The following is a 144,179-nucleotide window of genomic DNA, read 5'->3' as shown; positions in this document are numbered from 1 at the left end:
TCTAATATTTTCTATAAACATGTAAAGGCACGTAAGAAGGAATTCAGAATTCGCATGATATGATTATTACAGGTTCACATGAGACCTCTGTTAACCTAGTTGAGGATTTTATTAGTTTCAATTTTGCAAACCAATTTTATTTTTGTAATTGAAACAGTCTGGTTTAAATGTTTAAATTAATTGTAATTTATTTTATTTTTTTATTCAAAAATGGTCTACATTGAATGTTGAACGATGTTAATGGTCTTATTTTAAAGTGGCTCACCATTGGATCTGCTACTAGCGCTAGGACTGTTGAGCCTGACTAGACGTTGGACTTGAAAGGGTTTATAGAAATTGTATTAATGTGCAAAATATGTTGTTATGATCAATATAGAAATGACAGAAAAATGACCGAAAAATTGGAATTAATATATATGCTCACATATTATTAATAATTTTTGACAAGTTATTTGAATTATTTTGCATCTCTCCCTAACTTAGTAAAATGTTACAAAATATAGGTTACCAAAGAGTCAAAATACCACTGTCATGCTAGTAGGCATCACAAGTGCCTGAAAAGAATCCCAAGAAAAATTAATATTATCTTGATGCTTTGTTAAAAGTATATGCGGTGCCTTTCTATTAGTAATGAAATATAAAAAAATCATACTGACAGGGGTGTAACTAGAACTTTTTGAGGCCCATAGAAAATCTTGAAAGCCCCCCTATTGTCACTACATGCCCCTTAGTGGAACAAGAGAGAGGTAGAGAGTGGTGGGTGTGAATTCATGGAGGAGGGAGAGAGAGAGGGTTTAATTGAAAAAGAGGAAATGAGAGAAAGAGAGAGGAGAGAGCAAAAGAGAGGGTGTCTGGGAGACAGAGAGAGACGGGGTGAGAGGGGGAGAGAGAGAGGGGGCATCTAAGAGATCAGTGTCAGAGAGAAGGAGAGAGGGAGGGATGTGAACAGAAATGAGAGTGTCAGGTGGAACAAGAGAGAATGAGAGAGAGTGTATTAAAGAGAGCATACAGTATTTGTTCGGGTATGGATTAGTGCATTTTAGCCCTGACAAAGCTTCACTGCGAAGCGCACACTGGCTTGCTGTCCATGTGCGGCGCTTCCATCGTGTGTTTTTTTTTTTTTTTTCACACATAAGTGTGATATACCACACTCTGTGCACCTTATCCCTGCCCTTGACGGGGTATAGGGCTTAGGGCACCAGACCCTGAGTGGATTGCATTCATCCACAGGGTCACCTCACTACAATGCTTAGCATTAACAGTGTGTATGAGTCTGTGCCATCTGGGGAGAGCTGTGGGCTGGATGTAATATCAGTCCACCAGCCGTAGCCACCCCACACATGGCTCAATACCTCACATACATTTTAGCCATTCACACTAAGGGCCTTATTCTGCTCGGTGCGGATATTCCCGAATTCTTTCGGATGGCGTTTTTTAGCCGTCTGCGCATGCGTGGAGAACGCTACGCGCATGTGCCACGCATGGTCTCCGTACTTGTTCTCACTAATCCCGTACAGAAATGTGCACCGCAATCACTCGGCCAATATGGGTGTGTTATGGGCGTCATGCGGAATGACACAGGGGCGTAGTTTCAAAGTGGGCTAAACTGGGCGGAAACATGGGCGGACACGGGGGAGTACACATATTTGGGTAGGCGTGCATTCGGACAGCACGCCGAATGCACGCGAACAAAAAGGGTAGAAATGTGCGGTGTCCAAAAGGCTAGTATTGCTTTGCGGACACCACTCGGTCATGTGCTAGGCAATCGGAACGCCTAATCAGGGCGGACGCACCTCAACCAATGTCACCTGAACCCAATACAATCACATACTTTACCCATTACTTGTTAATTACACGCTTCTCACTGCTACAATTGGAAGCATTGCTGCTTAAAGGGAACTTTACATGCTGCCCTTGTCACACACTTTTACACTGCAAATAATGCACACAACTTAATATTAATAAGGAACATCCCTGCAGCTGAGCATTGAATGGGTCGGCAAACTGTATGAAACAGTGTATTGTACCTTTCTAGCCGCTTTCTAGAGTCATGACATCGCAAAAAACTCATTTATAGTATAATCTTTTTAACTAAAGTGTAGACTGTGGATTATATTATTATTAGCACAGACGTCTATAGAACAGTGCTTGGAATGGCTGTTTGGTTCTATCTGAATCACCGTGTCTTTTATACCCCGGCATGGATTGTGCGTAAATACTCCGCATCGGGGCGTACGGACAGCTTTCCGTACGTTCTCACGCGGTAAGACCGTGCTTGTGCGGGAAGACCGTGCAAGAATCTGTACGTTTCCACCGCACACGCACGGTTTGTATGTCGTCCGTACACACGCCCTGTTCTTAAAGAGTGAGTCCGTCCGAATGCGGAGGACACGTGGGCGTTTCTACGGACGATGCCCGCACGCTGCCGCACAGCGATGCGTGCGGCCCGCACCGAAAGAATTCAGGAATATCCGCACCGAGCAGAATAAGGCCCTAAATTATACCAATCTATTATAGATGAATATAATAGCAGGAATTAATATGGTGATCTGTATGTAATGCTATCCATTATAATAAACAAACAGCCTCTGCTCTGACCACATCAGCTACATATTTGGTTACTAATGCAGCACCAATTATAAAGGGCATTTAGGATACTATCTAAATAATATCTGGACCAGGCAGCCTTTTAACCCAGCCACAGTCCTGGTTAACACATTATCAAACTACAGCAAGTAGCATTTAGCAACTTTTGTTGCCAGTAGCAGAGCTTAAGCATTTTACATTTACAATCTATAGGTTGTAATTTGGTGTGTGCAGTTTTAAGGATAGGACGCAGAGTGTTCATACACAATACTTATTATTATATTACAGTATATCTATATATAACACACACTTGGATTCCGCCAAATATTTTTAACCGTTTGAGTGCCAACATATCTGTGAGAGATGTTCAAAATGTCTGCTAAAAATGCCAGCGTCGCTCACATTTGTTACATAAATTCAAACATGAATATTTTGGAAAAAAAGGTTACGGGTGACATTTAATAGGATGAGATATTTATACTTTTGCGATTTTTTTGCAAAAAAAAAAAAGACAGAATTCGCAAATTTTTCCAAAATCATCAATTTAATAAGGTCAGATTTGTGGTGAAAATAAAAAAATTTCAGGCGAAAATTGCACATTTTGACCCATCGATTTCTTCTCACACTTCCTTTATAAAATATACAACTTGCAAATTTAATAAATTGCGATTTGTGGAAAGCGTTACCAAAAATCGCAAAACAAATAGACCAAGAGAGAGAATAAAGCAAGAGATGGTATCCAGGAGAGAGAAAAAGGTATAGAGAGAGGGACAAGAAAGAGAGAGAGAGAGGGGGGGGGGGGGGGACACACAAAAAGGGGTGAGGGAAAGAGAGAGAGGGGGGGGGCGGGGTGGGAGAGAGCAAAGCTACAAGCTGATATATGTAGAAGTAACAGGCCAGAATTTGTATATAGTATGTATCACTATATTTATCACATATTTAATATCTATTAAATAGGAGTAATGTTTTAGTAATGCACACATTCAAGGTGCATTCATATATCAGGAGTAGACTTGTATTTAAATGTTTGAGTTTTTCCTCCTGAAGACAGCTCTCTCCTTCCCCAGCACCATCAGTGACCCTTGCCTAAGCAGAGTTTTAGTGATTGTTACTATTGTCCATGATTGCCGACCATACATGGAGGAGAATCTAACACTCCAAATAATCATAGCGATATTTTGTCCATATGCCCTCCCAGCAAGAAATAGTACATGTAACTCCAAAGGTGTGGCACTCCCATTCATAAATAAACACATACACTGTATACTTATAACATTTCAGTATACTAACACCACCTTAACGTCAAGATGGTGGTAATACACTGAAACATTGATATAAGCTTACAGCGCCTGTGCTTATTTGTGCACGGGAGTGCCGCACTTACATATTTTATTTATATATAAAATCTGCGAACCCCCCTTTGCAAATCCTGTGTTTGCCCCTGCACATCCGTACTTCTGGGTGTCACCTTCAAATTCTCCCTGTCATGCTTTTTCAAAGGTAGTCAAGTATGGGTTTGACACGCATAGTTCCCAGCAGCTCATGATATGTCTTTGATGTCGATAGTGTCAGCGTCATGTTTGTTAATAAACCACTGGGTCACAGTGACATCCATTCATTCCGTTTGACAATATGCATGTGTAATAAAAGCATTGTCTGGAAGATCACCATTTACTTATTCTGGCAGAATAAATGCAACTTCCAGTATTACTTATAAAGGTTGAGTATCCCTTATGCAAATATCCGTTATCTATATTTTCTGAAAACCATAGTCTACAAAATTTCCTTGGTACTTGTTTCCATGGGGTTTATTCTAGTTCATTCTTTCTGACAAAATCCTTCTTAGATGGACAAAACCATGTGCACTGCAGGGGGGCAGATGTAACATGTGCAGAGAGAATTAGATTTGGGTGAGTTATTTTGTTTCTGTGCAGGGAAAATACTGACTGCATGATTTTACACTTCAATATAGATCTCACATTGAAGAAAAACCCCACCCAAATCTAATTCTCTCTGCACAAGTTACATCTGTCCCACCCGCAGTGCACATGGTTTTGTCCATCTAAGAAGGATTTTGTCAGAAAGAATGGACTAGAATAACCCCCCATGTTATCACTTTTGAAGCTTAGTGTATCTGGCCCATAGTATTTCAACTAGTAAGTACTAGCCAAGAATTTGCGCCATGGGGTGCAGTTTCTTTGGTCTCGCAAGCAGGACTGCATCAGACAGGTTAGATTTACTCAGGCTGCCGTCACAGAGGGACTGCGCGATCAATGGTCGCAATGTTCCTCTTGTACTGTGATCGCATTGCAGTTCGATGTGTGATCTCCTAAATGTATCAAAGGGGGACCGCAGCAGGAATCTCCGATCCCTGCTGCGATCCCCCCTGCAGCGCCGCTGGCCGCATCCCCCATAGGTTTCTATGGGGGATGCGAAGCTGCCCGATGTATTAACATCGGGCAGCCCGGCTTTGCATCCCTGGGCTATCGCCATTCTGGGATGGCGATAGCCCATGGCTACGGGATCGCACTGCCGAGCGGGGCAGTGCGGTCAGAGGGGTCGTCGGGGGTCAGCGCATAACCGCGCATGCTCAGACCCCCCGGCTTCCGGGTCAGGGCTTCGCAGGGACAGGCTCCTTACGGAGCCCTGTCCCTGCGCCCTTTTAATCATACATCCAGGTGGTGTACTTCAACACCACAATGCGATGTCCAGCGATGCCACTGCGCCGGCATAGCAATATGTTGATAAATGCGCCCCTTAGGCCCTTACTCTATTATAGTAACACATCAAGCTTCTCAATAGTTTGCAACATTAAGCACATTAATAAATGTTTTACTCTTTATGGCTTCATTTCTTCAAGTATGACACTAGCGCTACATTTATTAAAGAGTGATTTAGAAATGTACTATTTATTTTGCAATTTATAGTCCGTTTTGTAACTGTACAACTTATTAAAGGCCAAACTAATGGAAAATGCCAGAAATACGCTATTATTCCAAATGAAGGTTTACACATGGCTGTCCTGGGGTTTGGTTAATAAAGACTACATATCACCAGATTTATTCATCTGCAGTTTTTTTACAAATGAAAATCCTTCTGTAAAAACTGTCATAAAGATAAAAGAAGAAGAAGAGGTGGTTGTGATAGGTCAGACAGCTCAGACAGCAGGCAGTTTCAGCTGTCTTGTCTCTATGTAGTGTCAGAGGCAGAACTCTTGGAGGCGATGGAGTTACCTGCCGCCAGGCTCCTTCACCCAAGGGGGCACCTCTCCTCCCCCTGGAAGTTTAAATCAGTTATTTAAAAGCCAACAATATTGCTTCTGTGGCTGAGTTCTGATATACCGTATATACGCGAGTATAAGTCGACCCGAATTTAAGCCGAGGCACCTAATTTTACAACAAAAAACTGGGAAAATGTATTGACCCAAGTGGGACCTTTACTCGAGTATAAGCCGAGGGGGGCTTTTTCAGCATAAAAAATGTTCTGAAAAAGTAGGCTTATACTCGAGTATATATGGTATATGTGTTCTCTATCTCTCTATCGATCTATCTATCTATCTAAACAGAAATATATATTTTATATAAGGTTATATAGGGTTGTGTGTGTGTATGTGTGTGTGTGGGGGGCACTAATATATATATATATATCTTGCCTCTGGGCAACTGGAACGAACTTACGCCACTGTGTAGTGTAGATTATAATCAGTTCCCACTTCTGTGACAGGCAGTGATGCTTAACTTCCACCCTGATCCTTCTGGAGGGGGTCTCAAACATACTGATGATATACCGCTCATGATTTGTAGGCTGTTTCATAAGTAGGCAGGTATTCATTTTCCTATGCTGTTGATGGATCCACCATGCTTAGTCAAATGCATCTAGTTAGACTCCTAAAGATAATCGACTGAGACTACATCGACAGTACCAGAAGTTAGATTGGTTGGTGGTCACACAAGGTTATCATTTTTTTTTATGCAGGCCAACTTGGTTCATACTACACTATCCAAGTCAACATAATGGGGCACGGTCCCCATTGCGAGGGGACACTGTGTCGACATAGCCAACAAAAAACTGAGAAAAACTCAAGTTGACCTTGTGACCGTCGACCATACTCCCGTCAATCTAACGCTTGTGTCTAACTTTCGTTACTGTAGATCTAAATGTAATACTACATTCTGGGAAATTTTACAGGCCCAAATTAATTAATAATAGCAATATATGGGCAAAAATAATTACTAACAGCAATAAATAGAAAAATGAATTGTTAATAGCTTTACAAGTGCAATATTCATTAAAAATCGTAATGCAGGGGCAATATAAATGAGTATAAACAATAGCGTGGCTGTGTTGATATTTATTAAACAGAAGCGGGCACTGTTGTTTACTTTGTTCCCCTTTCCAAGAGGTGCAAAGATGAGCCAAATGCATACTTATATTAGGCCAGGCATAATTAGTTGAAGGTTAATATTCTCATGCCACTCCATCTAAAGGGCTGGGACTGACTGAAGTAAGGTTGAAGAATTTTTTAATATTGATAATGGAGGATTTCTTTAGACCAGCAGTTCTCAAACTATAGGTCGTAACCCCAAAGTGGGTCCTGACCATGTCAATATGGGATTGCGCTCCATGATGCTGACCGTTAGGCTAATATGTCCTCTGATCTCTCTGCCAGTGATCCAAGGAGTCTGAAAAATCAGTTTAATTGTATGTTACTTCAGACTCCTTGGATCACAGGCTTGAAGTCATCAGGCAGCACTGCCCCATTCCAGTGATTTACCTCCCCTGTCCTGCCCTGGACTCCTCATCTACATGCAGATATCCACATGGAGCACAAGTCTGGCAGCGAGACAGGCAGACTGCAATGAAACTCAGAGGAGCCATCTCTCAATAACATACCTCCCATACTGTCCCTCTTTCCGTGGGAACGTCCCTTTTTTTCGGGACGTTCCCGCATCCTGCCCAGCGCCGGCATTGTACCGTGGTGGGGGAGAGGGGGGCAGTTGGGAGTCCCGCCTGGCACCTGGTGAATAGACAAGGTACGCATGCACACAGCGTCTATTCCCATAGCAGAGGGGCTGGGGGCTAACCAGCAGCTTACATAGCCACTGGTCAAGCCCCCTCAGTGGCAAAAACATCTACGCTAAGCCCCCTAATTTTGGGTGCACTCCTTCGACACATGCAGGAGTCCCTCTTCGCCTGTCAAAAAAGTTGGGAGGTATGCAATAAGAATCTCCTGTAATCCATGGTCATCCATAGACACCAGGGGGGGAAGCATGAGAGAGAAGGCTCATTGAGAGAGAAGCTTGCAGACTAAAGTGAAGCTTGAATATTTAAGTGACTTGTGAGTTGGAAACAGAAGCAGGTGAGTTATCTTGCATTCTGTCTGTCTTGTATTCTTTATCTGTCTATCTATAAAGAGACTGTAATTTTGAGGGAGAAATCTGAGTGTGATTTTGGTTGTGCCTGTATCTGTATAGTGTATTGTTACTAGGTGTGAACAGATACTAGGAGGAGGAGCTAAATCTAGGTCTGAAGAGAGATTAGGGGGAGGAGCTGAGTGTAAACAGGTGCCTGACATACTATTTAAATAGAGACAAGACTCATTGGAGCTTGATCATTGAGAGAGAAGTGTTAAAGTCGAGTTGCACACACGCCATTTTAGAATAGTATGGCCGCCATTTTGGTTCGCAGAGTTGCGCAAATAAAGTTTCCATACCCGAGTCTGTGTGACAAAGTGGACCAGAAGCGTAGCCATACTATTACACATAAATTCATAAGAACATACTGACACTAAATAAAATATAGTTAAAGGTTTAGAACGCCACACATAGCTTAGTTAGCATTGCATACATCCGTCTGTATCATGTTTAGTACCGTTACGTTCCGTTTCTTATGCGCAGTATTCCGGTCATTGCGAATATTTCGCAAGACATACGGTCCGATAGTTATGGACAAAATCCATATTTCCAAGACAGTTTCTGTTCAAAAGTGTATAACAAAGGAATCTATTAAAACCGGTTCTCACTGCTATTTACAACCCCTGACGACGATACCAACAGAACAAAGGACTCCAAAGTTCACCTTCCCCCTGCACCTTTGCAAACCAGTTGTATTACTTTGCCCCAATCACAGAGGACTTGACATACGAACCCTGACCAATAGGAATGGCCTTTGACCTCCCCCTTCTGACCCTATAAGATAGGTGACCCAGGGCGGCCTCGGTCACTTCGGCACATCTTCCTTTCCCTGACCATTGACCGGACTATGTTCAAACCTGAACATAGTGAGCTCCGACCGGACTGCGCTGCGCTATTTCCCCTGAAGGTAAATATTCGTATTCCCCTTTTATGTAATGTGGCTGATTATGATTGTATCCTGTATCTGTTTTTTCTTCCCCTAGCAGAGCCTGATTATTATACTCATTGTTAGACTATTGTATTACTTGTTATACCTGTATTTTCTATTCCTGTAACCCCCTTTTGTCCATTAGGGACTTAAATACATCCTTTTACGGAGTTTCTTTTCTCCTTACTTCTATACTGTGGTTGTGTCTGTTATTCGCATAGCGATAAGGTATATTACGGACACTGTCCTAAAAGGTATATTTCGCAGATTAGAGTCAGAGTACTGCGAAAGGATCTCTTATTAAGGTATTGGTTCTTTGGTGTACAATATACAATAAAGGTACGCTACGCTGCGCTACGCTGCGCTACGCTTTGTTCGCACGTAGCTAGGTATAAAGGGTACGCTGGTTACGGACAATACGTAACCTGCGCTTTTCACTTATTGTTTCTTTGGTCATATTTAATCGCCATTAACAGAAGCTTGCAGACTAAAGTGAAACTTGTATATTTAAGTGACTTGTGAGTTGGAAACAGAAGCAGGTGAGTTAGAATACAGAAAAAGGTGAGTTTGAACACAAAAGCCAAAACACATATTATTATTGTTATTACCATACATCTGATACAATGTTTGGCCTGGTGCAGTGCAGTGGATGTAATGCATTTGTTTTGAGGGAGACATTCTGGAGACTCGGCTGCTGTCCAATCTGCAAACAATTTTCTTTGCTGCAGGAGGAGATAGCTAAACTACATGCTGAGCTACGTAGGATGTCTGTGTCCTTGCAACCACCACTGCCTCAGAGAGCCCCCAGAAGACATTCTGCCTGGACTGCAGAGACTGACAGAGGGCATCAGACACATTCACCAAGTGGTCACACTGCAAAACTCATATGCTGCTCTTGCAGGGTTGGAATGTATGACCAACGTAGGCAATAAAGAATAGGAAGATATGAGGACTTCTACCTCTACTAACTGTAGGACCAGGAAAATTTCACCTCCAAAAACGACTGCACTTCTTTTGGGAGATTCCATCATTAGAGGAGTTCATCTGGGAAATGCTACTATAGTAGAGAAACAAGTAAGGTGCTTACCTGGAGCCACAGCTCCAAGAGATAAAGAACGCATGCTAAGAATTGTAAAGGCAGCAAGAAAAGATGGGGAGGTGGATGTCATCGTCCACCTAGGCACAAATGACCTGGTTAATGCTGAAGTCATGGCCATAAAAGATGAATTTAGAAAGTTAGGAACTGCTCTAAAACAGGTGGCAACCACTGTAACTTTTTCAGAAGTATTGCCAGTACACCAAGGGGAAGATAGAACTCTGAGAATTAGAAACTTCAATGTTTGGCTAAGGAATTGGTGCAATGAGGAGAGATTTGGATATTTAGGTCAAAGTCAAGCTACCTGGCAAGACAGAGCCTTATATAAAAGTGATGGCCTGCACCCATCTTCAAGGGGAACGAGAATATTAAGTGAGAAGTTTGGAAGCTTCATTAGCAACTTTTTAAACTAGCAGAGGGGGGCAGTGAACCAAATAAGAATGAAGAAATCTGCTCCCCCAACCTAGAGGTATTGTCTCTGCAGGCAAATGGAACAGGAAGCCTATCCACTGCAACAGAAGATAATGCCGATCAAAGCCGAATAGATATAGGCAGAAAGATGAACATAGCTAGCAGCAGGAGAAGCACAAACACAACTTTATGAGCTATGTGTGCAAATATTAGGAGCTTAGGAAATAAAATCCCAGAACTAATTGCAATAATGACAAGGGATGAACTGGATATTGTGGCTATTACAGAGACATGGTGCAATGAAAATCATGACTGGGACATAGCTATACCAGGATATACTTTATTTAGGAAGGACAGAATGGGTAAAATTGGAGGAGGGGTTGCAATATATGTTAAAAAAAATATAAAGACTACCTTAATACAAAGTATTGAAGAAAAAACGGAGGCCCTTTGGGTGACCATAGAAACAGGGGAGAAGGCGATTCTTCGTATAGGGGTGATCTACAGACCACCAGGTCAGGAAGAGGAACTAGACAAGAGCCTATTGCAGGACATCAATAAAATGGCATTAAAAGGAGAGGTGATAATCATGGGAGACTTTAATCTACCTGATGTAAACTGGGAGCTGCCTGTTGCAAGTTCCACCAGAAGTAGGGACATGCTGAATTCCTTGCAAGGAGCATCCCTCCAGCAATTGGTGAGGGAGCCTACTCGTAACTACGCAATATTAGACTTAATACTTACAAATGGTGACAGAATATCTGACATAAATGTGGGTGAAAATCTGGGATCCAGTGACCATCAAGCAGTATGGTTCAAAATAAAGACAGAGACTGACTCATCGCACACAAAAACAAAGGTGTTAGATTTTAGGAAGGCTGATTTTGTAGAGATGGGAAACTCTGTAAGGGATTCTTTGGCAGAGTGGAAGAACTTGGAAGGATTGCAGGATAAGTGGGAAAAATTAAAACGTGCAATTCTAAAAGCAACAGAATTTTGTGTCAAAAGAGTTAGGAAAAACACAAGAAAAAGAAAGCCATTGTGGTTTGCAAAAGAAGTAGCAAGTATTGTGAAAGCAAAAAAGTTGCCCTTTAAGAAATTTAAGCAGATGCAGAAGAATGAGGACAAAGAGGTGTATCTTGTTAGACAGAAGGAGGCTAAGAAGGTAATCAGATGTGCAAAAGCAGAGGCTGAAGAGAAATGGCCCAGTCAGTGGGTAAAGGGGGGGAAACTTTTTATAGGTATATAAGTGAAAGGAGAAAAACAAAAAGTGGAATAATTAGACTGAAGACAGAGAGTGGAAGTTTTCTTGAGGGGGACAATGTAATAGCAGATAATATTAATAATTATTTCTGCTCAGTATTCACTGTTGAAAGAGAGGGGAAGGGGCCACAGTTAAGTTGCAAGTATAGTCAGAAAACTGAGGGAGAGATAAGTACATTTACAGAGGAGAAAGTCCTCACAGAACTCTCAAAACTGAGGGGTTTATTCTAGTTCATTCTTTCTGACAAAATCCTTCTTAGATGGACAAAACCATGTGCACTGCAGGGGGGGCAGATGTAACATGTGCAGATAGAATTAGATTTGGGTGAGTTATTTTGTTTCTGTGCAGGGAAAATACTGACTGCTTTATTTTACACTGCAATATAGATCTCACTTTGAAGAAAAACCCCACCCAAATCTAATTCTCTCTGCACAAGTTACATCTGCCCCACCCGCAGTGCACATGGTTTTGTCCATCTAAGAAGGATTTTGTCAGAAAGAATGAACTAGAATAACCCCCTGAAAGTGGATAAATCAATGGGGCCAGATGGGATACATCCAAGGATACTAAAAGAGCTTAAAGGGGAGCTGGTAAAACCAATAACAGAATTATTCAACCAGTCACTAGCTACTGGAGTAATCCCAGAGGACTGGAAAACAGCGAATGTAGTCCCACTGCACAAAAGTGGAAGCAAGGAAGAGGTAAGCAACTGTCGACCAGTGAGCCTTACATCAGTAGTAGGGAAATTGATGGAAACACTCTTAAAACAAAGAGTTGTAGAATATCTCAAAACCAGCAGATTACAGGATCCAAAACAGCATGGGTTTACTGGGGGAAGATCATGTCAAACAAATCTTATTGACTTTTTTGACTGGGTGACTAAAGTAATAGATCAAGGTGGGGCTGTAGATGTAGCTTATCTAGACTTTAGTAAAGCTTTTGACACTGTCCCACATTGCAGACTGTTAAATAAACTTGAAAGCTTGGGATTGGATTCTAAGATAGTTGAATGGATAAGAGCGTGGTTGCAGGACAGAAAACAGAGAGTTGTAGTAAACGGAGTACAGTCAAAGGAGGGAAAGGTTACAAGTGGAGTACCCCAGGGATCTGTACTTGGACCGGTGCTTTTTAATATCTTTATTGGTGATATTGCAAATGGAATTGAGGGAAAATGTGCCTTTTTGCAGATGACACAAAGGTATGCAACAGGGTAGACACACCAGGAGGGGTAAAACAAATGATTGAGGATCTAGGTAGATTAGAGAAATGGTCAAGAGAATGGCAACTACAGTTTAATGCCAAAAAATGCAAAATCATGCACTTGGGTCTCAGAAATCCAAAGACTCAATATAGTATAAATGGCACTATAATGGAAACTACTGAGGAAGAGAGGGATCTAGGTGTCACTATTTCAGGGCACTTAAAAGCAGGTAGGCAATGTAACAAAGCAATGAAGAAGGCAAGTCAGATGCTTGGTTGCATAGGGAGAGGTATCAGCAGTAGAAAGAAAGAAGTAATAATGCCACTGTATAGGTCATTGGTACGACCTCACCTAGAGTATTGTGTTCAGTTCTGGAGGCCATATCTCCAGAAGGATATAAATACATTAGAGACTGTACAAAGAAGAGCAACTAAAATGGTGCATGGCCTACATCACAAAACGTACCAGGAAAGACTAAAAGATCTTAATATGTATACTTTAGAGCAGAGAAGGGAAAGGGGGGACATGATAGAAACTTTCAAATATATCAATGGTTTTAACAAGGTACAGGTGGGAGACATTCTTCACAAGAAGAGGAGCAACAGAACACGAGGATATGCACTGAAACTAGAGGGAGGAAGATTCAGGGGAAATGTGAGTAAGAATTTTTTCACAGAAAGAGTAGTAGATAAGTGGAATAGCCTACCATCAGAGGTGGTAGACGCAAATACAGTAGTACAATTTAAACATGCTTGGGATAAGCATATTGATATCCTTACAAAAAAATAAGGATCAAATATGGTTTGAGGTAACATGTTTAAAAAAAGGGGCAGACTAGATGGGCCAAGTGGTTCTTATCTGCCGTCAAATTCTATGTTTCTATGTTTCATGAGGGGAGCATTAAGCACCGACTTTATGGTATGTGTCTGAAAACTGGTGGGGGGGAAGGAGACTCATCAAGTAAACAACCACTTCCATACCCCAATTACTCACTGCCTCCCGATCACATTACTAGTAACTACACTTGTTTTGTACCTCTGCAATTCTACTCTGCATTCTGCAAGTGCGATCTGTGTGGCGGCAATTCTGCTGTAGGTTGCTGGGGTCTTGTCATCATTTTTATTGTCTGAAGTGGTTCCAAAGCAAAATAGTTTGAGAACACCTGCTCGAGACTGTGTGCAGTTTGGGCTAAACACGTGCAATATGTTGTTAATGTCCGTTTTTACCCTACAGACTGCTGAACGGTATCATGCGGCTGGGAGGGCAAAATTAGTGGCGCTGTGCAGTGAAGCAGTAAATCAGTAAATCTAGTATGGGTATTTTCATCCAGTCTTTAAGTTATTGTGCACAAAATCTATGAAGTGAATCAATTTTAGCAACATTATGGTATATTTTTTTTATAATAATTTAAGAAAATTAAATTTAACACTCTTTTTCTGCAGTGCTGATGTTTCTAAAATACATCCTGCTGGCTGCTTTAATGTAATACAGACACACACACACACACACACAAACACACACTTTCTCTAATGTCTAGGTTCATACCAACACAAAACCTTGTTTACTATACACTATAGTTACCATTATGGTTACCAAGGATACATCTGTTATAGTCAACGAATGTTTAAGCAAATTAAATATAACTAAAAATAATAATCTACTTCATAAGTAAATGTACAAATAATAAGAGGGACAGAAAGGGGTTATATGGAACAAATGTAGACATCAAAATAATTATTTATGAAGAGCGCCATTACAGTACATGTATAATGTCTCCAAACTGCCCAAAGTTTCCTCTATGGCAGTGTGATGCACGCTGAGGATTTTATTTTTTGCTTTGGAAAATGACCACTACTGACATACAGATAGGGGTCATTTAGTAGATTTGCAGAATGGAATGTGTTTGGTAACTTTGCATTATCTTCTCACATAGGGGGTTATTCTAGTCCATTCTTTCTGACAAAATCCTTCTTAGATGGACAAAACCATGTGCACTGCGGGTGGGGCAGATGTAACTTGTGCAGAGAGAATTAGATTTGGGTGGTTTTTTTCTTCAAAGTGAGATCTATATTGAAGTGTAAAATCATGCAGTCAGTATTTTCCCTGCACAGAAACAAAATAACTCACCCAAATCTAATTCTCTCTGCACATGTTACATCTGCCCCCCTGCAGTGCACATGGTTTTGTCCATCTAAGAAGGATTTTGTCAGAAAGAATGAACTAGAATAAACCCCATAGTAACACAACCCAGTATAGTGTTCTTGTTGCAAACTGCACCATAGGGTTACTTCGTAAGATGTACAGACATACCGTGGAATGTGAAAAGAAAACGCTTTGAATTCCTGTTAAATACATCATTACAAGTGAGTACAAAGATTGCCAACTACACTGTTTGGATTGGATTGTATATAATTAGAGGAAGACACTCTTTGGGACAAAGAAGAACAGTATCAGTTCTTAACATAAATGAAACAGAAAAAAAAGAGAATTGGGTCTGATATAGGGGCTGATTCCTACCCCCCAACACTATTATATAAAATTTGAACCTCATGTCTGCTGAGTGGGCGTGACCACTTGGAATAGAATGTATAGCACAAAGTGCTCGCTACCCCATAGAGATCCGAACAATTTTGTGTGAAGTCGGACTGATTTCAGCCTACGAAGGATGCAACTTCAGGTTCCATTGCCGGCATTGAACCTCAGCAGCAACGGCACACAGAACCCTCGCAACCAATAGGATTGGTCACCTTAAGAACTTTACCCCAGCTTAAGAATTCTGCCCCCCCCCCCCCCACACACACACAGTACTTTGGGACGCATGATAGCTAACAAGCATGGAATAAACTAAGCCTTAATTTTATTCCTTGGCTGTCACCAGCAAGGCGTCCCCCCCCCACCCACCCACCCCAGTCCTGGTGCCCTAGGCTGCAGCCTAATCAGTCTATTGGTCAAACAGGCACTGAGTACACAATGCATACATTAATATTAAAAGGCCATATACTGTACAGGTAATAGTAATGCTAAGTAGACAAGACACAAATATAACTTTTTATAACACTTTAAAAAACTTTTTGCCAGCCTTCCTCTGTCCCATAGTATGTAGCATATTTTTGTATGTGTTCATACAATACTAGTATTCATTGCAGTGTTCTTTGATCTTGAAAACACAGCAGTTTCACTCTATTTGATTTATTGGGCGTGTTTTAGTCACTTTCATCCGATTAGGCGCAGAGAGCACCTGTCATTATTTGTCATTCATTTTATTTTTAAAGGATATATTTATTGGATACAGTAACATAAACACAGATCCACATAATCAAGACATAATTGTGCATCAATTCAATGGCAGCCAGAGGTGCCGATTTATGTTTTTGCTGGTGGGTGCTAAAGCCTGTTGAAAGGCTCAACAAGCAAATACAGTGGTCCGGCATTGGGACTCTGGAGTTACGGGCACGTGGGTGCTTATAAATTCCTGTGGTGCTCGGGCCCTTGAGCACCCACAGAATCGGCACCTATGATGGCAGCATGGAACACTGATCCGAATGTCATTAAGTGCTTAGTTATCCAATTTTAAGTAATTAGTAATACAGTAGGTGAAATTGAAGAAAGAATAATAATAAACAAAAAAGAATAAGAGAAGAAAGAGAAAGATGGAGGGAGAAGGGTATATCCTTGGAAGAAGTTCCCATCCAGAACCATAGCTAGTGTGGATATAAAGTAAAAAGTTTAGATTATGTATAGTGGCTTATGCTGGCCACACATCAGACCAACTTTCCTCCAACATCCAACTAGTTGCTTGGATGGAACAAAAATATGGTACTGTATGGGAGCAAATGTAATATTTACTTCAGAAATTTGCTCCCAAAATCTGGAAAAGGACAAAAACTGTCGCTCAGACACGGTATTGTAGTTGAACCTGTTTGATTTAAACAATGTGACTGAATGTTTTTGTCCATTTTCCTGGGTTTGTGAACACATTTCTGATTGTCCTTTGCTCCCATCCAGTACCATATTTTTATTCCACCCAAGCAACTAGTTGGATGGTTGGAGGAAAGTTGGTCTGATGTGTGCCCGGCCCCAGCATAAGTCCGTTGTATTTACCACTACATATGAAAGGGAGAAGAACATTGCTGGGTGGTCAACCACAGATCCCAGATTTTATGAAAGGATTTGCAGGATTTGGTGATAATGCTAATCATTAATTCTGTACGGTAAACATGCCACATACGGGATTATAGATTGCAGTGATGGTGGGTAATTTTGTTTCCCGTTCACTGCTATTTGGCATGTGGTGGTCGAAATCACATGCCACAGTAGTTTATTTTGATGCCTAGATAATGAAGGTAGGTTTAGAGGGAGGAAAATATATCTGGGGTCATATGAAATAGGAGTATTTAGCAAATTTTATGTAAATGCTATAACCTCTGCAGGACCACCAAATATGAAGGAAAGAGCCTTCTGCACCTGTCATTATTAACAGTTTGCAACTTGCACTCGCTTTCAGTACTTGCAACTCAGCTTCCTCTGGGCAGATCACTGTGGCTGCAATTCACATCAACATGCCCAAACCACACCATTACTGGCCACTCCAGCTTCCAAGATGTACACAGATGCAAGTCGGAATGCATTCACAGCCATGTACAGGGGGGCGTGCGGTCGGTGCAGTGGCATTCATGGGCTCCGAAATCCCGCAGCCCAGCGATCAAGTCTGAATCAGCGCCCATGTCTAACTTTATAGAGCTGTTTTGTGTGAGACTTAATAACTTGGCTCACATTACTTCCTGGCCGACAACAATTATATACAATATACTGTACGTTGCATTCCACTTGGTCTGAATTAATCGGAACGCTTCCTGGTCTAAATACCACAAGTTTCAGATCCCATTTGCAAACCATTACATTGGCCGAGTTCTCAAACCAAGATGGATATTCTAGCAACTTCGAGCTACATTTTCGGTGCCACTAAAACCGTCTCCCTTTGAATATGCTTAGGGGACGACGACACAAAGACATTGTTTAAAAAGCTGTTTTTAACTCTTTCTTTTACTTTTACATACCGAAATACTGCACGGATCTCACTGGTCCCTGCATGCTTCTGCAAACTTGGCTGCCAAAAGGTGGTCTATTTGAAATTTGTATTTTGAGATGAATTATCGGCAAAGTTTGCTGATTACGAATGATAGTAAACTTCCGTGTTGTCCTGGTGCCTAGGTAAAGTCCCAGTTTGGCCGATGGTCTATATATTCGTACACGAGTGTTCTATCATGATTTTCATTTGTATTTGAGCAAACTCTGTCGATTTTTGTGTTTAGTAAATCCTGGAATGGAATTCCCTGCCGAGATTGCCTCATCTGTAGCCATTTGATTTTAATAAATTTTCCCATAAGGAGAAAAGATAGCAGGCAGAGGGTCCTATCAAGTAAACCTAGTGAGCAGAAGTGCATGTAAAGTAAAGCTGGTGGGTAGAAACATGTGAGGTAAAGTTAGTGGACAAAGGGCAGGTGACGGAAAGCTGGTGAGCAGACAGCATGTGAGGCAAAACAGGTCTCAAGTTATATTCTGTATTATGGACATGTCTGCTATTTCTCAACAGTTACTTGTTAACATACAGTAGGGCTGATTTGTACGCAATGCTGGTATTTACACAACTGATTGATTATCATACAACTGCACATGCGTCACAGATGCACTGCGCACACACCAAGTTACTTTAGTTACAATTTATTCCTAGAGTGATTGACAGTCAGAGGTCATTTGGGGAAGGTAACTGGGAGTGGCAGCAAAATTCAGGCATTTCTGCATTAATTTATGATTGCATACGCAGAAAATATTGCACCAGCGTTGCAGCTGTCATGGCCATTCTGCAATACCATAGATTCACAAGTTTGGAAAACTGCAGCTTTTGCATACAAATCGGAAGCAGGACCATAGGGGGTTATTGTGGTTGATTTGCAAGGCTGCGAATTCACAGCCTTGCGAGTCCACTAAACCCCACCTTGCGAATGGCTGCTGGCCGCATTGGGATTCTTCTGGACAAGTGGATGGAATGGATGGGCTCAAGAGAAGTGAGTATGTACAGTATGTATGGTATATGTGTGTAATCAATTTATACATTATTCATGTGTTTGTGTTTTTATTTGAGTATTGGTTCTGTTATGGAACTACAAGTCCCAGCAGGCCGCCCATTAATGCCCTGCATGTTAGGACCTGTGGTTCTCCAAGTCCCTACATGTGGGAGAGGCTTTCTGGGACTTTTCGTTCTACAACAAACCCAATACTTTATTTTAATTTAATATTTTTACACTTTTACTTTCTAACCGGCACCCACTGCCCAGGGGTGTCGAGGATAGCCCCAGGCATCAGCCCTGACTGGGGGGTTGCCTGGAGGGGACACCTTTATTGGGGGGGTAACTACTCCCCCAGGAACCTGGCCAGGGCTGAACAGCCACAGAATATTGATCATGTAAAAACAGTCTCCCCTGGCTGTGGCATAACCCTGATGGATGTTAGAGCCCTGTGCTGGTTCTAAAAATACAGGGGACCCAACTCATTTTGCCCTTCGTATTTTTGTAACCAGGACTGGGCCAAAAGCACAGTGCTATTTTGGGAAATACAGGGGAACCCCTGTACTTCTGGAACCAGCATCAGCTCAAAGAGCCCGGTGTGGTTATACACGTTGGGGGGGGGGGCTGCACGGTTCTGACTGATCCGTGCATGCTTCCACGAAATATGCATGAAAATGTGGTCTATTTTTCATGCGTCTTTTGAGCTGCATTCGCGGACTAATTCAGCCATATGAATAATTGTAAATGAGATGATCTGATAGAACCCTATGGCCATTTGTGGGAGAATACTATCGACGGTCTATTTATTCATACAGCCAAATGTTTGTAAAACCGCCTTGTCCCAGCCGTGATTAAGATCGAATGGACAGGAATGGATCCATGAAGACAAAGTGAAAGCGCATCAGTACTTCCCACTGGAGTTCTGGATCGTCCTGCACTCATTAATGTCAATGTCTAACCTGTGATTTCACAAGACACCTTGGCAAACTAGCGGGGTCAATCCAATTAGGTGTGAGTTGGTTCCTGCGAGCCATTCTCACAGCAAAATCACTCTCCATGGGCCAAATGTAATAGGGTGAGAGTTTCAGAAAGTGAGAGATTTGGGAGAGTTTTCCCCTTTTTTTTAAAGCAGCAATCAATTACTCTGCAAAACCAGGTTGATTTTGCCATGTAATTGATTGCTGCTTTAAAAAACATGGGAAAACTCTCCCAAATCTCCCACTTTCTGAAACTCTCACCCTATTACATTTGGCCCCATATTTCATTTAAGAATCTATTCCAAACATAAATTGCTTTTTCAGTGGTTATTCCAGGTTTTATGTCCACACCCACTCTGAAAAAATGTTGGGACAATTATCGTTCTCTTGGAGGGGTTTAAATAGCATATTTTTGGGCAAAAGGACATATCCAATTTTCAGAGGAATTTCTCCAAAAAGCTCAATAATGAGTTACAGTAAATGATAGGACAGGTACATGGAGGTACTGTGATGATATATATATATATATATATATATATACAGGGCTTAGTGCTCATGCAGAGGTGGGGGAACTCGCTCTGCCGAAGTCCACGTGAGGAAACGTGTTGGGGCGTGGCCTGGCGCTGATCGTTCCTGAGCGAGTGAGTGTAACCTCTCCTACTGTGCCGCCTGAGGCTTATGCGAGATACATCTGCGGTGTGTGATAACCGCCCGCTGTGGTACGTGATCCATTTCTATTGCACGTGAAATTTTATCACATTTTTATCCATTAAAAACAATACTTGCACTATGGAGTGCTCCGCCTTTGTCTTTTTGTAGAAAAAAAATATATAAATTAAAAAAAAAAAAATATATATATATATATATACATTATATACATTTTCTATAAACAACTACAAGAAAGCGCTCCACTTACAGACTATCATTTTACAACCATTAACCATTAACAGTGCCAAAAACATTCAGTTAACACCTCATGTATATAACCTCCAGTACTTATGGTGCATAACAGCTTTCAATTTGCTCCTATGTCAGTTGTTACTTTATTGGGGTCCAGGATTGTTTCCCTACTTTTTAATGCACCACATATTTCTCACAAAATATTGGTTGACTTGTTATTAACCAACTGTATACTTGCAATGTTTCTCTGACCCCTCTATGAGATTTGGAAGGGGGAGATATTCCGGTATCACGGCGAGAATCGTGTCACCTGAATCCTTCCTCCTGCTGAACAGGTATGGTCATTAGGACACCATTCTCCATGGCATCAAAGAGTAGTCAGGCCATTCACTTAAGAGGGGAAAACCGTAAGGATAGGAGGTCTCTACGAGGATGGTCAATTCTCCTGGATCCAAGAAAGATTCTAGAATTCAGAAAGTCTTCTTGAAACTCCAGGAGAGTGGATAAGTATGTGTGTGTAACTTTAGGACTGTGTTAATTGTATTTGATTGCATTGATTATTGCAATAGTCTCCTCATTGGCCTTCCCCAATACAGACTCTCACCACTACAGTCCATCATGAATGCAGCTGCAAGGATAATCTTCCTAGCCAGACATTCATCGTCTGCAAAGCTACTCTGTCAGTCACTTCATTGGTTACCTGTATTCTACCGTATTCAATACAACATTATTTTACTTACACACATAAATCCATAAACCAAACTACACCGACAATAATATATTCTCTTATCTCAAAATATCTTCCAACCCGACCTCTACGCTCCTCACAAGATCTGCGTCTCTCATCCACACTTATTACTCTCTCCCATTCCCGATTGCAAGACTTTCTTCAGGCTGCACCCACTCTGTGGAATGCCCTCCCAAGCACAATAAGACTCTCCCCCAGTCTCCAAACCTATAAACATTCCCTGAAAACTCATCTCTTCAGGCAAGCTTATCAAATTCCAGAACCAGTCACGGAACCTTGCATTCTGGTGGAATCGATGCAATAAAGAATACAGTATCTATCCTAATGTATCAATTCCTATTTCCCTATAGATTGCGAGCAGGGCCCTCCTACCTTTTGACTGTCTGTAAATACCCTGTTTGTTGTATCACTGTCTCCTTTTGTAAAGCGCAACGGAATATGCTGTGCTATACAAGAAACTGTTAATAATAATAGTTATAATAATAATTTGACAATGAAGTATGAAGCTCTTTATTACTTTGCTCAGAGTGCTACTAGAGATGTGCTTCCCTGTCCAATTGCAACTTGGTGACACAAATGTACATACCCCTGTGCTCCCTTTTTGCCACTTTTGCTATGGGAGTCAGGCGTCTGTGTACTTTGAGCGTGACGTCACTAAGCCCCGCCCCATGATGGTAAACAGTTGACTTTGCGTATCTCCGTGGAGGGGGCGGGGCTAAAATGGCGCAATTTTGTAAATTTAGCTCCACCCCCTCCTCTGAGACCCATGGGTTGCGGCATTTAAATGCCTCGATTGGGGGCACCGCGTGGGTCCCCCGTGAATCCGGGAGGGTTGCCCACCCCTTTTCGGGAGACTCCCGGCCATTCCGGGAGGGTAGGAATAGTGATCAATATAAAGGATATCTTAAGCAATATACTACAACAAAACGAGAATATAAGAGCTGGTGTCAGGGCTTTTGTATTCTTTAGGTGTCCTCCACTCTCTCAACCACCCTGCTGGTGCCCCTCCTTCAGTGTGTTATATTGGACCAGTTTCATTTAAAATACTGTATCTTCTCCTTTCAATAGCTTTAAAACAATAGATTATAATAAATATTGGCGTAGCATACTTTCCTACCTGACCTTCTCCTTCAGGGAGAAAATGCTCTGCTCCTGCACTTCCCTGGTAATATAGGATTGCCATCACCTGTGGGGAGCTAGGTAATTGATAAGAAAGGTATTTCACCACAGGTGATGGCAATCCTACATTACCAGGGAAGTCCAGAAATAGCATTTTCTCCCTCATGGAGAGGGTCAAGTAGGCAAGTATGCGTAAGAGATGTCTATAGAAGGTATTATTATATTTAATGACTCAAGCTATATGCTACCACATAGGCCCCCCCAAAAAAACAACAACCCATATTGTGTTTACCATGAAATGGTGCATATTTTTAGCAAGAACTAAACATTTGACTTCCTTATTGGTCTGCAAGTTCAACACCACAGTGCACCCAGCTGGTGCCAGCTGTATTGCAGTTTAGTTAATAGAAGGTGCTTTAGCTCATTTTTTTTTTTCCCTTTGGTGTAAACTAAATTATTGCATTAAAAATGAAAACGGAGCAGATTTTATTTTGATACAAAACTTTAAAAATCATCCTCTAACTAGTAATTGGCTACTTTACACAATATTTTCATCACATTCTCCCAATGCAGAAAATATCAGATTTGTACAATACTGTATGTGGCACTGGAGCAATAAGAAAAATGAGTCGGATTGTTTGTTTCAAACACAGCATATTTCCTGTACTTTCATATTAACACACCATAAAATACTGTAAATTACCACAGATAACACTTTGTCTAAAAATCATTGTTAAACTTGACTGTTTAAAGGAAATGGGAGTTATTTGAAAGTGTCCTCTGTTTCCCGATTATATATATATATATATATATATATATATATATATATATATACTGTGGTAGAATGCCGGCACTCTGATCCTGCGTGTAGTTCAGCGCCCGGTGCCTTCGCCAGCGGGGCTTGCTGGGCAAACTTCCGTGTATACAGTGCGGGGGGGACGCGGCACTCGGGACTTCAATCAAATAACTTTAACGCGTAGCCATAAATATGGTTGACGTTTCAGTCTTTTATTAAGACTTTTTTCAAAACAGCTTACATATACTTATATATATATATAAAGAGCCTGCTCTGTGCTGAGAAATAATATTAAGAGCTTAATATATATTATTGGCAAGTACAATACATGATATTTTTTATTTATTGTTAATCACATATATGACTATGGGATAATATGAGACAGGCATATAGGTAGGAAGGCCCTGCTTGCAAACTTACAATCTATAGAGAAAAGTTATTGGTACACAACTATAGATTTTATCTATTGTATAATGGTCCAACAGATTGCAAAGGTTCTTGTTGGGCTGTATGTAACGGTCGCCAAGCAATGTGTGCCTGGGGCCAGGAGCATAGGCGTGCTCACGGGGGGTGCCAGGGGTGCACAGGCACCTCCTAATGACCGGCACCCCCCCTCACAATTGCACGCAAAATGTATTACGCTTATGTAAATGACCACAGACAGATCTCCAGACAGACACATGCCGGGCGACAGGCTTAAAGTGCGCATAAAGCTTCAGCCTCGGGGGTGTGGCATGGCCGGCAAACTGTGTGAAGCCGCAGTGGAGGAGCTCCCGGGCCCATACCCTTGCCCTGTGGAACTTTACCCTCTCCAGGGGCTACTACTCCCGTCCCGATGCCTCACCCAACTCCCTCCCTCTAAGCAGCCACCTCCGACGCTTGCCACAGAGCCGGGAGACCATTTACCCGGTTGCGGCCTACCTCCTTATAGGAGCCAGGGCCTCGATTTCTCCACCTGGCCGGCCACGGAGCTCCGTGGCGGCTCCCGATGGCGTTTAATCGCCGCATCGCTCACGCAGCCTTGGAGGACCCCACCTGCTGTGCAATCACTTTGGGGAAGCCCGCGTCCACCAGCACCCACTGCCTGCTCCTGCAGAGGTGAGCCCATGCAAAGGCCCCTCTCCTTCCTCCTGACAGATGACCACCACCTTGGTGATCCCTTGCCATCTCTTCCAGTTCCATTCCTACACCTCAGCAGCCATTGGAAGTGCCCTGCTTTAAAGCTCCAGCCTTCAGAGTCCGCACCTGTCACCCACCCACTGGCAGTGCCAGTTAAGAGTGCATAGCAGGCAGCAGTAGTGAACGCAGTGCCGGTGCTGCATTTTCACTGGGCTGGCAGCTGTCATCGCAAACCTGTAATCCTCCATAGCAACAAGCATGAAATCCCCTTGGCAGAGCATGTTATCACCTGCATCAACAAGCATGCAATCCCCTGTGGCAACGAGCATGAAACCCCCTCGGCATCAACATACAGCCCCTGGCATTGAGAAAGAATCTCCTAGCAATGAGCATGTGGGTAAGTGGCACTTACAGTAGGAGCAAGTTTCATCTTTGCTCCTTTGGGCAGTGCTAGCCATGGCTAACCATGGCTAATCTATTGTTCTCAACTGCAATACAATACGTACGTATTGCAGCTGAGAACAATAGATTAGCCATGGCTAGCCATGGCTAGCAATGGCCAAAGGAGCAAAGATGAAACTTGCTCCTACTGTATATGGCATAATATGTATTGGGCATCACCGGAGTGTGGCGTCATGTGTAATTGGCATTACGGGGTGTGGCGATATATGTAATGGGCATTATGGTGTGTGGCGTTATGTGTAATGGGCATTAGTGTGTGGTGTCATGTGTAATGGGCATTATGGTGTGTGGCGTCATGTGTAATGGGCATTATGGTGTGTGGCGTCATGTGTAATAGGCATTATGGTGTATGGCGTCATGTGTAATGGGCATTATGCTGTGTGGCATCATGTGTAATGGGCATTATGGTGTGTGGCGTCATGTGTAATGGGCATTATGGTGTGTGGCGTCATGTGTAATGGGCATTATGGTGTGTGGCGTCATGTGTAATGGGCATTATGGTGTGTGGCGTAATGGGAAATACAGTGTACATTTTTGCAGCAGGCACTGTCCCTATTTCTGGTGTATGGAATGATTCATTATGAAGTCCATATACATAAATAAGTCACCTATTTAGTTTACCTTTATGCCCAGTAGGCAGTGATAGACACGCTTAGTAGACGGTGATAGACACGCCCAGTAGGCGGTGATGACACGCCCCCTCCAGTGGTGCACCCCCTAACAAAATAAGCTGCGCACGCCTATGGCCAGGAGGATGGGAAATTGAAGATATAGGTTGGTGTAGTTTATAGTTTGAGAGGCTCTTCTTCTTCTTCTTCTTCTTCTTCTTCTTCTTCTTCTTCTTATTATTATTATTATTATTATTATTATCAATTCTTTTTTTATAGCACCACAAGGGATCCGCAGCATCCAGTAACAGAGTTTATAAACAAGTAAACAAAAATAACAAAATTTAGTTCAAGGCACAAGTCGGACCTGATTTCCGGGAGAGCTACAGGTACTTGTGTAATAGCACGGTGCCCGGCTACGCTAAGCTACACTGTCAGCGTAGCCCAACGGCTGCCTAGCATAGTTAACGTAGTAGCTCCGCGGCAGCCCAACGGCTGCCTAGCGTAGTTAGCGTAGGGACTCTGCGGCATCCCAGCTCTGTCCCCGGCATCCATGGCTCTGTCCCCGTCATCCATGGCAAGGCGAGTGAGCGCCTCTCACACAGCGCCGGTAACCGCCAGATCCCCTGCGTTGGCGGACGCCGGCGGAGAGGCAATCCAGCTGTCTGTGACTCCCTGCCCATGTCCGCTTCAGGGAGACGGGGTTGGGGGGTTCGGTCGCACGTGCGTCTCCTGCACAAAGGGGGTATGCGGTCACAGGTGCGTCTTATGCACAATAAAGGAGGCATTTGCCAGTGCTTCATGATACATACTGACAAATGCCTCCTTTTCAAACCCCCACTATCCACGCCAGCCCGAAGCGTGGCGAGCGCAGCGGGCCTCGCGATGTGATGTGTTACGCGTCCTCCTGACTTGTTCATACCCCCACTATCCACGTTGGCGTGGAGCTGATCTTATAAATTGTAGCAAGTGCAGTGAGCCACCGAGCCTGATGCGTGACGAGCGCAGCGAGCTCCGCGAGGGGCCACGGAATACATGTGAAGTAATCTGCGTCGGCTTGCCACGCTTCGGGCTCAGTGGCTCGCTGTGCTCACCACACTTTATAAAATCAACTCTATGCCGACGTGGATAGTGGGGGGTATGAACAAGTCGGGAGGACGCCTCCCTTTCGCGGGACTCGCTGCGCTCGCCGCACTTCGGGCTGGCATGGATAGTGGGGGTGTTTCAGGAACACATTCACACCAGCCATATCATACATCTGAGACAGTAATGACGACATTCTTACGACAGGATTTAATATGGCAGCGCCACATGCACTCCTTCATACACAGGCGCATTGGGTGTCCATTAACACAGGTTTGTGTCAGTGGCAGCAAATGGTGCTGCTGAAAAAAAAAACACTGACTCCTCCTCTGTCTGCGGCAGGTTAAACTTTGTGACATAACGGGCGCCGTGATAATAAACAAGTACCGAGCTACATAAGATTTGCCTCTTAATGAGCCATTTTTTATATGCGATAGTGGCAGACCGGCAGATTTCAAAACTCCCATTCAAATGAATCAGCAACCGCCTATTCATTTAAATGGGAGTTGTGAAATCTGCTCACCCGCCGCTACCGCAGCCTCTCTCCAGTTGCCAGCAGAGAATGCAGAGTGGGGAGAGCGCCTCTCCTGCCCGTCACCTATGGCCCTGATCAGATGCGATACATCGCAGGTGCTAAAAAAAAACGATGTACACTGATGCATTCGATTCCGACAGATCATAAGTGTTGCACGGATGATCTACAAGATCCAATCCAATGTGCACGGGAATATGCATTGGGTCAGATCGGATGTCAAACAGGTCTGATTTGGCCAGTTTTCATACGATATATCAACCCGAACCATTAGAATCGGATAAAAACAGGCCACCTGTGTATGGCCACATTTACAGTTCAAGAGAGCAAGTACAGGATATATAAACATTTCTGCATCAGCAGACAATACTGAACTAAGGGATTAGATGCCATCAAAGGAAGTATGTAGATGATTCAAATAAAAGAAAAATAAAGGCAGAGGGCCCTGCTCGTGAGAGCTTACATTCTAAAGGGATGGGGCAGACAGACAGGGGCTCCAACTCTAGAATCCTTGAAAAAAAACAACTGACTATATACTTGTCTGTTTATTCAAGCAGTTCCATAATTGTCCCAATATCCCCATGCTTTCCCGATTAGGCTCTCCTTATTGGCTGGGGGGGGGGGGGGGGGTGTGTTTTAATACATTTGCCCATAACGGGTGCCAGCTTCTCCACGTTATGCAGGAGAAGCGGGACCCTTTATTTTAAAAACGTTATGGCCATCTTAATATATCTGCCCTATTATGAGAGTGTGGATTACAGTTTTTGCAGTGTCTTGAGTACGGTATAATTTTATATGTTTTTTGTAGCATGATTGTGAGATTTTGTGAGATTTGATCCAATTCAGGTGGATTGAGTCAATTTATCTGACAAAATCTGATGTGCCTGTCTGACAAAATCTTATGTGCCTGATGTGTAGGACACAATCCACAATCCCGTGCCATTGGGTATAACCAAGAGATTGGAAGAGATTGAACCTCCTGCACATAGGATAAATCTCGAGTCAATCAGGTTCAATTTGTTGATCAATAAGTTGAACAAGTGTAAAGGCCCCCTTACACTTGTTCAACTTATTGATCAACAAATTGAACCTGATTGACTCGAGATTTATCCTATGTGCAGGAGGTTCAATCTCTTCCAATCTCTTGGTTATACCCAATGGCACGGGATTGTGTATTGGGTCCTACACATCAGGCACATAAGATTTTGTCAGACAGGCACATCAGATTTTGTCAGATAAATTGACTCAAATTGGATCAAATCTCACAAAATCTCACAAGTGTAAGGGGCCCTTAAGGGGGGCCAAGAGACCGATGTATGAAGCAGTGATAACGGGGGGAGAAGTGATAAAGTCCCTGGCCGACCAATCAGCTCCTGACTGTTAAGTTAAAGGCTGGGTTTAAAAAGGGACAGTTAAGATCTTATTGGCCAGTGATAAAGTACCAGGCACTTAATCACTTCTACTCAGTCATCACCGTTTCATACATCTATACCAGATTTAGGGGTAGATGTACTGTATGCAGCAGTTACAAGGGAGGAGAAGTGATAAAGGGCCTGGTACTATATCACCGGCCAATCGGCTCCTGACTGTTAAGTTACAGGCTGGGTTTAAACAGGGACAGTAAGGAGCTGATTGGCCGGTGATAAAGTACCAGAAACTTTATCACTTCTCCTCCCTTATCACTGCTTCATACATCTACCCCTGAATTTGGGCAACAAAGTGCAATTCAAGGATGACACCTTGGCAGTGATCTTGTGGGGCAGGATTGATTGTCGTGTTCTCAACAGTGATAGAGATATCAGGTTGGAGATATCAGGCGGTTGATTACTATCGTGGAAATATAATTCATTCTATTTTGGAAATATTTTTAGGTGGTGAGTTTACATCCATGATGTAACATCAGAAAGGCATTCAGTGACATGGATCAATGCAGATGGTGAGTAGGATAGGTAGATCTGAGTAACTATCATACACCTACAGATGATGCTGAAATCCAAGAGTTGATTAGTTTTCAAAGAGATGTGGTATAGATTGAGAAAGCCGAGTACCTAACACTGTGCCCTGCGGTCCTCCAACTGACAGAGGTAGAGATGAGGGGGTGTATTCATAGACACATACGCTGATAATGAGACATACTGTATACAATGAATATACAATATCTTACTGTAGCAGGAGTTATTCATTTCTGTGTCATTTATATCTGTGAATCAGCTGTGTCCTATTACTTTATTTCATATTTGTGTGCTGTAAACATTGAATCGCCTACTGAAATCTTTCTATTATTATTGTTAACAAATGTAATGCACAAACAATAGGACGCAATAATAATCAATAATAATAATAATAATAATGATAATAATAATAATAGCACAACAATATGTTATTATTTTTATTATATTTAACAAAGGAGGATCAATGTAACTGACACTAAAGTGTATGACCCTCATTTATAGGTAAGATAGCCCTGTACTATGCTTTTCAAAAATATGACTGTATTCATTTTTTTCTATAGGTTTTAGATTTGGTTGTAGTAGAGCACCATAAGGTCATAGCAATGAAGTGTGACGAGGTAAATGGCTGGGGAGGCATGGGCTGGTATCAGGGCCGGCATCATTATTGTTTGGGTGGCTGAGGTGTTAGTTGATTATTCTAAGGAATAAAGATGATCATTTATATGGATATCACAGATGGTGTAATGGTTAGCATTACTGTCTCACAGCACTGAGGTCATGGGTTTGATTTCCTCCATGGCCTTAACTGTGTGGAGTTTGTATATTCTCCCTGTGCTTGCTTGGGTTTACTCCGGGTACTCCGGTTTTCTCCCACAAACCAAAAATATACTGGTAGGTTAATTGGCTCCCAACAAAATTAACCCTAGAATGTCTGTGTGTGTATATGTGGTAGGGAATATAGATTGCAAGCTCCACTGGAGCAGGGACTGATGTGAATGTTGAAATATTCTCTGTAAAGCGCTGCGGAATATGTGTGCGCTATATAAGAAACTGTTAATATAATAAATATGTAGCTGTGTGACAGAACACAAAGGAATTATTACATATATATGTTTTTCCCATACATAACACGTACCCAATATGCCTGTAACTCTACGTGAAGTCAGATATTTTGAACGTGTTCCTGAGGTGCAGTAAAGGAATAGCCAATCAAAATGTACCAAACTATAAATATGACATAAAGGCAAGTATTCAATGCCGGTGCGAGCGGCCGGCGAGGGGGTTAAACTGCGAGGATCATAGAAAACCAGTGATCCTCGCAGTTTAACCCCCGCGCCGGCCGCTCGCACTATGCAACGTTCCGGGGGAATCCTCGCAGTCACAGAATGGCGAGGATTCCCCTAAACTGCGAGAGCCGAGGCTAGTGCAGCAAACTCGCTGTAATTAGCCTCGATTCTTGCAGCTTTTGGAGGCACATTCGCAAATTCCCCCTCGCTCAAAAAACGGAGCGAGGGGGAATTTGCGAATGAGGGGGGTCAGTTGAATACTGACAGGGTGAGCAGTGACTGCGAGCAAAAAGTCCTGCTCGCAGTCACCGCTCGCCCACGGCATTAAATATATATCACAGTATGCTGCTCTCCTAGGGAGAGGTACAAGAATTGTTACTATAGGATACTGTATATGGCAGAGATAGGCAAAGTCTGCCAAGAGCTGACCCACGCTGCCATATACGGTAATTCCCAAATATCCATATTAATTGTAATTAACCATATCTTTATATCTGCAAGATAAATTAAATTCATTGTTTATATTTAAAGCTCCTGCTAGTGGTTATCTACTTTATTCTCTGAATGCCCTTAATGAATGTTTTCCTTGCTGACTATATTGCACCCAGGCTCATGTGTATAACCTTGCTGTAGTTATGAAGGAATGCTAGCCCTTACCAGGACAGAAAATCCCCAATTACCCTGTATGAAAGTTCTGCCTAGGAAGGTGGAGAATGGTTCCCTGCCTAGCCTATATATAATCTGCACGTTGGACTAATGCACAGACGCCTGGGGTACAGGAAATATAGGAGTGCTAATAATAATGTGACCAGATTCCCCATGACTGACACATTGCTAACAAAGCAACCTGTAACCCTATGTGCTCTTACGTGCTGTTGGGGAAGCTTATGATTCGTGAGGTGGCTCAGGAGTTGGGATTTGGGGTGGAATATGGAATTTCTGTGCACTTCCTGTGATTATAAAAGAGACTTGCAAGCACCTTACTAGCCAATGGCATGACATGAAAACACAGCGAAAAGTGCAACTCATCAGCAAGCTCCTGCGGGGTGACAGGGCTGAAGACTCTTAAATAAAGCTAAAAAAAAAAAAAGTGGGTGGAGGAAGAGCGAAAATGCCCTACAAAAAAAAATCCTCACACACAGACACAATATTAGAGCAGCAGGCAGAGAGTGATCAGCGCGCATGCGCAGTGGCAGCCTCTGGGCCATATTGGAATGAGGCAGTGAGCAGCGGCGGGGGGTGAATAGCTGAGAAGCAGAGGGAAGAGGGAGCAGCGCACCGGGCCAAGCAAATCAGCCTGGAAAAAGTCCGTGCGGGTAAGGAAAAGCTCTGCAACGGGTGTCCTTAGACAGGGGAGAGCCTGAGCTAACTGCTGAGGGGGGTTTCTCCGCTTTCTACTGACTACCGGCATTTTTAAGAGCTTCCCAAGTTTGCAACAATGTATTCCTGTAGGAGGATGTTGTGTATATGTGTGAGCATGGGAGGGGGGCAGCTATCTGCACTTTAGCAGTGCATGGGTATAGCTATACACCATTATACCCAGCAATGTGTGCCCGGGTGCTGGCATTGTCTCTGACACTCTCCTGATCTTACTTTCTCTATAGCCTGCAATAAAAAATAAAAAAAACACATAATACACTAACAAAAAAATAAAATCCTATGGAGGTCAACAACTTCATGCAAAGTCAGCAGCTACAGGGCATCATGTGTGGGAGTCCTGCTCGCAGCAATATGTATTGGGGAGAAACGTCCATTGGCAGTGTGATTTGTATAATATTGTAGTTGTATGTCTCCTGTGTAGTGTAGTGTAGTGTAGTGTGCCCCCCACCGCCTGTCTATAGCCAGTTACCAGCAATCTTATACAGAAGAAAGAAGCTGTGTAACATTGTGGCCTCAAATGTACTGATCTACTTATTGCAAATACACTGTCTGCTTTTCCTGACACTGTCCTCTGTTTAACCCCTTCAGTGCCACATGGTAGCATTTCACGTTTTCTCCCTGTAATCGCACCTACTGTAGCTTCAGTGATTGTTTTTCCCCCCAATTGATCTTTATTTAGTCATTCTGATGTCACTTATTTGTTTTAATTGGTAAAAGTATAGTTGATATTGTGTTATCTATCTATCTATCTATCTATCTATCTATCTATCTATCTACAAGAGGAATGAAACACAGGTGCAGGCTACAGTAACAGCAGATAAAGATGTACAAATAAAAAAAATCAATTCATTTGAATGATACAACTTTATATTAGTTGTAGGAACAATAACCTTTTGCTTTTTTTGGTTAGAGATTCTTCATCTGTGAGTCACAAAAAAAAAAAAAAATCCCCAGAAGCATATATATTTTTTTTTTAAAAGAATGAAAAAAGTATATTGATTCTAAATGATTGTTTTGTTCCAGTTGATAAAAGTTGAAAAGTAATATAAATAATTTTCTTACAGTCAACAGTTAATTACAGGACATATGTAGGGGCATATTTATTAAGCCTGTTTTTCATAACATTATGCAAAAATCATGAAATTTCATTTAAACAGCGTTGCATACGGTAGTCCACAATACGCTCAATTGGGTGTATTAATTTAGAGTCGGAGACTGCTGTTTGTCGGAAAATGGCAGTTTACGACTATTTTTAGTCTAATCCATGTTTCAACCTATTCAATTAAAAAATATATATATATTTAGATACGCCAATGTTACCCCCTTAATTTGAAAGGAAGGAAATCATATAATCGTAATACACAAAATGACAATGATGATTACCATGTATGGCTGTGTGTGGTACCAAATGGATGGATGATGAGAGGCAGGAAGAGTGAATCACATTGTCTAACTCTCATCATCCATCCTATCATCAGTGGCAAGCCAGCAATAAAAAAAAGTAGCTGACTCTCCTCCACAGCCCACGCGCCTTTCATGCTGCGCTGCCAGGAGAGGCTCAGAGCGGCTTCCTGGTGTTCCTGTGGTTGCCCCACAGACCGGCGCAGTGCCCACCTAGGTCAGTGATGTGGCAGACGGGCATCGCTAAAAGGGAATGATTGATTCGACCTGTCCCACCTCCTCCAGCCCCCTGCTGGAGGTGGGGGGCTGGAGGCGGGGGATATGATATTTTCGCATGTCTACTTCTACTGATATGAGGAGAGGAGCAGACATTGAGGGAAGAGATGGCAGAGACGGTTATTATAAGGTATTGGAATTAAAAACGTGCACAAAACACACCTAGGTGCTGCAGATAATTATATATAGTGTGTGTGTGTGTGTGTGTGTGTGTGTGTGTGTGATTAAGCACTCACACTACACACAATATGCTGCACAGCTGGGGTTAAAGTTCGCAAGAACGGGGCAGAACTGTGTATTAAGTAACAATACTGGGGGCATTATTTGTAAGTGGCAATACTGAGGGCATTAACTGTGGTGGATATCATGTGTATAAGCAGCACTACTGCTGTGCGTAAGAGTCAAACCTGTGTGACGTAATATGTAAAAAGGGTACAATTGTGTTTCATGATGTGTATAATTGGTAATAATATGGGGTTTAATGTAAATTAGATTAGCTACTATCTGGCGTAATTTGAGTAAGGGGTACTATTGAGTAGCCACACCCCATTGCGAGACCAGTGTACCTCTTGCGGTCTATGATGGGTAAGGCCTGAATTTATAGTTTGCAAGGTTGGTGCTGAAACCCCTGGCGCCAGCCCTCACTCCATCCTAATGGGAGCGGGGGTAGGTGGCGTGGGAAGTGAGTTCCACCACCTGTCCTGGACCACTTTAAGCACTGTATCTGACATTGTCTCTTCAGAGGGAGGCAGTGGCGTAAGTTCGTCCAGGTCGCCCGGAGGCAGGATAAAAGTTGGTGCCCCCCATAGATAGATAGAAAGAGAATGATAAATAGGGGGGGGGGGGGAGAAAGAAAGAGAAAGAAAAAGAGAAAGAAAGATGGAGAAAGAGAGAAACAAGAGTGTCAGAGATAAAGAAAGAATGTCAGGGGGAGAGGGTGCATCAGGGAAAGTGAGGAAATTAGAGGGGAGAGCGAGAGAGTGTCAGGACAAGAGATGGTGTCAGCGATAGAGAGAAGAGGGTTAGAGGATTTAAGGGTAAGAGAGAGTGGGGTCAGGCAGAGCAAGCAATGGGGTGAGAGGGGGTTCGGCAGAGAGAGTGGGCTCAGGCAAAGAGAGATGGGTGACAGTGGGGCCTGGCAGAGAGAGATTGGGTGGGATGGGGGTTAGGCAGAGAGAGAGAGAGAGGGTAGCAGGCAAAGAAAGATGGGTGAGAGTGCAGTCAGGCAGAGCAAGCGATGGGGTGAAAGGGGGTTAGGCACAGAGAGAGAGGGGGTCAGACAAAGAGATGGGGGACAGTGCGGTCAGGCAGAGAGGAATTGGGTGGGAGGGGGTAAGGCAGAGAGAGAGGGTAGTCAGGCAAAAAGAGAGGGGTGAGAGAGGGGTCAGGCAGAGAGCGGGATGGGCTGAGAGGGGGCTCAGGCAAAGGTACCTTCCATGTACTTGGGCTCCCCGGGATTCTCCTGATGGTGGTGCATGCTTCTGGGTTCGGCCCTCCAGGTCCCCAGGCCTCGGTCAGTCCTGCAGATTGCTTGCAGGGTTAGATTTGGGCTGCGGTAGCAGCCTCGGTAGGGCCTGTACAGCAGGTGGTGACAGATGAGCTGCTGGGACGTTGGAGAGCGGAGGAGAAGCTGCGGCAGGGATACTGTATGTGCGCACTTTGGATTCCTGTCAGGGGAATGCGCGGTGTGGATGCTTTTCCCCGGGGCCCTCAGCTGCTGGTGACGGGAGGCGGGGCTGACACGCGGGGCTCTCCTGCCCGACTCCGCTCCTCATCACTGTGTTGCTGCCGCTGGCTCTCCACTTGATCAGGCTGCTGTTACTCGTACTCGTACGTTGTGCGTACAGCAGCAGCAAATCAAGTGGCAGGGAGAAGTAGCAGGGAGGGGGGGAACCGCTGCATACAAAAGGCTACTGCCGGGCAGCACCTCTAAAATGATCAGAACATCGGGGGCAATGGAGCCAGTGCCCCCCTTTAAGGCTGGCGCCCGGCGGCAGATGACTCCATTGCCTCCGGGAGTTCCGCCACTGGAGGGAGGGAAAACAACAGCATTCCTGTGCTTATTGTATGTGTCCCCCACTCCATGCCACATCATATGTAATACAGCATACATGGATGTCTTTGACTGTGTTCTGTAAACTGCACACTGAATCCCGGGTCCTAGAACAGATTCCCCGATGTCTCCATCCAAAATGAATGGTATCCTTCTACCCTTAGAAGCTAGTGCTATAATATATCGTGACCTTAAGTTTATTACATTGTAGCAGAAAGGCAGTAAGATCTACTTGGAAACTGGATAAATACTATTTATACATATTTGGGGCATAAGCCAAATGCATCTTCTAATATCCTTGCTATAATTGGTGTCTGTGAGAATTTGATACTATTTGTATTGGTGGGAGGGGTGTGGGGAGGAAGTGACAGAAAAATAATTTTAGACTTTGGGTGTCCATTAATGTGAGTTCTAGGGCCATATTCAATGAGAAAAATTTGCAGTGCATGGCGAGAGATTTTTTCTCTCGCCATGCACTCGCCCTGTTCCGGAGGGCTCGCTGCCACTCCTGCTCCCACTATTCAATGTGGTTAAGACTCGCCGCCCCTCGCGGCGAGTCTTAACCCCTGCAGCGGACGAGCGTCCGCGGCAGGGAGCTGGCAGGGAGCCGGGGGACGGTGGCAGCCAGGGAGATTAAAGTCTCCCTGGCTGCCCCAGAAAATATGTGGAGGGGAGGAGGGCTCCCCGGGACCCAGGCAGCACAAGCTGCCCCCCCCCCTATAGCCAGCGGGGGACCCAGTATTCACTGCACCCTTTCGTGCATATGTAATGATCGGGTGCAGTGAATATATGAATATCTAATGAGCGGCTCGAGAGCTCCGGCCCCCTGCTGGCTGCTCTGTGTAAAAAAAAAAAAAAAAAAAAATTAAAAAATATTTTTTTTTAAATTAAATATATATTTATGTGCTATAAGCACATTAATAAAAATAACATGCCCCTTCATTTTTTGACACCAAAATAAAAAAAAAAACCTTTTAGTTTAAAAGTTCACATTCCAGTTCTCCATGAAAAGATGGAGAATTGCTACACGGAGAGACACGGCGAAAATTACTTAGAAAGACGGCGAAAATATCACATTGAATAGGGTGGTTCACTTTTGGAGAGCAAAATGCTCCCTCCAACGCGAAAATAGCACAAACTCGCCATAAAACATGGCAATTTTTTCTCATTGAATATGGCCCCTAGGCTGAAAAGGTTTAAGAGCATGGTGAACCCTTATTGAAACTTTAGAAAGTCTTGGTAAACCTATCTGAGGCATAGATGTATTTTATTGTTTGATTAAAAATTCCTATATGAACATTAGTTACTACATTTGGATCTGGACAGTAATTTTCCTCACAATTCAATAGTCAAGCAACAGGGTTATTGTTCATGATGGCCAAAGTGAACAAGATCGATAAGTCCAGCTTTTGGTGTAAGAGAGAAAAAGAATATAGTGGTGCGCTATAGGCAGTGTCCTATCAGACACTGGGATTCATGTATAAAGCTTGTAGAAGTGGTATCTATTCCCATAAAGAACGTTAAGCGCAAGGTGATAGTGCTCCAGCCAATCAGCCCCTAACTGTCAAATTACATAATGGAGCTGATTGGCTGGTGTACTAGTAAGCCCGCTCGAAGCAAATGCGAAAGCTTTTCTGCTACCTTGTGATTGCCTCTGTGTTTGTGCATGTGTGAGAGAGAAAGAGATGTAGTTTCACTTGCTGCCAACAGATGGCAGTGTTCCGGAGACACACAAACTGATATATATATATATATATATATATATATATATATATATATATATATATATATATATATATATATATATATATATATATATATATATATTAGATGACATTTGTGTGTATATGTGTACTGTATATAGATATCTATCTATCAGTAGTGGTATGGTGCCTGAATATTGCGATTTAAACCATAATGTAAGGAATTTCCGTCCACGATCCAGTGAAGCAGAGAGAAGAAATTGTCAATGATCCTTCAATAGGCCGGTATAGAATGCACAGTATAGTATTTCTCAATCATGAGTACATAACAGAAAAACCCAACATTTAAAAAGACTTTATCAGGGAGAAAATTATGTATCTACCAACACAAACATTGAGGGGGTATGCAATCTGGGATCACTGCTGTCGATCCCCGCCGACAGCCGTGATCCTGGCCCGTTTGCGGATAACGGCAATCCACGGCTGTTATCGGCAGAACGGGCACGACAGCTTCTGAAGTCGGGCCCGTTCTGCCGTGATCCCGGATCGTTGCTGTCATTAATGGTAGCATTGAATAGGGAGCCACCGCTATTTCCCACGTCGGAAATAGCGGCAGCACATTGCATACCCCCCCATGAATCAGTACAATAATGTAAAAAGGAAAAAGAACACTTCTGTAGCTTCACATTGAAACAATATATATATATTTATTTATAGTTACTAAAAAAAAAAACTGGGCTAGAATAGACATTTATTTATGTGCCTATTTGACACCAAATGTTACATATTAACACAAGAAATAAAACAACATTTGGTACTTATGTAGTAGACGGGCGACCAATTTGCATATGTACGGTAACTTAGGAAAATTGCATCGCATTGCATGGGCCATTTTAAGGGCCATGAGATGCGATGCGATTTTCCTATGTCATTTTTTTCACTGCACTCTTAGCCCCGGGGGATCGCTTCGCATTGCACCTCCCACAAAATTGCATGCAATTTTATAGGGTGTACGATGCCATTACATTAGCTATACAATAATATCATTGTATGACATACAATGAGGTTTTAGGCAACCCCCCACTATCCACGCCACCCCCGAAGCATGGCGAGCGGCGGCGCAACGCGTCCTCCAACCTTTTCATACCCCCACTATCCACGTGGGCATGGAGTTGATTTTATACAGTGTGGCGAGCGCAGCGAGCCACCGAGTTCAAAGCGTGGCGAGCGGATTACTTTACATGTATTCCGCGTCCACTAGTGGGGCTCGCTGCATTCGCCACACTATATAAACTCAACTCCACGCCCACGTGGATAGTGGGGTATGAAAAGGTTGGAGGACGCATTCCGACGCCCCTTGTGGGGCTTGCTGCGCTCGCCACGCTTCGGGGTGGCGTGGATAGTGGGGGGTGCCTAAAACATCATTGTATGTCATACAATTATATTATTGTATAGCTTATGTAATGGCATCGAACACCCTATCAAATTGCATGCGATTTTGCGGGAGATGCGATGCGATCCCCCCAGGGCTAAGATAGCAGTGAATAAATTACATAGGAAAATCGCATCACATTGCACAGCACTTAAAATGGCCCATGCGATGTGATTTCCCTACGCAGAATAGCCCACTAAGCAAATCAAGAGTCCGTCCTCATAGGTAGGTGAAGGATAACTGGTGGAGCTTGGTCAAAACCCTAACACATTTCCCCGCATACTACGCCAGTGGCTTTCTCAGAGAGCTTCTTTGCGGAGTTTCTCTGCAATATCAGGCAGTCAGTACACTATGATGTTCAATTCACTCTTGTATTAAGTGAAGTAAACTAAATATCTTATTGCAGTGGTTCCCAAACTTTTTTGAATGAAGGCATCCTAGAGTATTAGAATTTTAATCACAGAACCTCTAGGCCAAAAGTTTCTAATTAAGAAATGTAGAATAAAATATTAGATTAATGATATTGTGTTTATATGTCATCCTTACATTCAGTTATGTTGTAAGGGCCAAGATGGGCAGCCACCATTTATGAATTTGTCTATTAAAGTGACCATAAATAATTTTAATTGGTTCTGGATCACCAATCCAAAGCACCATTGCAAGTATCTTGAGGCTCCCCTGAGTGCAACAGCACACAGGCCCTTATTCTGGTTGGTGCGGTAATATCCGCGTGCGTTCGTGCCGCCGATGTTTTGTGTCTGCGCATGTGCAGAGGCGTCTCTGCGCATGTGCGAGCGGGGTGTACGGCAAAATCCTGCATGAAATGTGAACACTCCGAACAGGGGGTGGAGAGGGGCGTGAAGGGCTATTTGGGCTCATTACCATATGCATACGCCCCGCGTTTCATGGGCGTTCCCATGCAAACGCTGGGCGTACGTATGGTAATGCGGCCGTGACGCACGTGTAGGGGGCGGACATATGACATCGCCGGATGTCAGCTGCCCGCCCAGATCCCTGCTTTTGCATGGAAAAATGTCCGTGTGGTCTGAGGTTGCGGGAGCTGGTGGACCACTCGAATGATGGGGGAGGTTCCCTGAGATGGAGGAGGCGTATTCCATGAAAAATACACGTGCGGTCCGTTCGGCCAGCTTCTTACCGCGTACGGACGGAGTTGGCGATCCGTATGGAAGGCGGGATTTCGCACGCACGGTCCTGGCCGCATATTCGGATCCGACCGCACCGATCAGAATAAGGCCCACAGTTAGGGAACTACTGTCCTATTGACTTCTTGAAAAGTCAGACATTTTTTTCTTAAAGCATAATTATCAAATAACATATAGGGTGAAATTTAAAAGGATGAGAGATTCAGAAAGTGGGAGATTTGGTAAGAAATCACCAGCTTTGTTTAAGCAGCAATCATTTACACTGCAAAATCAAACTGGTTTTGCAGTGTAAATGATTGCCACTTTTGGTAAGAAATCTTGAGTTTTTTTTTTAATTTAAAGCGGCAATCATTTACACTGCAAAACCAGTTTGATTTTGCAGTGTAAATGATTGCTGCTTAAACAAAACTGGTGATTTCTTACCAAATCTCTTACTTTCTGAATCTCTCATCCTATTAAATTTCACCCAGAGGGTCAAAGATGAATTCTACAGCTTAACAAAAGTAGATGCAATGGTGCTCTTGCCTTATTTACAGGAAATGTGTTACTTCTGTATGTATATCAACCTCATTGTCAGGTGCTTCTAGACAATTGAATTTGTTTTTTTTCTTCTGTATTATGTATACTGTCTGTGGCAGTGGTCGAAGTGGAAATTTTGAAGTGGGGGTATGGAAAAGTAAAGAGTGAATATAGTGCGCACCTTCGGACACCCCCCTGTCCATCAACGTCCCCTGCCAGACAGCCCCGTTGTACAGGGGTATTACAAAAGCACAATATGCGCTGCTGAGTGATCAGAGAGCATCCTGAGGGGGGGAAAAAAGGTTTTTTTTTTATCTTCAGATTAAAGTGGCGGTATGGCATACCCCCGTATACCGCCCCACTTCGACCACTGGTCTGTGGTTGTTGTGGTTGAAATTCTGCAATATCTTTATAGACCATATTTTGTTAACTGTGTTGGTGCACGGAGGCGCTTGTCTTAAGTTTGATATAACTTTGTGATATATTAGTAAAGGGGTGGGTGACCATCTTGCATTTAGGTTTGTTGGTATCTGTGGATTCTCTGGTGAAGGGACTGAAGCGCTCAGTTGAATTTTGTTTGATTGAGAAGATTCCCACATTGGGGGTATTCACTTAACACTTTGAGAGCCAACATCTCTGCAAGAGGTACAAAATATCCATTCAAAATACATTGCTCACATTTGTTATATAAATGCAAATAAAAATTGTGTAAAAAAAAATAAAATAAATAAAAATAACATTTCCTATATATAGTAAATATTACAGGTCATTATGATGAATACAAATTTATGATTTTACAATTTTCACACTTGGCACTCAAAGGGTTAAGTTTGATTTCTTATCTAGCCGCAAAAAAAAAAAACGATGCAGGATTGTAAATGTTTTGCAATGTTTTTTTTTTTTGCCAAGTTGCCACCAGCAAAAAAATCCATGTTGATCGGCGAGTAATTCACCAATCCATGCATTTTTTGACTAGTCCAAAAATCTTTTTTTTTTTTTTTTTTTTTTTTCGGCTAGCCAAAAAACTTACTTAATTGAAGACTCCCCTTAGAGCATATATCAAGTGTTTAATCATAGCAGTGGTAACATATATTTTTTAATTCAGTTAAAGCCATGTTTATGCTTTTACATCTAGAAACATGAATTCTGTTTGTCCCGGGACATTGTAAACTAAAATGATCTTCTGGGCCAGTCAGCCACCAAGTTCCTTGCTGATCACATGATTTTGAAGGAAGGAGAAGATTGTCATTTTAATGAATGCCGCAAGGCCTTTCTATTTACTGCCCCAGGGGGTAGATTTACTAACGCTTCTAAAACAGGCAAGTGATGGTGTTGACATTTCTGGGCTTGTCACACACCATTTTCTGACTGATGTACGGTAACAGCTCCAGATGTGGTGTGGAAGAATGCTGGCAAGACTACAGTCAACCAACAGGACTTAAGCATGGTGGTTCAGAACTACAAAACACTGAACATGTGCACAATCATGGTTTTGTCCTGGATAGTGGCTTGAAAACTAAACATCAGCTATCAGCCACAATCTAATCCTCATTGTTTCATCTAAGGAACATAGCCAGAGTAAAGACCTTAATTCCCTAATTTAAGTCATACTGTGCATGCATTTGTATCATCACACCTAGACTACTGCAATATCCTCTACCTTGGACTCCAAGCAAAAGAATTGCACTGCTTTCAGGTGGAACAAAATGCATCAGTCAGACTATTAACCCCCATTCAAGCCACATAACCGCAGTTCTCTACTACTTCCATTTGCTGCCTGTTGGATGGTGAATCATTTTCAAGATTGGCTTACTCTTTTAATGCCCTAAATGACCAGGGGCCAAGGTACTTCTGATTCCTTACTGCCCCTCTCGATTACTGTGATCTGTAGTTGATTTCTCCTGCATTCGCAAATATAAGTCCATCTCAACTGACTTGTATTTGCAGTTGCCGGGACGAAGACAGGGCGGTTGACATCATGTGAGGTCAGCCCCAGCAGGCATCGGCCCAGCATTTTCATGGGGGTGCCCATGAAATGCTGTACGTTCCTATGGCCCAGTGCCGACAACACCCTCGTCTCTCCTTCCCCTCTTCGAAATTCTCGGCATTCGCAGTCAGTGTTTGCACATGCGCAGAAATGCACATGCGCAAACCCCGGCCATCAGGGCAGGGGACCAATTTGGTTCACTCTGTGTGAACCAAAATCGGCCCCAGAATGTAGAAGACATGGGAAATGATGTATTGTAAATAATAAACTGTCTGGTCTGTCCTTACATTTAAAGTTTGACTTTTCTTCTGGTTATTGCTCTTCTGTTCTGTGGGGATCCTGAGGTACAGAACAGCTGTTTTAAGTGAGGCAGCTGCTTACACGTGCTCTATAACATCTCTCTATCACTGCTTGTCTGACGGGAACTTACTGCTGACAGCTGCTCCAATATGTGGCACTAAATGTTGTTATTTTTATAAGTAGTTTGGATAAAGGTATGTTCCATTCTCAGTGGAAAATTTTTCTTAACTTTTTTCACAATATTAAAAAAAAATAATGTACAAACTTTTCTTGCTCAAACAGTTGTGTTAAACGGTATCCAGACTCAAGATAGATTGACTCGGTCATCAGTCATAAGGTCGACAGGGTCCAAAGGTCGATAGTGCCCAAAGGTCGACAGGGTCAAAAGGTCGGCATGGAAAATGTTGACATGTATTAAAAAAATGTATTTCATACCATACCATTTAGTACGGCATGTAGGGAGAATATAATAGTGTGCCGAGCACAACCAGGCACCGAGGCCGAAGCATGGCGAGCATAGAGAGCCATATGAGGGGTGTGGTACACTTAGACGGTGTCCATCTCAACCTATGTCAACATAGACACCAAAAACCATGAAAATCCATGTCAAACTTTTCCATGGCGACCTTTGAACCCTGTCAACCCTTTTGACCATTGGATCCTGTCGACCTTTTGACTGTAAACCATAAGTGGTCAACCATATGACTGTAGCCCTAGACATTGTAAATCTAAAATACCAAACCTTATTAAACATATACCCTGTCACACAGACTATGTTTTGGGAAAATGTATCGCAGTTAAATATTTATTTGAATCACTTTAGAGGTGAGGTTGTACATAGCAACAATGATTGCTGGCACAGCGCTGCTCACCTGCTTCGGGTGACATGCTGCGCCGGGGGATGGGTGTCCGTCGCTGACCTCCTGCTGCGGGTGACATGCTGCGCCGGGGAAGGGGGGGAGCTGCTGGGTGCAGCGACCATTAGAGACTACACACGGGAGTGCGCACCCGGCGATTTCTCGTCCACAGTACTACAAATCACTGGCAATATGGTGGCTGAGCGACCATATTGCAAGCGATATGTGAGGAAATCGCCCCTGTGTGTACACAGCTTTAGAATGTTACTGTCTCTCATGTCAGATATCTTGCACAAATAATGTCTGACTCATTAAGGGCCAGATGTATCAAGCTTCAAAAAGTGATAAAGTGGAGAGTGATAAATAATCAGCTCCTACCTGTCATTTTTCAAACCCAGCCTGTGACATGGCAGATAGGAGCTGATTGGCTGGCTGTATATTACTCTCCATTTTATCACTTTTTGAAGCTTAGTACATCCGGCCCATAGTAGGCTTCTAATTACAAATTCCACTTAAAACTTGATGTAAAGCAGGAAAATCTATTGTGTGATTCTGAAAACCCCTAAAAGTTCATTGGTGGATTCTGAATGCCTCTAAAGAATATCTCCAAATATTGGCGTAAAGCAGAACAGATCAATGTGTGCATCCTGCGGCGGCTGCGGCATACAGTACTGGCAGAGAATCCATGTTATCTACAGCCCATACAAACAGGAGCAGTGATCTTGGGTTTATATATATATATATATATATATATATATATATATATATATATATATATATATATATATATATATATATATATATATATATATATTCTATCTTTCTCATTGCTTCAATTCTCGCCGCTAATCAGCACCCTGATAAGTCAGAGAATGACGGTACTCTCTTTAGTTGTGATTACTGGCATTTTTCTGACTTAGGGGACTCCCAGGATGCTATTTGTGCCACGCTAGGGCACAAAACAGCACCAGGATGGCTGCATCCAGATATCCACTAGTTGGCGTTAGCAGCGTTCTAATTAATTTTTATTTTTTTGGGCAGTTTCTAAAGTATCCAAATATTAAATTTGAATCAATTGCAATAATTTCAGGTACGAGGAACAATGCTTAATGTGCTAAAAACAAAAATGATTTTTGGTGATCGTTTAGGGCCTCCAATTGTCTGCTTTCCCAGTTTCCTCACTGGGATACACTGGAAATATGCAATGGGTCATACAGGGATAAATACATTTCAGATGTGGCAAATTAATTCTAAAACCTATACCTTATAAACAATTCCAGGGGCCAAATGTAATAGGGTGAGAGTTTCAGAAAGTGAGAGATTTTGGGAGAGTTTTCCCATGTTTTTTAAAACGGCAATCAGTTACATGGCAAAACCAGGTTGATTTTGCCATGTAATTGATTGCTGCTTTAAAAAACATGGGAAAACTCTCCCAAAATCTCTCACTTTCTGAAACTCTCACCCTATTACATTTGGCCCCCGGTGTTTATGTACAAACTGGAGTTAGAGATGAAATATGAAAGTGAAGCTATTTGTGTAAATTAAATGTTGGTAATCATTTGTATAATGTAAACATAGAAAGCAGAACTTAATAAAAAGGACATTTTAAAGATTCTATTATGTTCGTTAAACCGCAAGACAAAAGCAAAGGGGCTCATTTATCAAAATGTATTTTCTTCAACAGAAAGTGTTAACTTACTGGGTCTGTCTCTCAAATTGTGCACATGTAAAGAACCAGCTTGCCAGGTGCCAGGGAACTAAAGTTCTCCCATCTCCAGTAATGTGGGAAAAAATATTAAGTGTAAACAACTTCAAAAATGTTAAATATATTCAACCATTTGGTTTTTCCTAGATTAAAGCTCTTAAATGGTTTTATTCTGCTATTGCCAAATTCATCTCCTACTCCATTATAGAACAGAGCAAATATAATAAAAATAAAATATATATTTTTGTATTCTAATAACTTTTATAATCAATACTCTAGAGTGAAAAATGTATGACCGGTGAGGCACTGCATAGCCTGCCTAACTTTTCGGCAGATCACTGATCTAAACTCACAAATGTCCACAACGAATTCTTGGGTGTGTAAATTTGGCTCTTATACTAACCATACCTAGCTATTTACCTCACCAGGGTTGCACGCCTCCACTCTCTGCGCACACTACACAGTGCATCCTGCAGAACGCCGAGCCCCTCTGTGTCTTAGACTCGGCGCTCCTGCAGGATGCACTGTGTATTGTGCGTGCCTGGCTGGGGGGCCACCGGGTGGGGGAGGCGGTGTGGGGGGGTGGCACTGTGCCACTGTCACTGTGGGCAGCTACCTGGGCCCCTCCAGAGGCCGGGGCCCAGAACAGCTGTATCCACAACACCCTCCCTGTCGGCGGCCCTGCTCCTTTAAGGACCAGGTTCAACACTTATTATTTAGATATTTATCAAGGGGCCCCGATAATGCACTCTCTAATTGTTAGTCAAACTTCTGTGGCATCTGGCTATACCTCCTCTGGAGACTGGCCACATCCCTATACATGGGCCCTAATCACAGCATTCCCCCAGTAGGCCCTTCATGCCCCGATCCTATATTGACCTCACTGTACATCACTTGGAGAGACAGATTGGTGCGGATAGGGAAATACAGACTAGCACAACTGGGGGAACGCACAGCAGGGAGGATTGGGGAAGACATCAGCATTGAAGTGTATATGGGGTGAAGAAAGTGTAGAGAATAACAAACACTCTGGTTCCCTCTGAGAGTGCTGAATCTAACCACAGAATGTGATGGCCTACCATCAGGGCCGGTGCAAGGCACCGGAGCGCCCCAGGCAAGGGGGTCGCCCCAGGCGAGGGGGTCGTCCCGGCGCCCACCGTCACGCTGTTACGGGGGGGGGGGTGGATGATGCGGCCGCTGCGGGAGGGGGGGTGGAGGATGCGGTCGCTCCGGGGGGGCGGGAGCGGTGCGGCGCTAGCCGCTGAGTTTGCTGGGGTTAGGGGGGAACCCGCTCAGCTGCCGATCCACAGCAGCGTTGGGCAGTGATGCGGCGGCAGCCGCTGAGATTGCTGGGGGTGGGGGGGAAGCCACTCACCTGCTGGGTGCCACGTCTCTCCATAGCGGCGTTGGGCGGGTGGGTTGTCGGCAGTAAAGTGACAGGGGGAGGGTGTAATGCATCGGCAGCCGATCAGGTTGCAGGGGGTGGCGGGGAGCCACTTAGCTGCTCATCCAATCCAGGAGGGTTCCCAGCTCTGAACTACCGCCCTCTAGTGGCCGGCGCCCTAGGCAAATGCCTAGTGGTGGCGCCGGCCCTGCCTACCATATCTGTATTGCGCTCTAATTATCGTAATTTCATTGCTTTTTGAATTTTGAGTGGTAGAAATTCAGAAGTTTTGTGACATTTCAGATTATGCCTAAGCAGCCTTTTTTGTGTCTTTAGGAATTTCATTGGTTTTCAATAAAATTTAATCTATTTATTGATTTCCTCCACATCATCTTCACCTAGAGGACGGCACCTACTGCCTCTTCGGGGCTTCTGCTGCATCTTCACCCTTTTGAACCATTCACCGCTCCTCCTGGGCTTCCCTGCCATCTTCACCCGGCAGGCGGCACTTGTCACCCATCCTAGGCTTTGAGAATTCTGTTTATCTAATTCAGCCTTAATATAAGGGCATGACTGTGCCCTTATAATATATAGATTGATAGTTACTAGGGCCACCATCCAGTAGCCTCCCCCTATCTCTGAAATAGCTGTTAAAATTAAGTTCTGGTTTAAAGTGTAGACTGAGGACATTCCCTATTTAACCTTATTGTCCTCATTCGTCAAGCAATGGTTCTATTGGCCTGAATATTTCTCTGATGGCCCTGGAGCCACAGCCCAGTGTACCCACCTTTCCATAGCATCCTGGTCTCTCTCTCTCTCACTGAGCTATCCTTCTGTCTCTGCACCTACCTATTATCTAGAACTGTTAGTTTACACTTTACTAGTACTTGATGTTATGTACTAATTATGTTAAATGCCATACTTACTATGATCATAATTGCAGAGGTACTGGCCATTGAGCTGTAGATTCAGTTGTGCTGAGGGAGCCAACAGCTGCTCTGTCCAATGGGTTGTTTTGTTATATGAACCTTTTCTGCAGGTATTGCTGCACTTTTTGGTGTTCTACCGGCAGTGGCGTAACGACATTTTGGGCGCCCCCCCGCCGTTAAAGGGAGGGCGCCCAGCCACTCACCCGCCGCTCCCCCAGGTAGCCGTCAATGTGGCTGGGGGGACGGACGCTGCGGGGGACGGACGCTGCGGGGGACACAGAGGCGGCAATTACTTACAGCTGAGCCGGGCAGGGGGAGCCGGGAGCTCTCACAGTCATTACGGAAGGAAAAAAAAAAAGCCCATACAATGAATGGGCAGCCTGTGATTGGCTGAGCGCTCTCTCAGCCAGTCAGCAATTGGCTGAGAGAGCGCTCAGCAGCCAATCACAGGCTGCCCATTCATTGTATGGGCTTTTTTTTTTCTTTTTCAGTACAGACAGCTCCCGGCTCCCCCTGCCCGGCTCAGCTGTAAGTAATTGCCGCAGCTGTGTCCCCCGCAGCGTCCGTCCCCCCAGCCGCCTCGCAGCGTCCCCCCCACCTGTACAGGTAAAGACTGGGGATGGTGCGGCGGGCGGCGGGGTGTAATGTAACTATAGCACTGCAGCCCCCGGCGCCCGCACATGCATAGCGCCCCCCCGCGGTCGCGGGGGCTGCGGTGCTATAGTTACGCCCCTGTCTACCGGTCTCATGCCGCTACACTGCCTGTAATATGTCATTGCCATGTTAAATAGTAATACTGAATAAACAATGGTAGATGTTTAGTCCATCGGCTTTGGATGTTTCAAACTATTACGTTGTGTATTTTTTGTTCAAGATTTATTTTTAATATTTTAAATGACTTGAACCTATCAAAAAATGTTAGTGATTAACAGTACTATTTGGTTTTAATGTGTAGCCATGTTGTGGATGTAACAATGGAAGCTTTGTACTTGGAATGGACTGTTGAAGAAAGGAGCTAAGTAGAGGCTGACACATCTCTTCTGTGTGACAGACAGGCAAAAGCGCTACTGCTGTTTTAGCAAAAACATTATTAATCAAAATGCAAATCTATATATTTCCCACTATAGGGACATACCATGTCACAATGAAAACCTCTTCTGAGTTCATGGTTTCATTCTACCAATTGCCATTGCAATAGAGAGAGGAATATTTGTTGTTGTTGTGTTTGTGACCCTTTGTAAGACTTGACCAATGTTTTAATGCTGCGGGGTATGTACAGCCCTTTATGCCCGCATTATACTGGTCTATGAATCAGATGATTATATAGAGGTTGGTGCTGATGACATCAGCCAAGGGAGCTGGTCAAAAGGGGGAGGCAGGGCACAGCAGTCCTCCTGGCTTTGCAGCCAATGGGACTCCTCACAGACAGTGCCAATGGCTAGACATGCCCTTCCCAGCATTATATATGATGCAGGGGTGCTCCCATCTGTTGATCAACCTCTCCTTTTCTTTATATCATTTGTATAGCAATAACAAGACATCGCTTGGGAAAAGTGGTAGGATTGCAACCAGGGCTGGACCTGTTGCAGCAATACTAATTGGAGGGTGTGTGTGTGTTATTTAATGTAGACTCTTGAAGTGTCCTCCCCAACAGTCACAGTTGGTGTTGGGGAAGGAGCAATAAATAGATGTACCAGTGCTGTACCAAATACACTTACAGTCACAGCTCATTTATAGTTCTGTTAAGAAGGATATATCTTGCTCAGAGCTAATCAGATTCAAGCTCTCCTGTTCTACAATGTACTACACATGATGAAAGCTAGAATATGGTTTCACTGGGCAACATCTGCACTAGACTATTTTAGAAGATTTGGTAAATCTTCCACCTTAGAACTCTTTTTTTTTTCAGGACACTTGCAGGGGTGCATTGGGTTGGTGGACCAACTTCAATTCATATTATTTATGGTCAATGTACCAGGCAAAACCAGTGCTTGTGGCTGCCAATCATAATATATGTGGACAAACAGAAGCAAATCCTGTCCCTCACCAGATAACTGTGACAAACACAATGCACTTCATTTAATATTTTGTTAGTAAATTTCTTTATAAGAAGCATTTGACCAAGGGGTGCCTTCAAAATATTTTGATGCTCTAGGGTGCCGTGATTCAAAAAAGTTTGGGAACCACTGACAGAGCATACAACCAGTGCCTACAACCTTAGAATTCTATATACCTCCTACATAATTGCCATCATGATTTAGTTTCCATTCTATTGCAATACATAATTGTAAATAATGGACAAGAACTTTTATTTGATCAGACTTAAACAGAAAACGGAACAAAACTAAAAAAAAATCTCCAACTCCACATGGAAAGTCGGGACTGTTCAGAGTACAAACATTCAGATCTGCTTATACTCGCAGCCTAGCGAACAGGTCAGCGCTGCCCGCATCCCATCGCTAGCAAGCGAGGGGATGTGTACAAGAACACATGCCCTCGCTTTCGGCCCAAGGGGAGAGAAATGATCACCAATCATCGAATTATTGCTTTCCCCTTTGGAAATAAAAGACCGTGTAAACTGACTTTTATTTCTGCCCGGCCCTGAGCAGGCAATGCCACGTCTGCGTTCTTGGGGGGGAAGCCCAGCTATTTTATGAGGATACCCCATAAAAATGTGCCGCATGTGCAGATCCCGACCATCGTAAGTCTCGGCCCCGTCTGATCAAGCCTGAATCAGGCTGAAAGTCCTATTCTGTCATATGACCAGTCACAGATAAGATCTATCAGGTTTTTGGCACACACATAAAGGTGGCTACAACAAGGCAGGTCAGATCACTCCTTAATACTCCTTAATACTATCGGCATTGTGGTAATACATATATCGCACCAAATTGTATTTGTGTGCTCAGGCTATCTCCTTCCCCCCCCCCCCCCCCCCCCCTTTTTCTTTTTTTTTTCTTTGTTGTAGGGCCAATAATAAAGTGGAATTTCTTTTTTTATAATAGTTTTTATCTATAGATTGTAAGCTTGCGAGCAGGGCCCTCCTACCTTTTGACTGTCTGTAAATACCCTGTTTGTTGTCTCCTCTGTAAAGCGCAACGGAATATGCTGCGCTATATAAGAAACTTCATAAATAAATAACTAAATATTGACTTAGACAAAAAAAACATGTTTGATAAAGATGTAGCAATGGGTTATTCTTACTGAATGCTAAAATATGTAATCTAGAAATTGGTTGATCAGAGTTATTTCTGTTAACAAAGAAAAGGATGCTTGTAATCAGATTGGCTAAAGGCTAAAACAAAATATAATTAAAAATTAGCATGGCAAAAAAACTGCAGTTGTGTGGTTAACAATTAGAATTAATATACCCATGTATATTTAGATTTAGTCTGACGTGAGTGGTCAAACTGCATAGTGAGTGATTGATTGACACGATTGGCAAAATATACCCCCCCCAATCCAACCCAAATTCACAATATGCCACACAGCAGTGGGTGGCAGCAGTGGGCCCGTTGGTCCTTAGGGGCCCCGATGCAATGCACCTGCTGCACCAATGGTAGTTGCACCTCTGCTGTGACTGTTCAGTTGTCAAGAGGTATGCCAGAGCTTCATGATTCTTTAGAAGTGTGATCTGCCAATAACCACAAAACACTGAAATTCTGTCCGGGAACAACTTAAATCTGGATGTCTTTTTATTTTAATCATTCTTGTCCATTTATCTTGGTCCCTGGAACACCATGTGCTTAGCTCTTTTTAACCAATCTTGGGGCAGATGTATTAAGCCTGGCAAAGAGATAAACTTGAGATAAAGTGGAGATAAATTGAAAGGAGATAACACACCAGCCAATCAGCTGTGTTTGAAACATGACAGTTGGAAGTTGATTGGCTGGTGCGTTATCTCTTTCCAATTTATCTCCACTTTATCTCAAGTTTATCTCTTCGCAAAGCTTAATACATTTTGTCTATATCATCCAGGTAGTTAAAAGTGAAGAGAGAAATGTATTGACAAGCAAGGGAGGTTGCCATGGAGATCTGTAGACACATTAACTGCACAGGTCTTACAGGTTTTAGCATACAGTAGGGTGACCAACTCATCCCTTTAATCCGGGACACATATTAATTACACAGGTTCTGTGGCAGTTTAAAACCAGGTGAAATGGAGTCTTGAGGTGTGGCAGTTTAAACCCAGGTGAAAGCCAGTCACAGAACCTGTGTAATTAATATGTGTCCCTGGTTAAAGGGATGAGTTGGCCACCCTAGCATACAGTACCACTTATTCTGTCTGTGATTGGCTAAAAGGCTGTGAGTTGACAATAAGTCAAAGACTATTTGTTTTGCCAAAAGTTAAAAAGCACGTTTTGATCTTGGCCGGTTCTATCTGTTCTGCCTGAAAATGTTCCATGATGGAATCCATAGCTGTCTGTGATAGCAAGTCCTGCGTATGAGAATACCTTTTTATGATCAGGTTATTTGTTCTTGTATTCTAAAAACTATTCATATCTATTTAATATTTACAGTATAATTAAGAAATGGCTTATTACTACGACTTGTGAAAAATGTATGTATTTTATGCATTTTTACAAAATATGATTACAGGTATGACTGCAAATTGAGATGTTGGGATTTATTTAATAAGATGGCAGTTCTATTGAAGATGGAATGCTGTCCATAGCAACCAATCAAAATATACGGTACTTGTTTCCTAGCACGGCGCCCATCGTATGCCATCGCATACCACTACTAAAGGTATGCGATGGGACTCGATTTTCGGGTTTTAAGAGCCGCACTGTACAATTTTAATATTGCATCGCATGCCATTACAATGGCATGCGATGCGATCAGACCCGATTTTTAATTGTACAGCCACCCTGATGGGTGATTACTATGTTAAATGCACCCGCATTGTTAACGCCACCCCCACTATCAACGCCAACCGGAAGCGTGGCGAGCGGCGGCGGTACGCGTCCTCTGACCTTTTCAGATAGTGTGGCGAGCGCAGCGAGCCACCGAGCCCGAAGCGTGGAGAGCGGAAGCGGAATACATGTGAAGTAATCTGCGTCCCCTTGTGGAGCTCGCTGCGCTCGCCATGCTTCGGGCTCGGTGGCTCGCCACACTATATGGAATCAACTCCACGCCAATGTGGATAGTGGGGGTATGAAAAGGTCGGAGGATGCGTACATCCGCCCCTCGTGGGCTCGCCAAGCTTCAGGTTGGCGTTGATAGTGGGGCTGGCGTTAACAATGGGGGTGCATTTAACATAGTAATCACCCATTAGGGTGGCTGTACAATTAAAAATCGGGTCTGGGGGTGCATTTAACATATTAATCACCCATCAGGGTGGCTGCACAATAAAAAATCGGGTCTGATCGCATCGCATGCAATCGGGTCGCATGCGATGCGATCAGATCGATACGATGGCATAAGATAAAAATCGTGGGCGCCGTGCTAGGAAATAAGTACCAAATATACTTATTTATTTAGCACCTTCTAGAAGATAATCAATAGAATCTGATTGGTTGCCCATAGCAACAGTCCATCTTTAATATAACTTCTATCTAAAGCCTGCCATACATCAGAACAACCAGTTTCCAATTCAAATTGTACACAATTTCCTTTGAACTCCCCAGCAGCTCCCCTGACTTATGATACTGTAGATCTTATGTGATATGTGTGTAATTTCAACTAAAATCTATCTTATGATCTGCAATTTTAGCTTACTGGTCATCCGTAGCATCATTAGATCATACGTGCAACACTTAAGATCATAGGATCCATCTCACAACCCGCGGGGCCGCACATCGCATCATGGATGGTACCGAAAAACCTCACAATGGCCCTTATTCTGATCGGTGCGGCCGGATCCGAATATGCGGCCAGGACCGTGCGTGCGAAACCCCGCCTTCCATATGGATCGCCAACTCCGTCCGTATGCGGTAAGAAGCTGGCCGAACGGACCGCACGTGTATTTTTCACGGAATACGCCTCCTCCATCTCAGGGAACCTCCCCCAACATTGGATGGTCGCAGACCATCGAATGCAGGACCGAGTGCTCCACCAGCTCCCGCAACCTCAGACCACACGGACATTTCTCCGTGCAAAAGCAGGGATCTGGGCGGGCAGCTGACATCCGGCGATGTCATATGTCCGCCCCCTACACCTGCGTCACGGTCACATTACCATACGTACGCCCAGCGTTTGCATGGGAACGCCCATGAAACGCGGGGCGTATGCATATGGTAATGAGCCCAAATAGCCCTTCACGCCCCTCTCCACCCCCTGTTCGGAGTGTTCACATTTCATGCGGGATTTGGCCGTACGCCCCGCTCGCACATGCGCAGAGACGCCTCTGCACATGCGCAGACACAAAACATCGGCGGGACGAACGCACGCGGATATTACCGCACCAACCAGAATAAGGGCCAATGTGCATAAAATCGATCGCACGATCTGTCAATATTGTGCGTTTGTACCTCAAATCGTACTGATGTATGGCCAACTTTAGTAAATAAACACCGCTGACTCTCAGTACCTCTAAAGTGCCCGGTTGCAGCTCTCTCTGCAAATGCTCCAATTTGAAGCCGTTCTGCTAATCTATAGATGGTTATTTTAAAAGACTATCTGGGTGAGCGTTAAACGTAAATAAAGGCATTTATATCAATAGTGCTTTGATGCATTTAATGTTATTAGTATATCTGCTAAATCTGTTTCCTTTGCACTGAACCTTTTTAAGAGCACCACCAACCAATTACTGCTAAATACCTTTATACCTGGAAAACTTTATAGGACTGGAAAACAGCGAATGTAGTCCCACTGCACAAAAGTGGAAGCAAGGAAGAGGTAAGCAACTATCGACCAGTGAGCCTTACATCAGTAGTAGGGAAATTGATGGAAACACTCTTAAAACAAAGAGTTGTAGAATATCTCAAAACCAGCAATTTACAGGATCCAAAACAGCATGGGTTTACTGGGGGAAGATCATGTCAAACAAATCTTATTGACTTTTTTGACTGGGTGACTAAAGTAATAGATCAAGGTGGGGCTGTAGATGTAGCTTATCTAGACTTTAGTAAAGCTTTTGACACTGTCCCACATCGCAGACTGTTAAATAAACTTGAAAGCTTGGGATTGGATTCTAAGATAGTTGAATGGATAAGAGCCTGGTTGCAGGACAGAAAACAGAGAGTTGTAGTAAATGGAGTACAGTCAAAGGAGGGAAAGGTTACAAGTGGAGTACCCCAGGGATCTGTACTTGGACCGGTGCTTTTTAATATCTTTATTGGTGATATTGCTAATGGAATTGAGGGTAAAATGTGCCTTTTTGCAGATGACACAAAGGTATGCAACAGGGTAGACACACCAGGAGGGGTAAAACAAATGATTGAGGATCTAGGCAGATTAGAGAAATGGTCAAGAGAATGGCAACTACAGTTTAATGCCAAAAAATGCAAAATCATGCACTTGGGTCTCAGAAATCCAAAGACTCAATATAGTATAAATGGCACTATAATGGAAACTACTGAGGAAGAGAGGGATCTAGGTGTCACCATTTCAGGGGACTTAAAAGCAGGTAGGCAATGTAACAAAGCAATGAAGAAGGCAAGTCAGATGCTTGGTTGCATAGGGAGAGGTATCAGCAGTAGAAAGAAAGAAGTAATAATGCCACTGTATAGGTCATTGGTACGACCTCACCTAGAGTATTGTGTTCAGTTCTGGAGGCCATATCTCCAGAAGGATATAAATACATTAGAGACTGTACAAAGAAGAGCAACTAAAATGGTGCATGGCCTACATCACAAAACGTACCAGGAAAGACTAAAAGATCTTAATATGTATACTTTAGAGCAGAGAAGGGAAAGGGGGGACATGATAGAAACTTTCAAATATATCAAGGGCTTTAACAAGGTACAGGTGGGAGACATTCTTCACAGGAAGAGGAGCAACAGAACACGAGGACATGCACTGAAACTAGAGGGAGGAAGATTCAGGGGAAATGCGAGGAAGAATTTTTTCACAGAAAGAGTAGTAGATAAGTGGAATAGCCTCCCAACAGAGGTGGTAGACGCAAATACAGTAGTACAATTTAAACATGCTTGGGATAAGCATATTGATATCCTTACAAAAAAATAAGGATCAAATATGGTTTGAGGTAACATGTTTAAAAAAAGGGGCAGACTAGATGGGCCAAGTGGTTCTTATCTGCCGTCAAATTCTATGTTTCTATGTTTCTATGTTTCTACCTTTATGCAGTACTGATGTTGGTAAAACCTCTGTGACTTATCCCCAATGTACATTGTTAGTCAGTACCAATACGTTTAAATATTATGTCCTCTGCTTTTATGTTGGAAAGCTTTTTTTTTTTTTTTAATAAATCCAATTTTAATTTGTGGGAAAGCAATTAGCATGCATCCAAACAGCAGCTACAGTGCTATGAGAAAAAGTATGTCTATAAATACAGTTTTATCTAGAGTATAGCCCATAAAAGTATAATGTGAGAGTATAAGAGGGCTATAAACCTTGATGAATAACAACACCCCTTTAACTCATGTAAACATATGTCTCCACCATCCTGATCTTGGCATATTAGGAGACTGTCCCACCTTGCTGCTACTGTATCTGGACGAACCATTAAAGTTGTTATGTGAACAATCTTAGATGGGGGTAGTAATTATAGAGGCATGGATGGGGCAGAGTGAAGGGGGGAGGGGAGTTTGAAGGTGCCCACACCCTAGAAAGATCTGCAATCTTAAATTGTGCACATAAATTTGCCTTGAATTACTTTGTCCATCCTGGAAAAAAGATTACACATTTCCAAAGATGTTCCGATGTGCTTTCCTATTGATCTTTTCTAAATCTTCTGATCTTGTATGCAGCATGTGAGATCAGGAGATTTAGCATAAGATCCGGTAAGAATCTGTAAAATATTTTATCATTTTTAGGTACTTGTTTCCTAGCACGGCCACAATCTTGTGGATCGTGTACCTTTAAGTTAAGGTACACGATCCACACGATGGACCCGATTTCCTTTGAAATCAGGTCCATTTTGCCGGCAAAGGTACAATATCGGGGGCATCGCGTTGGTCGGGACCATTAACATTGTTCCCGACGCGACCGACGCGATGCCCCCGATTTCCCCATAGGCTTCAATGTTAAAATATTTTTTAACATTGAAATCGTGAGGATCGCGTCGGTCTTGTGCCATTATAATGGCACAAGATGAGATGGACTTGATTAAGTCCATCTCACCTTTAAAAAAATGTGAAAAATGTGAAATGGGCCAATATGACCCATTTCACATTATAGATGTCCCCGTCGTCACCCCACGATAGACGCCAACCCGAAGCGTGGCGAGCGCAGCGAGCCCGCGAGGGGCGGCGGTGCGCGTCCTCCGACCTTTTCATTCCCCTACTATCCACGTCGGTGTGGAGTTGAGAATAGAATAGTGTGGCGAGCGCAGCGAGCCCCGCGAGGGGACGCGTATAACTTCACAGGTATACGCGTCCCCTCGCGGGGCTCGCTGCGCTCGCCACGCTTCGGGCTCGGTGGCTCGCTGCGCTCGCCACACAATTCTATTCTCAACTCCACGCCGACGTGGATAGTAGGGGAATGAAAAGGTCGGAGGACGCGCACCGCCGCCCCTCGCGGGCTCGCTGCGCTCGCCACGCTTCGGGTTGGCGTCTATCGTGGGGTGGGGTTTACGTCGTTAAATTTGGGGGTGTAGGGAATATTTTACATTGAATCCAATGTAAAATCGGGTCCCAGGGACCCGATTTACATTTCATTCAATCAAAAAATCGGGTCGAAAATCGGGTCGGTCGCGTCGATCGCATCGCATGCGACCAAATCGCATGCGATGTGATCGACCCGATTTTTCCGACACGACCACCCCGATGTAAATCGGTGTGGCCGTGCTAGGAAACAAGTACCCATTTTTATATTAATTTATCAATTATTTGGAATTTATTCATTATTTTTGTAGCACAAATTTTTTTAATATTAGGAGGGATGTGTTCAAACTCAAATATAATTTACTATGTAAAAATAAAGCTGTCTAGCATATGTAGGCTATCTACATATCTGCTGGACCCCTAAGCAAAATATAAATATATCTGCACCCCTTGCATCCAGCATAGTTTGCTTCCAACTCAAAATCAGCCGCATTTCCCATTGGGACAGATATACTAAGTCGTGGAGAGCGATAAGGTACCAGCTAATCAGCTCGTAATTTACATTTTTCAAACACAACCTGTTACATTGCAGCAAGGAGCTGATTGTTTGGTACTTTCTCTCACTCAGCTTTATCAGTCTTCAAGGTTTAGTACATATCATCCATTGGCCAAAGTGTCCTCGAACCAGAGAGCTTGAGGAAACTTGGAAGGATAGGCTCGCTTCACCCAGTCCTGTGGTCAGTTGAAGGGCGATTGGAGTTGTCTTCAGACACCTGGGTGCTGAGTATCATTTCCAGAGGTTACATCATCTACCTCAAAGGCCCGCACCATGGTCATTTTTTGACACTGTTTTTCCCTGTGATGCAGAGAAGAGGGTGGCATTGGACCAGGCTATCAATTCTGTCCTCTAGTATGGCATCCACTTGTAAGGATGGATTTTTGGGGGTTTTGTTCCAATTTGTTCCTTGTTCAGAAGCCAAACATGCCAGCTGATATTTAATTTTAGAGCTTTGAATACTAGGTTGTGGATGGATCATTTTGGATGGAATCTCTCTGATCAGTGATCTACAGCTTGGAGTCCAAAACATTTTTAGCCTCCACTCTTGTGCTCTTGTGGGCATATTCAGTTAGCCGCAGTATAAAAAATAAACAGGTTTTTTTTGCGGCATAAATTAACGTACTTACATGTATTGCACAGTAATTCTAATTATTGTTTTTATGTAAGCTCCTGAATCCTTTGGAAATAGCACTCTCATGGTAATAATATTTTTCAAATGTTTCCAATGGCTGGTATTTGCATGTAAAGGTAAACAAAATGCTAGAAAATTTGATTTTTTTGTAAAGTTAAAAAATTCTCTAGATTAACTCGGGGTGCAAAAAATTACTGTAAGTGTGTGTGTGTCATCTAAAAATGTGTAAATCACTTGAAATTCCACCTGCAAGGTTAAAATCAGCTGTCACAACACTCCCTATATAAATGTCAAACTTCTTTAAACCAACTATTCAGTGCTTTGCAGAATATCACCCCAAACAATGACCTGTAATTACTGGCCAAATTGAGCTAATTAATTGGAGTAAATATGAATTCGAAATTACTACGGTTAGATTTGCAAAAGCAAATCGAATAGAAAAAACTTGCGGACCGATGTGTTAAATTGAATTGCTGGCTAACGCAGCTAATTGAATATGCCCCTTGGATAGCCACACTAATATTATATTAAGGTTTATACAGTGACAGCCTGAGCTTAGATTATAAATGTGGAAATAAATAATCTATGGCTAGTATTCAGTGCTCCAGATTCACTTTTTTTTTTTGCGAATCGGGCTGTTTTCACTCTTTGCGGTGAATCTTTTTCACTGAAAATCTGATTCACCCTATTCAATGTTCACTGTTTGCTGAAAGCGAACAGTGAATGCCGGCCAGTTCTCCGTTTCATTGTCGATGCAATTCGCTGGTGTATTTCAATGGCGTTTTCACTGGGATTCGCCAAGAGTTTATTCAATGCTAGGATGGAGAACTGCTTTCTCCCTGATTTTTGCCATGATTCACCGTTTTGCATTCGACATCTTTTTTAGGTGAACTGGAAAGTTATCTTTTAAAATAAAGTTTTTTTTTGTCAACAAATCAGATTTTTTTTTCTGTGAAGGGGCATGCTATTTTATTGCTTGAAGCTTCTGCTGCCTGTGTCACCGGGAGCCACCCTCCTCTGGGCAGGCAGGGAGGCTTACATCTCCCTGCCTGCTGCCGCCCCCCGGCATTTAGTTAGACAAAACCTGAAATATCGGACTGGGAAAAGCAATTAACAGGATTGGATGGGGACCACTGCTTTGAAGTCAGATATCTCCGGTTCCCAACGGCCGATTTTTAAAATTCGTGTACCCTTGGAAAGAGGGGACCCTCAGCTTTCAGCCTAAGGCCCTTAGACTCCTAGGGGGGTTTCTGGGTACTCAGAAACCCCCCCTGCGTGCGCTACTGGAATGTGCAGCAAATCCTAAACGGGATTCGCTGCACATGGAGAAAAAACGCATTGAATACTCCCCTATGTTTCAAGAACTGGACCACCTATGTGAGGGTACAGACGTGTCCTATTTTAGGAGTTTTTATACTGTAGCTTCAGATTAAAAATTCAAAGGAGAATCTAAACTGATCCACTATTTATTTTAGCTCTTCTACTGTCATGCTACTTATGGACATGCCTTTATGAATTTATGGGAAGCACGGACGGTGTCATGGTTAGCATTATTGCCTCACAGCACTGAGGTCATGGCCACCACCATGACTTCCACCATGGCCCTAACTGTGCGGAGTTTGTATATTCTTCCCGTGCTTGCGTGGATTCCCTCCCACAATCCAAAAATATACAGGTATGTCAATTGGCACCCAACAAACATGAACCCTAGAATGAATTTGTGTGTGTGTACATGTGGTAGGAATATAGATTGTAAGCTCCATTGGGGCAGAGACGGATGTGAATGTTTAAATATTCTTTGTAAAGTGCTGCGGAATATGTGTGCATTATATAAAAGGAACTTTTAATAAATACATGAATAAATTAAATCCTGTAGGAAAATCCTCTTGTGAATATTTGTTGGGATCTTCAGAAACTTTGCTAATAGTATCTTTTAGATAGCAAAAAAATGGTCTATATCATCATCATCATCATCATTATCGTGATCATCAAAGATTTTGCAATACTCTACAGTTCGAGTGATACAAATATATGACCCAGAGTGAAAGAATTTGAGCAGAGTTAAGAGTACTTGGGTCTCAATAATGAGAAAATTGCAGGGCATACAGGCTAGATTGCATCACGGATGGTGTAATGGTTAGCATTACTGCCTCACAGTGCTGAGGTCATGGGTTTGATACCCACCATGGTCATAACTGTGCAGAGTTTGTATATTCTCCCCGTACTTGCATGGGTTTACTCCGGGTACTCCGGTTCCCTCCCACAATCTAAAAATATACTGGTATGTCAATTGGCTTCCAACAAAATTAACCCTAGAATATCTGTGTGTTTGTGTGTGTGTGTGTGTGTACATGTGGTAGGGAATATAGATTGTAACCTCCATTGGGACAGGGACTGAGTGAATGTTCAACTATACTCTGTAAAGTGATGTGGAATATGTATGCGCTATATAAGAAACTGTTAATAATAAAAATAATGACATACATGAAAGTTCCAAATTGTTGGCCGCAATTTTGACCAAATTGTGTGGCACACAGAATTCCGCATTAAATATACAGACCTCAATATTGCAGTATTGCAGTTTGAAATTAATCAATGCAAATGTAGCCAAATTTTATGTCACACATAATTCAGCACACATCGTTACAGGGTTTATAAAGGGGATGGAGTGAGAACAGGGGACAATTGGAATAGATTGTCCTGCCCATGAAAGATTACCATCTAGAACAGGGGTGGGCAATAAGTGGCCCTCCAGCTGTTGAGGAACTACTCATTCCAGCATTCCTTGCCTTAGATTTACTATATGGCTATGCTGAAACTGATGCAAGGCATACTGGAATATGTAGTTCATCAACAGATGGAGGGCCGCTTATTGCCAACCCCTGATCTAGAAGGTGGAGTAGAAACATTAGGGTATAATGGATTTAGTGGACCATGCAAGCCAGCTAATTAGAATAATTACATTCGGTATAATGAGAAGTGATGAGCAATACTTGGAGACGTGATCCATAGGGTCAGATGTACTAAGCCATAAAAAGTGATACAATGGAGAGTGATAAACCACCAGCCAATCAGCTCCAACCTGTCATTTTTCAAACCCAGCCTGTGACATGGCAGTTATGAGCTGATTGGCTGATGGTTTATCACTTTCCTTTTTATCACTTTTCAAGCTTAGTACATGAGGTATACAAAAAAGAGCCAAGCACTCTTTGGTTTTCATACATTCATACATTTATACCCTATTTCCCAGAGTGTAAACACTGTAAATGAGTTCTTAGTGCTTAGAAGACAGTTAGACAAAAGTAACATTTCCAAGGTCACTCATAACTAACTGAATAAGGCCACTGAGCTATTCCTTCTTTGTATATGCAATTTTATATATGTTCTACTTGAGAGATTATTACATTGACTGTAGTGGTGTTCTTTATATTTTGATGTGATATTTCTATTTTCTTTGCAAGTACAACACTTTCCTATTACATGATATGATTATATTGTTTTGTACATTAGTTTTATACTGCTTTCACATTGCAGAAATGGGTAATGACACGGTATTCTTAAATGGGACTTTAAAACGAGTCTGAGCCTTGAGACCTTTCACATTGCAGGTGAAAACCGTGTTAGAAATCATTTAATACCATTCAAACATTCAACCCGTTTAACCCCCAAGGGACACGTTTCAAGCCATTGACATAGAGCTGTTCAAACTGCCTAAAATACGGCTTTAAAACGTGTAGGACTCTGCTTTTTAACCGTGTTGAAATACCAGTTAACTTTAACCGGTAAATCAACTTTGGCACTTTCACATTGCAGCCTTAAACGTTTTAAAATGGGAAAAAAACGGCAATATACCGTTTTAAAAGTGCGATGTGAAAGGGGTATTATACATTTGCATATTAGGTGAAGTGTGTATTTTATAACATACAGGGTGTGTGAAGTCAGGGCAGTAAGCAAGCATATGCTCAAAAGGAAAGTGAAAGTCCCTGTAAATTAACTGAAACATTTTATTTAGCTGCTTCCGCCTGAAGCATGCAGTTATATACTGGGGAAATAAATTGCTGACTTAACCTCTCATAATTCCAGGAGCTTCAGTCTAGTCAGCATGGGTTGGGAGAATCACTGATTCAGAAGATTGTTTTGTGTGTGTATGTGTATACAATACTTACAGACATACATACATTATTATTATTATTATTATTATTATTATTATTATTATTATTATTTTGGTATGCATTTTGCAGGTGCAAAACCATATATGCTGCGTTAGTTTATGGGCTACACAAGCAATCACACATACATTGAGTGTGTTTGTTCAGAGTCCTCGGGCAGTATAATCTGTAAATACAGTTCTACTGTAGTTACAGATTTTTTCATAGTTAACCATTTGACTGCCAAAGAGATGCCTAGGAGAGCTGGTTAGAATAGTTACTCTTGAAAAGAGATAACAAATATATATGCTGGAGCTATAACAGGGGTGCAAATGTTGTTGAATGTGTTACTACTGCAGAGGATTGTAAAACTGAATAATTGTTAGTGTGTAGGAGTGCGTGGAAATGTCATATACAATTGTGGGATGGCGCCATGAGTTTTAGAGAGTCCTTTAGACAATTATATTAGTGTTACAAAAAAATTGCCCCACAAGTCCGTATAGATGGTTTTCTCTTTATTAAAAGTCTTTTTCGATTGGACAAAAGTGTTCAAGATGTTTTTGTTGTACAACCGTGTTGCAATATATATAGATTGAGAGAGGAGAGGCGGCACTCTGCAGGCTTGCATTAAAATGGTCCTTTATTCCAACAGTTTGTCCCTGTGATGGTGTAACCCCCAAACTGTTGGAGTAAAGGACCATTTTAAAAGCAAGCCTGGTGAGGGCTGAACCTCTGCTCTGTTGTGTGTGTGTGTGTGTGTGTGTGTGTGTGTGTGTGTGTGTGTGTGTGTGTATGTATGTGTATATATATATATATGTGTATATGTGTGTGTATGTATATATATATATATATATGTGTGTGTATGTATGTATTTGTTTGTTTATATAAAAATTAATTAATTTCTTAATTCAAGTTTACAAATTAATAAAAGTTTTTATGTTTGTGCTTTAGTGTTCGGGGAATGGGAACCCCCACTGCTGGACTGGTGTCAAATGCACAGCTCAAAAGTCCCACTGTAACCACTGGCTGCCCTCCTACTAATATGAGTGTCAAGGGAGAAAACAAAGAAGGTACCATAAGAAGCCATTATGCCGATTAATGTTACATTTCTGAAAAGTATTATCTTTTAATGTGTGCCGCGTATCTTGTATGTATAATTGTGAAATTGTTATTGCTTAAGTACAGTAACTGTATTGTACTGTATCTGCAAAACTGATTCTGTGTTCTAGACATGTGCTCTTACTGTATTAACTTGCGTCATTTATTTTTTAAACCCTTTTCAAAATAAGCTTTGTTTTATTCTATATGATATTTTCCTTATTGCATACTCCATATATAATACCCCTCTTACACCGAGACAAAAAAAACGGGTTTTTCCCTCGTGGACCCGGTTTAGCGTCGGTGTAAAAGGGGCAGCTGGTGGGACTCTGCTCCCGTTTACACCAATAGGGGAGCCCAACCTCCCGACTGCAGCATCCTGCGGTCAGTATGAAGGTTGGGGGGGGTTGCACACAGCCTCTGCTGCTGTATTGTGCAGACCGCTGCGGATTCGGGGAGGAGGTGAATGGATGATAATGTAAAGGGGCAGACTAGATGGGCCAAGTGGTTCTTATCTGCCATCAAATTCTATGTTTAATGTCATCTCCAAGTGCCGCCCCCCTGCACCGTGTGCAGTGATTCCAATTCGGGTCGGATCCGAGATTTGCCCCGTTTACACTGCAGTTCCGACCCGGATTGGAACCATATTCCAAATACCGGGTTGGATCCAGGATTTTGGAGTAAAAGGGGTTCTTCAGGTGCTGTGGATAATGCTTGAGTGAAGATACTAGCTAAAGGAAAGCAGATACTTATAGACTTTCTTATTGCCTCATGCAGGAGGGTGCAGCCAGGTCGGTATATTTAGGGATGAGGCCTCAGCATGGGTGGGCGGTCCAGGGGTGTGCGTGCACGTGATTGTGTCATTGTAGCCCTGCCCCCTCTATGTAATATGTGGGTGGGGAAAGGGGAACTGGGAGGAGATCCCGCGCACAAGTTGCACCTTCTCAATATGAAGTTAGATATGTATCAAATAATTGCTGTTGAAATTATATTTATTCCACAATGAGATTATTGTGTTGTTAATACAAAAAGGAAAAAATCACTGATGTGGAGGTGCACCCCTGAGAGTAGAGAACACTAGGATTGATGAGAGAAAGAGAAAAAGTACTCTCCTTTGTTTGGGGGCACGCTTAGAGAAAAAAGATTATTTAGTTTTATGTAATGGTTACAATTATTAAAACGTAACTTTTATTAATAATTTTCTTAAAAAATTTTTTTTACACAAACTGACAAATGATACAAAACAAATAAATAAATAAATAAACACCCACATTTATTTATTTGTTTTGTGTCGTTTGTCTAAAAAATTTTTTTAAGAAAATTAATAATAAAAGTTACGTTTTAATAATTGTAACCATTACATAAAACTAAATAATCTTTATTCCTTAAGCGTGCCCCCAAACAATGGAGAGTACTTTTTCTCTTGCTCTCGTCAACCCTCTATGTAATACCCAGATTACTGCCATTGAATAGGGTCGGGCGGAGCTACGATGATATAATTCAGTGCTAATTGTGTCATTGTCCTCCCCTGAACCTCCCTTTTTCAAGGAAGGCTATAGGGAGATCCAGGATATGCAAAATGGTGGCACCGGTTTCAGAAGACTTGCCTTCCTTCTGTGGGGGTGGAGAGTAGTGGGAGAACCATACAATTTTCATGAACCTCGTGGTCTAGTAGGGGAAATGCAGGATGTGATGCAGTCAGTTGAATAGCTCCTGGCACTTAACAAGAGAGATACGTCCTTACGATGCTAGTTGAGTTCAGTGTATAAAGTCAAGTCTGATCACAGCTTTAGAATCCATCACATGGGATGTCCAGAACCATTGTAAACCTCTTATAACTTATTCAAAATCGGCTATACGAATTGTGTATTGGGGAATTGAGTTCCTATAAGAGTGGACAAGGAATCTATAGTGTCCCTTGTCTGGTTTGAGACCTTTTTCTATAGTTATCGTAAGAACCCTTTGATGCCTTACCTGGACGTTTGATGCATTTTCTAAATAAATCAATGACCATTTCAATATCAAAGGAACTTCCTATATCAGGGCTTGACAATTTTTTTTTAAATCTAGGAGCCAGGATAAAAGTGTAGGAGCCAAACAAACTAAGGGTGCCCATACACAGTGCGATGCGCACCATGCATTTGAATTTAGATTGCATTCAATCTAGTTCAAAAAGTACGTGTTACTCATATATTTTGTACCGTGGGATGCACGGGAACGTGCATTGCCTCTCACGGTACAAAATGTACCATGTATTAGCACCATAAATATAATAAACAGGGGGTTTATGTGGAGCGGAGTGGCACTGGGATGGGTCACTCCGAAACACACCTCCTGGGGCTCGGCAATCTTAATTAGGTTCAAGTGAACTGAATTAATAAGAAATATAATTATTATCGGGTGTGCTCACTGCTGTTGTGCTCCTATACTGAAATCAGTATAGGAGCACAACAGCAGTGAGCACACCCGATAATAATCGGGGTACACCTCATATCACCCATTCTAAACGGGTGATCCTGACGGGGCAGTACACACAATTAATTAAGTGTTACCAACTGTCCCGCCCAGCAGAGGAAACTGTTGCTCCACCCTCCCGATATCCGATAGACATCAGAAGATTTCCTAAGGACGACCAATGTGTTGTGTATAACACTGTACGCATTAAAAACACTGTCCTGCACAGCAAATTACTGTAAAATTATGAATGTGACATCATAACACTTTCAGGAACACACTCTGGTGGGGAATATACCCCGAAATATATCTAAGCACCGGCAGTCCATTACTCCACCTACATTTTAAATCTTTATAATCACTGATCTTTTTCTTTCCATAAACACCATTGTTCGTGTGTCAATGTGTATTTTTTAACCTCTTATTTTCGCTCTATGTGGCTGTCTCCGTATCCCTCATATAACTAATAAAGATATCAAGGAGCCCCCACATTTTTTAACAATAAAAGAATTTTGCCAAGAGATATTGTATCAATTATAAGGAGTGCATCCAATACAAACCCTTTTTTCTTCTTTCGTTTCTTATGTCGTAAACGTTTGGGATAGCACCCCCACTAGTGTGTTAACCAACACGCAGTGGATTTTTGCCCACCAATTATAAGGGCATCAATTCCTTATGTGTGCAGAACTCTCCATAACCCCTCTTTCTATCATATAGGGGGAGGAAAGAGGTCCGGTTTATACAAAATATTAATGTATACGGACTGACCGGTGTGCTTGATCACAAAAGGTAGTGTGCAGTCATGGATTTTAAATATGCTCACCCTGAAAGATAACGCTTTCTTTGTGCTGGTTTACAAGGGTCTCCAACAAGCGGTCCCAGTTGTGAGGGGATGGGGTTCCTTCAAGATGTAACAGTCACTCCTCTCGGCAGCACGCCAGTGTGTCCTGCCCATAGTCAGATGAGGATCACCGTCCTGACCACGGCGGTATAAGGAGTGACTTGGATAGTGGATGGAGTGCTCCGCTTTGCGGTGGACCAAGGTCCCCTTGATGTAGCGTGGGGAACGGCTGTTGCAGACAGCTGATTGCCGGCAGCGAGGGGGGAGAGCTGCATTCAGCTGGAGGTTGGATGTACAGTCAGCGGTGAGCCGGAGGGAAAGTTTGTGCTGCGGTGAACCCGGTCAGCGTGGAGCGGCTGATTGCCGATAGCGTGAAACAACTTACGCTTCCACTGTGAGACAAGCTGAGGTATTGCTGAGTGGATCACAGTCTCAGGTGTGTTGGTGACGTCAACGCGTTTCGTTCCCGTAGTCAGCTGGGAACTTTTTCAAGACGAGTGACTGTGTTCTTTGAGCAAACTTTATTTATAGGTATGTAATTGCTTCAGTGGCCAATTAATTAATTAATCAATTGGATCGGTTTGTATTTCATTTCACTATGTAATTAGTGACAAATAAAACCAGTAGTATTGCATATAGTGTTTTTGATGAATAAATCTTTTACGCGGCTATCCATATTGTGTACAGTGTGTCCAGTGAATACATATATATATATATATATATATATATATATATATATATATATATATATATATATATATATATATATATATAAGAAAATAATAAATACATATATAAAGCTTGGGTATCATATCAACAGCTGATTTAAAAATAAATAAATTAATTAATTGTTAATACTAGATGCGGTGAGGATCAAATATATATTCATACATCGCATCAGGTTGAGTTTACATTAGTCTACGGATACGGGATATTTGATATATCACATCACATGAGTGAAAAAGTAGTGAAACCCTGAAGATTGCTGGAACGGTGTTCACTATAGAGATAAATCCCTGAAGACTGAACATTCACCCCCAAGACACCTATAGAAATGAAATCTGCTGTCAAATTCTCTTCAGGAATACCACCTCTATGGAGTGTGGATCTCATTTCACAAATTATATAAAAAATTTAACAAATATATTACTCAAGTTATTTATTGGAATATTTTGATTATGTGAATATTTTGACTATGTGAATCCAATTACCCCCAACCTGGTCTCTGAAAAAAAATAAGAAAATACACCATCTCTATTTTATATAGATATATGTATAAATATCCTCTCCACCCACTCTCTCTCTCTTTCTCCAATGTTATTATTAATTATTCAAATTTATATAGATTTAAACTATGTTCTTTAATGAGGACCGTTCCTGCTTATAAATATGTTATAAATAAAGGAATATACCCTCAGCGAATTCTCTCATAAGACGAAAAAATATGTTCAGCAGATTTAAAATATGCATTAATTCTGCCTCTATAGATATCTATACATGCATTACCCATTTGATTTGTATCTATTTTATCTATTTTTTCTAACTATACTGTGAACCATCTAAGTATATAAACCACTGTATTTTTTATTATAATCATTATTGTTTTTATTTATATATATTTTTTTTTGTTAAATATAAGCAGTCTCAATCTAGTTATTTAATTGTTGTTGAATTAATAAATTTATAAAAGTAATATAATACTAATTACTAATGTAAACTCAACCTGATGCGATGTATGAATATATATTTGATCCTCACCGCATCTAGAATAAACAATTAATTAATTTATATTTAAATCAGCTGTTTATATGATACCCAAGCTTTATATATGTATTTATTATTATTTTATATATATACAGGTTGAGTATCCCGTATCCGTATATCTATTATCCGAATTATTCCAAAAACCGTGGTTTTTGGAATCATTCGAATTTTTTTTTTTTTTTTTTACCCTCCCTAACCCTCTTTTTATACTTGCCAAGTCCCAGGGCGTCCACAGCAGGCCTCCGGCATCTTCTCCAGGGTCTCCAGCGGTCCCAGGAATGCATTGCGTGAGTGTGCGCGCGCGCCGGTGACGTCACCGGTGCGCGCGCACACTCGCGCAATGCATTCCTGGGACCGCTGGAGACCAGGAGAAGATGCCGGAGGCCTGCTGTAGACGCCCGGGGACTGCGCGGACGCCGAGGGACGCCCGGGGACCATCAGGGGACAGGTAAGTATGGCTTAAAAAAAAATATTCTAAAAACCGGAAAATTCCCCTATCCGAAATGCTCGCGGTCCCGAGCATTTCGGATAGGGGATACTCAACCTGTATGTATGTGTGTATATATGTGTATATATATATATATATATATATATATATATATATATATATATATATATATATATATTTTTTTTTTGTATGCTTATACATTATTAATATGTGTAGGTTATGTATTCACTGGACACACTGTACGCAATATGGATAGCCGTGTAAAAGATTTATTCATCAAAAACACTATATGCAATACTACTGGTTTTATTTGTCACTAATTACATAGTGAAATGAAATACAAACCGATCCAATTGATTAATTAATTAATTGGCCACTGAAGCAATTACATACCTATAAATAAAGTTTGCTCAAAGAACACAGTCACTCGTCTTGAAAAAGTTCCCAGCTGACTACGGGAACGAAACGCGTTGACGTCACCAACACACCTGAGACTGTGATCCACTCAGCAATACCTCAGCTTGTCTCACAGTGGAAGCGTAAGTTGTTTCACGCTATCGGCAATCAGCCGCTCCACGCTGACCGGGTTCACCGCAGCACAAACTTTCCCTCCGGCTTACCGCTGTACATCCAACCTCCAGCTGAAGTGCAGCTCTCCCCCCTCACAGCCGTTCCCCACGCTACATCAAGGGGACCTTGGTCCACCGCAAAGCGGAGCACTCCATCCACTATCCAAGTCACTCCTTATACCGCCGTGGTCAGGACGGTGATCCTCATCTGACTACGGGCAGGTCACACCGGCATGCTGCCGAGAGGAGTGACTGTTACATCTTTTTTTTTTTTTTTAATTGAGTCTTTATTTAACTTTTTTTTTTTTTTTAATTTTAACAGATACACATACATATTAGAAGATACATTAGATACAGAGTAAATATGGATACAAATATACAAAAAGACAGAGAAGTTAGAAAAACACGTACAGACGACTCGGGGGGCATAGGTTTATATGCATATATAAGTCAATTAATGCCGGTGTACCGTTATCCACCCCGTTACGACACACTTAGACACTTGCGCAGATAGCTACACTTTTTTGGGGACTCCCTACGGTTGTGATATTTAGGCATTACCCAAAGGGGGAGGCAGGTACGACTGGGCAGTTTTCTTTAAGGATGGGGAGGGGAGGGGCGAGGAGGGATCTTTTCATTCTGGTACCTGGGTATTTCCTAACAGAGAAAAAAAAAAAGGAAACCTATCCCTGTGGCTTAAAGTGAGCTTATTCTATTTAGACATTTTGATATATACAGTAATAATTGAACATAGTGAGCGCAATACAAAGAAAGGCTCCTTATCAAGAGCCAAATGAGTGTAACACTATAAATTTCCTAATGTGTTATACAAATGTGCAGAACACAAAACAAAACCGAAACTTGTCGTGCCATTTACTTAAGATAAAAATAATCCATTATGATGCAAATATAATATCCAAGCTTCCTGTGATTGTGTAAAAAAAAAAAAAATTCCATATTATTATATACTATGTTGCATAAGAAAAAAAAAAAAAAAAAAAAAATGTCACCTTCTACTAACACCCTTTTCCCTTGCTACCGGCAGCCCTTAAATTGGAAATACACGGATTGTCGCCATGAATTCCACATGGCCCAGAAGAACTCACTGCGCCCTCTGGAGGCATATACATACTTCTCGTGCTCATATGTTAGATTCACCAGGTCTAGCCATTCCGGCAAAGGTGGCTCATCTTTTGCCATCCAATACCGTGCTAGAACCACCTTTGCCAATGCCGCTAGTTGGATCCATAGGAGCTGCTGCTCGCCAGGGATAACGTCCGAATGCCAAGACCCCAGAATCAAGTTGACATCAGTGAGATGGATCTGTGATATCCCCACATTCCTTAAAACCGAACAGACCTTTTCCCAATAGCAGTTTATTTTTGCACAGGTCCTCAGCAAATGCCAGAAGGTGGCCCCTCTCTCGCCACATTTTGGGCAGATATCACTAGCCGAGCCACCTATCCTTTTAATTTTAACCGGGGTCATATAGGTCCTGTGCAAAATATTAAACTGGGTTTGTTGTATGCGAATAGAGTTTGTGGCTTTTTTCGGGGAAGCTAATGCTTTCGCCCAGACGTCCTCTCCTAGTTCTGGAATATCCGCGGCCCATTTCTGTCTTAAAGCAATCAACCCATCATCCTGGGCCGTACTCGACAAATACTTATACATTTTTGACACACACTTCTGTAATGATAGGCACCTCAATTTCAACTTTATGGGGGTTTCTACTAACCACTCCTCTGCATCCCCTCTATATCTAGAGATTGCACTACGGAGTTGCAAAAATCTGAAAAACATTGATCTAGGGAGGGCATACTCCATCTGCAGTTGTTCAAAGGATTTAAATATCTTCTCCTGGTGGAGTTGACCCAGGGAGTATATACCATAATGGGACCACAATCTCCCCCCCTGCTGACCAATAATTTCTTGAGCTGTGGGCATGAAAAGAAGAGATGAATCAGGATCAACCCCCCTGAATTTATCCATGTGGCAGACAGCCCTCCACACCTTGATGGCTTGTGCTACAATGGGGGGAATACTTATACGAGTTACCCCAGCTATCAGAATTTGCATTGGTGTATTATTAGGATCTACACATTGAGTCAACCTTCGTAGCTCCAGAGACTGTCCCTCCTCCGTGCACCATGTCCTCAGATGCGCGAGTTGGGCGGCTAAATAATACCTTTTAAAATTTGGCAGTGCCAAGCCCCCTTTGTCACGGTCCCTGCACAGGGTAGCAATCTTCACTCTGGGGCGCTTATTTCCCCAGATAAATGAGGAGATAATACTATCCAAACTTCTAAAGAATTCGTCCTTAATAAAAAAGGGTGAGTGCTGGAACAGGTAAAGCAGTCTGGGCTGGATTACCATTTTAATAAGATTAACGCGGCCTTGCACAGAGAGCGGGAGTTTAGACCAGCCTTTAAATTTTACCTTCATTTCCTGTAGGACTGGGATGATATTATCATTAAGAAAATCTTCCGAATTCCCTGAAATCTTGACCCCCAAATATTTAAAACCTGCTACCTTCTCCAGCACCACCCCCGCCCCGCTCGAACTTCCACCCCCCTCGCCAATCTGTAGTAGGTGGGACTTAGAGCAATTCACTATGAGGCCAGATAGATTGCCGAAACTAGCTAGTAATTCTAGTACTGTGCCAAGGGTTCCTTCAGCCTCTGCTATACCTACTAAAAGGTCGTCTGCATAGAGTGAGACCAGGTTGAACCTCATATCACTCCCTACGTGCTGATGATACAATTTTGTCCTAAGTAGGCAGGCAAGAGGTTCCATCGCTAGTGCAAATATCAGCGGGGACAGAGGACACCCCTGCCGGGTGCCTCTGTATAGATGGAAGGGCTGAGATGTATAGCCATTTATAGATACTCTTGCCTTAGGGTCCCTATACATTAACTTGATATAGCCAATAAAACCCGGGCCGAACCCAAAGACTTTAAGGGTATTCCAGAGGTAGCCCCATTCGACGGAATCGAACGCCTTGTTCACGTCGAACGAGGCCACCCCTGCGTTCAGACCCCTAGCCCTCATATACTGTATGTAGGAATAAACCCTCCGTATGTTAATCATGGTGGATTTCCCGCTCATGAACCCCGTTTGATCGGGATGCACTATATCTTGTATAACCGAACTTAGTCTGTTCGCCATAATTTTTGCGATAATCTTAGCATCGGTGGGCATAAGTGAAATTGGCCTATAGGAGTCAACACTATTTGGATCCTTACCCTTTTTTTGGATAAATACTATGGCGGATTCAGCCATAGAGGGGGGGAGCTCATCCTCTAACAGCATTCCCTGACTGAGAGATACAATATACGGGACCAACACCTTATCAAGCTTTTGAAAGACTTCCCCCGGTAAACCGTCGAGACCCGGAGCTTTGCCGTGAGGCAAGGATTTAATAGCATTCACCACCTCTTCTGTAGTGAAGGGGGCGTCTAGCATGCTCCGGGACTCCGCGGACAGCGATGGAATGTCTACCTCAGAAAAAAAGGCGCTCATTTGTTGCTCGCTTGCCTGTCGAGCAGACTGATAGACTTTTTTGAAGTGACCAACGAACTCGTCCACTATCTCAGGGGTAGTTGACAAAATTTTCCCTTGATCCGTTCTAATGCTAGTTATAGTATTAGACGGCCTGTCTGCCCTTAATAGGAGTGCCATAAGTTTACCCGCTCTGTCTACCTCGGCATAACGCTGGAGGGAACCCTTATGAGTCCTACGATTATTTACATCCTGCAGGTATTCTTGCCATTCTATCTGCTTCTTTTGCCACTCAATCCTATCTATCTCTAGTTTACTAACCAGATAGACCTTTTCCAAATCCAACATACGGCTCTCCAACTCGCGCGCCGTCTTGACTGTTACATCTTGAAGGAACCCCATCCCCTCACAACTGGGACCGCTTGTTGGAGACCCTTGTAAACCAGCACAAAGAAAGCGTTATCTTTCAGGGTGAGCATATTTAAAATCCGTGACTGCACACTACCTTTTGTGATCAAGCACACCGGTCAGTCCGTATACATTAATATTTTGTATAAACCGGACCTCTTTCCTCCCCCTATACGACACTGCAAACTACCATCATCTGCCGATTTTTGCACAATCTTGCTGAAACAAATTGTATTGCTGAAAACCCACAAAAAGCTATTTTAGCAAATTAATTGGGATCCCAACTCTTGTTTTATTTTATACTGTTTTAATATATTAAATGTATGTCTATGTATTACTATATATTGTTTTCATATAAAGATTTCTAAAGTTACAGTGTGTCCGGAATTCATCTTTACTCAGCCAAATCAGTGTGGTGCTATTGATAAAATATTTCTAAATCAGCAGCGCAATTCACTTCAAACCCCCCCCCCCCAATAAATATAATAAAGAAAGGGATTCTAGAGAGCGCACATGTGGCACTAGTACTTTCCAAAATTGAAAAATGTATTACAATATATTTCACACATAAAAAACACAATCAAATATCAAGAGATGTAAGTAAAAAGCATATGAAGTCCCATAGGCTCTTTCCACTGTGTATGAGCGCAGGATATAAACTGGTTAATTTTTGTTTTCCAGTGTAGCCACAGATAGGTTATTTTTAGCCTTTAGAAAGTTTCCGAATCTGTTTCACCCTGAGGGCGATTGGTTGTACAATTTAGAGACCAATGTCCAGACCCTATAACAGGGAATTAATAGGTTTGCGCTTGGGATAATAAATTTCAGTAGCTCAGACCAATCTGTACAATTTAGAGACCAATGTCCAGACCCTATAACAGGGAGTTAATGGGTTTGCGCTTGGGAAAATAGAATGCAAGCGTTTTTTGTAGGGCATCATAAATAACCCACAACAAAGCTAGAGGAAGGTTGGCCACCGCTGCCTGCGTTGCCGCTGATATGTCAGGAGGGAGAGAACAGTAGGATCATTCCCAGCAAACAAGCGGATAAATGGGCCCATAGAGAACTCTGTCTGTGGCTCCCTACTCCTTCTACAATCATGCCATTGACCCATCATATGCACCCCTGTATTGAATAATATATCACTTAAATCCTGATATATCTGTGCTGCTGGGAAACCAGTACACAGGGAGGCTGCAGGAAATTATCAGAGATCAGACCGACAATGATCCTTTGCCAGGAGCGCTGCTCTCTACAGAGCTGCCAATACAGGTCCTGCACCTCAAATTCAAATTACTTCATAAAGTGCAACCCTATTTACATCAAACCAAACAATAGTCCCTGTATTCACATTCCATCATGCATAAGTGTCCTTTATTCATGTTAAGCCACACAGTAGTGACTCTTATTGACATTACACCACACTGTAGTGTCTGTTACTTACAGTATACAACACAGTATTGCTGCTTATTCAAATTAAACACACAGCAATGCACATTATACACATTCCATTGTACAGTACTGCACCTAATTCACATCTATAATGTAGGAAGCAGAGCTATACACCATATGGTGGGGATGGTAACCCAGTGATAAATACATGTAATTAATAGATGAGTATTTTAAAATAAGGGAAATAGCTCTAGTGAAAAATGTCATATTTTAAATATATGTAAGTTAATTTACCCATATACAGAGTTTTAAGCAAAGGGAGAGGAGGAGAGGGAGAGCGGACTGTGGGAAAGAGGAGGAGGGAGATAGGGAGGGGATTGGGGGGGGGGGGGGGAGTGGAGTAGGGAGGGTGAGAGAGAGGAGGAGGGATGGAGAGGAAGAGAAGGGGAGAGAATACAGAGTGGATGATATAGAAATGGGGAGGGGGGAGTGATAGTGGGTGTGATGGAAAGAGGCAAAAGGAATAGAGGGTGAGAGAGTGGGGGGTTTGAGGGGTAGAAATTGAATTAGAACGGAATATTAGTAAATATTTCCCCACTGCCTGTCTTTTGATGCATGTTGCTGCCAGTGTGCATCAGCTGTCTCATCGATGGGGAGGGTACCAGTAGTCGTTCCAGCAGCTGTTGTGTGGAACCGTCTGCAGATCATTCTCCTCATGCTGTCCTCGAGAAGGCAGCATACTGTAACTACGTCAGACAGTCACCAGGTGATGGGAGCTGGGGTGAACACAGGATGGGGGTCTGGTGCAGGACAGGCGCCGGAGAATTTGCATCAGCGGTTTATAGTAGTGTATAGTAAACTTCGAGGACCGACTGCTGCCTCTTCCAGATAGGCAGGGCCGCCTCCCATAGCCACTCCCCTCACAGGCTGGATAGCTCCCACAATCCCATACACTGCCTCTGACGCAGACCTACTCCCGCCGCTGCTGATGCCTGCTGTCAGCAGAGCCGGCCCTAGGCTTGGAAGGCATGCCCCTGAGCTTTCCAACTGCTCTAGGCATTTGCATATGCCTAGGGACTTCTCTGCCCATGGGACGAGGTCACAAAATTTTATTTACCGGGAGGGGGAGAGGTAGGAGGGAGAGAGATGTCCGCCTTTGATCTGTGTGTGTAGCGGGCCAGGCAGCGCTGCCTCTAGTCAGTGAGTGAGAAGGGGGTGAGGGCAGTGCTGCCGCTGGTCATTGAGGACAGAGGAGGAGCAGGCAGCGCTGCCACTAGTCACTGAGAAGGGGGAGAGGGCAGCGCTGCCGCTGGTCAATGAGGATAGAGGGGGAGTGGGCAGCGTTGGCGCTGGTTAGTGAGGGAGAAGGGGGAGAGGGCAGCACTGCCGCTGATCAGGCTGGAGGGGGAGAAGGGGAGTCAGGCACCGCCCATGACCAGATTCTGCTTCCTCCCTTCCTGCAAAAAAATCTGGTCGCCGGGAAGCAGAATCTGGTCGTCATGGCTACCTGGCCCCTGGGATTTGTCGAGCCCTGTCCTATATGGAAAATTTAATTTCCATGAATCTAATGGAGAAAGATCTGACTGATTGCTTTAGGAGTATTCTTTTTTTATCTCCCTTAGGAGGTTAGTAATTAGAGGAGAAAAATATATACTATATATGGTAAGAAGTCAATACAACAGGTAGAATTATTCTTCTACCTCGTTTTTCGATGCTTTAAGATCTGGGATGAAAGGCAACCCCACAATAACTGTTGTCAGGATCAACCCCATCTTACATCAGCTGGGGCAGAATTTTACAATATTCTGACTTATGTGCACATGTACATCAAATATCAATGGATTTTATTGATTTTATAAGAAATGATCACAGCATAGCCTTTTACCACTATCCATGATGAAATGGATTTGTACAATCCAAATCCAAGGCTACGACTTCAGTTCCCTTTTTGATCAGAAGTGTAAATTCTTCTATTCCAAATGATTGCTGGTCTAGAAACCCTCAGGAGCCATTCCGCTATTCCGGACTTATGGACATTCAACAAATTTGTCATTACTAAACAATTTCACATGGACTCACTTACATACCCTTGATTGTTAGGACACTTATTTTCCAGTAAAACTTACAACATGGCAGGTGATAAACTTTCTGGCTGGATTGCGAGGCTGGATTTTTTGAATTACTGTATGTACTGTATTTAATAGGGCAGATGTAGTAAAAATAGAGATTTTCTTGCATTCCTGTTAAAAGCTGTCCATTCATAGATTATTTGTGTGGCTTTCTCATAGCAGTTCACAAAAATTTAGCAGTTGAGCAGCAAAGAAAACTCTGCGTCTTCCACTTTAGTGTTTAGTACCACTTAAGTGCTATGTTGTATATAATGTTTACTAACAAGTTTTCTTATTTGCATCTTTGTGTGCCACAGATGCTGACTCCAGCCTGGAGGAGGCGGAGTTTAACTGGGAGGAATATTTAGAGGAGACGGGAAGTGCAACAGCTCCTCACAGCTTCTTCAAACATGTGAGTCTGTGACTGAGAATAAACGTTCGTTTCATATGCTTTGTGTCCCACTTAATCTAGTCATTCCTCATATAAAATGAAGATATGTAAAAACATTTGTATCCTTTCAGAAATTGGATCAATGTAAAGGTAAAAGAAATATTCAGAAAAACTAAGATTTGCAATGATATTCCAATATATTACACTATTGTCTTGTTTTCATTCTTAGGGGGGTAGTATTCTGACTGTCAGAATGTTCCAACAATCAGGATCTTTTACTTTATGATTCTCATACCCTATTACATTTGATTTGTTATACGGCCGGGAACACTGCATCGAATGATTTACTATCTTCATTCGACATCGATAGAACATGGCCGTATGCGGCCATAGTGTTCTATGTCATAGGCAAATTTACTATCATTCGTACTGGTGAATTAAAATATGAATTTACGAGCCAGATGGATTACAGTTATTTATGGAGCACTATTCGGGGAGATAGAGTATACCGCTTTATTTCCATTTATGAATAAACTATGCAATCAGAGATAGTAGAGTGCCAGTATTGTTTTTATTTGTAATATGTATTGAATAAATGCACTATTGATCTACCTCAGTGCGCTCTCTTAATTGATTGTATCTTGTATCCTAGTCAGTGGCATAACTACGGTAAGGCAGTCCCTGCTGCCGCTTGGGTAAGCGAGCGGCAGAGGGGTCTGTGTGGACACCAGGCCCCGGCACTCCCCCGGTGCTGATTACTGGAGCCGAGTCAGCCGCGGCGTGGGCGCCGCGCGGCCATGACAGACTGATTCCCCCCCCCCCCAATCTGATTTACTTGCCTGTACACAGAGCCGGCTATTGGCTACTGTGTACAGGATGAGCGGGTGGGTTGTCGGACATGTCTGAACCAGTGGGTGGGGATTAGCGGCGGCACATTTGAGGGGTAAGGCAGGGTTGTGGGGAGATTTCTGCAGAACGTTTTCTGGGGGGGGGGGGGCTTTTTGTAATTTCTGGCGGGGAGATGCACATTTTATAGTTATGTCACTGATCCTAGTATTCCAGCTACTTCTGGGAGCAGGACACTTTTGTTAATTTTTTTACATATAATTTGCTATTCCTTATATTTTTAGTTGCGCCTGATTTTATTGTAGATATGAATATTAATTCACCAATAAATACTAATGATCACTAGAACATCTTTTTTCGGCAAGTTTTGAAGCCTGCATGGATCTATCAAATCCGCTGTGAGCGGTGCTGGCATTTTTAACATGTTTTGTATATCTCACAGCAATGTTGGCATTTAAATTGTTAACAACAGTATGTGAAGAGCGGGAAGAAAAGTACAGTGCACATTGTGTGCATGACAAGTATGCTTTAAACTCACCTTTCAGCTGTTCCAATATCATTTTGCACAATCCTACACTGTCACCATACTTCAGCCTTTAGGAACTTCCAGTGCTCAGAAAAGGATTACCCTTTATACCAGATTTTCACTTTATCTTGTTCATATTGTGCATTTTAATTGTTTGTATGCTGTGTAGAACCAATAATACCACCATGATATAAACTGGTTTACAGGAAAGATATTTATCTCCATCAGAGGCTGACACACTTTATATTTTTACATTACAATTGTATATAATTGCTCTTTCCACACTTGGAACAATTTGACCTCCAGTTAATACATAGAAACATAGAATTTGGCAGATAAGAACCACTTGGCCCATCTAGTCTGCCCCTTTTAATACAACTGACAGACATCTGTAGGGTGGTTCTTTTTTGGGGGGGTTGCTCAAAGTTATTGGCTAAACACAACGAAAAGTCCCATTTGGGCATTCAAACAGGGCACTTCTTACATTCCAGCCCACCATAGGTTATTCTTGCCCAAACATAGAGTATATGATTGTATTGCTCCCCTGGGCACCAACTAATGAAAAAAATGAATCCCCCTTTCCCTTGGGGCCGGTTGTAATGCATTGTGAGTCCATTGGCTGTGCAGAATGGCATCCGGCAAGGACTCCGGACTACATCCGGCCCCTGGATAACTGTCCAATGCTAACTGAAATGTAATGGAAGGAGAATGCCTTGTACAGAGTACCTATACACAAATTATTCATGGTATTCGGGTAAAACACAATGTTTGTCTTTTTACCCATTTCCTGAGCACTGGAGGTTTGTAGTGGCACATCCATAAAGTCTCTTTATACAACTTTTACTGAAGCAATTACCATTGGCTACCAGGGTATGATTGTCCAAATCAGTATTCCAACAGCTAGAGGGTGAGCTTACTTTATATACCCACTGCGAAAATGATATGACACAAATAGGGGCTAATTCAGCTACAGATGCTGAAGTGCGAAAACCGCTATTAGCCGATTTTTGCATTTCTGCACATGCGCAGTGTACACAACACGAATGTACGAACGCTTACAGCTGCTATAAGTTCCCAGAAGGATCCAGAACCTCATAGCTGTGATAGCTTCCCAGAAGGATGCAACTTCAGTTTGAGTGTCAGGAATCTGAAAAAATGCAGGTGTGTCTGGTCCATTTTCAGACTGGTTCGAGGTAGTTGCAAGATGTCACATGCAGCCGATGCAAGCCGCAAAATGCCAGCCCTGCATCTACCTTCGTAGCCAGGGGGTTACCCTAGAAATGCGATCAATTACATTGCAGTTGCATTGCGGGGAGGGACTATGCATGCTGGGCCATCTTGCCCTGGGCCGGGTGGCCCCCAGTGAACATTGCAGTTGCAGTTTTACAGTTAAAGTAAAACTGTTGCTGATGCTGAATCAGGTCCATACGTGTGCACTATATGTTTATCTCTCCTCTTGATATGCCCCAGGACTAATAATCCCATGACCGAGCCCGAAGCGTGGCGAGCCCCGCGAGGGGACACGGATACCTTCACAGGTATACGCGTCCCCCTCGCGGGCTTCACAGGTGTCCGCATGCGCTCTCCACACTTTCTATTCTCAACTCCACACCGACGTGGATAGTGGGGGTATGAAAAGGTCGTAGGACGCGTACCGCCGCCGCTCGCCACGCTTCGGGTTTGCGTTGATAGTGGGGGTGGTACAGCCTCAAAAATGACATTTGGTGGCCATTGAACATGTTTCATACTAATTTCAATGCATTTGGATGCATTTCTGTAAAAAAACGCATGCGATCGCATGCGATTTTGTAAAATGCTTAAAAACTGCAAAAATCGCATCCCATCGCATGCCACTACATTTGGCATGCGATGGTATGCGATGGGAGTCGTGAAAGTACACAAGTACCGAATGTACTTCCATGTCAAGATTTGAAGAACTTATATGTGTGTTTTTAAGAGAAATCATGTTTTAATAAATTGTATATGTATGAAATTGCATGTATGGTTCTTTTGGAATAAGGAAAGACAAGGAAATACCATTTAATCAGTTCTAGGGCGCCAAAACACTATTGTGGTGGTATTTGGTTAGTGGTGACTCCGCTAGAAGGGGTCTAGTGTTAACTGCGACCACACAGGTTCATAGCGCAATTTTAGGAATTTTGTTCTGTGTTATGTTTTAATGTATATATATATATATATATATATATAGACACAGAAACAACCGGCACTCGACTTGTGTAGGTATACCTTGCTGCGGTGCCTTCCCAACGAACTCCACAGAATTCTATTATAAGTCAACAGGATGAAGGCGGCACTCTCACAGGCTTATTGGTGAAAATAAAAGTCCTTTATTAAGCGGTCCTACGCCGTTACGGAGTCACCTCCGTCATCAGGGACACAAAGCATGTACAAATACACAGGCAATAAATACCATACAAACCAACATTAACCCGCCCCCTACGTCCCACCCGATTGGCTGATCCCTTACCCTCCCAGGTACAGAGCGCGCCACACACACCTGAACTCACAAGCCGGTATCAGACGCAGGACACCCGGGACACAGCAGGACAGCGCACAAGCCTCTCTCACTGACCTGCGCTTCTGCCCACGTGACCGGACCATCCCGCCATCAGATTGGTTTGACAGGCTGCGCGTCATCACCCCGCATCAGGAAGTCAGAGCCTCAAGCCAAGCGGTTTCTATGGAAACATAACAACAATAATAAAATCTCAAGATACGCAAATATAAAAACATCTAAAACAGTTTGAATGGAAACCATAGCATCTCAATAACATGATTAGTACAAATACGATTTGGTATCCAACGCTGGATTATACCTATATGTCAGAAAATACATAATGCGATATCTGCAGCCAGAAACTTGGAATCATGCCCCAAATATCACATAAGGCCCAAAACATGGAATGACAAATAATGTTATCATAAAACATTCTTTTTAACAATACCAACACCATACACAGTATGCATATAAAGAAAAAAATAGGCAGAAAAAAATTTACAAAACAGCTGAAAAAATATTAAACAGAAGAAATAAGCAATTAATTTTGAGAAACCATGAAATATACCGGAGAGTCAAAGAAAACACTGGAGCCCCAGCGTCTCATTTAGGCCCCCCGGAGACATGGTCCCTAACACAAAAATCCAACGACTTTCCTTTTGAAGTAAGATCTTGTTCCTATTCCCCCCTCTCACAAGTGGTGGAACGTGATCTATGATCATGGTACGTATGCTCGCAACATTATGTTTAAACATCGAACAGTGACGGGCCACAGGTTGATCACTGTGGCCACTAGCCAGGGCTTGTTGAATGGCTGACCTATGTTGGGCCATCCGCTCTTTAAAGGAGCGTTGGGTCTTCCCAACATAGGTCAGTCCACAAGGGCAGGTCAAAGTATAAATAATATACACCGAAGAACATGTCAGGGGAAATTTAATAAAGATTTTATTACCTTTGTTTTTGTTCGATGTGATCCATAAAGGCGTTGGCATATGCCGGGGCCACAGCGGACCCCATGGCACAGCCAACCACCTGTAAATAATATTTTCCCTCAAAAAGAAAGTAATTTTTGGTCAAAATAAAAGTCAGTAAACATATGAAAAATTCAACAGGTGGGCCATCATAATCCCTATCATTGGTGATTCTAGAATACTCCCCAGTTACACCAGGGGTCGTAGTATTAAAGACAGGATTGTTAAATATGACATCACTGGTTGGGACAAGGCCCCCCGGAGACAAGGCCTACCCTGTCCAGAATTTTCTTTCCCGTAAAAATGGGTGTTATAGGTGCCTGGGCTGCACTACGTGCAGGTCCATGTCTGCGGGGAGTTTTTTTACCCATCCGCACAAAGGTAATAAAATCTTTATTAAATTTCCCCTGACATGTTCTTCGGTGTATATTATTTATACTTTGACCTGCCCTTGTGGACTGACCTATGTTGGGAAGACCCAACGCTCCTTTAAAGAGCGGATGGCCCAACATAGGTCAGCCATTCAACAAGCCCTGGCTAGTGGCCACAGTGATCAACCTGTGGCCCGTCACTGTTCGATGTTTAAACATAATGTTGCGAGCATACGTACCATGATCATAGATCACGTTCCACCACTTGTGAGAGGGGGGAATAGGAACAAGATCTTACTTCAAAAGGAAAGTCGTTGGATTTTTGTGTTAGGGACCATGTCTCCGGGGGGCCTAAATGAGACGCTGGGGCTCCAGTGTTTTCTTTGACTCTCCGGTATATTTCATGGTTTCTCAAAATTAATTGCTTATTTCTTCTGTTTAATATTTTTTCAGCTGTTTTGTAAATTTTTTTCTGCCTATTTTTTTCTTTATATGCATACTGTGTATGGTGTTGGTATTGTTAAAAAGAATGTTTTATGATAACATTATTTGTCATTCCATGTTTTGGGCCTTATGTGATATTTGGGGCATGATTCCAAGTTTCTGGCTGCAGATATCGCATTATGTATTTTCTGACATATAGGTATAATCCAGCGTTGGATACCAAATCGTATTTGTACTAATCATGTTATTGAGATGCTATGGTTTCCATTCAAACTGTTTTAGATGTTTTTATATTTGCGTATCTTGAGATTTTATTATTGTTGTTATGTTTCCATAGAAACCGCTTGGCTTGAGGCTCTGACTTCCTGATGCGGGGTGATGACGCGCAGCCTGTCAAACCAATCTGATGGCGGGATGGTCCAGTCACGTGGGCGGAAGCGCAGGTCAGTGAGAGAGGCTTGTGCGCTGTCCTGCTGTGTCCCGGGTGTCCTGCGTCTGATACCGGCTTGTGAGTTCAGGTGTGTGTGGCGCGCTCTGTACCTGGGAGGGTAAGGGATCAGCCAATCGGGTGGGACGTAGGGGGCGGGTTAATGTTGGTTTGTATGGTATTTATTGCCTGTGTATTTGTACATGCTTTGTGTCCCTGATGACGGAGGTGACTCCGTAACGGCGTAGGACCGCTTAATAAAGGACTTTTATTTTCACCAATAAGCCTGTGAGAGTGCCGCCTTCATCCTGTTGACTTTATATATATATATATATATATATATATATATATATATATATATATATATATACGTTTCTGCCATCTACGATTTTTATTTCAACTGTACTGTAAAATAAATTTGCTCCTGCTTTAGCCTTTGTATAATTATCTGGGCAGGTGGATACCTCCATGCAGACTGGGTTGTCCCCAGGAATGAAATTAGAGGTCCCTCTTGCAACAGACCCTGAGTCTTACTGGATTGCCAGTATTATCACCACTTGTGGAAAATTGTTGCTTCTACGGTATGATGGCTGCGGCGAAGACCGGTCTGCCGACTTCTGGTGTGATATTGTGACCTCTGACCTCCATTCCGTTGGCTGGGCAAAGCAGAACAAAAAGACTCTTAGACCTCCAGACAGTAAGATGCTAAATTCTTTGCTGTGCATTGTTATGTCCTTTAAATTATTTTGATACATTTCCTTAGCCGTTTAAGAAGTTTTTTGTTTCCCTCCGACCCCCAATTTCAGGGGAAATTTACTAAGATGTGTACTCTACTTCACATGTGATGTTGCTCTGGGAAACCAATCAGAATCTACTTCTTATTTATTTAGCACCCTCTAGAATATAGTAGACAGGATCTGATTGGTTGCCCATAGCAGCATCACATGTGAAGTAGAATACACATCTTAGTAAATTTCCCCCTTCAGTCCTGTTGTTAATAATAATGTACTTCCTCACACTACGAGAGTCCTAGATGCCCTATCTCCTGAAGGCTGCTTTTATGACTTAAGGGTATATGCAGAAAACATTGGACAGAGACAAAGTGGAGATAAGTACAGTGTGCAAACCAATCCGCTCCTGACATTTTACACATAAGTCAGTGAGGAGCTGATTGGTTGGTACTTTATCTAGTACAATTGAAGTAAATAGACCATCATTGTTGACTTTTGGCCTAGTTTTCAGTAGGCTACAGCAGTGTAATAGGTTGGTGCTTGTCTTACCCTACTGCTTTGTTTGGGAAGTAAGATATCTAACCAACTAGTGTGTTAGACCTTAGTCTTGGCCACATTTTGGTTTCCAGTACTGCTGCAGAAGGTGTCTGGCACCAATACCCAACCGAGGCCTTTCCTGGGCTTTATCTGTAGTCAAGAGTCTTCATCTTTCCCATATACACTCTCAACAGTCAGATGAATAATACATGCTTAGACCTGAATGGTTTTTAATGGTTTGTGCATTGTGCGGTTATGTTAGTAAATATCTAACTTTAATATTTAAATGGAAGCCAGGGACAGCTATTGTGGGCAAAACAAAATGGACTTTGTGTGACGCAATTAGTCGAATGAATAACATTCTGTACCAGTAACACAACTTCGTAACCCACAATCGCTTCTAATTTATTTTTAGCGGCATATAATGCATTGTGAATCATGCAAGAACAATGGTTTGTGAAGGCACATTCCGTGGGTCAGGTTCATTGAAACTGTGCTGTGGACACGACAAAAACAAAAACATTTATGTTTTGTGTTGACAAAACTTCTGTTTACTGCACTTTACAATATTTTATTTTTGAACTGAACTGAAGATATGGGGTAAAGACTGGGAACAAGCTGAGCATCACCAAATCTAGAATGCCAATCAAAAAGTAATGCGAAAAAAATGATATAGTGATTTATACAGCTCTGCCTGCCATCCAGTGTAGACTCTGACAGCGGAGATTTTACTGCACAGTGTTGGTGTCCTCCTGTATGTTCACCTTTCTACTATTGAGCTCTATATAAACATTTAACCCCATATTGGTCTGCTCACATTAATATTTGGATAGGCACATGATCGTTAAGTACTATGGTCTATGTTTATTAGAAAGACTAAGGGCAGGAAGCATCCTAACTAAATATTTGGTCAAAACTCTGAAAAAGCAGTTTGCAAAGGTTCGGCTGCTTACTACATATGGAATACATTCTGGAGCCTGGATGCAGTGGGCAATGCCGTCTGTAGATGGCATCACAATATAGAAGCCTATGGGTTTCTTTTCATCAGTCTCCCCATGAGAGGGATTCAATCAGACACCTCCCAGAACCTCCCACTGCGCTTCCATCACTTGACGCATACACAGACAGACCCCCGGGTCCTAAATACAAAAGTTCACACATCGCAAAGGACATGTCTTACGAGGAGAGCTGTCCTTTACTAACGCCACATGTTTGAATATTTCAGCAGTTGTTGTTGAACTACACATCCCAGCATGCCCTGAAACCGTTTTAGCATAGCCAAATAGCAAAACTGTAGCAGGGCATGCTGGGATGTGTAGTTCTACAATAGCTGGAGTGTCAAGGTTAGCCATCACTGCACTAGGGCATGGTGGGAGAACCAAATAGTGTGCCCGAAGCATGGCTACGTTTCAGTATCCATGTCGACTGTGAGAAATTCGGGGCAATTTTTTTAAAACACCCCATATCGACCTTTTGACTGTCGACCTTCCCCATGTCGACCAGACGACCAAACCCATGTCGACCTTAATGCTTGTTGACCTAATGCTTGTCGGCCATCCTGCTGTCTTCCCGGTGATCCATACCCATATTCACAATACAGTGTGTCATGCATCACGCTCTAAATAACCGGTACTTGTTTCCTAGCATGGCACCACCGATTTTAATTGTAAGCCATCGGGCCAGAAAAATCGGGTCGATCGCATCGCATGCAACCAAACCGCATGCGATGCGATCGACCCGACCGACCCGATTTTTTTACATTGGAACCAATGTTAAATGGTCCCTGAGACCCGATTTTACATTGGCCCCAATGTTAAATGCCCCCCAGACCCCATTTTTCATTGTATGGCCCCCCATTGTTAATGCCACGCCACGATCAACGTAAACCAAAAGCGTGGCGTGCGCAGCGAGCCCGCGAGGGGCGGCGGTACGCGTCCTCCGACCTTTTTCATACCCCCACTATCCACGTCGGCGTGGAGTTGATAGTGTGGCGAGCGAAGCGAGCCACCGAGCCCAAAGCGTGGCGAGCGGACACACATTACTTCACAGGTATTACGCGTCCCCTCGTGGGGCTCGCTGCGCTCACCACGCTTCGGGCTCGGTGGCTCGCTGCGCTCGCCACACTATATAATATCAACTCCACGCCGACTTGGATAGTGGGGGTATGAAAAGGTCGGAGGACGCGTATCGCCGCCCCTCGCGGGCTCGCTGCGCTCGCCACGCTTCGGGTTGGCGTTCATCGTGGGGTGGCGTTAACAATGGGGGGCATTTGACATACAAATTACCCATCAGGGTGGGTATACAATAAAAAATCTGGGGGGCCATTTGGGGGTATGGGGTGCCATTTAACATTGGTTCCTATGTAAAATCGGGTCCATCGCATTGGTCGCGTCAGTCGCATCGCATGCCATTATCATGGCAGGCAATGGACCCGATTTTACATTTTTCGGGAAACCTCAAAAAAAAAGCCCGAAATCGGGTCGGTCGGGCCCCATCGCATACCTTAAGTTAAGGTATGCGATGGGACCCGATGGGCACCGTGCGATAATAAAAAAATGTAATCCTGAAAGATTAGTTCAGCAGACTAATTGAGCAGGAAAATTGTAGGTGAATAAAAACATTCCAAGCACTCGATACTGATTTAACTTTGGTGATCTGATCAGAGTAACATGACTGTAGTATCCAACAGAACTGCCTGTTCCCAAGTCAGAGTACAATATTTCACAGCTTAATTACATTTTGTAACAAGTTCTGGCGTATGGTTATTCTGACTGAGCGTATTTCTCTGTGCTGCTCTTGTCCTCCAGTTGTTAGAGAGAAGCTTCAGAACTGGGAAGAATTTGTTGCTGAGACACTGAATGGAGCTTGCAGTGCCCCTGCTCACTTACTAGAGGGCGTGAGTAAACCCTTCCACTATCTTGATTATTTTGATCCGTTCTCTTTTACTGATGACTTATGTCACTTGAATTCTGTTTCTGTGAAGAGAGTTGCAAAAATTATTGAGGCATCCAATACTGCGCCTTAGCACTGGATTTAAGTTTGGAGACACATTTGGAACATAAATGGAAAATGGAAGCAAATTAGGTGGTTAGTGTAAGCATTACAGCCATTCCTTTTTTGCTCATTTTCTCAACCCTCCCCCTCTCCCTCTGGTTTGGCCCATGTAAAAAAAATGGGGCGAGGGGACTTAAAAGTCTGTGCAAGGCCATCATACTCTTGTGCTATGAAACACCATTCAACTTCCATAGAGCTTAATGTAGGCGTGAGTAGAAAGATACCAAGTATATTGTACATAAAGACACTAGGTGATAAAGCCGCTGTGCCAATCTGCAGTATAAATAATCGGAAAGTCAATCCCGGCTAAAAGTGTACATAGAAGAAAACATTCATAACTGCGCTAAATATATATGTGACAGTATATAAAATTAAAATCACACTTTTCAATAACACAAAGAAGAGGACTTTTAATTTAGGACTAGAATTTAAAATGACATAAACTCTTGTTTGGACAGCAGAACAAATAGCCCAATAAAAACACACACACACTAAAATAAAAAAATTAAACTTTATTACATACGTAGCCCATTTGTACTTATACTTAACCTTGACCTGAATAAACTGTCCCCTTCTCCAGTAGAAAATCCATTTGGGATACCTGCAAAAGGAAATTATACTTACCAGCTCCTCGGGCGTGGATCAGTCCTCTTCATTCCAAGTAGGAATCCACGGCAGATAAAATAAAAAAAAACACATTTCTCCCCCGAAATGTGTGATTGGTCGCCTAGTGGCCAATCAGGAGACGAGTTTCCAACTCACCCACATCCCATCCCTGCTGAACCCTGTCCGGAGAAAGTGGCTCGGCGAGTGTGAAACTCTCCAAAGTCGTTTGCTCTCTGGGTTTGCACAGACCCCGAACATCAGGGAAGAGGACAAATTCAGACACAACCGAATGGGTTTTAATTGGCCCCTAAGTATATTACCTCAAACGTTATGCATGGAAATCCTTAAAGTCACTCTTTTTTTTTTAATGTATATTATTGTGCATTTTCTATTTCCCTTTAGCCACACAGAGGTAAAGATCCACTTGACCTGTTTGGACCTGGTTCCAGGTTGGAGCTACAGCATTCCTGTGGGTCCCTGGCTGCATGGCCAGTCATAGTGCTAGATAACATCGGTGGGAGACTTCAGCTGCAGTATGAAGGGGCTTCAGACTGGCCAAGTCTCCACTGTTTTTACCTTTACCCTTACCTCCATCAGATGGGGTGGGCAGCTTTGCACGGCTATGACCTAACGCCTCCTCAAGGTAAATACTTTGTATAATTCTTGTGCATCCACAAGGGAATGGAACAGCATCTTCAGCATGTCACAGATGGTTTTGACTGGGTTATTTAGCTAGCATTCTAGATGTTGGAGGTTAGACAGTAGACAATCTCCACCAATAAAGTAATTAGATCCTGTCTTGCAGAGATAATACACCTGAAGACTGAGGAGGAGTGGAAAGAAATAATGACCAAACGCATAGAGGATACCGGAGACTTTATTCCCGCAGACTTCTTTCAGGTATGGTCACATTCCTAAATGAAAGGCTCAATAACTCTGGATTTTTTCATGTGGTAAAGAGAACTACTAGCAGGACAGTGATTTCAAATGTAGCTTGCTAATCTCTGTGTTACCTATATAGGTCTAAAGTGGTTAAAGTGATTTTTATTTTCATTTATGTATCAATTTTTCTGGATCTACATATTACATGGATTTATATATTAGAAACTTGTCAGGATGTTCAGTAGGTATCAGGCTATTTCTGAGGAACTCCATTATTCTTGTGACTTCCCGTTAGACTTGCAATTCTACAGAATGGTAACGATCATTGCAATGCTTCTAATGGAATAGGTCAGCAATTGTAGTAGTCCAGAACCTGCTGGTATATATATTTTAGTCACCTTGTTCTTTCTCCTATGAATTCTAATACAGTTGAATCTGATTAAGTAGGATCTCAAGGGAAGACATTTTTAGTATCACTTAATGAGGTATTTAGTTCCTCACTTATCCAGGTTCAACAAGAGTTTGTCCCACTTAAATGCTCTCACTCATGCAGGATTATACAGTATTTGTTTAATTTATAGGGGGGGGGTATGTAAATTGTGCCAGATTTTTCACCCATTTATAGGGTGAATTAGATTCCTCCAAATCATTCTTCGTGCCAAATTTTTTACCTTGGTAAAAAAAACTCTGGCAGCAACGTGTGGATCTGCAAAAAAACAGCGATGATTGAATACCCCCAGAAAGGTGCCTAAATGCTAAATATGTACATGCTTGGTTCAGTTTCCCTTCTGACTGGAACGGATTGGAACTAAAGACTTGTCAAAACCTATACTAATCCAAGTAACCGAGGGTGAAATAGCTCTTGTCTCATTTAATGAGATTAATAAATGGCATTAATCTCACTTAGCGCCAGATGTATCCAGCTGAAAGAAGTTATAAAATGGACAGTGATAAACAGCCAGCCAATCAGCTTCTACCTGTCATGTATGGGCAGTATGGATGGTGTAATGGTTTGCATTACTGCCTCACAGCGCTGAGGTCATGGGTTCGATTCCCACTATGGCTCTAACTGTGCGCAGTTTGTATATTCTCCCCGTACTTGCGTGGGTTTACTCAGGGTACTCCGGTTTCCTCCCACAATCCACAAATATACTGGTAGGCTAATTGGCTCCAAACAAAATTAACCCTACAATGTCTGTGTGTGCGTGTACATGTGGTAGGGAATATAGATTGTAAGCTCCACTGGGGCAGGGACTGATGTGATTGTTCAAATATTGTCAGTAAAGCGCTGCAGAATATGTGTGCGCTATATAAGAAACTGTTAATAAATAAATAAAAAATAAATGTTACACGCTGGTTTGGAAAATGACAGCACGAAGCTTATTGGCTGGTTGTTTATCACTTTGCACTTTATCACTTTTTGAAGCTTGATACACCTGGTCCTTAAAGAGGTCCTAACAGCAATTGCCTCAGTTATCAATGTGATTATTCGCTAACAGAGGTTTTTTGATGCAAAAATGCCAGGACCTCACAATGAGTCCCAGTAATACAGGATTACCACTTATTCAGGTCCCATGTATCTAGGTTTGTCTTTAATATACAAGTGTATTGTGCTGCTGGAGTTGTTCTTCTTTGTTTTCAAGAACTTCAAAGAAAGAAGTATATTACTGTGTTTTATAGGAGCAGCCACAAGTACCCAATCATTCATTTACATCTGGTATGAAGTTAGAGGCAATAAACCCAAAAGATCCATCATGCATTGTTCCTGCAACAGTGACTAAGGTACTATAAGCTGACGTGTGTATGAATGTGAGTTGTCCTTGTTGCTATTACTATGTTTTTATTGGATTATCCATGATGTGTTATTGTTTATCTGAAGTTCCACTGTCCTTCAGGTGTTTACTGAGCAGTATTTCCTGGTCGAAGTAGATGATCTGAGACCTGAGGACTCCAGGAGCCGGCAGTCCATGGTCTGCCACAGAAATAGCCCAGGGATTCTCCCTGTGCGTTGGAGCCTGAAGATGTGTCTGTCTGTCCGTCCCCCTCATGGTATGTTCAGAAATTACCTACTTTTGTATACAATAGAGCATATGGAAATAAACACCAGGTATTGTTTGTCTAGTGACACGATGATATAGTTTTAAAGGGTATCGGAGAAATGCCCCAATACAACGATAGCCTATGGGCACCATAAGGGGCGTGACTCTGGGAGGCAATGGAGTAATCTGCCGTCAGGCTCCTGCTCCCAAGAGGGCACCTGTCCTCCCCTGTAACTTGAATCATTTAATTGAAAGCCGTGGATATGGCTTCTGTGGCTGTCTCCCACTCCTTGCAGGACAAGTTATTGCAATACAACAGAGCAGTGTTTTGCATTGGGCTCAATGGGCAGTTGCCCAGGGGCACCAGGATTCCAAGGGCCCATGATAGACACCCTCCCTGTTAATATGGTGTGCTCGCCACCTGTCCCAGCGGCCCGCAGGCTGTATGTTCCTATAAGCCCCACCACATCCTGCTGGTGGGCAGTTCCAGTCCCTGCTCGCCTTGTCTGTTATTGGCAGTGCGCCTACCTGCTGTGTGTCAGTGTCAATCAGCGCGCCCAGTGAGAGGGAGTCCCACGCTGTGTGTGCTGAGGGGAAGCCCACGCTGTGTGTGATAGGTCAGCGCTGACAGCCTGCTGGGCTCCAAGCTGGCATCCACTGCTGCAGAGCCCAACGCCTTTAGAGCTGCCCCAGGGCTTTGAGCCATGGGGCTGCTGCTGCTGGAGCCTGGTTTGCTGTGCGGCAGGTGGACTGACCCCGGGGTATGAGTGGAAAGCCCACTAAACACAGCAATGGAAGATGTTCCTGTCAGTCTCTGCCCGCAGCATTACTCAGTGCAGGCGAAGGGGCAATGGGGCAAATGTATTAAGCCTTAACAAGAGATAAATTCAAGTGTGATAAGGAGAGATAAACGTCCAGCCAATCAGCTACTTACTGACTTTACAAACACAGCCTGTAACATGGCAGTTGGCAGGAGATTGGCTGGACGTTTATCTCTCATTATCACACTTGCATTTATCTCTTGTTAAGGCTTAATACATCTGCCCCAATGATCGTGGAGCCCAGGCCGCATGTAGACAGGCTGCGGCACAGGTGCCTCGTCTGCCAGGTGCACTTTATCTATGCCCGGCAGCAGCTGCTGGCCACCCTGCGGAGTGTGTGCTGTGGTTCCTCCGGAGGGCGTCATGGGGATGAGCCCCGACATGTACCTGCGGTGGACAGTGGATCTTAAGGGTGTCCCGGAAATCCATGACCGGCTGCACATGCTTCCCGGGGAGAGGGGGGCCCAGTGAATAGTTGTGCTCACTACATTGCTCTGCCGAATAGCAATGGCTTTGTTTGAACTAATAATAACTAATTATACATAAACAGAATCTGCAACTTTACAGTGCAGGAGCAAATGACTCTTTCCAGTAAGTTGTCTGCCTCCAATGAGACAGGCCACAGGTGTGTGTAGGGGCCGGCACCAATATTTATCTTGGTTCTGGTCAACTGGGATGAACTTACGCCATTGCTATGAAAGGCTCACAAGTGAGGGTGAGGAGTTGGGACCATCTTGCCACTAGGTACCCAGACTGAAGCTCGGCCACTGTTCAGAAGCAAATGTCCCCAAATCTGCAAACACTAAGTGCTGGTACATGAGGTGATCTAAGTAGAGGAAATGGCTTGGCCTTGTTTTTGCAAAATGATTTGTTTTACATGAGGCCGTCTTAACTTTCTGCATCTTCTATGGTTGTGGAACATGTCTGATTTTGTCATTCTCCATTAACTCCTTCAGGATACTTGGAACAGACCTTTGACTGGAATGAATATCTGACTCACTGTAATGCTCAGGCTGCACCTGACAGTTGTTTCCCCGAGGTGAGCATATCCATCATGCAGTTTGCTCTGGTCTGATAATTGGCAGCATTGCCTGGCGCTCTGTCACGCTAAGGTAGAACCACGAAGAGATTGTAATTCTGCCATTACACTTGTTTTTAAAAGTCAGAAAAAATATAAAAGAAATACACTTGAAGAATAATAATTAATAAATGGAGGATTGATTAGATCCTTGAAATATTTGTTCCTCCAATAAATCTAGTTGATAATGGTGATTTGCAGGTGGATTTATCATCCAGTGATATTTAAGGATGAAACTCAAATCCCTGCTGACATGTGGCAGTTTTAAAACCCTACAACACATGCAGTTTATGTAGAACCACTGACACAGTAGAGAGGTAAGGTCCACAGATAGTGATGTGGGGATACAGCTCAGTAGCGTACACTCCCTGCTTGTACCCCTGGCTGGTAGGAATAAGTTAATACAGTAAATATTTCCCTATACTTCAATAAATATTCTTTTTGCCTCTCATAAAATAATAGCTAGGGTCTAATGCAGTGTCGGACACCAAGTGACCACATCTGCAGCTTGATTGCTTGCTTGGAAATAATGGGAAATTCTACTTGTAGTCAGCCAGTGCATCTCCTATAAATGTTCTTGTAACAGTTTTCACATCAGTACATCTGCACCAACCCCAAGATCCATCTATGATCACCCACATCTCTACGTATTGTATCCTGAATAGCCTGCAATTCCCTCTCCATTCTTATGACACACTTATCCTATATGCAAACACACGCGCAAACATACATTCCACGCGCACAGACACACACACACACTTTCAGCTAGGGTGGCCAATCCCGGGATCGGCGGGATCCCGGGATTTAGCCCTAAAAAGTCTGGGAGTATCCAATCCCAGGATTTCGGGATTAGACTGCGTATGCGCAGTCTAATGCCGGGCAGCGTCTGAGCACTCATTCAGACGCTGCCCAGCTGTTCCTGACACCGGCGTGCGTCCTGCGCAGCGTGACGGTCACGCTGCACAGGCCACGCCGCCCACTCTGCTGTGACCCCTTCTCCTGGCCGCCCGCACGCCCCTTATCCTTTCTGCCCGCCTCCCACCTCTTCTCCTGCACCTGCCCGCCCGCGTCTTCACTTGCGCCCGCCCGCGCCTTCACTTGGCGCTGGCGGGATTGAAAAAATGCCCCAGGATTGGCATCCCTAATTTCAACTGCATTTGGAGACAACTCCGTCCCATGTTGTTGCTGAGAGTGCAGGCTCTGATGCATGCCCTGTTGCAAACCATTTCAGGATGCATCCTTGAACTCAGAGTTGCATGTGGCCCCCTTTCATAATACACATAAGGGATATCCAAGTAGATGCAAAAAACAGCATCTTTATGGCAAGTACTGAAAACCCTGTGCCCAATTATCAGCGGTTATTTACTGGCAATAATTCTTCATAGGTGAGAAGTAGTACAAAATCCCTGTTTTAAGGTAAAAATGTGGAGATTTGGGACAGAACCCCATGGACAACCCCCCTTATACCCCTCTCAGACAGCCGCGGATGAATAACCCGGCAATGAAGCGCCAGGTTATTTGGTCGCATCCTGTCAGACCCCCCTTTACACAGAAGAGCAAATTTAGACCCGGAATTTGCTCAATTATGCAGCGTTCTCAGTGCCGCCTCTGCAAAATCCCAGGTTTTTGTTCCCGTGTTTTTGGCGGGGCACAGAGCATCTCAGCTCCCATTCATACTGCACCTTAGACCCAGGAAATTCCCGTGTCTGCCCTGTTCACACTGCTTCCCCTGGTATGCCTGCCATCAAGTGTGTGGCATCTAAGAGCAGCTTTGATTGGATGTTTAAAAAGTATCTTTGATTGGCTGTAAAAAATAGCAATGCAATGAACGGTACTTGTGGAGTATCACGGCTCCCACGATGGCCATCGCACAGGAAAAAATCGCATCGCATGCGATGCGATGCCATTTTTCACAGTCACAATCATTGACATGTGTTAAAATCATGTTAAATGCACCCCAAAGGGCATTTGTTACTGTACCACCCCCACTATAAACGGCAACCCGAAGCGTGGCGAGCGGCGGCGGTACGTGTCCTACGACCTTTTCATACCCCCACTATCCACGTCAGCGTGGAGTTGAGAATAGAAAGTGTGGCGAGCGGACGCGGATACCTGTGAAGGCCGCGAGGGTACGCCGATACCTATGAAGGTATCCGCGTCCCCTCGCGGGGCTCGCTGCACTCGCCACGCTTCAGGCTCGGTGGCTCGCTGCGCTCGCCACACTTTCTATTCTCAACTCCACGCCGACGTGGATAGTGGGGGTATGAAAAGGTCGTAGGACGCGTACCGCCGCCCCTCGCGGGCTCACTGCGCTCACCACGCTTCGGGTAGGCGTTGATAGTGGGGGTGGTACAGTGTGAAAAATGACATTTGGGGTGCATTTAACATGTTTAATACTAATTGGATGCATTTGTGATCAAAATCGCATGCCATGGCATCGCATCGCATGCCATCGCATGGCATGCGATGCCATGCGATGGCATATGATTTTTATGACAAATGCATAAAAAATACATAGAAATAGCATCGCATCGCATGCCATCGCATGCCACTACATATGGCATGCGATGCCATGCGATGGGAGCCGTGATACTCCACAAGTACCCAATGAACTTGCTTTTTAGCATTTTGTGAGAAAAACCCGGGTCTAGCCTGTTCACACTGCCACACACCCCTGTATTACCCAGGAAAAACCATGCAAAAAACCTGTGTGTAATTCCCGGGGCATAACACCCTGGAATTTCACAAAGACCCTTTCACACTGAGACAGGACATGGGAAATTACTGCTTGCCCTGGCAAAAACCCGGGTTTTTGCGGCAGTGAGAACGGGGTATAACACAGGGGTTTCGCCTGTGTGAAAGGGTCTACCCAGATCAAAAACTTCAGGTCTCTGACTCTCGATCGGAGACCCGGAGTTTAAGATCTGGATAGGCCCTTACACACCGGAAAAGGACCCATGTATTTCATGAAATTCCCAGGTTGAACTGATTTTTTGTGAGAAAAGTGATGAAATAGAGGTCATGGTATGGTATGGGGTGGGTTTATTGGGGTGCTTTATGAGTTTTTCTAGATTTGGAAGTGGGAGTAACTTCTTTGTGACTTCTTTTTAAAGTACATAAATGATAAAATATTTCTAAATATATACAATTATATACCCCTTTCCATGTACCCCTTATTTAATTACTGCGCTTATTTTGCACAAAAATGTCTGATTTTTTTTTTTTATTCTTGGGGAAAATGCCATTTGGCCCAAATTAAACCCCAGATCTCTTAATATGAACACTTATATAATTCTGCTTTGTTATTCTATGATAGTTTATAATTTTTTGAGGGTACAGGCTGAGTTCCCCATTTTCACCTACACTTTTCACTGGTTTTGAAGGCAAGAATTATCATGCCAATCCCATTTCCGTGAATTTGGAATAGGGGCACACATTCTTGTTGAAAAGCAGTTTTCCACTGTTTTCTCCGGTGATGGCCACAAAAGCTTTTCATCAGAATATTGCCACAATTGTGTGGCTATTAGGGTACTGCCCATAATGTGTGATTTCTTTATAATAATACTAACTGGCCAAATGCATAGCCCTCAATCATAATATTTATAAGACTGTTTGAGCCCTGTTTGAACATGGGGCTTTTTGTGACATGGACTGCTTGAATTGACATTATACCATCAACGAGTGATTCCTTTTTACATATTCCTTTTAACCCTCTTCAAAGAAGCATAACAATTATTACAAGTATGGGACATAGTTATATGTGGAGCAACTAACAGGCAGTGCAGTTATAAGCAATCTAATTTAACCATAAGGTCTCTAGACAGGTTAACCAATTAAATAACCTTCCTGTCTAGAATACATTTTCACTGTACTTTTTAACAAGCACTTTGTGTCATAAAAAGCCCCATGTAATGAAGGGCTCAAACAGGCTTATATTTCGGTTTCTAGATATAACTGCTAATAAGTAATACTCCACCACTAGCAATTAGCGCCTGGGTGGATAGGTAAAGTTTTATGTAAATATGTGTTTTTTTTGTGTGGTGATATAATTTAAAACTAAAAATATAAAATGTTCCATTTTATAAGATAATTAAAGAAAATCACATAAAGCGCGCTGGAAACATTGTATATACAAAGGGAATATTTATTACACTAATATTCACTGGCCAGTGATAGGGTACACAATTAAAAATAAAATTGCATAGGATTTATATTATAAAAGAAAACATATAATAAAAAACATGTAATCTGACACAGTGGGTGGTTTTAAAAAGTCCCAGTGGGGATAAGTGGTGAGCGATATTGCTGTTATCCAGCTTTATAATGTCCCCCTGGAAAGTGGATGAATGGTGATCTGTCCACTATAGAAAAGACAGAGGCATGAGCTCTCTGTTTAGATTGTCTGGCCAGACACAAAAAAAGAAGAAAAAAAAAAAAGACTTTTTAAAACCACCCACTGTGTCAGATTACATGTTTTTTAATATATGTTTTCTTTTATAATATAAATCCTATGCAATTTTATTTTTAATTGTGTACCCTATCACTGGCCAGTGAATATTAGTGTAATAAATATTCCCTATGTATATACAATGTTTCCAGCGCGCTTTATGTGATTTCCTTTTTTTGTTCTATGCATCTTTGGAAATAGGCATTTCTGTATATAAACGCTGCAGGAACCTGTTGTAAACCTATACATACATTTGATTAGTGTTTGTTTGCAGCAGCGTATAGGGTTCATACCCAAAAACTGTACAACCTTTTAAAACGTTAGTGTGGTAGTTGGAGTTAGCGCCGATATTTTTCTCTTGTTCTGCCTATAAAATAATTGTATCTATAGCAAATATATATATATATATATATATATATATATATATATATATACATACATAAAATATCGGATGACTATTTGCAGAATTTTACCAGCACTTTTACTTTAACCCCTTCACGACATTTGACGTATATATACGTCATGGCCGGGAAGTACTTCCCGACCGTTGACGTATATATACGTCATGGCTTAAAACTGTCACTGCGTCTAGAGACGCAGTGACAGAGGGACGATGTCTGCTGTCCCTGACAGCAGACATGTCCGTGCATGCCCAGGGGGGGCGGCGATGCCGCCCCCCCGTCGGCGATCGCTGTGATTGGCTGTTCATTGTGAACAGCCATTCACAGCGTTTTCTGTGTCACCGGCGAATAACGTTCGCCGGTGACACGGGATCGGAGGTGATTGGTGCTGTAAAGTACAGCACCAATCACCGCGGGGTGTAAGGGTGACACTGGTGTCACCCCACCTCACCCCTCCCGCCCCCAAAGGCCGTGATTGGTTCGTCGGACCGACGGACCAATCACAGCCATGGAGGGGGGTTTAAACTAACGGTGACTGCACTGCAGACGCCATTCCGGTCTGGAATAGCGTGCAGTGCGGTCACCGTGCCCAGCTGCCGCCTATACTGACCAGAACCCGTCCAAAATACTTACCTGATCATTGAGATTGCTTATGCTTGTGACATCTTGTGACATCCTGTGACATCTTGTGCTGCTGCGATTTATTAGATAGAGAGAGAGTTAGAGAGAGAGAGATAGAGAGAGATAGAGAGGCCTAGTGCTATATTTTGTGCTGCTGCAGTGTGATAGAGCTATAGATAGAGAGATAGAGAGAGATAGAGAGAGATAGAGAGAGAGAGATAGAGAGAGAGATAGTGACAGATTGTGCTATATATTTTTTATATAACTGAAAGAGATAGAGAGAGATAGAGAGAGATAGAGAGGCCTAGTGCTATATTTTGTGCTGCTGCAGTGTGATAGAGCTATAGATAGATAGAGAGAGATAGAGAGAGATAGAGAGAGAGAGATAGAGAGATAGTGACAGATTGTGCTATATATTTTTTTTATAACTGACTGCTGCCCCCCCTTTTGTGCTGATCAGTATAAATTAACTGATCAGCAACTTTTTGGGGGCGCAGGTTTTTTTTTATATATAGATATACCTGTCAGTGCTACTGCTGCAGTGTCATAGAGTGATAGATAGTGAGAGATAGAGAGATAGAGAGAGATAGTGACAGAGAGTGATAGAGAGTGCTAAATTTTGTGTCTGCTGCCCCCGCCTTTTGTGCTGATCACTATATCTGAGGTGATCAGCAACTTTTTAGGGGTGCAGAGGTTTTTTTTTTTATATATACCTGTCAGTACCACCAAAGGTTGTGCACCTGCTGCCCCTCACTGGTAATCAGTGTCGCATCACTGATCACCTTTTTTTATTTTTTGTGAGTGCTGTGGGGTCTTTTTTACATTTTTTTTTTACACACACTGTGATTTTGTGTGTGTCCTGTGGCCACTGTGCGCTGATCAGTGACGTACATCACTGATCAGCTTTTTCGGCACAGGGTTGATCTATTTTATTTTTTTTTTAATCAAATTCCTGTTGCCTTTGAGCGCTGTTCAGTGACGGACGTTACTGACCAACATCTGTGCTCAATTTTTGGCGCAGGACCTTTTTTTTTTTTAACCCCTTCCATTTTTTTTTTTTTTTAACCCCTTCCATTTTTTTTTTTAACCCCTTCCATTTTTTTTTTTAACCCCTTCCATTTTTTTTTTTTGAACCCTTCAATTTTTGTATTTTTGTATTTTTTTTTTTTCTGCACTACATACATACACACTACATACCCCCCGGGTTGAAATAAAGTTTGTACCCCCCCCTACACTATACACGTGTTGAAACATTTCACTACCAGTAACACAAAAATATAAATGGCATCCCAAATGTCATCCCAAATGTCGTCCCAGTCATCCAGGAGAATGTATTCGGTGGAGGAGGCATATGCCATGCTTGCCTCTGACTCTGACACAGCCAGTGAGGCAAGCGGGGAATTTGAAGGATTTGTCTTAAGCTCCTCTTCCTCCTCTGATGATGAGGGACCCCCTCAAAGACGCCCCCGTAGAGCAGCTGAGACCCCCCCCCCAATAATTGATCTCGTATGGACCCCACCACCAGACAATTTTGAGCCCCAGGTTCCTGAGTTTTTGGCCATCCCAGGAATCCAATTTGATTCAACAGGTCTCAGAGAAATTGACATTTTTAAATTATTTTTCTCTGATGATTTTATAAATTTAATGGTGGACCAAACTAATTTATATGCCCAGCAGTTTATTGCTCAAAACCCCACGTCATCATTTGCTAGGTGGACCCCTGTAGATGCAGTAGAGATGATGACGTTTTGGGGTCTGGTGTTACATATGGGCATAGTAAAAAAGCCACAAATTAGGCAATATTGGAGTACAGATGTTCTGTACAGCACCCCATTTCACCGTATGGCCATGCCCCGGGCTCGTTTTGAGGCAATCCATAAATTTATACATTACACCGATAATGCACAGTGCCCACCCAGAGATGATCCCACCTTTGACAGGCTATTCAAAGTCAGGCCGGTCATTGATCATTTCAGTGCCAAATTTGCAGAGCTATACATCCCTGATAAATGTATTAGTATCGACGAGTCCCTTATACATTTTAAAGGAAGGGTTAAATTCCGCCAGTACCTTCCCAGAAAGAGGGCAAGGTATGGGATAAAAATGTATAAGCTGTGTGAAAGCACCACAGGGTACACCCACAAGTTTAGGGTATATGAAGGGAAGGATTCAAGAATTGAACCACCAGAATGCCCCCCCTCCCTCGTAGGTGTTAGTGGAAAAATTGTCTGGGATTTAATGCACCCCTTCCTGGATAAGGGTTATCACCTCTATGTGGATAACTTTTACACCAGCATCCCCCTGTTTAAGGCCCTTGGTTCAAGAGGTACAGCAGCTTGCGGTACTGTGCGCAAGAACCAAAGAGGCCTCCCCAAAACGCACATTGCCCAAGTAATGAGAAGGGGTGAAAGCAGGGGAATATGCACCGAAAATATGTTGTTGGTCAAATATAAGGACAAGAGGGATGTCCTTATACTGACAACAATTCATGGAGACAGTACCACCTCCATCCCTGTACGAGGTACCAGTACCCACACCTCAAAACCAAATTGTATCCTAGATTACAATAAGTACATGGGTGGAGTGGATCTTTCAGATCAGGTACTGAAGCCGTACAGTGCCCTGCGGAAAACAAATATCTGGTACAAGAAGCTGGCCGTGTATATCATCCAGATGGCACTGTATAACGCTTACGTGCTATTCCGTTCTACCGGCCAGAGGGGGACATTTATGCACTTTCAAGAGGAAGTCATAAAGAGCCTAACATTTGGGAATCAGCAGGCAGAGGGCCCCAGTACTTCTAGTACTGGCCCCCGTATTGTACCAGGGCAGCATTTTCCCAACGAAATCCCCTCCACTGCAAGAAAGGGCAGGACACAAAAAAGGTGCAAAGTTTGCTATAAAAAGGGAATAAGAAAGGAAACTATTTTCCACTGTGAAACTTGCCCCGACAAACCCGGCCTATGTATAAAGGAGTGTTTCAAAATATACCACACATCTATGGATTATTAGGTTCATCATTTCACCGTGCTTCGGGGGTCTTGCTAATGCCACATAGCACCCACCATTCATTCCACCAGAATCTGAGCTGCAAAAACCAAAAATCACTCCTTCCCTTCTGAGTCCTGCCATGCACCCAACTGGTATTTTTTGGTCACATGTGAGGCATTGCCGTACTCTGGAGAAATGGGGGCACAGATTTTGGGGTGCTTTGTCTCCTTCATTCCTTGTGAAAATGAAAAATTTTGAGCCAGAAGTACATTTTTGTGTAAAAAAATGTATTTTTTTCATTTTCACTGCCCAGTTGTACCAAAATTGATGAAACCCCTGGGGGTTTGAAATGTACACTATACCCCTAGATGAATTCCCTGAGGGGTGTAGTTTGCAAAATGGGGTCACTTGTGGGGGGGTTCCACTGTATTGGTAATGCAACATAGCACCCACCATTCATTCCACCAAAATCTGTGCTGCAAAATCCAAAAATCACTCCTTCCCTTCTGAGTCCTGCCATGCACCCAACTGGTATTTTTTGGTCACATGTGAGGCATTGCCGTACTCTGGAGAAATGGGGGCACAGATTTTGGGGTGCTTTGTCTCCTTCATTCCTTGTGAAAATGAAAAATTTTGAGCCAGAAGTACATTTTTGTGTAAAAAAATGTATTTTTTTCATTTTCACTGCCCAGTTGTACCAAAATTGATGAAACCCCTGGGGGTTTGAAATGTACACTATACCCCTAGATGAATTCCCTGAGGGGTGTAGTTTGCAAAATGGGGTCACTTGTGGGGGGGTTCCACTGTATTGGTAATGCAACATAGCACCCACCATTCATTCCACCAAAATCTGTGCTGCAAAATCCAAAAATCACTCCTTCCCTTCTGAGTCCTGCCATGCACCCAACTGGTACTTTTTGGTCACATGTGAGGCATTGCCGTACTCTGGAGAAATGGGGGCACAGATTTTGGGGTGCTTTGTCTCCTTCATTCCTTGTGAAAATGAAAAATTTTGAGCCAGAAGTACATTTTTGTGTAAAAAAATGTATTTTTTTCATTTTCACTGCCCAGTTGTACCAAAATTGGTGAAACCCCTGGGGGTTTGAAATGTACACTATACCCCTAGATGAATTCCCTGAGGGGTGTACTTTGCAAAATGGGGTGACTTGTGGGGGGGTTCCACTGTATTGGTGCTTTGGGAGTCTTGCTAATGCAACATAGCACCCACCATTCATTCCACCAAAATCTTTGCTGCAAAATCCAAAAATCACTCCTTCCCTTCTAAGTCCTGCCATGCACCCAACTGGTATTTTTTGGTCACATGTGAGGCATTGCCGTACTCGGGAGAAATTGGGGCACAGATTTTGGGGTGCTTTGTCTCCTTCATTCCTTGTGAAAATGAAAAATTTTGAGCCAGAACTGCATGTTTGTGTAAAAAAATGTAATTTTCCATTTTCACATCCCAGTTGTACCAAAATTGGTGAAACCCCTGGGGGTTTGAAATGTACACTATACCCCTAGATGAATTCCCTGAGGGGTGTACTTTGCAAAATGGGGTGACTTGTGGGGGGGTTCCACTGTATTGGTGCTTTGGGAGTCTTGCTAATGCAACATAGCACCCACCATTCATTCCACCAAAATCTTTGCTGCAAAATCCAAAAATCACTCCTTCCCTTCTAAGTCCTGCCATGCACCCAACTGGTATTTTTTGGTCACATGTGAGGCATTGCCGTACTCGGGAGAAATTGGGGCACAGATTTTGGGGTGCTTTGTCTCCTTCATTCCTTGTGAAAATAAAAAATTTTGAGCCAGAACTGCATGTTTGTGTAAAAAAATGTAATTTTCCATTTTCACATCCCAGTTGTACCAAAATTGGTGAAACCCCTGGGGGTTTGAAATGTACACTATACCCCTAGATGAATTCCCTGAGGGGTGTACTTTGCAAAATGGGGTGACTTGTGGGGGGGTTCCACTGTATTGGTGCTTTGGGAGTCTTGCTAATGCAACATAGCACCCACCATTCATTCCACCAAAATCTTTGCTGCAAAATCCAAAAATCACTCCTTCCCTTCTAAGTCCTGCCATGCACCCAACTGGTATTTTTTGGTCACATGTGAGGCATTGCCGTACTCGGGAGAAATTGGGGCACAGATTTTGGGGTGCTTTGTCTCCTTCATTCCTTGTGAAAATGAAAAATTTTGAGCCAGAACTGCATGTTTGTGTAAAAAAATGTAATTTTCCATTTTCACATCCCAGTTGTACCAAAATTGGTGAAACCCCTGGGGGTTTGAAATGTACACTATACCCCTAGATGAATTCCCTGAGGGGTGTACTTTGCAAAATGGGGTGACTTGTGGGGGGGTTCCACTGTATTGGTGCTTTGGGAGTCTTGCTAATGCAACATAGCACCCACCATTCATTCCACCAAAATCTTTGCTGCAAAATCCAAAAATCACTCCTTCCCTTCTAAGTCCTGCCATGCACCCAACTGGTATTTTTTGGTCACATGTGAGGCATTGCCGTACTCGGGAGAAATTGGGGCACAGATTTTGGGGTGCTTTGTCTCCTTCATTCCTTGTGAAAATGAAAAATTTTGAGCCAGAACTGCATGTTTGTGTAAAAAAATGTAATTTTCCATTTTCACATCCCAGTTGTACCAAAATTGGTGAAACCCCTGGGGGTTTGAAATGTACACTATACCCCTAGATGAATTCCCTGAGGGGTGTACTTTGCAAAATGGGGTGACTTGTGGGGGGGTTCCACTGTATTGGTGCTTTGGGAGTCTTGCTAATGCAACATAGCACCCACCATTCATTCCACCAAAATCTTTGCTGCAAAATCCAAAAATCACTCCTTCCCTTCTAAGTCCTGCCATGCACCCAACTGGTATTTTTTGGTCACATGTGAGGCATTGCCGTACTCGGGAGAAATTGGGGCACAGATTTTGGGGTGCTTTGTCTCCTTCATTCCTTGTGAAAATGAAAAATTTTGAGCCAGAACTGCATGTTTGTGTAAAAAAATGTAATTTTCCATTTTCACATCCCAGTTGTACCAAAATTGGTGAAACCCCTGGGGGTTTGAAATGTACACTATACCCCTAGATGAATTCCCTGAGGGGTGTACTTTGCAAAATGGGGTGACTTGTGGGGGGGGTTCCACTGTATTGGTGCTTTGGGAGTCTTGCTAATGCAACATAGCACCCACCATTCATTCCACCAAAATCTTTGCTGCAAAATCCAAAAATCACTCCTTCCCTTCTAAGTCCTGCCATGCACCCAACTGGTATTTTTTGGTCACATGTGAGGCATTGCCGTACTCGGGAGAAATTGGGGCACAGATTTTGGGGTGCTTTGTCTCCTTCATTCCTTGTGAAAATAAAAAATTTTGAGCCAGAACTGCATGTTTGTGTAAAAAAATGTAATTTTCCATTTTCACATCCCAGTTGTACCAAAATTGGTGAAACCCCTGGGGGTTTGAAATGTACACTATACCCCTAGATGAATTCCCTGAGGGGTGTACTTTGCAAAATGGGGTGACTTGTGGGGGGGTTCCACTGTATTGGTGCTTTGGGAGTCTTGCTAATGCAACATAGCACCCACCATTCATTCCACCAAAATCTTTGCTGCAAAATCCAAAAATCACTCCTTCCCTTCTAAGTCCTGCCATGCACCCAACTGGTATTTTTTGGTCACATGTGAGGCATTGCCGTACTCGGGAGAAATTGGGGCACAGATTTTGGGGTGCTTTGTCTCCTTCATTCCTTGTGAAAATGAAAAATTTTGAGCCAGAACTGCATGTTTGTGTAAAAAAATGTAATTTTCCATTTTCACATCCCAGTTGTACCAAAATTGGTGAAACCCCTGGGGGTTTGAAATGTACACTATACCCCTAGATGAATTCCCTGAGGGGTGTAGATTGCAAAATGGGGTGACTTGTGGGGGAGGTTCCTAACTTTTAGCACTTATGGTGCCTAGAAACCTACATGGTGCCTAAAAAAAAATCTCATAAAAAGGAGGCTCCAAAATCAAGTAGGTGCTCCTTCTATTATGAAGCCTGTGGTTTGGTCAACGTGCACACTAGGGCCACATATAGGATATTTTTGAAAACAAAAGAATTGGGGGAATCAATTTTTAGTCACATTTCTCTAGTAAAATCTACTGTATTCGTTAGAAAAATGTATTAAAATTGAAACTCTGCAAAAAAAAAGAAATTTTGAAATTTCACCTACACTTTGTTTTAATTCCTGTGAAACACCTAAAGGGTTAACAAACTTCCAAAATGCTGTTTTGAATACTGTGAGGGGTGCAGTTTTTGAAATGGCATCATTTATGGGGGTGTCTCACATACAAGTCCCTCAAAGTCACATCAGAACTGAACTGGTCCCTAAAAAAATCAGTGTTTGAAATTTTCATGAAAATTTGAGAATTTGCTATTCATATTGTAAGCCTCCTAGTGTCCAAAAAAATTAAAAGGAAGTTGAAATAATGATGGAAACATAAAGTAGACATATGGTCTATGTTAGTTATTAACTATTTTGAGTGGTATGATTATTTGTCTCACAAGCAGAAAATTTAACATTTTGCAAATTGCTAAATTTTCCATTTTTTCACGATATTTTGGTATTTTTCACAAAAAAACACAGACTGTATCGACGAAAATTTACCACTAACTTGAAGTACAATGTGTCACGAGAAAACAATCTCAAAATCACTGGGATAAGTAAAAGCAAAAAAAAGTTATCCCCACTTAAGTGAGACATGTCAGATTTGAAAAAAAGGGCTCTGTCATGAAGGCACAAACTGGCTCTGTCATGAAGGGGTTAATAAATGTTGTAGTTTATAACTTGATCCAAATCACACGAAAAGGATTTGATATAACAAAACCATTGCTAGATAACTTCCCTAGTGGTGGCAGTGTTGCTTTCATTTTCACGCTGTAATGCCACTGATTGGTTGTCTCAGGGTTGACCGTCCTGTGTATGAGAGCAGGCATGGTTTCGGACAAGCCTAGAAATTCTACAGTCCTGAAGTGTCCCCTAGTGGTCAGCTGTATGTACTGACCCAGTGTTTTGTGGCTGTAGGATTGATTTACACAAAGCTTTCGTAATATGGTTACTTTGTCCAGATTTAGTTTTGATGTTCCACAGGTTCAGTTTAAATACTTGTTTAAAAACTATTTAAATAATTGTGTTTCATAGGGATTCCTGCACTTAATAAATCTATTAAATTTCATCCTTTTTATTATTAATTGGTGTTGGATAAGTAATGAATAATAAAACACAGCAGAGATTTTCCATAAGGTCAGGTTCATGTAAAGCCATAATATAGGTAAGCTGAAAATTTATTTTTACTGTCTAATATTACAAAATGCCCCAAAACAATAAACAACACTTTCAACGTGAACTGAACTCAACTGTGATTAGGGCATTGTGTTTCATTATTACACTTAGATTTTTAGTTCTAAAATAAAGGGCATCTGTTATGCATCACATCCAAATTGTGTATTTTCTAATATAACATTTGTCCAGGTCATTCTCCCAAACATGGCTGCTCTTTATGTACACTAGTTTTGTTTTGTTTTAATTCAATTTTAGGTCATCTAATTATTTTTTTGGTTTTTGTTTTATAATTCCTAGTATTCAAAATTGTACATGTATGCTATTTGTATGATAATACACGGTCTAGGATCACAAGAGGATTGTAGCAGATTCTTGGCCAGTCTTTTTTTGTTGGGAAATATTAGGATGAATTCTTGGAAGTCATTTAAAAAGCTAAACGGATCACAATTTATTTTTTTCTGTTAGACAGGTTGTGTCATTCCAAAACTTTGTGATTCATAACTGTTAACATATACGGTAAGGATTATATCCAACAAAAATGTGACCGTTTGGGGTGTGTATTTGTTAACATGTTGATTGGAAGAGATCACCCACAAACAGCTTCTGACCTGGACACTGTTCTCCTTTTCCGCAGCCCCAGAATGAACATGTCTTCCAGGAGAGCATGAAACTTGAGGCTGTCAATCCCTTTCAGCCACAAGATGTCTGCATCGCTACCGTGACCAAGGCCAATGGCCCCTACATCTGGATTCAGCTTGAAGGTCCATCATTTAAAACTACATTCTGTTAATTTTTATGATGTATAGGCATTTACTAACGCAACACTTTTGTGTGAGTGAAAGACCTAAAATGAAAGTAAATACATGACGTGGCCATCAGACCAAACTGCGTGCGAGTTCCCTGTGATTCATTGATTTTACAGCTGAAAAGACCTTCTATTTCAGGCAGTAAAATGGGATGCAGTCAGTATCCCAGTGGTCAGGATGCCGACGTTCAATATACCGACGCCGGCATCCCGGCTGCTTTCATAAGACTGGTGCTGGAATTTAAAAAAGCTTCAGGATGCCAACACCAAAATACCGACAGCTGGCATCCTGATCGGTGAGGATGTAAGGTGAGTTAGATTTAGGCACCTAGTAGTGGGGGTAAGACTGCAGGGTGGGGGGGGGGGGGGGGGTTAGGTTAAGGCAGTGGGGTAAGGGGGTTAGGTTTAGGCACTAGCATGGAGGGTTAGGGTCTCCTAACCCTCCATGGGTCTCCATCGGGATGTCAGCATCGGTATTCTGACCACCAGCATCCTTACCGCTGGTCATCCGTATGCTGTAAAGTATAGCAACCACAGAGTGTGCCATTTTCATTATCCACACTATACTAATATGTTAAATGGTTATATTTGGTTGCAGCATATCAGTTTCCATTCAGCCATCTTATTCAATATGCTCCTTTAATGCTTAGTTTAGTTTTGCCTAGAACGCCATGTTTTTGAGGCTAGAACATTGTGTAATATGAAGTTCCATAAATTTGTCACAGTGGATATATTCTGGACATAGATGGTTTTGGGGGCTCTTCTGTACAAATATTCATGTGGTCGTGATCTACCACCAGGTGTGAAGACTGCAGTTCCTGAGTGCATTGTCCATGTGGAGTCTATGGACATCTTTCCAGTGGGATGGTGTGAGACCAACGGACACCCTCTATGCACCCCACCTCGTACACAAGGTGGGAACTTTTAACTTAAGTTGTTTTTTAGGTGGAAGACTCAAATGTAAGTTGAGTGAACTTAAAAAGATTACCAAGAAGAAGATCATACTGTATTTAACGAAACAAATCATATTCAGTTTTGTATTCTTAAGTGTTGGGGCGGGATGTATCAACATACATCCCCGCCCTTCGCACGGCAGCCGCCGCGATGCTATCGCATATGTACTAACATATGCGGCCAGCATCGGGCTGCGGTAACGGAGACCCCCGCGATACCTGTGATGTTGGCTGCGGGGGTCTCCGTTACCTCCCGGCGGCTGCCAGCGTCCCCCTGTGTCTCCTCCTCCCCCCTGAAGCCGGATGTCCTGCCGGCTGTCACACCAGGGGGAGGAGATGATCACAGGAGGACGGGAGGGGGTGGGAGCGCGGACGGCGTACGTCGGGCGGCGAAAGAAGCCCATAGGCTTCTATAGGGTATCGCCACCCTCTGGGTGGCGATACCCTGGCCTGCGAAAACGGGGCAAACCGGTGATGATACATAGGAAAATGCGGTAAAACGGGGGTTTTACCGCATTTTCCCGTTAGTACATCCCGCCCAAAGTCTCAAAAACACTTATACGTGCGGTTCAAGCAATTATCTGATGCCAATTCGGTACTATGTGTTTGTCATGCCACTCATGAGATGTGGAATTCCATGGTGTGACACCCGATGTGACCAAGAGACACCCACGTGACCCTAAAGGGGTGTGACTTTAGCCCTTATTCTGATCGCTTCCCTTGGACGCGAATTCGGGCAGCGTACCGATGTTGTGCGTATACGCAGAACCATTACTGCGCAGGTCTGTACGCAGGGAGTGAGCGGACTCAGCGAGAATTCCGGTCTCTGAGTGCTCACTCCTGGCCTTCCGAGCAGGGGGTGGAGAGGGGGGTTGTGGCATCATCAGGGTCATTACCATATGCAAACGGACAGCACTCCCTTTGCACAATGTTTGGGAGATTATGTAGCTCCTGAGAAATGGTTCTGTCTTTCAGAATAGACATTTGTACATTATAGTTCTTGCTACAAACATCTAATTTTGTTTTATATTTAATTTTTTTCTTATATGTTTTAGCAAAACCGTGTAAGAAGATTGGCAGCCACTCTGAGAAGCAGTAAGTAAATGGAAGCCACATCTACAAATAGTGGGTCTCATTTACGAAGCGCACTCAATGTGCACCACAAAACACTTTCATTTTGCACTGATGTACCTAGATGGTCCGATGCGCCACAGAACTCGTCTCTCGGGAGACGTCTCTGCAAATTAGAAGAGTTCCTGGGTGTTCTGAAAATGGGACACCCTACAAGAGGAGCAGAGTGCTTAAATCCTGACTCCTACCGCTACATCATCTCCCCTGTCCGTTAAATAAATCTTTCAGTTTTTCTTCAAAGTACTGCTTGGCGAGCCTTATTTCTGGCTTATAAAATTACGGGTGAGGTGACATCAGAAGTGTTTTTAACAGGTGGCTTTACTTTTTTGTGTGTAGAAAGTTTTTTATTATATTGGTCGTATTGTGCCCACAAACGCATTTATCATCTGGTGGATTTTAAAGCACAGAGCTTTAAAAAAAATCACAGGTGCTTTTGCAGACACTCTCTGAATCATATAATACACTTTGGGCCTGATTCAGTAACACTTGCTAAGCAGCGGTCGTTTGCTGCTTAGCGAGCAGCTTAACACCGCCCGGCAGGCGAATGAACGCCTGACACGCGAATCCCCCCCCCATCGAATGATCACCTCTCCTTCCCTTTGCAAATAAGTCAGTCTAAATTTACTATTATTTGGCTTGGAAATGGGCGCGAACGGGGCAGCCGCTTGCGTCATGTGATGTCAGCCGCCCACACCGTACAGGTTTCACCACACCTGCATTCGGATGGAGACGCCCAGCGCGTTTCTGGGTGCACCCACCATTTTTGGGGGCATGCCCAGGAAATGCTCGGTGTCCCAATGTGCCAGCCCTCTGTCCTCCTCCTTGGTGTAAATGCCTCAGCAACTGTGATAGTCGCCCAAGGCGTTCGCACAGCGGCCCTGTACATGGATATATTCGCTTTTATGCATGCGCAGAACTGCAGCAAATACATCGGAGACCAATCACAAGTGAATCAGGCCCTTGGTGCACAAAATTCCATCCAATATCTGTACAATGCAACCACACTAATAACAATATGTCAAAAAATAAAAAAATATATGTGTAGACCACAGGTATGGAAGGAAAGCCAAGACACAATAAATATAAATCATTTATTAGAATCAGTCTAGACAATATTATCTGATTTGATTTTATATAAAAAATTACTCGAATAAAAAAAAAACTTAACATTCATTTTAATGGATTGATTTTATATAAATGTATATGGGGCTTACAGAATCAAGTTAGGGGATCGGCATATTGGAACTGCAAGTCCCAGGTTGATTAGGGGACACACTGGATCTGTGTGCAAGTAAACCTATTTATAACAAGAAGATGCAGTCATTAGGTCGACGGTGTCTAAGTTGACAGTCAAAAGGTGAACCACTGTTGGCCGACAGTCAAAATGTCGACACAAGCAAAAGGTCGACATTAAAAAAATCACCATGAGGTTTTACCTATTTTTTTTTTAAAGAACTTGTTCATACTTTACCCTCCCAGTGGACATAAAGGGGGTATATTATAGTAACGGGAGCATGCGAGGGGACACGATACACTTATAGGTTGTCATTGACGACAGACACCAAAAAAAGTGAAAAACCCATGTTGAATTTTTCCATGTTGACCTTTGCTCGTGTTTACCTTTTGACCATGTCAACCCAACCGATTGTCGACCCTATGACCCATACCCTATACCAAGTTCCTACAAGCACCAAGCTGCACCAGAGTCATTGGGACGCGGATGTCCCTGTGCTGGGCAGATCATTTAAAAGCCATCAGGAAGAGTCTGCAGAGTGAACGTCCGTCCTACGCCAACTCACTGCTGAGGTGCTCTCTCTTCCCTGCTTAATAATGAGCAGCAGACATCTTTATAATCTGTATTCCAAAACAGACTTGTCCTGTGGTCCTTTCTCATATCCATGTTCTGGAGGTGGCCTTTTTCACTCATACTTCTCAGCTGATGGCGCAATATGTGCACTGTCAGTGGGGAGTCAGTGTGTACACTGCATCATGTCCCAAAATGGTGCTTTGCATAAAAGTGTGGCTAACAGCAATAGTAGTGGTGGCCAGTACCCAGCACCTCCTTAAGAAATGACTCGTAAAACAATTTGGTAGGTGAGTCTGGAAGCAGCCTGTGATATATGTTTTGCACTCCTTAGCTATATCATGGCTTCTCTTGAAATTAAATTGGAATAATCTTAAAGACCCTAGACTTAATCTAGTGTTGTTATTACAGCAGTCAGGGATTATTGCCTCACCCAGCCAAGTCCTTAAACAACAAGTAATACACTAGTTTGGATAGTGCTAATAAGATGAATGAAATAAGATGATCTATATAATAAAATCATTAGAATAATCTAGAACTCATTCACAATAAACATTCCATTACAGCCCAAGTGTTAAAAGAAAGATGTCCAATATCCACTGAACAATTTATCATATTAGCCCCAATGCCGTCTCTTACTTGGAATTTGGGGGTTAGCTAAATCCCCTAGTGACCATATTTTAACCGATCAAGACCGTAAAAATGCAGTGGCAGAACTTGTGGGTGGTGAGCCCAGGTGCAAAAATATAATTCTCGCCGCACTCCTCCACTCCAACCAAAGTTCACAATATGCAACACGGCAGTGGGTGAAGGAAAAACAGTTAGCGACAGGGGCAGCAGTGGGCACCTTAGTCCAGTGCATGGCATCTGCTGCACCAATGGCAGTTCCGCCTGTGTGTCCATGGCATGGCTTTTCATGGATACTATGTATTTTCAGGCTAATTTCCCAAACTATTTAGATGGCTCAAATTGACCATGATAAAAGCCCACAATAATAAGGTAATGGAATATCCCCTCTAGATGAATAAAATAATGTGTTTTAGTCTTTATGAAGTATGCCAGTATAACAATTTCCCCTACTCCTTTGTTTCTGACACATTTTGGGGCCCGTTTAATAACAATATTTGTACTAAAATAATGTGAGAGGGTATTTTCCCACCCTTTTCATATTCTAGTTTCACCAGAATGCACTACAGGGCTTTTTAGAGCCGTTTTCTAGAAAAACTGCTTCAAACAATTACATTTGCATTGTTAGTAAGCAGATCTTATTTATTTATTTATTTATTTACAGTTCGTTATATAGCGCAGCATATTCCGTTGCGCTTTACAATGGGAAACAACAGTGATCAAACAAACTGGGTAGATACAAACTGACATAGAGGTCTCATTTCCCATACTTATAATGGAAATTGCCATGTCATAATAACACCAGCTTCAGCTGGCAAATCACAGTAATCAGATACAAATTCTGGGCACCAGCACAGTGTAAAAAAGTAATAAAAAAATAATCATACTCGCCTCCCCAGGGTCCACGGTTCGCTGCTCCTGTAAGGGCTGCCGGTCTCCGGGGCCTCCTGCTGCACTGTGACACCTGGAGCAGTAAAGTGACGCTCCATGTTGGAGGGTATGCTGTTCCTGTACTAGTTGAGCTTACATTCTATAGCCTACCACAGGCACACAAACGCTAGGGCAGGGATGGGTGAAAGCTTTACATTTAATCAGAGAGGGCCACTTTTCTGTAAAAGACATTAGCCGGCATTTTATATGCATTGCAAGCTGAAACAAAAATACCGAGCAGGAAGGAGCAGGTGCCGCAGGTGAATACTTGAAGGCCGCCTGTTGCTCATCCATGCACTAGAGTCAAGTTACCGTAGCTATGACTCAGTTAACTTCCTGTAATTGCCTTGGGGAGAGATAAAGTACTATCCTATCCCCTCTTAAGTGTCATAATACATTCTATGTTTAAAAAATGGCAGGCGCTGATTGGTTGGTACTTTATCACTCTCCGAGCCTTAGTATATCTGCCCCAGAATACTTTTGATCCATTAAAGGAAATGTAAGTGATTGGAGGAATCCTACACAAGCACGGGGAGAATGTACACATTCAGAGTCGGACTGGCTCCTGGGATAAGCTTCCATTCCATTTGTACCTGGGCGATTTTTAGAGGCACTTGGGTCTCTGCACTGGCAACTACTGTACAATCAACCTGTGTGATGTCGGTGATGCAGGTACCAAGAGCCAAGTGTTTCTAACATTGCGCCTACATAAGTGGACCGGAAGTGTATCCCCGGTGACTCCGTACGACTCTGTATATATATAGATAATGTTCTGCTTCAGTGTTGCAAATTGACAACTACCACTACTAGCATGTTATCCTGCATGGAAGAGGGCAGTGGAAGCATAATATATTGGGGAATATGTTACCATAAGTCTTTGGAGGCCACTGTTGTGTGGTGTCACTCTATAATGCATGTGATGGCAGCTTATTTTAGATAGGGGGAGTGCACAATTTGGGTGACCCATTCGCTTTCACTCCCTTCACTACCTTAGACGATATCCTATTATAGTCTATGTATTTTCAGCCTATGACAAGGAGCAGATATTTTCAATCAATGAGCGATGGTCATTATCATGGTATCCAATTAGCGGACGTTTTTATTGGCCGAAAATTGACCCGCGAACAGGCAAAAACATATATTACGGGTGCCTGCTGCTGCTTAACAGCTTAACATGCTTTGCATGCCTCCGCTATCGGGAGAAGGGACGCCGGCATCAAGTCTAATCGGATAGCCCTGGCCAGACCTATTAGGGTATCGCCCTTAGGGTCTAGCTCAGCATGGATCGCTATTTAGAGAATTCCCAGTCCAGTAGATTAATGAACAAATGCATGTGCTCAGTGATCGCATCGCACGTACGCATATTGCAAATAAATATCCATACGCCTAGCAGTTAGACAGGAAGCCAGTGTTTAAGGATGGAAACATGGAGTTTTCTGGGTATGTTTGTAAAAACGCAGGCATGCCAAGGCTTTTTTTTTAGGTAGGTCTGATGCCAGCAATGACCACTTTCATCTTATTTCTTAAGCAGATTTGTAGAAGCCTTAAACTGGTGCAGATGGAAAAAGTTCTTAGATGTTTCTTTTTTGTGAATGGATCTGCGATAATGATTTGCAAGGCTTTTATTTTTTTTCTTTCTGGGTGGCGACTTTCTGATTGTAGGCAACTGTTCTTTTCTCAAATTTGCAATCCATGTTAAATTAGGCCCTTAGTCTGCTATTAAATTAACGTAAGATTTTTGCATTTCCAAATATATGTTTCATGCAGCAAACTGAAACCTTGTGTCTTTTTTCTTTTTAGAACCCTTCCCACTAAGAATGGTCATGGACCAAGTGGACTAAATCCTACAACGTGCAGCACCAGTAAGAAATCTCTGTACACTTCTTTTTTTGAAATCTTTCTTTTTTGAGAAAAATTGTTTATTTGATTTTGAATACATGTCAATATGGGTTTAAACTTTAAACATAGAAAAAGATACATTGATAAATGAAAAAGAAGACCTGCATATTGTTATGGTAATAAAATTGTCAATGATCAAAATGAGACGAAGTGAACGTCCATAAAAACTATAAAGACAACAAAATGATTATCCTGGCATATATAAACATAAAGTTAGAAATACACGAGTGTGGGCCTAGATGAAGGGGAAAGGGAGCAAGAATAAAAGAAAGGGGAAGAAGAAATTAGGACAGAGGTAGAGGGATGAGAAAGAACAGAATGAGTAACGAAAGCTAGTGGAGTTGTCGATGGTCATCATTACGATATTAGGGGTATTTGATGGTAGAAATGAGCTTTTTGGATAGGTGACCATGTCTGCAAAGGGATTCAAGTGGTGAGCGAGATAGGGATGGGGCTGATGGACAGGGAGAGTTATAAAAATGACGGAGCTGTAGATATTGATAGAAAACTTGATTTGGGAGAGAGAATCTAGATTATAGAGATGCAAATACGGGGAAGGATGACAAGAGAGCAATATCTAGTGGGAAAAGGATATTGTGTCAGGTCCAGAAGTGAAAGGATTTATGATCTATCCCTGGCATAAAAGCAGGATTATTCCAAATAGGAATCAATAAGGGATGGAGTGATCGTAACTTATAAGTCTTAACGCTAATGTCCCAAGTACATAGGGTATGTCTGGTAGTTGGAAGGAGCGTAGAGGAGACAGGACGGTCCGATGGAGGAATCCATAGCAGAGTATCTAGGGAGTAGTATGCTATGCTAGTGGCTTCAATAGACGTCCAGACTCTCTGAGCAGGTGCGGCATGCCAAAGAATGCATGGAGCGAAATGGACAGCCCGATAGTATTTAACAAAATCTGGGAGTCCAAGACCGCCCATGGTGTGCTGTTTTTGAAGTACTGACTATAGGCTTCTTCCCAGCCCATATAAAATTATTAATATCTCCCTGGAGTTGTTTTAGAGTTTTGACTAACGCAATTATTTAAACTGCTACCTACATTGTCTGGTGGGTCTGTGCATGCGGAAGGTGTTTTATGCGCATGTGCAGCTCCCCTTTGCGAACGGCTTCAGCGACTTGCATAGTCGCCGAGCCGTTCACAGGGGCGGGGCGGACAGCGGCAGGGTTCGCCCATATGAACGCCCAGCGATTTATGAGCTTCCCCATGAAAACGCATGGCTATGCGGATGGGCCCATGCCACAGGACGTCAGCCGCCTGCCTTGTCTTCATCCCGGCACTCGCAATTAAAAGTCAGGTACCACTGAGGTTTATTTGCAAAGCCAGGAGAAATCATTGGATGGTTGGCAACCATCCAATGATTTCTCGTGCAGAGAAATGCGAGGGGATGGGTTTTTATAACAGATCCCCTCGCATGGTTTATCAGCGGTGCCAGGGGAGCGGGGGGTGAATAGGATGCAATATGTAGAGAGCGATCCTATAAAAAGTGTACAAATTCCATGTTTGTGACAGCAGGTCCGATGCGATGCGTGGTACCGCAGACATTGCACCGGAGCCTGTGAGTCACAGCTGCTGCATTAGCAGGCTTGGGTGGGATCACATATGATATATATCATATGTATGTGACAGCAGGACCGATGCGATGCGTGGTACCGTGGACATCGCACCGGAGCCTGCGAGTCGCAGCTGCTGCATTAGCAGGCTTGGGTGGGATCACGTGTGATATATCGTATGTATGTGACAGCAGGTCTCCGATGCATGGTACTGCAGACATCGCACCAGAGCCTGAGAATCGCAGCTGCTGCATTAGCAGGCCTGGGTAGGATCACACGTGATATATCGTATGTATGTGATAGCAAGTCTGATTCGATGAGTGGTACTGCAGAGATCACACCGGATCCTGTGAGTCGCAGCTGCTGCATTAGCAGGCCTGGGTGTGATACTGTATATGATATATGAAACTCCCAGGGTTTGTGCATGCACATAATCACACATGCTCATGCACAAACCCCAAACATCAGGGATTTGGCCAAATTTGACCCCAAACGAAAGGGTCTCAATTGGCCCTTAAATGAGTTGGATGTAACTGGCAACATTTTCATAGTAATTAGCAGCTTAGCAGCTCTTCCAACACACCCATGAGGTGGCTGCTCAATGTCGTTTTTTTTGTGGGGTGTCGCCAGTAGCCCTAATCCCCAGCTTGTTCACGTCAATTCCCTCCAGTTTCAAAACAGAAACTAAAGTAAAAGAGAAAAACTGTGTAAACGTGTAACAGTTATTGTTGGAACTGGAGGGATCAGTGACAAGTCTTATTCATTTGAAAAAACAACACTGTAAAAAGTGTAAAAACTTTTGAACTTTAAAAAAAAAAAAAATCAGGAACTTACTCACCGCTTTAGACCACTGATCTTATGTTTGGTTGTTCTGCTGGGAGCCTTCAGGTGAGGTGGGAGAAATCCAGGATGATGGTTCGAGCGCGGCACAGAGGGCAGGTGTTGCTGATCTGCAGCCATTCTGTCAGACAGGGAACATGGAAGGTGTGGTGACAATGTGATACAGCTCTTTCTGTACCTACCTCAATGTCCGAGATGCAGATGGTGCAGTACTCTGGTGCCTCTCCGTCTGCAATGGTGCGCCTGCTGAAGGTGGGGAGAGGGGGAATGATGAAGCGCATGACCCTTTCCAGCATGAGGAGTTCTTCTCTCACTGCAGCTGCCTGATGGTCACTGGCAGGGGGCTCATGTCGTCCTCTTCCTGGTGATCGTCCAGATATTCTTCCTGATGGACTCCCATGGGATGGTCTGCGGCGTCCTGACCTCAGCCATGCCGCCCTGATGATCTGGGTTGGACTGGTGTTTCTAAGCAGCTGGGCTAACTCCCTTCGGCTCATGGTGGCTGGTGAATATCGCTGTAAAAATGGAAATCAAAAGCACAGATGTGATTATGCGCGGAGATCCTGTCACTGGTGAATTGGTGGTGGTGAAACAATTTGATCTTTCTTGGGATGTCTTCTCTCCTGTGTATGCAGCAGCTTCTACCCAGGAAATGCCAGTGCTGAGGCTTTATACCATGGAGGATGTGGCATGCGGGCGGCAGTTGGTGATGGTCATGCGGCATATCACATCTACAGTATACTCCACATCATCCTCTTCCCACTGATATTACACAGTTATTACTGGTGATCGTCCAGATATTCTTCCTGATGGACTCCCATGGGATGGTCTGCGGCGTCCTGACCTCAGCCATGCCGCCCTGATGATCTGGGTTGGACTGGTGTTTCTAAGCAGCTGGGCTAACTCCCTTCGGCTCATGGTGGCTGGTGAATATCGCTGTAAAAATGGAAATCAAAAGCACAGATGTGATTATGCGCGGAGATCCTGTCACTGGTGAATTGGTGGTGGTGAAACAATTTGATCTTTCTTGGGATGTCTTCTCTCCTGTGTATGCAGCAGCTTCTACCCAGGAAATGCCAGTGCTGAGGCTTTATACCATGGAGGATGTGGCATGCGGGCGGCAGTTGGTGATGGTCATGCGGCATATCACATCTACAGTATACTCCACATCATCCTCTTCCCACTGATATTACACAGGGGGACATGTGGGAAATCAGTGGGAAATGGCATGTTAGTGCTGAGGAGTCATTACACCAAGAGCAGGGTGGTTTGGGGCATCTGCCAAAACCATCTCAGTTCTGCTGCTGGACCCAGTGTGCTCAACTGTCATTGCTGCTGCCACCAATTGGTGATCTCTGTGGTCCCGGCTGCCAAACATTAAATAGTGTCTGTCTGTCTCTATCTATCTATCTATCTATCTATCTATCTATCTGTCTGTCTGTCTGTCTGTCTGTCTGTCTGTCTGTCTGTCTGTCTGTCTGTCTGTCTGTCTGTCTGTCTGTCTGTCTGTCTATATCTATATTATTTTAAACATTACTGTGACAAAGGTCAATAAAGACTGAAATGTTGTTGCCATTAGAGACTACTGTGTCCTGCTTTGTATATTGACAACAAGTCCTGTGAGTGCCACCATTCCCAGCATGTATATTGTGTAACTCCATGCTGGAAGGCACAGGGCAATTATTAGTAGGAGGAGCTACGGGTACCATTGGAGTGCCAGTCTCCTTCTGTGACTGATTTTAAACAGACATATTTTTTTATGGTATACAATCACTAGGTCTCCAGTAACTAACCCGACATGACTGAAGGTCGACATGACTCAAGGTCGACATGACTGAAGGTCGACAGGTCATTAGGTCGACATGGAGTTTTTCACTTTTTTTGAGCCAACGTGCCAACAGGTGGTATTTCATGCCGAGTGCAGTGGTGCTACATTTCAGTGTCCATGTCGACTGTGTCGAAATTCAGGGGGAAAAAAAAGTGAAAAACCCCACATCGACCTAATGATTGTGTCTACCTAATGATCTGTAGATCTAACCCATGACAACCTTGCGGATAGATGTGGAAGGTGCACACATAGGTTAGGTTGCTGTGAGCAATCTTACCTATGCGTGCATGCTGGGGAGGAAATGGGTGGGCAGCTAACATCCGGTGATGTCAGCTGCCTGCACCCCCCAACATCACGGCCGCATTAGCATGAGAACACCCAGTGTTCTCATGGAAATGCCCATGACTGCCTGGCGCCCCACGCCTCTCACTGCTGCCCGCTGTGTTGGGTGCATGCACCCTGTGTATACACATGTGCAGAAATGTGCACGCACACAAACAAAACATCGGGCCCCGTGCGAACGCAGGCTAGCTGCGAACGGACCTGAATAAGGTCCCATGTGCACAGCCAAAATTGTCTGGATGAATAGACACTGCAAGCAAGAATATTCTTGTTAGATGCTGCAGTGTCTATTCATCCGGACAATAGCAACGCTGTGGGGCCGAGCATCAATATCGCCCGCTGTGTACACACAGGGCGATATAGAGAAACATTGTAAGAACACGGGGTGATTAGAACAATCGCCGCGTGTGTACACGGCTTAAGAATCACTGTACAGAGGTGACGGGACCTTTCTGGTAACGGCACTGACTTTGCCTGTAACGGGTCAGTTTCTCCTTAGCAGCCGGGCTGTCAGCCTCCGGTGTAACATCTGAGGTACAGTATCAGTCCCTCTATTGGACGGCATCCGGAATCATCATAGACTGACTCATGATAGACAGTCATATGGTCGACAGGGTCAAAAGGTAGACAGTCAAAAGGTCCACAGGGTTTAAAGGTCATCAGGCAATAGGTCGACATTGTTTAAAGTTTGACATGGAAAAGGTCGACATGCATTTTTGTACTAAATTTTCAGCCGACATGTGCAGACAGGCGGTATTTCATGCCCTACCCTCCACTAGGGTGTGGAGGGAGAATAAAATTGTGTGCTGAGCGCAGCGAGACACTGAGCCCGAAGCATGGGGAGCATAGCGAGCCATGAGAGGGGACGTAGTACACTTACACAGTGTCCATGTCGACATAGACACCCTCAAGACCTAAATAATCACGTCTACCTTTTTTGATGACCTTTTGACCCTGTCGACCCTTGGACCCTGTTGACCTTTTCAATTTTGACCCTGTCGACCTTTTGACCCTGTCGACCTTGTGACTGTCGACCATTAGTGGTCGACCATATGATTGTAGACCTACACACTGTAGATGATTTATACTATAACCCTATGTGAGCTTACACTTTCCTGCACTGTTTTAGTTCTCATAGAAGTAGAATTAAAACTAGTTGATCCCAATATGCTGGTCTATAATGGCAGATATGTGTGGTATATATAACTGTACTGCTGACAGACCTGCTCTGCTCCGTCCAGGATAAAGTGTTCAGCAATCTCTCCTAATTCGATGCCACACCCCTAGCCAGTGTAGGGGTTTGGCAGGGGAGCACCGCTCCTCCTCCTGTCTTTTTAGGGCCAGGGCCTGCTAATAGAGCCCGTTGCTCAGTGGAATAGCTACAAAATCTTGTTGCCCCCCCCCCCCCCCCCACGCCTGGTAAATGTTGCTGCCCCTCCCTCCCAGTAAAGTAAAACACCCCTCCACCCTGCCTTACCCCTCTGCTTGCCGCCACCATGTCTGCATCCCATTGCTCATCCTGCGTCCCATTGCTCATCCTGACCTTCACAAACTGGCTGCCCCCAACAGCAGACCATTTTAAGGATGCTAGAGGGGTATGAATTATTGGGCAGACAGCAACTAGGTCGACATGCATTAAAGTTGACATGACTGAAGGTCAATGTGCAGGAAGGGCAACATGACTGAAGGTCAACATGGGTTAGGTCAACAGTTCATTAGGTCGACACAAGCATTAGGTCGACATGGGGTTTTTAACTTCATGGACACTGAAACGTTGCACCACGTCCGCTCGACGTGCTTCGACCATGGTGCCTCGCTATGCTCGGCACACTATTTTATTCTCCCACCATACCCGAGTGGATGGTAGGGCATGAAATACCGCCTGTCTGCACATTTCGGCTCATTAAAAAAGTGAAAATCCCCATGTCGACCTTCCTGCATGTCGACCTTAATGCATGTTGACCTAGTGGTGTCAACCTAATGATTGTTGACCTAATGCTTGTAGACCTACAGTAGTGACAGTATCCCTGCTAGAGGAGGCTATTGCCTCCTCTAGGATCCTCAAAAACTGTCTGTTGTAAGGGGGCAGACATTTTGTGAGGGCTATTTATTAGCAGCAGGAGACAGGAGGAGCGCTGGCACCGCAGACAAGTAGATGGTTGTGGCAAGGGGAGGGTTAAGGCAGGTCCCAGTGGCAAAATGTTATAAATTGATTACACTATTCACTAATAAAATGGACCCTGCATGACCTCAGCCCACTGACCCACCCCACTATACTTACCACTTGTTACCAGTGCAGTGGTCATCCTCTCCTGGTGGTCTCTTCTGTTGACCTGGTGGGAACTGTTGAATGGGTTGTCGGTAGCTTGCATGATGGAGATGGAATATCCCACTGCCGATAGATTAAAATACCAGCGATGACCTCACTACAGGATATACAGTAGCAGCTATTATAATATTGCAAATATTGCTTGTGCCTTACAGGATTGTTCACTATTCTAAGTCCCATTACTGTGAAATTGCAGATACAATTGTGTTAAGATATTTTGTCCTATTTGCTCCACAGCTTCTAATGGGAAGTACCTCTGCCCTAAGATATACTTCAACCATCGTTGTTTCTCAGGCCCGTATCTGAACAAAGGGAGGATAGCAGAATTACCAAAATCTGTGGGCCCAGGCAGCTGTGTATTGGTCCTAAAGGAGGTAAGCCTGATGGTATACATGGTGTATCAGGCACTGGACTTCAGCTTCCCGTATTGATATGCACGACTGATGCAAGGGATGGGATGGCATCAGCGTTCAGCGGCCTTGCCCGATGCCGGCTGAATTTGGCCGTTTTTTACGCTATTACGTCCTGCCCAAGATATTTTGGGAACCCTACAGAAATTTCAGGTCTTCAGATTTATCCTGAGAAATAGATAACATAACTTGATTAATTAAAATTCTTAAGGTGTTAAAGATCAAACATGATTTAGAAAGATCATTTATTTTAGCCCTATTTCGCAAGAATGTGGAACAATACAGTTTACACTTGACAAATTGGTATAGTATAAGATTATTGGAGGGAGATCCTCCAATTATTCTGTCACCAAATTTGTTATTTGGTCATGAGCAGTGGGTGCCGCATATTCTACTCTATAATCTATTTAATTTTTAATCCAATTCACTCAACAACATTTTTTAACGAACAATACTATGTATGTAGGTATTTGTTTTCTTTACTGATAATTTCAGTGTATGAAAAAGAATGACTTCCATTGTATACTGTATGTAAAAGATTTATTATTATTATTTTTTTTTACTTTTTATTCAAACCTTAGTCATGTATACTCTTATTATCTCACATGACTATTTTAGGGGGTTATTCAATCACGGGTCACGACTGTTGAGCTGTCTGGACAGCCGTGACCCTGGCCCTTTTTTGTGTTGCTTGACAGCATATCGCCAGGTGGGAGTCAGTGTTCCGCTTTGCGATCGGCGAAAAGGGGGCGTGCCCGCGTAAATGGCCGTGGATTGTCAAGATTCATCCGTGATCGCGACAATTCACAGCCGTAATTGACAAAACGGGCCCGACAGCTTACAAAGGCGGCCGTTCTTCAGTACTGTCGGACATGACCGCATTATATAGGTGCCTGACACTATTTCCCCCATCGGAAATAGCAGCGGGGATTGAATACCCCCCCCTGCATTTGCATTATTTCTCTTGTTAACATTTTTATGATGCCTATCCCCTTCAACCGGAGCTCTCCCCGGATCCCCGCCGCCTCTCTGCCGTCTCCCACCTACCCGCTCTCCCCCTAACCCTGCCCATCTCCCTGAAGTGGAGACGGGCAGGGTTTGCATCCCAGCTCACTCGGTAACTGGGACGCACGTGCATGTGGGACGCTTGCGCGTTCCCGTCAGATGGAGCGACTGCTCACCAGCAGAGAAGTTCTGGCGTGCCACGGAGCTGAGTGAGAGGCGCTCCATCTGTATGTTATTTTATAATTATTGTTCAAGAAAAAATAATAACAATAATAATACAAATTCTTCAGGTTTACATACATTACAGGACCACTCTATATATGTGTGGAGCTTTTTAATGTCTGATTTTTCAAGAAGGCATCTCAGACGTAGTATTATTTCATTTAACTGCAGGTCCTTTCACTAGTAATTAATGCTGCCTATAAGCCCAGCCGGGTTTTACGTGAACTTGAATTACCGGACGAACCATCATGGCCCCAACATGCAGAGACACTGAAAGCCAAGTAAGCATTTTTCCGTTCCTGTACTAATATTCTAGGGGTTTCCGTAAAGGCTCTATGGCCCAGCTTAATCAGCCTTACTGGCAGGGGCGGATTTCGGGAAGACGGAGCACAACAATAAAGCCGCCCCCCACCCCCTGTCTATTATTTTTATTGATTACTTATAAGCCCTCATTTGGTAATAGCCAATATAATGGATTTATAAAAAAAGCCACTAACTGTGACATGTTCTTTTATTATGAATACATATCTACTAAGTAGGACAGTTACAGGGGCAGTATCTGTATGTCCTATCCATTTACATTATATTTAAGATGGAATATAGTACAGTACAGTGGATATTTTGCAGTTATTGGTACATTTTGGGCTGACAGTACCATCACAGGCATCCAAGTGCCGCCCCCAAACGTGCCGCCCCTAGGCATGTGCGTCACGTGCCTAATGGGAGATTCGGCTCTGCTTACTGGAGTCTAGTATACTTGATATAAAATCTAAGGCTGTATTTGATGATTTCACACATTCAGTGTTGCCTTTTGAGAACACATTAAAGCTAAGGCACATTCTAACAAAAGCGACATATAGATAGAGTTGAGAGATGTATTTACGAGAGAGGTTGACAAAGTAATAACAGGAGATACTGAAATATAAGGATCATTTATTTCCTACTGTGCACATAGAGCAGTGGTTCCCAAACTGTGGGCCTTATTCTAGTTCACTCTTACGTGCATTTGTATCATCACGTTTTGGATTACTGCAATGCCCTTTACCTTGGTCTACCAGCAAAAGAACTGCACCGATTACAGCTGGTACAAAACACAGCTGCGAGGCTGTTAACTAAACAGCCCTGCTCTAGCCACATTACTCCCATTCTCTACTCCCTTCACTGGCTGTCAATAAAATGGTGAATAATTTTCAAGATCAATCTATTGAGTTTCAAAGCCCTACATGACCAAGCCCAAGGTACCTGAAGCAGCTTCTGATTCCATACTGTCCCACCCGATTACTGCGATCAGTAGATAAAGGACTTTTAGCAGCACCTAGGATCTCCCGTAATTCATCTGGGGTCGAGCTTTCAGCCATTCAGCTCAGACTTTATGGAACTCACTTCCCCGCACAGTTCGAGAGACCCCCACTCTAGAATGCTTCAAAAACAGACTCAAGACTTTCCTATTTACTCAAGCGTTTCCTTCAGTCCCTTAAGTATTGTTTATGAAAAGCTTTTCTGTACTGTATTACATTCATTCTATCTGTTAAGCACCTTGAGTCCAATTGGAGAAAGAGCGCTATATAAATAAAATTATTGTTATTATTATTATTATTTCTGACAAAATCCTTCTGCAGGTGGGGCAGATGTTACTTGTGCAGAGAGAATTAGATTTGGGTGGGGTTTTACTTCAGTGAGATCTATATTGCAGTGTAAAAATAAAGCAGCCAATATTTTCCCTGCACAGAAACAAAATAACTCACCCAAATCTAATTCTCTCTGCACCTTTTACATTTGCCCCCTGCAGTGCACATGGTTTTGGCCATCTAAGAAGGATTTTGGCAGAAAGAGTGAACTAGAATAAGGCCCTGTGTGCCTGGGCAACGTGGGGTGCCTCAGGACCCTTGCAGGGGTGCCTCGGGTTTGTGGTTCAGGAGCAAAGCAAATTATTTATTGCCATTGTAACAGGCAAAACCAGGGCTGGTGGGTGCCAATCATAAACTATGTGAACAAACATAAGTGAATCCTGTCCCTTCCCACGTAATATATTTAATATTTTTTTTCTACATTTCTCAATAAGAAACTTTTTTTATCCTAGGGGCACAGTAAAAAATAAATTTGATGTGCCGTAATTCAAAAAAGTTTGGGAACCACTGACAGAGCATGATGGAGTTGTAAATACTTAAAAAAAACAACAACATGGTATTGGGGAGGTGAATTATTGGCTTTTACTGTGATAGAATGTATAATTTTGTTATTAGTGCATCAGGCTAGACATCCCTAGGACACTTTGTTTGGGGGTATTCAATCTGGGGTGATATTTCCAATAGTCAAAAATACCCCCAGGACCTATTCAATCCCAGCAGTTTTCGTCCGGGACTGATTGTTGCAGGTTCGGCTCTTTTAAAAGTCGGAAACGGCTACTAAATTGTTGAATTACCGTCCTTTTCCACCTAAACAGACATGGATTCGACGATCCAAGTTTTTCCAACTTTCGGAATATTTCCAAAAGTTGGGGGAAAAAAAACATTTAATAGGTCCAATGTGAATTTGATCTATTATATTCGAAAGCTGACGATAGTTCTAACTTTCGGAAATATCGTCAGGGATTGAATACCCCCTATGTGTCTAGTTATATAACCCGCTATTACAGGATTAGTTTAATACCCCTGAACATAACAGCAGTTACCCAAGTAGAATGAGCTAAAGCTAATTATTGGCAGACAGGATATAAGTTTGCTTTCTTTTATATCTTTGCTGTGTTATTGTTTTTTTTCCAGGTATAAAGGAAAAACCTATCGTGCAACTGTGGAATTGGTGAGAACATCAGATCAGGTGTCTGAGTTCTGTCGGAAAACTTGCATCAGGCTGGAATGCTGCCCAAATTTGTTTGGACCCCTTATGGTTCTTGAACAGTGCTCTGAAAACTGCTCTGTGCTAACAAAGACTAAGTACAGTAAGTATTCACAATGGTGAATTTAGGAAGGGGGGAGCACCAAGGCACGAGGCCACAGGTGCAAAATCACGAATTTCCCCCATTGGGTTGAGGAGCAGTGTTATATAAGTAGTCTAATATTACAAACAAATACACAAAACTGTCAGTGAAATATAAAAAGTTTGACATTGACAATACAGAGAGAGTAATGGGGGTATTCAATGTGGGATTCCCACTGTCAGAATCCCGGGCCGTATTTGGTCAGCTCACCTGCAACCCGACAGGTGGAATTCAATGTTCCGCCTGTCGAGTGTCTAAAAAGTGGATGTGATGGCGAAACGGCCGTGAATTTACACATACTGTACCTGCTGCAATAAAAGTAGGTGTCCTTATTATTATTTAAATGTTTTCAGACATCTGCTGGTCCATTTTGTTTTTTTCTGAGCTTGAAGATGCTCATCCATATATTAGTGACACCTAACACTACAGACCTCGCTGTCTTAACGCTCCTATATGAGTGAAGTTACGCTAATGTTTGGAAATTTGCAGCTTTGTCTAATTAAGGCCAATTAAGGGACTGCTCATGTCCTGTCAAAACCATATCCACCCAGCTACAGACATGCATCCCGTGGCATTTAATTCATTGGATCTTAAATGGATAATAATGGTAAGGGGAACATCTGCCCACAACAAGAACTACTTAAAAAAAAAATGTTTACTGTACATTGTAATAGGCATTCTAATTACATTTCCATTTTCTGCTAACGTTACTGGTACGCGCGAAAATATTCTGTGTTAGGTTTTATTTTGTGAACTAGTAGAAAATATTTCTTTTTCCTTTATAATTGGGGTTTATTTTTGTGTCTAGAGATGAGTTAGCACTTTTTTATAGAATGAACAAACAAATATTTCTTTACCTTTTTTTGTATTTACTTTTGTAATTACTTCAAACGTTTGTTTTGGTGAAATAGACAGAAAGGCTGAGCAGACAGGAAGAACTAACACAAGAACTAGCACAAGAGAATAATTTGGTCTTCCTATTTGTTTGCCCTTTAGCTATAACTGCAGTAAGACAATGGATTTGTGAGGCTGATGTGTAAAATCTTCAATTTGCTCATCAAAGTAAAACCTGCTTACTGAAGGAACATCCTAGCAAAGATGTTCTTGTGTTTTCTGTGGGAATAGCTGAAACATACATTACCAATGATTTTGATGTTTTGTATTGTTAAAAAGAAAAATATATATTTTCCTTTTCACATACTGAGCAAAAATTATGATGGTTTATAAACCTGCCTTATATCGGTCTGTATTCCATAGCCCACTATTATGGGAAGCGCAGAGGACGGAACCTTAACAACCCCGCCGGCATATTACGCAGCATAGAGGCTGCTTTAAAGAAACCTGCTAAGAAGAGGAAGAGGAGGAAACATTTCTTTGTCCACAAAAAGAAGCGCTCATCCAACTCTGTGGATAACACACCTGTAGGAAGCCCCCAGGTATTGGCATTGCTAATCTCTTATGGGTGGAAGCACTAACATCAGCTGCCCCACATTGCCGGCATTTGCTGGCTAATGTATTGTTAATAAATGCATATTTATTATTTATTTAGTTATTAACAGTTTCTTATATTGTGCAGCATATTCCGTTGCACTTTACAAAAGGAGACAGTGATACAACAAACAGGGTATTTACAGACAGTCAAAAGGTAGGAGGGCCCTGCTGATACCCTTCCCCCTCCCTGCAGTAGTACCCCGGCATGTGAGTTTTAGCACATTCAAAAATGTGGTAAAACCACAGTAAAATCCCACAAAATGCCCTTAGTCGAATGACAAATATGAAATTTAGACCTACATTTAATAAAATGTGCGTGTATGTATGTCTGTATGTGTGTGTATATGTCTTTATTCTTTATATATATATATATATATATATATATATATGTGTGTGTGTGTGTGTGTTTATTTGCTACTTGTAAAATGTGGTGTGTGTATGTATGTATATATATATATATATATATATATATATATATATATATATATATATATATATATATATATGTAGCGAGTAGTCGGCACTTGCTCTCTGCTGCAGTGTGAAGGTGCCCGGAGAGGGTATTGTCATATATAGTAGAACACCGGCACTCACTCCTTCCAAAATAATTTCAAGGCCACTCAGAGGTGCATATTTGCAACGTTTCGGGCTTTTTTATTTAGCCCGTCGTCAGGCAATACAGAATCTGTATTGTACTGTATTTGGAAGGAGTGAGTGCCGGTGTTCTACTATATATATATATATATATATATATATATATATATATATATATATATATATATATATATATATATATATATATATATATATATATATATATATATATATATATATATATATATATATATATACTTATCTGCAGCACATTTTAATGTTAGAATGTTGAAAATATAACAAAATACATACAACCATCTGTGTCCCCTGCCAGTTGTTTCACCCATTATCACCTCTCACTGGCTCCTGCAGTATACTAGTATGAAGGCCTGTGATTGGTAATCCTTTGATTACACTCCAGCAAGTGCAGCAAGTTGTGGCTTCAGATGTGTCCTCATACACCTATCTTTAGTACGTCGTATGGCACAAGACTGGTGTGACGCCTCTGGTAGTGATTCCAGAGCTCTCATACTTTTTCCTGAATTTGGTCTTCATTTGCCAGTGTACTAAATACTTAGGATTAGAATTTTTCTTGCAAAGGGATTTGTATAAAGTAGGTGATTAAGATACCTACTTTAACAAAAAGTTGCATGGTGCGGCTAAGTCACAAAGCATTGCAAACAGGCTGCATGGTGGTATTTGAGGAGAGGTGTATGTGGAGATATCTCTCTGCTACTACCATTCAAGAAAAAAAAGTTTAAGTAATGTAAATCTAGTGCTAATTCCGGTCCATTGAGGGTATAACCATCATGTCAGTGTTACCTGTGTCTTGACGGACTCTGACTGCGAGTGATAAATCATTTTCAACATCTAAATTAAAGCATCTCTGAATTCCAAAATATGCTTCATGTTCTTCTGCAGGGAAGTGGTGATGAGGAAGAGGAGGAGGAAGAGGACGATTCTCCCAGTGAAGAGAGTGTCCAAGGACACCAAGAGGGGTCCGAAATTTCCGGAAAAGGATCCTCGTCGGCCTCACCTACCCGCAGTGAACAGTCAATGACTGATGAAAAGAAAAGAAAGCCATGGTTCATTGATGGTGACAAACTTCTTACAGCTAAGGTATTACAGAGAGTAATCGGGTTGATGTTTCTTCTAAAAATGTACAAATCCTACAGGAATTCATTAAATTCTAGATAGTCAACAGAGCTGCAAGCAGGTATGTTGATAAGCAGAGGTGTAGCCAAGGCATCTATATCGGCCAGCTCCGCTATGCCTGTGAGCGTGGAACAGTGTGGGAGGTAGGCCATACCAATGTAGAGTTTTCCTGATGGGGGGATAGAGCGAGATTGCCACTGGCGAGTCCACCTTTTCATGCCTGGGAAATGGTCAATTGCTTATTTTTGGAAAATAGAGGTATATAGCGGCAGACCTTTTTTGCAATAATTAAAAGCGAGTAAAAGAGAACATGAACATGAAACGTCATGTAATCAGAGCTAAACCAATAGTAATATTTACCAAACGGAGGAGGAATGGGATATAAGGACAGATGAGAGAAGACAAAAAAAGAAAATAAGTGGTAAAGTTGAGAGATAATACCCCTATTCATAGATTGAAGAATACACAATTATTACATTGTCAGGGGGATCCTAAGGGTGCTGGAGTCTGAAAGAAAAGATTTGACAAAGTTCTGGATTTGAAGATATTGGGAATGAGGAAGTAGATGCTTATTTTGAGAAAGTTCACCAAAAATATGAGTAAAATTGGTGATTCCCACCACAATCCAAATAGACACCGTATGAGGCGATTGACCAGGACGAAAGGTGGGATGATGCCACAAGCAAGTCTGAGATATGTAGAAAGCTTCTTAGCTATCGAGTCCCAGATCGTGAGAGTAAGAGCAACCGTGGGTAACAATAAGGTGCGGGCTAGTCGAGACAGAAACAACTGTACCCAGATCTGATTCCAAGTCCACCCACCGCTTAGTACCCCTGGGGGAATGCTAAGCTACTAATTGACTGAGCCTAGAAGCTTGATAGTATTTACAGATGGGAGGTCTAAATCCCCCACCCCTAGATGGGCTTTTGAAAATGATACTACAATTTTACATTATGATGTGGAGATGTGAGGACCAAGGGCCTAGTTCTGACTTTATCGCACACCAGCATATTTTTTCAAATGGACAAAACCATGCTGCACTGCAATTGGGGCAAATGTAATATGTGCAGAGCGAGTTAGATCTGGGTGAGTTATTTTGTTTCTGTGCAGGGAAAATACTAATACTACTACTGCTACTTTATTTTTAAACTGTAATTTAGATTTCCGTTTGAACATAACCCACCCAAATCTAACTCTAAGCACATGTTACATTTGCCCCACCTGCAGTGCACATGGTTTTGTAAATTTGAGAAAAAATGTGCTTTGTGATCAAGTCTGAATTAAGCCACAGACAGGAACCGATATTGAATCAATTTCTTAGCAGGCTATTTGAGAACTTGGGTCGGGGGGCCCCCTAAACCTCATATCTCCATAGCAATGGCACCCTTTACACAGACTATAGCCAGACACAATCACAGCCCATACCCCACTTTGTTCTGCAGCCTACTTTTCCCTCCTCTGTGGTATGCCGATTTGACAGATACCTCTCATTTACTGGGCACACTCTACCCCCACAGAGCATGCACTACAACCCCATGTAACCACTACCAGGGGATGACTACAAACACCATGCACACATCTCTTCTGGGATCCCACTGCCACCCGCCAGCCACACAGAGCCACCAGTATAGATATCGATTCTTTCCATTCTATTCTCATCTCCAGTTTAGCTGCTACCTGCAGCTTGTGCCAAATTAATTCTGGAGGCCGTCATCCGGTCAGAGACCTGCAGTGCTTAAAGTGGTCCAGGACAGGTGGTGGAACTCACTTCCGATGACACCTATACCCACTCCCATTAGGATGGAGCCAGGGCTGGCGCCAGGCGTTTCAGCACCAACCCTGCAAACTATAAATTCATACCCATCATAGACTGCAAGAGGTACACTGTGAGCCGAAGGTGCGCTGCAAAAAAATGGGGTGTGGTCTCGAAATTAAGGTGTGTGTGGCTACTCAATAGTACCCCTTATTCAAATTGCACCAGATAGTAGGATAATCTAATTTACATTAAACCCCATATTATTGCCAGTTATACACATCATGTACCCTTTTTACATATTATGTCACACAGGTTTGTCTCTTACACACAGCAGTAGTGCCGCTTATACACATGATATCCACCACAAATAATGCCCCCAGTATTGTTACTTAATACACAGTTCTGCCCCGTTCTTTCCAACTCTAACCCTAGCTGTGCAGCATATTGTGTGTGTGTGGTCTGAGTGCTTAAACAGACCATCTGCCTCTCATCATCCATCCTCTCATCAGCGGCTGGCCAGCAGGTCCCTTAAGCTGTGTGAGCGAATGACAGCCTGACACGATGTTGTAGGCGGGCAGCAGAGGCGGAGCCATAGATGGCTGAATGAAGCCTGAACCAGCCTGCACATAATAAGGCTGCTGCTGCTGCCTGTGAGCATTCTGAATCTGATTGTGGCACAGCATGGTGGGCAGACGGAGGCGGAACTGGTTCCACCTCCAATTACAACTACTGGAACGCAGTTCTGCCCCAGTTTAACCCCTGGAGACCTGGAAGTGGGAGGTGGGATGCAGCAACTAGGAAACAGGATGGAGCAGAAGGGAGAAGGGACAGAGCCAGGGGAAGGGGGAAAAAAGCAGAAGTAGAAGGGATATAGCCAGGGGCAAATGGGCCATGGCAGTCCGGAGTGGTTGGGAATGAGGTGGGGGTAATAATGCAACCAGGATGGCAGGCCTGGCCGGAGCAGATGCCTGGATCATGAGCTCCATCATCGCAACAACCATGTTCATAAATTGTCAAAAAGAATGAGTTATGTAAGACTGCTTTGGTTTACTTATCTGCAAGCATCGGTCTTATAAGGCAATGTTGTCTTCAAGACATTACAAGTAGTGGCGGTTTTTACCTATGGGCTGCAGGTCTGCAGCCCCCCCAGGTAAAATCCGCCACTGTTCTCTGCCTATGAAGCCAGATGCAGTCTGTGAGACTGCTCTGGCTTCAATGTGACTGGCAGTGACTTCCTATTAGAAGTCCAACCTGCCAGTCACTCAAGGCAGTCCCAATGGGAGTTGTTCCTTCCCTCTGGGATGCCTCTCTGTGCGCCAAAGCGGGGCAGCCCCAAAAATGGGTTCTGCACATCCGCAGTGCCGCAGACGACACTGCGCATGCGCTGGACTCGGGAACCTGATTAAGCCTCCGGGGGCTGCTGCATAGGTAGCCCATGGAGGCTTGGGCCAGCGCATGTGCATTATGTATGAAGTTACTGCGCATGCACTGGCCCAATGCAGGGGACCGGCGGCTGGGACCGGCAGCATCGGGGAGCCTGGCAGCAGCAGGGGGGGTCCCCCTCCTCAGCAAGGACCTTACTTTTGTGAATAAGTGTTGTAACACATTCGGTGCTAACTTGCAGAATATCCGTATTGAAATGAGAGAACCCCTGACCCTGAATGGAAGCCCGCTGGACTGGAGCATCACTGATGTAGCAGAGTACATCAAATCCACAGACTGCGCTCACCTGGCAAGACTTTTCCAAGAACAGGTGAGGTCTCATTCATCATGAGATGGTTTAGAAAAAATTTAAAATTTCAATTCAAACCCGATATTGTAAGTTTCATTGAAAAATCGTCACAATCCATAAAGATGATCTTTATACCCTTCAATATAAAGATACATTTCCTTCTATTATTGTTAAATTAGAATTTGCAGGCATGGTGGCAGTAGATAATTTAAGGCAGGGGTGGGGAACCTTTTTTGTGCCAAGGGCTGTTTGTATGGGGAAAAAAAATCCTTCGGGGGCCATATGTAAAAAATGATCTTACAAATTGTCCTGCTGCAGCCAACCCACGCTCCGGTGGCTGCCGCTGAATAGGAATGACAGTCTCCGGCTGCTGTTGATTACGAGGAATCTCGCGAGAACTACCATCCCGTAGCGAGAATTCCCCTGTATTTGACTCCTGGCAAAGCCGCCGGGTGGGTGGGCGGGCCACTCAGACTGGCTACGGGGGCCGCATACGGCCCCCGGGCCTGAGGATCCCCACCCCTGATTTAAGGCTTCAGACAGATGGATATCAGATAGTTTTAAGTTTTTCATGTCGTTTTCAAAGGGTCATTGTTTTTCTGAAGAAATAGGGCATCCGAAGGTACTGCCATAATTACAATGTGTGTATAATAAGTTTCTGTCTGTACAAAAAGTATTATCTTTACAAAGTGAACATACTGAAACATTTTTTTCAAAATGGAGGTTATGCAAAGTTGGTATGTCTTCTACATGCTGGATGAGGGTGTCCACTGCAGCCTTATGTTTCTCAAAATGAATCCCATGCAGCTTGTGCTTGATTTGTAGGAATACAAAGTGGTGGTAGAGGGCCAGGTCTGGTGGATGACCAAGCTCTTGGATGTGTTCATGGGCTAGAAAATCCGCAATTTTTTGGGACTTAAGGACAGGTGCATCGTAGTTATGGAGAAGGGCACAGTAATCTGATGGGGCACCCATCGTGCAGAAACCTTGCTTAGGCCATGCATAGATCCCAATAAGATGCCCATCTCTTCTTTGACTGGATCATGGTCACCCTGGCACCCCACCTCAACTGTGGCCTGCATGACAGCAATGTTTTCCCTGGTGATGGCAGGCACAGATTGGCCACATCACTCTTCGTTTCAAAGAACCATCTCCTGTGCTGAAATTCTAAAAATTACTCGAGCACAGTGGTTTGAGATGGTGATTTCTCAATAAAATCAGCTCACAGACAGTAAAACTCTGCTGCTGTCGTAGACCACTCTTGTAGTCGTAGAAGATCAAAACCCTCTAGTGGCAAATGTTGAGCCCAGAACGGGTTTGAGAAGAAAGCGAACATGTTGTCTTCATCGTTGTGCAGTGTTGCTTATAAGCGGCTCTGTGCCTTGACTTTTTAATTTATTTTCACAACTTCAATTTGAGATTACAGTTCACAGCCAGCCTGATTGTTTCTTCTGTACCTATGTAAGGCACATCCGGAACTTATTGCACACCCTGGTTCTCTCACCAATTCAATAAAACTTGTATTTAAAAATAAAATAGAGCTAAAGGGTAAACTTTGTAGTCTTATATTCAGTAGCAAATCTATAATGGGTGCAGGATATGCAGTGTACACTGGACCCCTGGGTCAAGGGGAGTGGGGCATGTGCCACAAGCCTTGTACCCAGAATAGATGCCACTTTGGTGTGCAGTATCCCCTTCTTTTCCCCCTATATAAGTGCTGCCGCCTGGTGATAGATTCCGAGAGCTGGTGTAGCTTGTAGAGTCTGGCCCCTTGCGAGAGCTCTTAAGATCTGCTCTTGTACCATCTTTCTGAAAATATCACTGAAAGGATGGCTCTTGTGAGAAGGTAGAGGGGCAATCCACAGGCTTCAATATACCTCTGGTTATGTCCATTATTCTGCAGTGCAGTAATGAAGGGCAGTCAAGATAAGCTGTTTATACTGTATTTATTTTTAAATGCCATAAACCAGGGATGGGGAACCTTTGGCCTTCCAGCTGTTGTTGGACTACACATCCCAGCATGCCCCGCAACAGTTTTAGCATGGACAAATAGCAAAACTGTAGCAGGGCATGCTGGGATGTGTAGTTCAACAGCTGTAGGGCCAAAGGTTCCCCATCCCTGCCATAAATCATGAATCCTCTTAAGATATGTTGTGCTTACATTTGATTTTTTCTTTTCACCCCCCAGGAAATAGATGGGAAGGCACTGCTGTTACTCAACCTACCTGCTGTTCAGGACTGCATGGATCTCAAACCTGCCATGGCTATTAAATTGTGCTATCACATTGAGAGAGTAAAGCTGGCATTTTACCAAAGTTTCTCTAGCTGAGATATCCTGCTATAGGAGAGCTGAAGAAGAGCTACCGGGCCTGGCAGGACTTGTACCATAGGTTCCTTGCAAGCCTTAAGTAAATTGCACTTTTTATAGAATTGTCATTTTGTTTACATGCCCTTGTGGAATTTTCCATCCACACCTTGGGAATGGAGAGGGAGTCTTAGGATATTTTTTGCTACCTAATTACGTGTTCTATAGGTGTCAATACAACACCTTCCACTAACTTACATTTAAGTTACATCTGTGATAAACTACGGTAAGAGCTGGACACATAACTTCATCGTTGTTTAAGAAAAAAAAAAGGTACTCGGTAAATGGTAACCAATTTATTTTTATCTAATCAAATGACTGCAAGTCAGACAAATGAGTTTCAGTTACTGCGTGTTTTTCTAAATTGCTATCATTGTGAAAAGTAGATCAACTAAAATTTATGTTTTTAAAAGTTACCTTTATATGTGTTTTAGTTAAAAGCATTTTCTGTGTGCAAATGTTTTTTTGCACAACAAGTCTCCCTTTTTATTATGTGTTTATTATTGGATATTCATTTTGTTGTTACGATTATTTCCCAGCTGGTCCACACATGTAGATTCTGTTGTTAGAATCAAACATTTGATACTTTCCTTGATTATTGATTAGTTCATTTAAAAAAAAAAATACGCAATACAGACAGCATTTTTTTTTAAATGATCTTTAAACCGCTGGATTAAGTCATGAATTTGCTAATCATTACATTTATTGGGAAAAATGATCTATATGTAACTGTCCCATGAAAAAAATAAGCATACCTATCCCAAAAGCATTCAGTACCTTACCCTTTCCCATAAAGGTGCCTACAAAGTATTGTACCCACTATACCATCACTTTTTATAATATGATTGATAAACCTTCAAAGATCAAGTTATCTATGCACCTTTTATAGTACATTACAATAATGTAGCCTCTGTATAGTACAGTATGCAGGTAAGAAAAATTATATTACACCATTTTATTTTTAATCCAAAACAGCCGGTCACACAACTTGCAATATTGCTGGCGATATTTGCCATTTGGACTGATGTTGTGCGTGACCCTACAACTAGCACAATGTATGATAATGGTCCAATTGTAATATTATGAAACTTGTAAGCCATGCCTGCAAACTTTTCTCAGTCCATTTCTATATGAATTTGTACAATGTCAACTTAAAATGTTATCACTGGTGACAGACCATGCAACAGAATGGAAAGAGATTCCCTTCAAGACAAACAAGAAATGTAACGCAGCCATAGGTTATACACGCAGTTTATTCACATGCACAATGAAAGTTGTTTCTATGAAAATACTAGTACTACATAGTCACAATCTAATATTGTTATCTATTTAAACGTTAAATTGGGCATATTTTTAGTCGGTAGATATTGCTGCCTGCTGGTCATATCGAATGAATTTATTACAGTAGGGAATCTGTGCTACATATGGCTATGTTAATTTTCATCGCACCCACGACTATTCCAGCAGTCGAACCTGTAATGCATTGTGCAATTGCATTTGTTACGGTTTGCATCTGGACGCATTTAGTCGCTGCATCACGGCAATGATGACCTGGGGGCATATCTGCATACCTTCCAACTTCTAGGCTCAGCAAAGCGGGACAGTGGCGCGTGCCCGAAATTAGGGGACTTGCCGGAAAGGGGTGTGTGGCCTATAAGTGCTTCTACCCACAAGGCCACGCTGTGGGGGCATGGCCCAGAGGCTCTGTGAGCCTCTAGCCATGCCCCCAGCCCCTCTGGCTGTGGGAATAGGCACTGAGCGCATGCGCACAGTGTCTATTTAGTGCTGACATGGGGGACTCCCAACTGCCCCCCCCCCCCACCACAGGACACTGCCGGCCCCAGGCGGGATGCGGGAACGTCCCCGAGGGTGCCGGATGACGCTCCGACAGGGGATCCTGACAGTCAGTATACTGACGTCGGAATCCCGACTGCCGGTGCTCCGCTAAGGGTATCCCGAATCACAGGGGCTATTCTCCCTTGTGGAAGTCCACGGCCCCTATAGAGGGAGAATAGAACTTCTGGTGAGCGCAGCGAGTCACAGTGCCTGCAGCGCGGCGAGCGTAGCGAGCCCGCAAGAGGCTTCTTTGCGTATTCCCCCGTCGGAGCACCAGCAGTTGGGATCCCGATGTCGAGATACTGACTATCGGGATCTCCATTGTCGGAGCCCCATACCATACCCGTCCCCTAAACCGGGACGTTCCCGCAGGAAGCTGGACTGTTGTATGTATCTGTATCTGCATTAAAGACGTTAAGAACCATTGCAGTTTATATCTGTTGGGTGTGATGAATGAAGTAATGTATCTTGAAATAACTCAAATTTGTTGAGTTGTTCATTTAAAATTAGTGCAGGTTTAAAATTCGCAGCTATCATCATAAAAATAATAAGGTTTGACAATGCAAGGTAGATGTTTGCTTGATGGATAATTCTGGTTGCAGTTATACTATGTAAGAGGGTGGCCAAAAAAGCACCAAAGAGCTGTAAGCACAAGCAATAAAGAAACCTACACAGAAGAACAGCAGGATTTAAGCAAATTTAATTTATTTTTCAAAAATAAATATCAAACATTTGTCAACAAATGTTGTGGTCCTTGCTTTGGCATTTTGCCTTTTCAGAAGAGTTTTTCGTCTTTGCTGTGTAGAAATAAGTTGGTAGCCCAACAAGGCAAACAGTACCATGGTCACCAGAGAAAAAGCAAGACTCCCATCTTTCTAACGAGGTATTTGCATCTCTATTGGTGCACTTCAGATTTTTGTAGCGCGGACCCTCCTCCAACATAATATCAATGGGTCTCGTCAGCCCTGCCACTCCCCGCTGTTGCTTACACCCCCTGCTAATAAGTATGGATTTAACTTTTCTTTTTGAAGACGAGAGCTAAGCATGAGAATATTTTTCAGCATTTACATGCACTTGCCGATTAGGCAATAGACTTGTCCTTAGCACTCAGTGGGTTTAATCAATTCTGTTGTAGTAAAGCCTTACATGACTTGCCACTATTTTTTCATTTCCATTCATAATGAATTATCTCATTGTTTTTCCCTTTACTGTATAAGTTGCTAGAATTTTCTCTATTAAGATGAATATCGTGCATTACACATTGTTAATTTCAGTTATCGAAATGAGAAAAGTGTTTGTATTTATTAATTATATTAGGATGCACTTTTAGGGTTTGTGGTCATCTGTTCCAAACTTTCCTGCTACATAGTGCACTATGGGCCTGATTCAGCTTCAGTTGTCATTTTGCAGGTAGTTGCAAAAATACAACCGCTGGTGGTAACATGCAGGAGGTCGCCCAGCACAGGACAAGAGTCAGACCACCCTGCAGGTTGGGTCCCGCCCTGCAATGTAATAAAAAAATGTTTGCATCACTATTATGTGAGCACTTTGCTATATAGTGAAGCGCTCACATTTTACCGGTAGCCCCTGGCTACACAGCCAAGATGTGAAGCCAGACGCAGGGCGGCCATGGTTCGGACCTTGCCTCCCCGCAATGCTGCCCCCATTGTCGCATTTCTGTAATGCGACTGCAGTTTAAGTGCTCATGTCTGCATGCTACTGTGAGCATGCATGTGCAGATTATTCAGTTTGAGATGCAGAGTATTGAAAATTGTTAAAGGCCCATATACTGTGCTTACCAGTAACATTTATTTTCTGTAGCAGAAATAAACTGATACATCCAACCCGTGTGATTATATATATAGTGTGTATAAAATGTACAAAATAAAACAATTGATTAATATGGTTTTGGTCTTGATTACATGACACCTCCTTTGTTTTTAATAAATTTGTAATAATTTAAAATTGTGTGATAGCATTTTTATTTTATTTCAATTCGAGGGGTCTGCCCTAAACCAAATCCAAAGGGATTAACTTTATACTAAAATGTTTATTGTAGGGATATAAACAGGGCTGGACTGGGACCAGAAATCGGCCCTGGCATTTTGAGCACACAGGCCCACCTGTAGCAGGCGGGACCCTTGCACGGCGAAGCCATGCGGCGAAAAGGGGGCATAGCCTCATGGAAAAGAGGCATGGCATCACAAAAAGGAAACATTACACTGCTCATTACACATTATGGAACACACCATAATGCCCATTACACAAAATGCTGCTAGAATCTATAGCACTAGGAATAGATGCAACTAATGTTTGCTCTTGATTTTTGCATTGTGCTCACCCCTCACATCCATTACTATGTGGTCCCCCCTCCGTCTCCATCTTAATTCCCCCCATATTCAATTATTCTGTAGTCCTCCTTCCTACCATTATGCCCCCCGTGTCAATTATTATGTTGTCCCCCTGTGTCATTTATTATGTTGTGCCCCCCAGCCGTGTCTACTATTACTGTATGTTGTCCCCCTCTTATTTTGTCCGGGGGTGGTATATGGTCCCGACAGTCGGGATCCCGACAGTCATTAGCCCAACTGGCTGGACTCAGATAGAGGGGCGAGCGCAACTATTCTCCCTCTCTGGGGGTCGTGAACCCCCACGAGGGAGAATAGCCGGTGGCCGTCGGGACCCCGAGTGTCGGGGTTTTGACTGTCGGGATCCCGACATCTGGGTAATGACTGTTGGGATCCAGACTGTCGGGAAACTGTCCGGCACCCATTTTGTCCTCCCTCTGTATCCATTATTATGCCCATTTGTCCATTACTATGTCCCAGTCTGTGTCCCTTAAAATGTCCCCTTTTTGTGTCCATTAATATATGTCCCCCTCCCTGGGGCCATTATTACTCTTCAACATTAGTATGCCCCCACCCAGTGGCGTAATTATAGAGGGTGCAGGGGATGCAGCTGCTATGGGGCCCGAGGGCTTGGGGGGGGGGTGGGGCTAAAAACCAGCAGGCAATCCCCTGCATCCTCTATAGTTACAGCACTGGCTTCTACCTTTTGAATATTTTTCTTAGCTTTTCAGTTGTTTTTTTTATGCATTGCAGCGCTGTGCTGAGTTAAGGACTCGGCACTTCCTGGTTCGGAATGAGGTACTGTGCTGCTGGGGTCCTAATAGGCCAGGCTGCTTTTAGTGCCAGACTAGAGGGCGCTGCGCCTGCCCCATCCATTTGCTGGGCGCTTGCTGAGATTGCTACAAGCGGGTGCCCGGCGGCTCCTGCGGGGATGTCTGAGTGAGAGTGGTGCAATGCTCTCACAGTCAACACTACCCGCCGCAGCAGCACAGTGAAGAGTCGGATGGCAGCTGTTCATCAGTGCTCACACCTGGGTCAGTGCAGTCCACAGTATGGCCACTATCTTATCTCTGGTAACAAGGGGGGGAGTGAAAGGGGAAATTACATTTGTGTCTGCTCCCCATTTCACCTGAGTATCCCTGCTACCCCTGTGACAGCCTGCCCCCTCTCCCACCTGCATGTGCCTATCCACCCCTCCCCCCAGCAAGTGACAGCCTGCTTCCTTCCCTCTCACCATAATGTGGCTGCCGCCCCCCTCTGTGACAGCCTGTCCCCCTCTCCATGCAGCACATACCTGCTGACCCCCCCCAGGAAGTAATAACCTGCACCACCGCTCTTGTGTATGTGTCTGTGACCTCCCTTTCCCTGCAAGTGACAGCCTGCCTTTCTCCTCGGCTCCCAATCTCAATCTGACACCCCATCTTCCTAACTCCTTCTCTCTCCCCTTTATCTCTTATTCACCCTGTCTAGGGGGGGGGGGGGGGGAGATTTTGCTATGGGGCCCATAAAGTTCTAGTTACGCCTCTGACCCCACCGTGTCCATTACTAAGTACCCAACCTGAAAAGTACTCACTTTCTGGCTCCTCCAGGCTTATACCATCCACGTTGGTCAGGAAGGTCAGGTGCTGCCAGCCACCATACAGCAAGAGGCAGCACTCCCGGTGCCGCTACGAGGATGTGCTGGAGCCTCCCATCCTCAGTCCACCCCATGCCCCTGGTCATCGGCAGCAATCATAAGCATCTAAGAGCACAGCCTTCTAATACCCCTTTCACACGAGAAAATGCAGGGACTTACCACGGATGGTCCCTGGATCTAGCAAGGACATTCCCACACCAGCCTAGTCTCTGCATTTTCATGTGTGAAGGGGAAGTACCATTCACAAGGGTGGATCCAGGAGAAAATAACAGGGGGTGCACCATGATAGGAGACGGTTTGGGAGGGGATTGTTAGTGGTGCCAGTGTACATGCTAAGAGAGAGGAAGGGCAGGAATGTGATTAAAAATAGGGTCTGGTGTTTAAAGTACACAGGCACACCTTGGTGATGAAGGATGTAGTTGTGTGCGCACCGAAGGTGCTCCAGAAAAGGGGGTGTCGCCACTCAAAATGGGGCTTGTCCTTGAGTGTAGTGTACCACACCATATACAACTTCTATACATTATGCAGCAAAATACTAGACCCCATTATACTTCCTCCTTACACATGATGCCAAATGGAACGAGCCAAAATTCACATAATGCCACATGGATTGTGCCAAAATTTACACAATGCCACATGGATTGAGCCAAAATTCACATAATGCCATACGGATTGAGGCAAAATTAACATAATGCCACACGGATTGAGCCAAAATTCACAATATTCTTCATAAACAGGGACATCGTGTGCCAAAGGCACGGATTAAAAATTAACACCATAATGCCCATTACATGTTAAGCCACACACCATAATGTCCATTACGTATTATACCAAACTCATTAGTGCTACCTCCAGTTATACATATAAATGGAAACCATGCATTTGGAATGGAATGTAATACATAACTTTGATAGTAGAGGTCACTGCGGCTTCATATATCTCAACAGAGTGAACACTTTTCCCAAATCTGAAAAAGACAATCGTCAAATACCCCACAGTTGGAGTTATTTTGGAGATAAATAAAACAACAATTGGTGTAATACGTCTTAGAAAATAAAGGGATTTTTATTCAATAGGATGCACTCACAAATATACGATATATAAAAGGCACATCAGAATTTCCTCCAGGCAAAAGCAGCTGGGCTATTCCACAGAAATTCAACATTTCCATACATGGGGTATTACTTCTGATATTATATAGATCTCCACAACATCCAAACAATGGGTTTTTAATTAGACGTAGCAGAGACCAAAAAAGGGAAAAGAACAAATGGTGCAGTATGTCAAAGACAATAAAAATGAATTTATTTATAGAATGCACGCACAAAAAAAGACTTTAAAAAAGCAATATAACATGTCCACCAGGCAAAACTGCTGGGCCAATCCCACACACGGTCTCTCACCCAAGATGGAACCAGAGGACGTTTCGAACGCTATGTCCTTCATCAGGACATAGCGTCCGAAACACGTTCCAAATGCATGGTTTCCATTTATATGTATAACTGGAGGTAGCGCTAAAGGGTGTCATTTGATCTTTTCTGTACTATTAGTTTTTCTATCACTGATTGACAAACACCGATTTCATCGGTACCTTATCTGCACAATCTCTGTTAGAGCCATAATTCTAGAATATTTTTTGTGATATCTTGTATTATACCAAACACCATAATGCCTATTACAAATTATGCCACATAAGTGCTGCTTACGTACAAGCTCATTGCCAAGAGTTCCATGCTCATTGCCAGGGGTACCATGCTCATTGCTATGTAGGATTACATGCTCATTGCCAAGGGGAAATTCATTCTCGTGGTAACGGGGGACAGCCGCCGGGCTGTATTCAGATCACTGCAGGTCCCAGCTATTTGAAATAATACCCCTTTCACACTAGAAAATGCAGTGACTTACTCGGGAATATGGTCCCAGGATCATACAGGAACATTCCCGGGTTGGCCTCTTTTACACCAGCCTAGTCCCTGCATTTTCTGGTGTGAGGGGGAGAGAAAACCACCCCCTCTTTTAACCAGCTATATCGTTTAACCGACTATATCTTCGGAACCAACTGACCCATTTACATGAGACCAGTATCATAATGAAAACTGTTGAGTGTGCTTTGAATGATTTTGGTTCCATAAAACTGGGCCATTTGGTTACATTGAGCTTCTGTGATGCCAGTGGGGGGACTTGCAGCCGTCGGAACTGGGTGGGGGTCAGAATTAGTGGGTCCCATGTTATCCTATGGGGAAAACGTTCCAGCTTTGCCCAGCTGTATCTCTGGTTCCAGGGGGGCTAGCGATGGTTAGGGGGGCTAGCCAGGGTTGAAATCCCAACAAATT

The 144,179-nt window shown here is 43.1% G+C and overlaps 1 protein-coding gene across 1 annotated transcript; it reads left to right on the top strand.

Moving 5' to 3' along the window:
- The first annotated feature begins 31,730 nt into the window (after window positions 1-31,730).
- Window positions 31,731-137,836, top strand: SFMBT1 (Scm like with four mbt domains 1). Its single transcript, XM_083156325.1, has 21 exons — window positions 31,731-31,863; window positions 63,594-63,712; window positions 77,540-77,634; window positions 84,173-84,413; window positions 87,792-87,880; window positions 89,047-89,287; window positions 89,450-89,544; window positions 91,207-91,308; window positions 91,422-91,575; window positions 93,343-93,425; window positions 107,897-108,023; window positions 108,868-108,981; window positions 110,076-110,115; window positions 115,313-115,374; window positions 122,557-122,693; window positions 124,128-124,237; window positions 126,719-126,894; window positions 128,191-128,369; window positions 129,940-130,137; window positions 133,554-133,682; window positions 135,850-137,836. Exons 2-21 carry the CDS (start codon window positions 63,604-63,606, stop codon window positions 135,988-135,990), a joined length of 2,622 nt encoding a protein of 873 aa, XP_083012451.1. The 5' UTR covers window positions 31,731-31,863; window positions 63,594-63,603; the 3' UTR covers window positions 135,991-137,836.
- The last annotated feature ends 6,343 nt before the right edge of the window (window positions 137,837-144,179 follow it).

The sequence above is a fragment of the Crinia signifera genome, chromosome 8 (genome assembly GCF_055691185.1).
Source record: "Crinia signifera chromosome 8, ASM5569118v1, whole genome shotgun sequence".
NCBI lineage: Eukaryota > Metazoa > Chordata > Amphibia > Anura > Myobatrachidae > Crinia > Crinia signifera.
This window is presented reverse-complemented; position numbering and strand designations above follow the sequence as displayed.

Excerpts from the sequence above, each read along its gene's own strand:
- SFMBT1 (XM_083156325.1), top strand. The coding sequence starts at position 63,604 with ATGGGAACCCCCACTGCTGGACTGGTGTCAAATGCACAGCTCAAAAGT. Across the intron at positions 108,982-110,075 it reads CACCCCACCTCGTACACAAG|CAAAACCGTGTAAGAAGATT; the intron begins GTGGGAACTTTT and ends TATATGTTTTAG. Across the intron at positions 124,238-126,718 it reads GCAGAGACACTGAAAGCCAA|GTATAAAGGAAAAACCTATC; the intron begins GTAAGCATTTTT and ends TTTTTTTTCCAG.